Source organism: Pristis pectinata, chromosome 26 (genome assembly GCF_009764475.1).
Source record: "Pristis pectinata isolate sPriPec2 chromosome 26, sPriPec2.1.pri, whole genome shotgun sequence".
Lineage (NCBI taxonomy): Eukaryota > Metazoa > Chordata > Chondrichthyes > Rhinopristiformes > Pristidae > Pristis > Pristis pectinata.
The window spans coordinates 9,981,292-10,125,470 of NC_067430.1; the positions used below are offsets into that span (position 1 = coordinate 9,981,292).

At 42.7% G+C, this 144,179-nt stretch overlaps 4 protein-coding genes across 6 annotated transcripts; 2 read left to right on the forward strand and 2 right to left on the reverse strand.

The window, feature by feature from the left end:
• Nucleotides 1-16,745: 16,745 nt before the first annotated feature.
• Nucleotides 16,746-54,033, reverse strand: p3h1 (prolyl 3-hydroxylase 1). 2 transcript variants are annotated; one of them, XM_052039519.1, is made up of 15 exons: nucleotides 53,979-54,033; nucleotides 42,154-42,306; nucleotides 38,539-38,728; nucleotides 37,238-37,369; nucleotides 35,700-35,839; nucleotides 34,417-34,506; nucleotides 33,180-33,232; nucleotides 31,207-31,328; nucleotides 30,342-30,469; nucleotides 29,088-29,183; nucleotides 26,703-26,853; nucleotides 25,817-25,934; nucleotides 24,525-24,600; nucleotides 22,887-23,027; nucleotides 16,746-20,622 (listed from the first exon to the last, which is right to left on the reverse strand). In XM_052039519.1, the coding sequence occupies exons 2-15, from the start codon at nucleotides 42,298-42,300 to the stop codon at nucleotides 20,281-20,283; spliced, it is 1,926 nt and encodes a 641-aa protein (XP_051895479.1). In that variant the 5' UTR covers nucleotides 42,301-42,306; nucleotides 53,979-54,033; the 3' UTR covers nucleotides 16,746-20,280. The 2 variants fall into 2 exon arrangements, with proteins under 2 accessions (XP_051895479.1, XP_051895478.1); XM_052039518.1 differs by lacking the exon at nucleotides 53,979-54,033 and adding an exon at nucleotides 49,333-50,234.
• Nucleotides 54,034-54,291: 258 nt separating this feature from the next.
• c26h1orf50 (chromosome 26 C1orf50 homolog) lies at nucleotides 54,292-74,898 on the forward strand. Its single transcript, XM_052039192.1, has 5 exons — nucleotides 54,292-54,613; nucleotides 59,914-60,029; nucleotides 68,939-69,025; nucleotides 70,947-71,078; nucleotides 71,685-74,898. Exons 1-5 carry the CDS (start codon nucleotides 54,568-54,570, stop codon nucleotides 71,901-71,903), a joined length of 600 nt encoding a protein of 199 aa, XP_051895152.1. The 5' UTR covers nucleotides 54,292-54,567; the 3' UTR covers nucleotides 71,904-74,898.
• A 1,400-nt stretch (nucleotides 74,899-76,298) lies between these two features.
• Nucleotides 76,299-92,821, reverse strand: ap5b1 (adaptor related protein complex 5 subunit beta 1). The gene is made up of 3 exons (XM_052039191.1): nucleotides 92,774-92,821; nucleotides 86,891-87,052; nucleotides 76,299-85,133 (listed from the first exon to the last, which is right to left on the reverse strand). Exons 2-3 carry the CDS (start codon nucleotides 87,038-87,040, stop codon nucleotides 82,503-82,505), a joined length of 2,781 nt encoding a protein of 926 aa, XP_051895151.1. The 5' UTR covers nucleotides 87,041-87,052; nucleotides 92,774-92,821; the 3' UTR covers nucleotides 76,299-82,502.
• Nucleotides 92,822-107,090: 14,269 nt separating this feature from the next.
• cdc42 (cell division cycle 42) lies at nucleotides 107,091-131,193 on the forward strand. 2 transcript variants are annotated; one of them, XM_052039647.1, is made up of 6 exons: nucleotides 107,091-107,191; nucleotides 121,933-122,092; nucleotides 122,866-122,938; nucleotides 123,732-123,841; nucleotides 124,734-124,931; nucleotides 127,215-131,193. In XM_052039647.1, the coding sequence occupies exons 2-6, from the start codon at nucleotides 121,988-121,990 to the stop codon at nucleotides 127,302-127,304; spliced, it is 576 nt and encodes a 191-aa protein (XP_051895607.1). In that variant the 5' UTR covers nucleotides 107,091-107,191; nucleotides 121,933-121,987; the 3' UTR covers nucleotides 127,305-131,193. The 2 variants fall into 2 exon arrangements, with proteins under 2 accessions (XP_051895607.1, XP_051895606.1); XM_052039646.1 differs by having other exon boundaries at nucleotides 128,917-131,193.
• The last annotated feature ends 12,986 nt before the right edge of the window (nucleotides 131,194-144,179 follow it).

Below are 144,179 nucleotides of genomic sequence, written 5' to 3' on the forward strand. Positions count from 1 at the left end.
AGATTGGCCTTTTGGTCCAATCTGCCTTCCGTTATTCATACTTCACAAGGTTCAATTTCAAATCCCAAATTTCCAAAAGACCCAATGAGAACACTGAAAGGAACCAAGAAGTCCCACCAAGTACTTCTTATGTTTAAGTTCAGTTTACAACACTGAATTAAGAAAGAACCTTGCACCTATGCAGAGATTTTCACAACCTTGAGGCATCTCGTAGCATTTTGCACCAATGAAGTGCTTTGAAGTGCAGTCAATCTACAAAGGTGGCAAAATAGCTTCTATAGAAAGCAATGTGATAACCATGCCAGGTAATATGTTTTGTTCTATAATGTTGATTGAGAGATAAACATTAGCAAGACATCAGGGAGAATTTCAGAATCAGAATCAGAATCAGGTTTATTATCACTGTCTTACATGATGTGAAATTTGTTGTTTTGCGGCAGCAGTACAGTGCAGAGACATAAAATTACTATAAATTACAAAATAAATAAATAGTGGAGAGAGAAAAGGAATAATGAGATAGTGTTCATGGGTTCATGGACCATTCAGAAATCTGATGGCGGAGGGGAAGAAGCTGTTCCTGAATCATTGAGTGTGGGTCTTCAGGCTCCTCCCTGATGGTAGTACGTGAAGAGGGCATGTCCTGGTTGGTGAGGGTCCTTAATGATGGAAGCTGTCTTTTTGAGGCACCACTTCTTGAAGATGTCCTCAGTGGTGGGGAGGGTTGTGTCTATGATGGAGCTGGCTGAGTCTACAACCCTAACCTCTTTAAAATGGTGCCAGGAGATTTTACTTGAGAGGGCAGATAGGTCTTTAGCTTAACACCTTATTCAAAAAACAAATTTGATTTTAAATCATAGATAAAATTAAGTCAGTACTGGCCTCCTGTGTGCTTTAGCAGGCACCTCAAAGCTCTGGAGAAATATCACCAATGTTGTCTCTGCAAAATCCTTTAAATCTATTGGCAGAATAAACAAACCAATACTGTGTCCACTCCCAGGACAACATGCCCAGTATCAAGACTCTAATTATACTCAATCAGTTGTATTGCACAGGCCACCTACTTCCCTACTTGACACCAGACTCCTGAACCATCAGGACAGAGGCAAAGCTTCAAGGATGTTTTCAAACTCTTCTGCAGAAGACTAACACCCTCGAGCCTGCTCGGTCATTTAATCAGATCAAAGCTGATCTGACTGTAACTTCAATTCCACATTCTCGTCTACCCACAGAAACCTTTCACTCCCTTGCTTATCAAGTATCTATTTACCACTGCATTAAAAATATACAACAGTTTTACTTCCACTGGCCAATGAGGACAGGTGTTCCTCTCAGGACCCTATGAGAGACAAAAGTTTCATCTCACTTCTGTCTTAGATGGGTAACCCCTAACTGTTAAACAGTGACCCCAAGTTCTGGATTCTCCTGCAAGAGGAAACATCCTCTCCATGTTCACCCTGTCAGGGTTCCTTAGGGTCTTACAATGAAATCCCCTCTCACTCTTCTAAAGCCCTGAAATGTAAGCCTAGCTTGCCCAATCCTTCCTCAAAAGACAACCCACCCATTCCAGGTATTAATCTAGTAGACCTTCTCTGTACCGCTGCTAATGTGGAGACCAGTACTGTACACAGAAGTCCAGATATGGTCTTGCCAATACCGATTATTGCCAAAACAATATCCCAGTTTTGAACTATTGGCTAATTCCCCAAGCAATAAGTAAGTGTTCTCTTGGCTTTCCTAACAAATTGCTTTACCAGCATACCAGCCTTTGTGAATAATGTACCAGAACACCCAGATCCCTTTGCATTTCAGAGCTCTGCTGTCTCTCACCACTGAGATAATGTGTTCCTTTTTTTCATTTACCCGGCTAAGGTGGATAATTTCATATTTTTCTAAAATTTACTCCATTAGGCAGATCTTTGCCCATTGACTTAACCTATCTATATCCATTTAACACCCCCCCCCCCGCCCCCATGTCTTCTTAACAACTTACTTTCCTACCCATCTTTGTGTCATCAGCAAGGTTAGCAACCGTGTTAGGGAGCACAAACAACAGACACCCAAAACATACCTCTTTTGTTACAGTGTTGAGGGATGTCTCCCTGAATATACAACCAGCCAGAATATTAAGCAACAAAGCAGACCTGTCCTGAACTGCACATTAAGTGGCAGGAATATGCCTTTCCTGTGTTCATAGAGGAAATGGCCACAGTGCCTTCCCTGATCTCATCCTGAAGTTTTCAATGACCACTGATTAATATGAACATTCATGTGTTGTCTTCCCCTGCACAGTTTCAATGGTACAGAATCAGAATATCTCACTCCCAAAGATTGGTTTCAATAGCCTTAACGTATCAGTTAAATTGTGAACAGGTTTTATTTCCTGAAGACTTGTTCTCATTTTAATTAATCCATAATTATGCTATCCATAATTTCATAACTCCAGAATAACCCCTAACAAACTGTACCTTTGGCGTCTTCATCTGTCATTTATGTAAATGGTTAAAAAGTTGAGGCCTCAGCGCCACACCATGCACTTACTGTACATCTTGCCAACCAGAAAATAACCGATTTATACCCACTCTCTGTTCTCTGTTAACCAACCAGTCTTCGATCCATGCAATATGTTACCTCCTACACCAGAAACTTTTATTTTCTGCAATAAACTTTGATGAGGCACCTTATCAAATGCCTTCTGGAAATCTATATTTATTACATCTACCAGTTGCCCTTTATCAATGGCACATGTTACCCCTTCAAAGAACTCCAATAACTTGCTCAAATATGACTTTCCTTTCACAAAACCACACTGCCTTTGCCTGATTACCTTGAATTTTCTAAGTGCCATAATTTCTTCCAACACTTTCCCTACAGCAGATGTTAAGCTACCAAGCCTGTCATTTCCTGCTTCTTGCTCCCTAACCTTGGAATTTTTCCTGATGCAGGGCCTTGACCCAAAATGTCGACCGTCCCTTTGCCTCCACAGATGCTGTTTGATGCACTGAGTTCTTCCAGCAGTTTATTTTTTGCTTGGAGTTTTTCTTTCTTGTTGGAACATATTTATTCTGCATATTCTGAAAGATCCCCTTAAATGTCTGCCACAATGCCTTGAATGACTGATCCTTTAACCTAATTTGCCAGTTCACTTTAGCTAAGTTTGCTTTCATATCTCAAAGTTGACCTTATTTAAGATTGAAATATTAGCCTCGTGAGCATTCTCTCTCCCTCAAATGAATGTAAAATTCAACCATACTATGATCCCCACTTCCTTAGAGTAGCTTCATGATGAGGTAGTTATTTAGTCCTATCCTCATCTACTCATCAGTAACCCTAGACTAAGAAGAGACGCAAAAAATTGTGCAGATGCTGGAATCTGGAGCAATACTCAAAAACCGCTGAAGGAACTCAGCAGGTCAGGCAGCATCCATGGAGGGAAATAAACAGGTGATGTTTTGGGCCGAGGCCCTTCGTCAGGACTGGTTGAAGAGCTGGAGAGCAGCCAAGAGCACAGAAGGGGAGCAGTGAGAGAGGGTCTCACAGAACTCCTGTCGAAGCGAGAAGGAATACCTCTTCAGGGTAGGTGTCCCTGGAAGAGACTTCACAGTGGAGCAGCAAAACAAAGACACAAACAATTCTGCAGATGCTGGAATCTGGAGCAATGAACAAAAAGTGCTGGAGGAACTCAGCAGGTCAGGCAGCATCCATGGAGGGAAATAAACAGTCGACTTTTCAGGCCCAGACCCTTCGTCAGGACTATTCAAAATGTACGAGGAGATCTGGGTTGTCACTGAAAACCTCAAGTCTCTTCAATGGGGACACATGGAAGCCCATCCAAGATGGCAGAAGGAGTGCACCGCCACCAGCCACCTGTCCTGCCGAACACCCCCTGGGGCAGAGTCCTTGGGACCCACTTTGGCCTCATCAGACACCTGTTAATTGGAGCGTAACTAAGTCATCCTTGACCCCAAGGCACTGCCTAAGAAGAAGATTACTGAGGACTTGAGTCATGCCTACTTTGTGGTCACTGGAGCAGATAGTACCAGGAGCTCCAGGAACATGTGAGAAAGGCAGTTTCCTCCTGAACTGAATTTTTGTTGGGATTTAACATCAGTTGTGGTTTTGTGTACTTCAGTTGTTTAATCCTACAGGCTGGGAAACATTCAGTTGACATAATGAACTGTTGAGTCCACAGCTTTCATTGGTTGATGTCGTCTGTAAAGTCTAAGTGTTTTGGTAAAATGACCCATGCACGGTCACTAAACTTGCGTGCACATCAGCTTAACAGCTGTTGGAACCAGTTAAAGTGCTTCAGCACAGAATACTGTCCCTCTTGTGCAGATTGTTGTGACATTTCTGTTTGACTGTAGCTTGAGTGCATCTAAATGATCATTTTCCTTTAAGCAAATGAAATAACTTTCCAGCACTCTCTACAAAGTGAGAATTGAATGGGTCAAATATTGTAGAAACAAAGGACTAGAGATACTGGAATCTAGATGAAAAACACAATGATGCTGGAGGAAATCAGCAGGCCAGGCAGCATCCGTGGAGAAGAGCAGGCAGTCAATGTTTCGGGTCAGGACCCTTCTTCAGGACTGAAGATAGGAAAAGGGGAAGCCCAATATATAGGAGGGAAAAGCAGAGCAGTGATAGGTGGACACAAGAGGGGAGGCGGAGTGAGCACAGGGTGGTGATAGGTAGACCGAATATCCCCCGGTGGATCTGTGCTCCCCTCCCCCACACCTGCCTTCACTATCTCTTACCTGTCACGAACAGACATGAAAACCGTCTGCAGACCACAGTTTAATTTGGCATCATAGGCGGTGCAGACATGATGGACCTAAGTGCCTGTTCCTGTGCTGTACCGTCCTGTGTTTCTATAATTTTATGAAGGATGTGACTGCACTGGAAAGGGTGCAGAGGAGATTTACCAGGATGCAACATGGAATGGAAAGTTTCAGAAGGTGGATCAGCTGGGTGTGTTTTCCTTGGAGTGGAGGGGGGACCTGATAGAGAAATAGAACGTTATGAGATGCATAGAGAGGAGGGATAGTGAGAAATCTTTCCCCATAATGGAGATGTCTAAAACCAGAGGGTATAGGTTCATAGTGAGGAGTAAGAGGATCAGAGAGGATCTGAGGTAAAGTATTTTCACCCAGAGGGTGGTTGCAATCTGGAACACACTGCCTGAGACACTGGTGGAGGCAGATACTCGCACAACATTTAAGAAGTATCTAGACGAGCAAATGAATCTCCAAGCCGTGGTAGGCTATGAAGCAAGTACTGGTACTTGATGGTCAGCATGAGATGGTGGGCCAAAGGGTCTGTTCCTTTGCTGTATGACTCCATGATCCTTCGGCCATTGTTTGTGAAGGCTGGGTGGTGGGGCTGTCACATTGGAGTTGAAAGGTTTTGTGTTTAGACTGACTCCACAACCTGAGTCTATCCTTTATGCTGGTACTTCAGCACAGACATTGTTTCATCTCTTGCCCAAACCAAAGCCACGTCTGTCTACTCAAGGTATCATCTGCCAAAAAACATGGTTAACAGTCATACAGAGTGGGGAGCAGTAAAACATGCCTCTGCCCCTTGTACACACCTGTATAATGTGCATCGGTTTAAAATGCCTGCCCCTCCAAAAGTTGTCAAATGCAACATCCTGTTCACGTCATTGACAGGTAACCCTCCTGGTATCATGAGAACACATTTCTCTCAGTCAACCCCAACAGAAGCAGTTCATCAAATTACTAATTTGCTGTTTAGATGGAGTAAGAGTCGTGGAGCAATGCAGCATGGATACAGGCCCTTCGGCCCAATGAGTGGGCCATTTGCGAGACTTTGTGACTTTGTTTATGAGACTTCACTGACTTACCGTTGAGTATAGTTCTTTGGTTGTAAAGTGCTGGCATGTTCTGATAGGGTGTTATATAAATTACATTTATTCCTTTTAAGTTTTACACTTTGGCAGTGTTCTGTGTCCTGGTCTCTCAAAATAAGAAGCACAAACCCAAGCAATTTCACCAGGAATAGTCTGAGCATGGAGTGTTGGCCTCTTGTGACTGTTGGATTCTTTAATAAACTCACTGGTGTTGCAGTTGACATCTTGACTATGATTGTTTGTGGTAATCCTAATGAGAGGCCGGGTTGTGCATGGTACAACTGAATAGTTTAAAAGCTAATCCTGTCATTTTGCACTAAGTATTAAATAGGTCAGAGAAACTGAACTCAGAGCCTTGTAACACAATTTGATTAATGGGAGATATATCCTGGTAAAGTATAGCCTGTCCATTCAAGAAATTAATACGTAGGTCTTCAAGACCATTGTTGTCCAGTTAACACTATGAGGAAGTGGACTAATGTGATATAAATCATGCTTTGATGGTGTTAATCTTCATATCTTTGAAGTCTTACTTACTAATGTTATTTCTGCAGAAATAGACAATTATCTTTGATGGACTGTATGAAGACTTGTCCTATGGGTTGGCCCTTGCAATGGAGCTACTGCTCACAGAGATTGTATTGTGGGCAATTTCCAGCTTGCAGACCACGGTTACCATGATATAATGCCAGATGTAGCTCAGAGAAGACTCATTGCCTCCCAGTTAGAAGTTTACAGGTTAGAACGTAAGAACATTACAGGACAGCAGTGGACCATTTGCCCACTTAAGTCTGCACTGTTATTCAAAAGATCATAAAAAATAATGGAACACTCAGCAGATCAGGCAGCACCCATGGAAAGAGAAACAGAGCTAATATTTCAGGTTAATCAAAACATTCTTCCGATGCAAGGTCTTCGACCTTGAACATGAACTTTGTTTCTGTTTTCACAGATGTTGCCCGATCTGCTGAGTATTTCCAACATTTTCTATTTTTATTTCAGATTTCCAACACCTGCGAATTTTTGATTGTCAAAAGATTGTCGTTGATCTTCCGCTTCAGATCCACATTCTCAATCTATTCACACTGAGTATCCCCTGATTCACATAGATAGAAATCTATCAATCTCAGGCTTTACACACATTGACTGAGCATCCACAGCCCTCTGAATGAAGAATTGCAAAGATTAACAACCCTATGGGAAAAGAAACTTCTCCTCAACTCAGTCCTAAATGGCTAACCCATTACCCTTAGACACTGACCTCCTAGTCATAGACTCTGCAAACAGGAGGAAAAAAAATCCCACAATCTCTACCCAGACAAGCTCTCAAAGAATTTTAGAGTTCAACCTTAGAAACATGAGCACATACTCAGGGCTGACATTTAGGCATGCTACACTACTGGAAATGCCTTCGTTTGGACAAACTGAGGTACCATCTGCTCTTGCAAGTAGAAGGAATGGATCCTACTTCAGAAAAGAACAGGGGAGTTACCTCCTGTGTCCTGGCCAATATTTATTTCCTATCAACACTTAAAACAGATTAGATGCATTGTGCAAATTTCTTGTCTCCCTCCTATACTTGCCAAGTTCTTAATTGGTTGTGAATACTTTGGGACTTTCTGAGACCTGAGAGTTAAAGTTCTTATTTTGTTACAGGTGATATTTACCTGACGTATGTTCACAACAGGAATTGTTAGTTAGCTGAATCACTCTCTTGTGGCGTCTCTGGACTGTTGTTTGAAGATAACCTCTAATCACCCCAGTGATTTGCTTTAATCTGCGGCACTTGTTAACCTGATCCGAACTGATAAAAGATCAACTCCTCTCTTCTTGTGAATCAAAATTAAAACATAAGTACAGGTGACCCCGGAGTTATGGCTGTTTGGATAACGGAAATTCGCCCTTACAGAATTCACAAATCACTACTCAACAGTTTGCAATGGGGAATAAAATTCACACGCTCGGAATTTTATGTGAAAAAATTAAATTAAAAAACTCAAAATTTCAACGTGTTTCTTGCCGAATGTGGAGATGATGTGGCCTCGCGTTACAGAAAATTGTGATTGAGACCGTTTTCTAGGAACTCAACCCTTCCATAACACGGCCGTTGTCTGTAGCTGCAAGTCGTCTAAAGGTTTATTCTTAAAATTAACAGGATAATGTGTATGAGTTTAGGTGCACCATGAAAATAATTGGTCCCCATTTAGTTGTATTGAGAAAAAGATTTATTTACATTCCCTGAGCAGCTTCTCATTCCAAAGCTTTGTGAAGTCCTAACAGGACCTACATATTTATATGTAAGATATTTTCATTCCTCTCAAGATAAAATATTTTTGTTTTTCATCAAAATGCAGGAAAACGCACCAGAAATATAGCCTCATACATCAACATTTCCAGCTCAAAACATAAAATAACTCTGGGCTTACATTCCTCACGTGTTCAAAATCCAATCCGTGCCTTTCATAAAGTGAAACAGAAAGAATTGGAAGTACCTAGTAGGTCGGACAGCATCTGTGGAGAGTGAAAAACACAGTTACTGCTTCAGGTCAATGACCCTAGAACAGAGGACAGTTAGAGGTAAAACAAATGTTAATACGCAGTGGGATTGTGAGAGGTGGCGAGATTAAATCTTAAGAACTGTCATTTTATGTATATCAGTGTTAATACCCTAAAATATAAGTGATAGAACATTGAGCATGGTGTGTCCATTCTTTAACTTCATTTCTAGATATCCTTAAGTACAAAATGCCCAGAGAGAGACCAAGTTGCCCATATTCCACGGTACACCAGTACATTCAGCAGAGGAAAGGAAAGGGTTAATGATTAAATGACTAAAATAACAAAGTAAATCATGAAAAGAAATGGAGTTGAGAAGGTGGGGACAAGAGGTGGTACAAAGTGATAGGAAGTTTCAGAAAAAAGGAAAACTTTATGAAGGTGAAACATGAAATAGAACAATTCTTCATCAAAGAGAGAATATAAAAAAATATTGACTGGAAGAGAGAAACTCAGTGCAAAGTGAGGGGGAAAGAGTTACCAGAACTCAGAGAAGCAGTCTGTGAAACAATTACATCACTTCCAAACTGCTTCCTGTGGGTTTACTTCAACGGATTAAATCCGTTGCAGATTTAATCTCCTTTATTATAAATACCAGAAACTGCAAACTGTAGGCACCTGCTCCAAACAATCAAGTAGTCCCTTTAAAACACCATAGGTCCCAAGCACAGCCCGCCCTTGTGTTCTGCATTCCATGTTCAAGAAATCTGAGGCCTGCTGAGTGCGATGTAATCCTTGGGTAAGTGTAAGCACATGCTGAGCCCATCTCCATGGTAACTGGTAAGGGGACCTTTCATCTGCAGGTTTACCAAGCAGTTAGAAGATTTTCTATGTATAATCAGCTCCCAATGGCCATACTTAGTGTTTGCTGATTGCTGATTTTATGAATAGTATTCCAGCTGATCTTTTTTTCTATTTCATACTCTCCTTCATAGATCTAGACCTTGTCTTTAAAAATACTGTGTTACACGGTAGTGTAGCGGTTAGTGTAACACTATTACAGCGCTAGCGATCTGGGTTCAATTCTGACCACTGTCTGTAAGGAGTTTGTACGTTCTTCCCATGTGTGGGTTTCCTCCGGGTGCTCCGGTTTCCTCCCACATTCCAAAAAGCCCTACGGTTTAGGAAGTTGTGGGCATGCTATGTTGGCGCCGGAAGTGTGGCGACACTTGCGGGCTGCCCCCAGAACACTCTACGCAGAAAGATGCATTTCACTGTGTGTTTCGATATACATGTGACTAATAAAGATATCTCATCTTATCTTTTACTAGTTTATAAGGAAACTCCTCTTCTGAGCCAAAACATTACAAAGGAGTTTGCCAATATCAGTAATTCATGAATGTAATGAATTACAGCTTTTGCTCTCATTCATGTTTTGTTAAGATGTCTGACACTAAGGTAGTAATACTTTAACGTTCCTCCAAATCCATTGGTGGAATAGGCAAACCAATGTCATCGTCCTCTTCCAGACCAACGATGAGGATCCAACCAACTGCAATCTAATTAACAGCAAGAGTCTCGGAACAATGGACCTCTTTCTGTATCTGGGGCACAACTCCTCAGACAAAGCAAGTGGGTTGTGGAGAACTGCTGAACACAGCTTGCTCAGATGCAAGGAAATCCACTCACCCATCCCTCCTGGACATGTGCTCTGAATAGCACCAAGGCTAACAATGGCATTGAGGAACACATGTTCAATGGTTTCTGTGACATGGTTGGTGACGTGACAAATCTACATGCTCAGGGCATGATGAGTAATGAGTGTGGGTACTGTAGCAGGGACTCAGTTAATGGAATGGGGCAGCTCATGAACAAGTCCTGGTAATGAAAAGTGGTGTCCATTTAGAAAGTACCGTAGGGAGGTGTTGGGAACCCTGGGAGAAAGCAAGGTGAATTGAAAGTGGCACTGCCAACCATTGTGGCAGACTGTACCCAGAAACCCACACTGCTGGACAGGAAATAGAGTAAGGCACTTGGGGATGATGTATTCTGTTTAAGATCAATGCGTACTGGAGTAGGGAACGTCTAGGAATGATCAGAGAGGATCTGCCTCTCCAGAATCTCTTGTAAGAAGGAAGCAGACTGACCTCCACGAGAGTCAATGGGACAAGTGGAGACAGTAAGTGCCTGGGGAGTTCAGAAACATAACCAGGAGTTAGCACCAGGATCTGAGCAAAGGAAATGTGGCCAGATGTTGTGTAAAGTACCATGGAAGCAGACAGAGACGAAGGAAAGAGTGGACAAATAAATGCAGAAACTGTGAGAGAGATGGTTGACATCTTGTGATGCAGCAAGGAAGAGATTTCCTTTCTTGAGTCATATTAGTGAACAGGATAGGTTTGTACAACAATGCAGTGATTTGTCAGGAACCAATACCAGGACCAGTGAATTCCATATCTATTTAATTGCCTTGAATTTAACTTTCCCTGCTGCCATGGTGGGTGTATGTTCCTGTCCCTGGATCAATGCTGCTCCAGTAATTCATGTGTCACTCCCACACACGTGACACACATCTGGACACCACTTCTGCAAAATGTATTCACACACCTGTGCTTGTAGATGAAGGGCACCTGGGAACAATGGGAGACGTGTTTTGCCAATAGCTCTGACGGACAGGCCAGACCAGGTTCTACGCTGTGGTGTTCTGTGCAGTGAACTGGTTACAGTTGGGCACCCTTTGATTAAAACACACCCAGTTGTGCTTCATCTGCAGGGATCTCCCTTCCCACCCAACCCAGTCCTGATTCTGCCCCCTTCCCACCACCACATAATGTACTTGAAACCCAAGTCTTCATCACAACCCCAGCCAATCAATAGCAGCCAGTTGCAGCCATTGCTCACCCTCTGCTCCAGCCACCATTAGCCTGACCCTCCAAGTATTGACCCTCACCAACTTGTCCCTATGGTTCTGTGCGCTATAGAATTGTTCAAGGTCAAGACAGTCATTGGCTAGTTGCCTGCGTAATTCCCACAATCCTCAATGCCCAAGGCCAAGTGATTTCTGGGCCTTCCTCTTCCAGTCCGGAAGGCGGCCTCTGATTCACTGACACCACCATGTGGTCTGAGTAGGCATTGCAGGGATTTAGTTCAAGCACCTGACATAATTGCTTGAAAGAATTCCCATTCAAATATTACCTTGTGCCACCTCTGGTTCACATTTGCTGCTGTAACATGGGCCAGTGCAGCAAACAATTTGTGTGCAGTAAAATCCCACAAACAGCAAACGATAACACGATCAGACAATCTATAATATAGATCAAAGAGGGTATATTGGCCAAGACACTTTGACACTCCATCTTCCTTTACAAGTGGGGACACGGCACCTTTGTGTGTTCATCTGGTTGGTCCAGCCTGTGCAGAGATTCTCTGAGGAGACTTCTGCCTGTCCTTTTTGCCTTGTTCACCCTCAGTGGTTCCTCTTTCCCTTCTAGTCTTTGATTAGGCATAGACCAAGACTCACTTCCACAGCCACATCTCTCTCCTTAGCAAATGTCTTTGGCGGCAACTCATCCCACAGGGATTTCAGCTCAGATTCCACCCTTCACAATTTGGAATCACTCTGGATTACAACCACATACCACTAAGAACGGCTTAAGAACCATAGAAAACCGTAGAACAATACAGCACAATACAGGCCCTTCGGCCCACCATGTTGTGCTGACCTTCAAACCACTCCTAAGACTATCTAACCCCTTCCTCCCACATATCCCTCTATCTTAAATTCCTCCATATGCTTATCTAACAATCTCTTGAACTTGTCCAACGTATCAGCCTCCACCACCAGCCCAGGCAACGCATTCCATGCACCAACCATTCTCTGGGTGAAAAACCTCCCTCTGACATAACTCCCCACCCATTACCTTAAAGCTATGCCCTCTTGTATTGAGGACAGCTTCTATCCCGCTGTTATAAGACACTTGAACGTACCTCTTGCATGATAAAGATGAACTCTTGCTCTCTCAATCTACCTCATTGTGGCCCTTACACCTTATTGTCTAACTGCACTACATTTTTTCTATAACTTTATCACTATATTCTCTTATTGCTTTTCCCTTTGTACTACTTCAATGTATTAATCTTTTGAAATGATCTGTATGGATGGCATGCAAAACAACATTTTTCACTGTCTCTCGGTACGTGTGACAGTAATAAACCAATTACCAATTACCAACTATCCAACATTTCTTGAGCCTATGTTCTTATTGCATCCTGAGATCCATGCTCTATGCCATCCCATCATCCCATGGCACATGCATGCTCTTGATGTCTGTCTTCAACAACACTGGCTCACTCTATCTCAAAGCTGTTGCGATCTGCAGTTCCACTTTCTTCTCTGTCTCATTTGGTGCTGTCACAGACAACTTTTTTCCCTTCCTTTTTGACATTGAAGATCACAAACTTCAATAGCTCTTGGATTCCAATACTCCTCCTAACCTTTCTCCCCCCTGCCCTTTCTCCTGACCCCATTTCTTTCCCCAGTTCCACCCCCTGTTGTGTTTTCACTATCTCTTCTCTGATCCTGAATGACCAGCCCTCAGCAAAAGCTTTATCTTTATTCCCCCTCCATCCCCATCCTGACCTGATGTTGACTTCCCCTTCTACTGCCTCCGCCTCCATGTCTACTTCTGTGGCCAGGAGTCAGCACCCCAAACTGTGGACCCTTTCTCCCATCTCCAGAATTCCCAGTCCAACTGGACCCCTCCCACTGACATCCGTCCTTCTATTTGTTGCTAATTGCTGAAGGGACATTGGCCACCTCAGGTTCTAACGAAAGGTCCCAGACCTGAAACATCAACTGCTTATCTTTCCACAGATGCTGCCTGACCCACTGAGTGTTTCCAGCATTTTCTGTCTTTATCTCAGATTTACAGCATCTGCAGTTTTTTGCTTTTCATTCGTCCACTCGATAATATGAAGTTTGGGACCGGCAATGTCAAGAATCTCATGGACCGTCCCAACAACAAGTTCACTCTCATAGCTTGGGAACTCAGCTGTCTTGGCATTGACACCATTGCATTGAGGGAGACACAATGGGCAGGTGATGGCCAGTTTAAAGAAAAAAGATGATGGATACACCTTAACTAAAAACTTAAAATACGGGAGACACCCAGTGGGTCAGGCAGCACCTGTGGAAAGAGAAATGGTTCAGGTTTTACGTACAAGATCCTTCATCTGGAACTGGAAAAGAGAGAAGCAATATCCATAGAACCCTGAAAGTTGCCTCACAGGTGGATAGGGTAGTTGTGGGCTGAAGGGCCTGTATTGTGCTGTACTGTTCTATAAATTTGTCTAGATTGTCCTGAAGGTGGCGGAGGGTGATGGGTGGAACAGAGGGAATTTCTCTGACAGGGTGAAAGAAAGTGGTAGTTAAGGTAAGATTATGCTTCTTTGTGTAATGTTTTGCTAATGTTGTGGAGTCCAACCGATGGATGAACCTACTTCTGGAGGGGTGAACTGGAAGATGAACATCAATTTCACGGAATGAGCTTCGCCTTCAGGAACGAGCTAGTCTGGTGTCTCAGCGACTCCCCCTGCAGAACTAGTCAACACCATGTGATCCTCTGGCTCAGTTTAACACTGAACTTCCTGGATGACATCAGCCCCAGGGTGGGAAGGGACATGAACTTCTGGCAAGGTGTAATCGGCAAGGAAGGAGTAGGGAAGACTAACTCCTTCTCTTGATGATATGCCTCTTACAATTTTATATACTTCCATCAATTCGCCCCCTCTGATACTCCAGAGAAAACAATCCAAGTTTGTCCAATCTCTCCTTTTTGCTAATACACTCCAATCCTGATGATCTCTTTGCACCCTCTCTAAATCCTCCACATCCTTGCTGTAGTTTGGCGACTAGAACGGCACTCAATAATCGAAATGTGGCCTAGTGTTTTGTACATTTACTCTGCAACAGTATGCTAATCACGATACTAAGGAAACAGGTGTACAACAGAGCCAATCTCAGTGAACACCAGAGTCAAACAGGGCTGTTCCTTGTCCCAACACATCTGGCTTACTCACCACAATGTTATAACTCAGCTCCAACAAACTTCTCATGGGAGTGCTGCTAATCTTCAGAACCAATGGGAAACTGTTCAACCCATCGGGACTGAACTCCAGAACCAAAGTCGCCTGAACTCCAGTATGTGGACAATTTCTGTGCTCATTGACAATGCCAACGCTGCGGCTCAGAGGCCAAACTCCAGGCCATTGTTCAAACTTCCAATGAAGCAATTGGGAGAATGGGCCTTGCTCTCAACGTCCACAGACTAAAGCCCTCTAATAACCTGTGCAACACTGGTGAGAGCTTGGAAAATGTGGACCACCTCCCATATGTTGGGAACCACCTCCCATATGTTGGGAACCACCTTCCATACGTTGGGAACCACTTCCATACATTGGGAACCACCTCCATACGTTGGGAACCACCTCCCATACGTTGGGAACCACCTCCCATATGTTGGGAACCACCTCCATACGTTGGGAACCACCTCTATATGTTGGGAACCACCTCCCATACGTTGGGAACCACCTCCTGTATGTTGGGAACCACCTCCATACGTTGGGAACCACCTCCTGTATGTTGGGAACCACCTCCATATGTTGGGAACCACCTCCCATATATTGGGAACCACCTCCTTATGTTGGGAACTACCTCCCATACATTGGGAACTACCTCCCATACGTTGGGAACTACCTCCCATACGTTGGGAACCACCTCCCAAATGTCGGGAACCACCTCCCATACATTGGGAACCACCTCCCAAATGTCGGGAACCACCTCCTTATGTTGGGAACCACTTCCCATATGTCGGGAACCACCTCCCATATGTCGGGAACCACCTCCCATACATTGGGAACCGCCTCCCATATGTTGGGAACCACCTCCCATACGTTGGGAACCACCTCCAATACGTTGGGAACCACCTCCCATAATTTGGAAACCACCTCTCACCAATGCAGCCACCAATAATGAAATTCACCATCTCCTTCTATGCCCCAAGAAAACCTTTGGTTGATTGAGAGAAACTTCTTTTTGGAGATCAATTCCTCAGACCTGGCACAAAACTCATGGTCTAATGAGTAGCAGTGATCCTTGCCCTCTTATACCTCCAAGACCTGAACCACTTACATTAAGCACCTCAAGAAACTAGAAAAATCTGTCACTGCTGAATTCTCCATATTAATTTGAAGGATTGCTGAACCAAAATCATTGTCCTCTCCCCGGCCAACGTTCCCAGCATTGAGGCCCTGGTTACCCACAGTCAGCATCATTATGCCTGACACCAGACTCCTGAAACAGACACTCTTTTCCAAGTTTTGTAATGGGAAGAGATTACGGGAGAAGATTGGACAAGGAATTTTTTTTAAATTTTTTTATTTACAGCGTGGTAACAGGCTCTTCTGGCCCAACAGGTCCGCACCGCCCATTTTAAACCCAAATTAACCTACCCGTACATCTTTGCAATGTGGGAGGAAACCGGAGCACCCGGCGGAAACCCATGCAGACACGGGAGAACGTACAAACTCCTTACAGACAGCGACGGGAATCGAACCCCAATCGCTGGCGCTGTAATAACGTCACGCTAATTGCTACACTACCGTGCCCCCTTGGAATTGGTTTATTATTGGCACATGTATAGAGATACAGTGAAAAGCTTTTTTCTATATAATCCAATATAATCCAGTAAGGAATTCAGTAGGAACTGCTTTACCCAGAGCTGTGGGAACATGGAAACTTTCCTATGGAATTGGAACTGGGTTTATGATTGTCACATGTACTGAGATACATAGAAAAGCTTTTGTTTGCGTGCCATCCAGACGGATCATTCCATAGAAAAGTACATTGAGTAGTAAAAAGGAAAAACAGAATGCAGAATATAGTTACAGTACAGAGAAAGTGCAGTGCAGGTAGGCAAATAAAGTGACAAGGTAGACTGAGAGATCAAGAGTTCACCTTTTGGCACATGAGAGGTCCAAGATTCAAGGATGTGCTCAAAGCTTCCTTAAAGAAATGCAGAATCTCTCCTGACTCCTGGGAATCTTGGCCCATAACTACTCAAACTGGGGAACAATCATTCAGGATAGCATTGAGAATCTTGAGGCCATGCATTGGGAGCACAGAAGCCCTCTGTGAGTCGAAGAAGGAGCACACCACCTCACAAACTACCCACCTGTTGCCTCACCTGTGGCGGAGGCTCCGGTCCCTGCAGTGACATAATTAGGCAACTCAGAACCCAGTAAACCAGAATAGGGGCAAGTCATCCCTCATCCCGAGGGACTGCCTGAGAAGGAAAACAGTACGAGTCACACTGAGAAACATGGCAAAAAAAGTCTCATTTATTTGTGAATAAAACTCCACAAGAGCTCAGTACAGAAACATTGACAAGTTACACACCTGAACACATTGGGGCATTTAGACAAAACTACTGTCAGGCTTGCACTGATCTGTAACGCAGTAGTTGTAAAACAGTACAATGCATAAATAACAAGTTTCAGGCCCGTCAAAGGGAAACAAGGCAGACCTGGTCAAGTAAATGTATACCTGTAGCTGCATTCTCCTGAGACAATGAGTGTGATGTATGTTCTCAGTGACTGAAGGTTTCAAAGTCTGATTGTTTTGCAGAAGGGGCATTCTGTCAAAACTGTACTTTATTTGGAACTTCATCGGTTAAGTTTAAAATACATATTATCATAAAAAAGAAATTGATATATTATCATATCCAGCTTTCCCTCCTCAACTGTGGAAGGCCTTAGACTTCCACATCCGAAACCTCCCAAATGAAGCCCAGGTACTGGATAGCGATCGAGAGCAATAACCTCAGGTGACCTACTTTATTTTTCCATAACACCTGGACCCCAGGGAATAAAAAATCTTCATGAGCCACTGCGGTTTGCTTGTTTTAGAGGACTCCTGGCACACAGAACAGAAACACTGAGGGAGGGGACCAACTACTGAAAAAAAGAGATCAACTCACATAGCACAAACTAGTAACCACACAAAGAGATTTGCCAGTATTTGTGGCTCAGTGCCACTGTGGATAATACTTTTGCTGCCTTATTATTGGAGGAATATATAAACGAGTGTGAGGAAAGACACATCATTGTAGATCGCCGTCAGATATAGGGCTGGTGATGAGCTTGTGGACAATGAGCAACAGCAAGCACTGACCAACATGTCCGAACAAAGTGAAGCAAAACAAAAGTAACAGGATTCGCTGGCATGACACACACTGGCTGGGTGTCTACATCAACACTGGGTGTTGGGCTTAAATTAATAAGGTAAATGTTGGGCTTCAATCAGCAAGGCAAATAACCCTGGGCTGCAGAACCCATTATAAGTCTGCAGAACACGGGTCTGTCACATTCCTTAGCAAATGTCCTGGAGTAGGAGAGAGGTTTAACATACAGCTCCTGAAACCCCAAAACACCAACCATTCTGGCAGTTAGAAGCCAGGCATCTCAGCCCTCTCTGGAATTACAGTCCTTGCCCACCAGTTGGCCTGATTGCATGATATTGGCATGGATGTTCGGAAAAGGCTGAGTTTAATGCTGCCTTTATATTGGTGGGTAAATTCGACCTCAGAAGATTTCTCAGTAGTTGAAATGAATTTATACAAATAGATGGAGGTAGGGTTAATGTTTTATATTTGACTCTCTTGGTGTCATGGTATGTATTTTCCAATGGCTCAAGTGATGGAAGTAATGGTTAATCACTGGTGATTGCCCAGTTAACCAGTCTCTCCAGGGAAGTTGGCCTCATTCTCGGTTCTCCTTCCTGACTCCTACTGAGCAATTCCTGCTGGAAAAGATTGTGCAAGTGGGAGTGGGTGTAATTGTGGATGTGTATTGGTGCATATAAGTGTGTACATAGATTTAGGTTTTTGTATATGAGTGTGAAAGTGAACATGTACGTATATAGGAGGAAAGAGAAATTTTAATTATATAATGACGTTCACAACCTATGGATATCTTAAAACCTTTAAGTGTAAGTATTTATCGTAAGAGTAAGAATGTGCATGTGTGATTCTGTGTGTGTGTGTGTGTGTGTGTGTGAGAAAGAGAGAGAGAGAGAGAATGTGTGTGCAGCTCTGTCAATGTGCCTGAGTACACATGCATTTATGCAGGGTAGGATTGGGATGTGGGTAACATCGCCACAATTGATCAAGTGCAGGAATTTTCTGGGAATGTAAACATAGATGGCATTGCATCAATAAAAAATGTTGGCATGTTGCAGCACATAGCCTCTCTAGGATAAGCAGTCTCCATTCATGGCAACACAAACTGTTATTTAAAAATACAAAAACACTACAGAAGCTGAAAATCTGAAATACAAGGAGTAAGTTTCGGAAACACAGAGCTGCCTGATTTGCTGTCAATTTCCAGGATTTTCTGTTAATATTTTAGATAAAAGGCCATCTAACATTTAAAGACTCTGTCCTTCATTGTCCTCACTGTGCCTGCATCAGTAGTTGCATTGGACAGGGCATAATAAAGACCAGCTGAGACCCTAATTCCCCTCGCAGTTTGTGCTACAGTTGCCACATGTTTTGCAGGAGTTCAGAGCTACCAAGGCTGTCCTGCTTGATCACCAAGATGACCCTCCCCCAGTGGAAAAAATATCAGATAAAGGCAGGACTGGGGTGGGTCTCGAAGCTCCCCGCAATATAACAGCTCAGTAATACTTACAGAGGCTTTCAGAATGCCAAGAAGACAAGGAACAAAGTCAGAGATGCAGGAGACCTCAGATGGTGGAATCTGGAGCAAGATCTTCAGCAAGAATCGAAGGCTTCTGTGAAAGGTTGGGGAACAATGGAACAAGAAAATGGACAAAAAAAGTGGCTGAGAGACACTGACCAGTGAGCATGGAATGTCCTAGACAAAGGCGGGACAGTACTTGTCTTATGAGCATAGGTTGAGTGAGCTAAGGAGGATGAGAGGTGACCTGATAGAGCTGTACAAGATGATAAGAGGCATAGATCAATTGGACAGTCAGAGACTTTTTCCCAGGGTGAAAATAGCAACACAAGGGAGCATAATTTTAAGGTGAATTGGAGGAAGATATAAGGGGGATGTCAGGGGTAAGTTTTTTACACAGAGAGTGGTGGGTGCGTGGAACGCACTGCCTGCAGAGGTTGTGGGGGCAGATACATTAGGGACATTTAAGAGACTCTTAGATAGCCACATGAATGATAGAAAAATGGAGGGCTATTTGGGAGGGAAGAGTTAGCTAGATATTAGAGCAGGATAAAATGTTGGCACAACATTGTGGGCTGAAGGGCCTGTACTGTGCTGTGGTGTTCCATGTTCTATGTACAGCAGCAGATTACCCCTCTTCTAAAGATATTGACTACAAGTATTGACAGAAACTCTATCTTCACTTCAAAGGACTGGCGTCTTGTTAAGGGTGTGAACCAGTGTAGATGGAAATGGGTGTCAGTAGCCTGGACCGCTCCAATGACTGCTGAGGTGGACATGGGGTTTTGCTGTTGGGCAAATGGATGGCAGCTCCGACCTACGTGTCTATCGCGCCCTTCGCGAGGGCTAACGTGTGCGGGGCAACACTGTGTACTGTGCCAACCCTGGTAGAGGGGCTTGGCCGCTGGTGCTGGATATCACCAGGGGCAACAGGGTAGGGGAGAAGATCAGGGAATACGATGAATAAGATGCCAAGCTTGGGGTATCAAAGCCACCAGACCACAGGAGGACAAGTACAAAGAGAGGAATGGAGTTCCACAGTTTTGAGCTCCTAAATTGGAAAACAGTTACCAGGAACAACTAAACGGCAAAACCAACAGCCCTTATGTGAGGCTGCGTGAACCAGGCAGCTCTGTTGCAAGTAGCTGTAAATAGTGTTACAGTTCTTGCTTTGCAGACGGCATATTCAGAGCAGCTGAGGTCTTTTGATCTGAAACAGCAGGCGCTGGCTCCTGAATGGAGTCTGTTGTTTTTATTGTGGGCTTAGGGACTCCGTTGCTTTCTGCCGTTGGCCCTTCCGCCTTGGTCTGCTCCCCTGGCACAGTCTCATCAGGTTTTGCCTCGTCCTGGCTGTGTGGCTTGCTGGTGGGCTCAGGGGCCGAGGCCTCAGTTGGCCGGTGGTCATCGGGCTCTGGTTCCTTGACGTCGCCCTCATCCAGCCTCAGCTCCTCCTCCATCCCAAACAACATCTTCACCAGCTCATCTGCCTCGATCCTCTCCTGGGGGGTGCAGAGAGAGCCAGAGAGCAGTTAGGACATTGAACATTGAGCAAATACCAAGAGCAAGACTCCCAACATCTCTGTAACACCATAGTACGGTCAGTACCGTTTTCCAAATGCCTTCACCTGCCTCTCCAACCCTGTTAGCTTGATCTCAGTCTCCCTTTCTCTCTCTCTCCATCCTTTAGCCACACTCAATCAATGGGCAGGACAGCTTACAGTCACCTCACTGGGGAGTTTATTACTACTTTTACTATGCTTATCTCAGACAATATTTTGCGTACTTCTTCCTTAATTATAACATCAGATTCATTCTTCTCTTCTGTAGGAGAAAAATGGAACACATTCATCAGGAACCCTGGCTCAACCTCAACACACAGGTTATGTCTTTGGCTTCCAATGGACTCTACTCTTTCTTGTGTATTTCTCGTGCTTTTCGTGAAAACACCTTACTGTTTTCTTAGATATTAACCACCAGTCCTACTTCATGCCCTCAATTTACTATCCTAAATTCCCTCGAAATTTCATGACCATGGGTTGCCCGGAAGCACTTTACGACCAATGAAGTGGTTTTGAAGTGTAACCACCATTTTAATGTTGTGGAGTGGCTAACAGAGCTGCTGCCTCACATCTCCAGTGATCCTGGTTCAATCCTGACCTCCGGCGCTGTCTGTGTGGAGTTTGCACGTTCTCCCTGTGACCGCGTGGGTTTCCCCAAGGTGCTCTCAAAGACATGCAGGGTGGTGGGTCAATTGGCCACTCTAAAATCTCCCTAGTGTAGGTGGGTGGTGGAACTGATGGGATTATGGGGAGAATACGTTACAGGGAAAATGAGTAGAGGAATGGGATTGTTCTGTGAGCTGGCATAGACTCGATGGGCCAAGTGGCTTCCTTCTAATCATGAGAAAATATGGAGCTCCCACAAACAGTGGTGCATTCATAAAAAGGAAACAAGTGATATTGATTGAGATATCAATATGGGCCAAGATAAGATAAGATATCTTTATTAGTCACATGTACATCGAAACACACAGTGAAATGCACCTTTTGCGTAGAGTGTTCTGGGGGCAGCCCGCAAGTGTCGCCACGCTTCCGGCGCCAACATAGCATGCCCACAACTTCCTAACCCGTACATCTTTGGAATGTGGGAGGAAACTGGAGCACCCGGAAGAAACTCACGCAGACACGGGAAGAATGTACTAACTCCTTACCGACAGCGGCAGGAATTGAACTCTGATCGCTGCCGCTGTGATAGCGTTACACTAACCACTACACTACCGTAGATATCTGGGATAATTCCCTCCCCTTCTTCAAAACAGTTATCCAAAAGGCAGCACGTCTGACAGTGCAGCACTCCCTCTGGACCACACCCGAGCATCAGTATAGATGTTTTCCCTCTTGAACCTCCAACCACTGGACTCAGAGGCAAAAGCATCGCTAATGAGCCGGGGCTGGGACTTAATGACTGAAAAGGATCAAACTGAAGAGAGGAGAGAAATTAAAATATAGCAGAGAGGGAAGACTGATGAGGCCAATAAACTCCATCTAGTCTTACATTAGACAGAACTAATTCTGGAAGTAGAAGAGTCTGCTCTGATCAGAGAACAGCCTCATGAACTCTCCGGCACCACAAAGTAAGACTTAGCACGAATGGGGGGCTTAGGTTAATTGTTTCAGATACTAAGGTATGGAGGCTATTCTCCAATCCTGCCCAAACCCCACTTTAGAACAGCAAGAGCAGGTCCCATCATTAGAATCTGGCCATGCTGAAAGTGAAGAGCAGCAAATCGTCACTGACGACTGGATATCAAGAACATCAAGGACTTGGGGAGAGGAATGGCCAGCAAGAGCAGGCATTTGAGTCTGGAATTGGGAGGGTTAGTTAATAATTGATCGGGCTGTTACCACATGAAGTCATCAGTGTGAGACAGGTCTGAAGGTCAGGATGTCAAAGAGGGTAACTTGTTATTTAACCTGCAGTGCTGAGGGGGTGATTGAAACAAAGTTTGGAAATGACCACCACATCTTCCACCTTCCAACCCCCACCATTACACTGCCCTGCCCCATACCACACACCACACCCTCTACCACATACCACTCTTCCTCGCTGAACCACAACCCTTCCCACTATATTGTACCACACCGTCACTCCCCATACACTCCTCCCCCACACCACACTCTCGTCAGTCCCATACTCCACTCCTGCAGGTCAGACTACTGTAATTTAACCGTATTCTGCAGTGAAGCTCGGCAAAGTGCCATACCCGTTCCTTGTGCCGGGGATCCAGAGTGAACCAGAGTGCCACTCCACACCTCTGCCCTTTGGTCACGGCCTGGACTCCGTGGGGGTTCTCTGCCCCCGAGGAGAAGCCCACCACACGGCCACACTTTGGTTTCACCGTTGCCTGGACAAAGAGAAATCATTAGAAGCAGTTTCAACAACGTGCTCCTGTTAAGATCAAGAGTTGGGAGTCACAGTGTGAAATTCCACATCAGAACTAAAATCAATAAGTACCAACGGTTAACACCATATGTTGGTTTCTAAAATCAGCTAATTGTAGGGGAGAAGGCGACGGGGAAAAAAACTATTCATCCTTGGAGGTTGAAATGGGAGACAGTTCGATGAGTCTAGGTTTCAAGATGTATTGTACTGCTGCTGCTAAAAGTTAACTTTCATGGCATTTATACTTAGATTTAATTTAAAGAGAGTGTGAAGCAAGTGAAAGATTCCAGGTAGCATCAAAAAATTTGAAATTAAAAAATAGCGCACTAAAGAGAAAGTGGTTGGGAGCCAAAGGTCGGAGAGGTATTCATGGCATCCTGCTAAAGACACAAAGAGAGGTATAGACAGCAGGACTCACCTACATGTGTTGAGGCTTTACTGAGAATTAAGAGTTAGTGGAAGAGATATGGTAAGGAAGAGGCAGAGTCAACAGTGGAGGGGATGTAGGAATTCCACCCCAGACCAGAGGAAATAATGAGAGCAAGAAAGGCTTCATTAATATGAACTTATAGCTGCATGTGGATGTCAACATATCAAATTCAAAGTTAATTCTTTTGAGAGTTTCTGATGATAAACAAACGCCTAGAAACCCTGCCAACCCATTCAGTACCGCTGGACTTCCATCCACCACATGGCCTTCAACGGACATTGACCCAAATTGGCTTCAATGGAATATTCGGGGTGTATCACACACTGGTAGATGTGCGTTTGGGTGCTTGTCTCACGATGTTTTGGAATCTCAGTGTGGAGTTAGGGTGTTATGGGCTGAAGAGCAAAGTAAGTTAAAAATAAACAGCTTAAGCCAATATGTCAAAGGAAGCTGATCCCTTTGCAAACCTCCTGCTTGTTCTCAGTGTGTATGTGAGGAACCAGCATGGAAGGGAGAAGGAAATGTTGTAACTGCTCCCAGCAATTCACCAGTAATGTTTCTTGACTCTAAGTGAGGTGGGAAGTCTGTGGAACTGGACTCTCCAAGATCCTAAACCTTTTCCCAGTTTCATTTCCACCTACCAGGTGACTAAAGTTTCTCCTGCTGATTACACAAAGCACACAATGCATAAACTCTCGCGTAAATTAACTGGTTGGGGACTGGCTGGTCCAAAGGGTTTGGTGGTGTTTTTTAGTGTCTGATACTGTCTCCTCCATCTGAACTGAAATGGTATGGGACTCCACAGCAGACACTGAATTACACGTGTCAATCAGAGAGAAGGTGTTGGTTAAGTTGGCAATGGGAAAATACAAGAGGGGGAATGGTTCGATACAGAGCTGAGGCAGATGGTTTAATCCACATCTGGGCAGGGTATTCCTGCCCTTGATAATGACAAGAGGTTCAATTCCAGAGCTAATACCCCTCCCTTTGATAACCAAAAACAAAAGAAAGAAAGGCTTAGAAACTTACTGTAATAACTTTAGCATCAATTTCCGTGAATATGAAATTCCCGCCTTCAAAATCATGGTTCAAATAAAGGATCGCACTAGAATAAAATGCAATTATGATTATTGAGAATCTGTAACAAACTGATGGAGTTTGCAGAGACAGGGTGACAGTTTACCACTGGCTCCTGTAAGGGCCAATGATGGAAGTGCTGGATCAGCCATCACTGCAGGGGTGCTGAGACCAAACATAGGACATTTCTGAGGGCAGCTAACGCAGGACAAAACAGATGTCCATCTTTCCTCTTTATGAGCCTCACCACTGGAGACCAGTGGGGACTGGAGAGTTAGTATTTTGTGAGTTTACACAGGAGAGGTTGGGATGGCGCACATTGGACTTGTTATGGAATCACTCAGTGATGCCACCCATTGGATTTATTACTGAAACATTTATTACAATATCACACTGAGAATTTACTGCTAGGGGCATTGGACTTCTGTCATCAAAGATGATGGAATTGTGTAGAGTTCATTGATGACGGTTAATGAGCTGCAATTAGATTCAGGGGAAAGTGGGGTCTTATTTTCAACATTTCCAGCAAGGGACAGGAAATTTAATCCATAACAACTTCCATTTCTGTAGCATATTTAAGGTAGCAAAACACCGCAGGAACTCATGAAAATAGGAGCAGGAGAGGCCACCAGGACCCTCAAGCCTGCCCTGCCTTTTAGTATGATCACGACTGATCTGTGATGGCCTCAATCCTCTTCTGTTCCCATAAGTGGAATTGGAATTGGTTCATTATTGTCAAATGTACCAAAATGCAGTGAGAAGCTTTGGTTTGTGAGCCATTCAGACAGGACATTCCATACATAAGTACATCAAGGTAGTAATCGACTCAGTTACAAACACATTTGTCTCTGAGCCGGGACATTTGGGGTTCAAGTCCCACCCTAGAGTCTTGACACAAAAATTTAGGTAACATTCACTGCATTACTAAGAGAGTGTTACACTGTCAACGATGCTGTCTTTACACTGATAGGTTGAATCAAGGTTCTAACTATGTTGAATTTGAGCAGGGAGTTTACCTTGGAATCCTGACCATCATTTACTACTCAATAACTAATTAAGTCAACTACTATTCGTTACCATGTTGCTATTTGTGGGAGCTTTCTGTGCACAATACAGCAATAGCTATAGTTAGCTTTAGCTGTGAATACTTCGGGGCATTCTGAGGTTGTGAAAGACACAATGTAAGGCTTTCTTTTCACAGTGATAATGAAGGGTACTGTTGCACTGATGGGGTTCACTTTTACCTGTAATCTCGCTCGGTGTAAGCTGGGTGCTCCTTTCGACACTCCAGAGCTTCTGAGTTTAAAATGCAGTTGTCCACATGAATGGAGTGGCTCAGGTCCTCCCTGTTCTCCTGTGTTCCTATTGCAGGGAAGGAGAACAAAGGATTTGACATTAGCATCCCACAGCTGGCCAGCTGTGTGCAATGCTAGAACCTTGGTTGGTGTTTCTGAAGCCACCCCGAGGAACACGTCAAAGGAAGTATGAGGAGATGGGTGTGATCAACAGAGTAGACACGACCCAGCTAGGTGTATCCATGGGGAGCTGGAGATGGGTCGGTGAGCTCCCTGTAATCCTCTGGTACCTCAGCAGTGTACAATGTCCGGGTGTCCTCAGCTTTGGGAAGGTTTCCCTCAGTATACCTATCTCTAATATAATGCAAATACCCCACTATGTACTCAACTCTTCATTGCTCACTGGACGCTTGGTCAGCACACACTTAATTGGTCTCCATTTATGTTGAGGATAGAGGGAGACATGAAATTCAAAACTGCTCTGTGTTCACTCACCCGAGGCAGATTAAGTCCCCTGTTCATTATCCTACTAGAGACCCATGTGTACGGTGTAAACATTGACTAATAACTCCTGCATATTGCTTTTTTTATTCCATTTTCCAGGATGTGGGCATCTTTGGCAAGTCCAGCATTATTGCCCATCCCTAACTGCCCCTGAGGAGCTGGTGGTGTGCCACTTTCTCTATCAACTGTGAAGGTACTTCCACAATGCTACTGGGTAGAGAGTTGCAGCATTCATTCGCACGTAATATAAAACGACAATTAACTAACAGCATACAGGGACAGCTGTTACTACGATGTCCCATACCTCTAGAGTTAAGACAAAATCTGTTACCTTCCACTGCAGTCCGACAGACAAGATGTGAGTAGGCAAAGTAGAGTGGGTTTTCCAACCGGAAGTAAGACTCGATGATCCTTCGAACTTTCTCACTGATATCGTAAAACAGCTTGGATGTTTTAAGCGGGATCCTACCCTGCTGACTGAGCTGCCAGGAAGGCAGAGTTGTACATGTTAGAGAAAGCCAGAAAAGAGAAATCATCACCCTTCAGTTCATGCAGAACAAGAGCATAAGCTTCACAAATCACTTAGAGCAGACAAGTAAATGATGCAATGACTTAGAATGTTGGAAATTGAAAGTATAAAAAGCTTGCAATGGCTGAAATTACAAAAATATAATTGATAAGGGGTTTAAATTTATCTGTTGAAGTTTATTTCCCAATTATTCAAGACAATCATTTCTAATGCTCCCTTCTCCTCTTCTGAAACTACTGAGTTAATGTTCTGATGGCTTACTTAGTTTGATCTGGAGTGTTCTGAAACCAGTAAACACTTAAGGAAGAATGTATAGTATGGCAAAAGTGCCTTTGGATTCCCTCAGTTCCATGTTTAGGAAGTGTTTTTACACACCGTGGCCATAAGAGTGGAATGTAGGCTTCAATGTCTACCAGACGTTAATCAGACAATAAGTGAAAACTATTGGTACTGGTATTGGTTTATTATTGTCACTTGTACCGAGTACAGTGAAAAACTTGTCTTATATACTGATCGTACAGGTCAGTTCATTACACAGTGCAGTTACATTGAGTTAGTACAGAGCGCGTTGAGGTAGTACAGGTAAAAACAATAACAGTACAGAGTAAAGTGGAAACTGATGTGGTTTTAGACATTATTTTGTGTTGCTACAGTTTAAATGTTAGTGCAAGACATTGTATGACTAGTTGAAGAGCAAAAAAATGCAGATGCTGGAAACCTGAAATAAAAACAGAAAATGCTAGAAATAATCAGGAGGTCAGGCAGCAGCTGTGGTGAGAAAAAACAATGTTAACATTTCAGGTCAATACACAGTTGGTCTCTCAGTTCTAATGAAGAGTCCCAGACTTGAAACATTAACGGTTTTTCTTTCCACAGGTGATATCTGACCTGCTGAGCTTTTCCAGCATTTTCTGTTTATAATGAACATCTGGTTACTTCATGATCTATTTTACTTCTGTGTAACTATAGTTCTTGTAAATTAATTTTATTCTCAGCTTTAGTCAGAATGAAGCAGTCAATATGGTGTTTGTCTTTAGTTTCGTGTGGATGTGGAATTTCAGTGCCTAAGAGTGTGATAAAATGAAAGTTTCTGCTTTAAAGACTCTTTTCCTTTCACAGCTGCACAATGGTAGAGTTCAAGCAGGTCACTCAATGTTTGAAGTAAAATGTTGAAAGTGAGCACAATGCGAAAGCTGGACTTAAGCCCCTCTGACATTGAAGGGAAAAGGTTAAGAACCATGGTTAACAGAGAGAAATGCAAAAAGTCTGAAATGATGTCACACATGGAGGTTGAGATGGAATAGAAGCAGCCAACAAACTGCTGCAAGGGGTGTTAAACACGTACCAGGTAGGGTTGAAGGAGGCACATCAGGTACAAGCCATGAGTGAAGGGCAAGTCTGCACCTGTACACGCTAGGCGTGGTGGGGTCTAGCAAGTGAGAATATTGGGATCCAAGTCCATAGCTCCCTGAAGGTGGCCACGCAAGTAGATAGGGCGGTAAAGAAAGTGTATGGCATGCTTGCCTTCACTGGCCGGGGCATTGAGTATAAAAGTAAAGTCAAATTGCAGCTATATAAAATTTTGGTTAGGCCTCATCTTGGAGTATTGTGTGCAATTCTGGTCGTCCCATTACAGGAAGGATGTGGAAGATTTGGAAAGGGTGCAGAAGAGGTTTACCAGGATGCTGCCTGGAATAGAGGGTATGAGCTATAAGGAGAGGTTGGACAAACTAGGGTTGTTTTTTCTGGAGCTTTGGAGGCTGATAGGAGATCTGATAAAAGTTTATAAAATTATGAGAGGCATAGATCGGGTAGACAGACAGTGTCTTTTTCCCAGGGTAGAAATGTCAAATACTAGAAGACATGCGCTTAAGGTGAGAGGGGGGCAGTTTAAAGAAGATGTGCAGGGCAAGTTTTTTTTACACAGAGAATTGTAGGTGCCTGGAACAGGCTGCCAGAGGTAGTGGTGGAAGCAGATACAATAGTGATGTTTAAGAGGCTTTTAGATAGACACATGAATATGCAGGGAATGGAGGTTTATGGATCATGTGCAGGCAGAAGACATTTAGTTTAATCTGGGATCATGTTTGGTACAGACATTGTGGGCCGAAGGGCCTGTTCCTGTGCTGTGCTGTTCTATATTCTATGACACGTTGATTTAGTCTGTAACAATGCAGACTCACTCACCTTTAATGCTTTGAGTACTGTCACTCCCTGGAATCGCTCATTGGGTGTGTGAGGAGAGGGCTTCCCATAGTAACCATCACCCATCGAAGCAGCAGCCTAGCAATCCAGCATGGGGGAATGAAGCATTTAAACATTGTTGAACGAAATATTATGCTTCCCTGCTTGGTAGATCCTCACATCAGTATTGATCTAATGTGTTAAATTGCCCTTGATCCCACCTCCTTCAATCATAGGAATTTTTTATTACCTGTGTGAAAATTTCTGCCAGAGCACTCCTGCTGTTTAAGAAAGTAATTCCTTTGTGAGCTGAGCATTGCAAACTCTTGATCATTGGTGGTCAGGAGCAGACTGTGACTCATGTGCTTCACAATGTATAAGCTCCCTCACACCACTCAACACTAGGAAAACTCCTGGGGGAGGTGAGAAAACAGATACAGACCCCACATACTGCTGTGGTGGGAAAAAACTGGGTACCTTCTCTCTAACCATTTCCCCCATCCCCAGCCAGGAATTGAAACCAGCCCTGGAGGACAGAGTTCTCAGTGGACACAGCCAGCGAGGCTTTTGGGAGGCAGCAACAGACACTACCAGGCCTTCAGGGTGACCTCTCCTGTGGCTGCCTTTGGACAGTCTACATCAGAGCCCTGCTGTTAGCGCAGTCACTGTTAGATCATGATGGTGTGCTTACTCAAATACTTGATCTATTCAACTTCAACCTGTGTAATCAGAAACCTTAAAGTGTGAAATGTTGCTATGACATTTAACGATCAATCTTTTTTATTGATTTATTGAAGGGCTGTGGGTGATGAAGGCAAAACCAACATTAATTAGCACCTCTAATTGTCCTTTGAGTCCCGCACATAACATCAAGCTTGGGCTCACATATAGAGTCATAGAGTCCTACAGCACGGAAACAGGCCCTTCAGCCCATCAAATCCATACTGACCATCAAGTATCCATTGACACAAACCCTACACTAATCCCTATTTATTCTCTCCACATTCCCATCAACCCCCTTCAGATTCTACCACTCACCTGCACACTAGGGGCAACTTATATTGGTCAAATTAACCTGCCAACCTTCTAGTCTTTGGGACGTAGGAGGAAATGAGAGCACCAAGGAGAACCCACATGGTACAGGGGGAGCATACAAATTGGACACAGGCAACACCGGAGGTCAGGATTGAACCTGGGTCACTGAGGCGGTGAGGCAGCAGCTCTACTGGTTGCGTCTCTGAGGGTGGAGATACTCACATTGGAGAGGTAGCGCATTTCCTCGCATTCTTTGTCTGTGATCACACCATCGAGCAACACCCGCTGTGTTCCGTTCAACAGCCTTGCATTCATTACGACCTGGACATTGTCGTACAGCAATGGACCCCCTGGAAGAGAAGGACAGAAGGTTGGGAATATTTAGACAGGACATCAGAGGGAAGTGGGGCAGAATCAGGGGGTCACATCATGCGTGGAGGATTATTGACAGGCTGTGGGTGAGGTTGTGTTATAGCAGCCCTCCATATTTAAGAATATGTATGCAAGATAAAATCTGTAGCCATAAGATAGGGAATGTGCAGAAGAAAGACAACGCTTAAACATGCTGAGAAACTGAAATGCAGACCGTGGGATATATCTGGTATAACAAGCAGCAGAAAATAGTTTCAAAGGCAGTAAACAGCTTCATTGCGCACCGTATCTTTACAGAATTGGAAAAAGATCATTCACAAAAATTAGGAGAATCTGCAGTACTGAAAATCTGAAATAAAAACAGAAAATGCGAGAAATAGTTGGCAGTTCAGACAGCATCTGAGGAGAGAATAAGTGTTAACGATTCAGGTCAAAGGGTCTTCAACCTGAGATGTTAATTCCGTTTTATTTTCCACAGATGCTGCCTGACCTGTGGACATGAAAATGGGTTGAGATCATCTGAGGGAAAGCTGTGTAACTTAGTTTATTTAAGGGTAAGATATGTATATGTCAATAACGCCCATGTTACACCATTATACAAATTTAGGTTGACCCCCCCCCCCCCCCCGTCCACCCCCACCCCCCATCCCCAAACTCTGCCAACATCAGCAAGTAGTTGCTAATGAACCAGATATTACAGACGATGGATGCTCACCCTCTCTCACCATCTTCACAATCTCGGATGATTCCCTGGTTTTCTCATCCACCAAGTTCTCAATCTCTTTCATCAAGTTTCCAATTTCTTCGGAGATCCGGGCAGCAGTTTCCCGTTCAGCCCTGTTTCAAGGATCATTGTCTCAGCGAAATTTTTGGAAAAGGTTCCGTAACCTTCTCCCTCTCTCTAATGGAGGTAGTTACAATAACCCCCCCCCAGTGGCTCACACTTGGTATGGGTACAAGGCCTTCCAAGGTAATCCTTTATCCCAATCCCATATACCAGGAGTCACTGGAAATCAGACTCCTTTCTACAGCCCTTCCTTCATCAGGGATGGTAAAACTGTATTGTTAATGCCAATCAGACTGAGTAGCCTGACCTAGCACAACCCAGAGGAACCAAAGTAGGGCTTTCCTACTCTGCACAGCTCAGTACGGATCCTCCCTGGGTTAAGAGCACCCAAATAATAGACATCCCATACATACGAATAAGTGTTTGGGAGACCAATGGAATGGCTGGGGATGGATTTGCTGGCTTCTGCAGAGCTGCAGGCATCTTCTGCCGGGTGGGAATGGGGCATTTCCACCCGCCTTACTTCCTCCCCACCCCTGAGCTGCAACAATCAGGGGCTGGGTGTAGCTGAGCAGGGCTGGGAGCGCCAAGTGGCCGCACTCCCCACACCTGCCCATTCTCATGTCACAGCTGTTTCTGCGACCCTCTCTCACACACTGTTTTTTGTTCATTTCCAACTTACAAACCCTTCTCAGGAATGGAAGCCTGTCATAACCTGGTGACTGCCTGTAAACCAACATAGGAGTTTGAAAGACTTTGGTAAATTTACTTTAGCCAGCACTGGCACACTCACCATTGAACCAGGGTTCAGAAATTTCCAACACCTGGTTGTTGATGCACAGAGGGATCTTGGAGTCCAAGTCCATAGCTCACTGAAAGTGGCCATGCAGGTAGATAGGGTGGTAAAGAAGGTGTACGGCATGCTTGCCTTCATTGGTCAGGGCATTGAGTATAAGAGACAGGAACTCGTTGCAGCTGTATAAAACTTTGGTTAGGCTGCACTTGGAGTATTGTGTGCAGTTCTGGTCGTCCCATTACAGGAAGGACGTGGAAGCTTTGGAAAGGGTTCAGAAGAGGTTTACCAGGATGCTGCCTGGATTACAGGGTGTGAACCATAAGGAGGGGTTGGTCAAACTTAGGTTGTTTTTTCTGGAGCGTCAGAGCCTGAGGGGAGACCTGATAGAAGTTTACAAGATGACGAGAGACAGTCAGAATCTTTATCCCCAGGGTAGAAACGTCAAATACTAGAGGACATGCATTTAAGGGGAAAGGGGGAAAGTTTAAAGGGATTTAGTTTAATTTGGTATCGTGTTTGGCACAGACATCATGGGCTGAAGAGCCTGTTCCTGTGCTGTACAGTTCTATACTCGATGTAATATGTTCTATGGTCTCTCTGAGTCTATCTCCAAGAGTGAATGACCAGCTCAACATGCCATGCTGCAGTGTGCATGGTAATAGGGAGTTTCAGTGCTGCCTTCACTCCATTTGGGAACCTTCATTTCCCCCAGTTATCAGCAAAGTAAATCTAATCCTTTCAAAATTTCTCTGCCCACCAATTTTTATTCAGTGTTTCCCTTCCAACATTATTTGATTTTTTTTAAATTTTCATTCAGTATTCTTCTCCTCCCAGGGCTACTAGTGAGACTATCAAATAAAAGCCTGGCTCAAAATCTCAATATCAACTGCAATAAGCAATAGTCCAACTTCACGTTCACCCACTTCTGCAATCAATGAGCAGAGAAGGCCACTGAACTTTCACTCTAGAGAGATACAGGCAGATTAGGGTGATCCGTCAAAACAGGACCAGGTTTATAGCGTGAAAACTGCAATCAGACTCAAAGTTAAGATCTGGGCTAAAAGTTAAGCAACATTTGGAAACGTAGTAAGGTTTTGAATCGTACTTTTGCTTCTCTTTGAGTTTAACCGGTATCACATTCTCTGGAGTCCACTTGTCCTGAAAACGCAGGAAAAAATTCGTTATTCTTTACTGGAAGCCTTGGTGTCATTATGATCTTGCGTGTTAATTAAGAAAAGGACCGTAGGAAATCATCTCTCCCAGTTTCAATAAGTGAAAAAAAAATGAAATTGCAAATGCTTGAAATCTGAAACAAAAGCAGAAAGTGCTGAAAACACTCAGTTAACTCTGTTTAACGTCCACAGATGCTGCCTGACCTGCTGAGCGTTTCCAGCATATTCTGATTTTGTCTTCCAATTTCAGGTCTGTCGATTTTAACAAGTAGCCATATCAGTTTCACACATTTTACTGTATTGGCTGAAGCCATCCCCATCCCACCCCACCCCTGACTGACTTTTCTTTTAAGTACTTGCACAATATTGTCCCTGCTTCACACCATGGTCAACTTATTACCAGTCCCTCTCAACCCCACAGTCAGTTCTTGTGACCAGTCACAAAGAAACACGAGTAGGTACAGATGGCCTGGGTTACTTCACACATTGCAGCCTTACTCAAAAGCCACTTTGACTTTTCTATGAAGTATGCCATAGAAGCAGTTTCATTGGGATCCATGCCGTTTTTTCCCCTATTTATCTTGCTTGCTATTGCTCCTTTCCTCTAGCTGGATACAGGTAAAAGACAGTTACAACTAGGGAGGGGAAATGGCTTTTTTCATTTAGTTACAAGTCCAGCCTCAACAGCAGCTTACAAGATCCACAGGTTCAGAGTCCACTACAAACTTGAGTCTGCGATAAGAAAAAGTGTGGTACTGGTATCTGAAATGAAACAGGGGTGCCCTTCTGAGTATACGTATATGATAACCAGTTGATTGTATGATTTCACACATTCAAATGATTATATAATTATCTGTACAGAATAAGTTCATGGTTTGTATGGATTTATTACTTTTAATAGCAGAGAAGCAGTGCAGGGTTTTCTGTAAGTGCGCCTCTAATAACTAAGTGCACCATGTGGTATAACCTTTAAGACATTGTTCTGTGATAGCTCTACCTGTCATTTGCCTTGGCAAACAGCAAAACTAAAGAGCCTGCAAACACGACAGAAAATGTGAGCCCCATTTATCGGTGCATATTTATCACTGCAGATATTCAAAACAGAAGGAGAACCATTTGTAACTGCTCAGTGGAGCAACCCTGGTGATGTGCAACAGAACTGGCACTTACCGGGTCGATAAAAGTGACTCCAAAGACTTCATTGGCAAAGTACAGCAGCTCTTTCTCCAACAGTGAGTTGTTGATGTATGTCTGAATATACTGCGGGAAGTGATTGGAAATTATAACAGGTGAGTAAACCACTAAAACCTGGAGGATTCATGTGGGAACATGAAGTGACTCACTGCGCATTGGATACAAGGGATAGAACATAGAACATAGAACACTACAGCACAGTACAGGCCCTTCGGCCCACAATGTTGTGCCGACATTTTATCCTGCTCTATGATCTATCTAACCCTTCCCACCCACACAGCCCCCTATCATTCATGTGTCTATCTAAGAGTCTCTTAAATGTCCCTAATGTATCTGCCCCCACAATCTCTGCCAGCAGTGTGTTCCACGCATCCACCGCTCTCTGTGTAAAAAACTTACCCCTGACATCCCCTTTATATCTTCCTCCAATCACCTTAAAATTATGCCCCCTCGTGTTAGCCATTGTTGCCCTGGGAAAAAGTGATCCCTTGTGATCATGGCTACCTGGATCCCGAGCTGGAGCAGACTGGGTCATGGGAAGGGACACAAATGCAATAACTGGGCAATAAATGCTGGCTTTGTCAGCTACAGCCAGATTAGAATAAATGAACAATAATGTAAAAAAAAATTAATCTTATCATTTGCAAAATTTGTTGCTAAATGTGATGAAAATCCACAAGGGATTGAGAGGAGAAGTTTCCAATGGGAAGGAAGAAGACATTTTTGGTGGTTCTTAAGTTACTAAGTTTCTGCTTGAATCCACAGGAGAGAAAGAAACCATGATCCTTGTGTTTCTTCAGAAACCTGTCACGTCGTTCAGGAACATCCCCGCTTTACATTCCTTCACCAAACATAACAGTCACATTGGGAACAGAAATACCCCATAAATAGTGATCACCACTTAATCTGCTTTTTGGTGTTGTCCAAGAGACCGGGGGAGGACCTGTCTGGAGATGTGTTTTCCCTTTTCATTTCTGACGTTAGCTCCCCCATGCATTGGACCGTGCTTGGAGTGTGAGGATAAGCCACCAGGTCTCACAAACCAGTCACTGAGAACAAAAGGAACTCACATAACTCATGACGTCCTCTAGAACATCCTTTCCATATTGTGGTTTTGATCAGTTCTAACACACTCAGACATAATAGCAAGGAAGTGGAGTTCTGCACCCCCAGATTGGCCCTCTGAATACTCCTACTGTATTAAGGTATAGATGAGCAAGATGAAATCTATGGGAGGACTATATGTGGGGCTTATCTACCTCCCTGTGTGTGAGATGTCTGGACAACTCTTCTCCCAGCACTGCCTGGTAATACTGCAGGTTCTGGTTCATTACTTCATCATTCGGATAGAAAAGCAGGTAGGTCTTGGTACATTCGATGGCCTGGGAGTAATTCTCAGCTGAAATTAGAACAGAGGCAAGCAATTAAGAGCTGAGCTCCCAGAATGAAAATAAGCATTTTTACAAAACAGGAAGACAAACACAACAAACCCATTTATTTTCTTAATAGTCCGACTGATAACAAGAAAGGGTAGTTTTGTCATTTTCCAATCCCATAAATGATTATGGCAACTTTTACTCAATATGCACCAGTGCCTAACTGAAAAACCCAAGTACTTCCAAATCCGTAACAATCACTTAATCATACTTGACAAAAGGCCATTCAGCCCATTGTGGTTGTACTGGTCCTTTGCAATTGTGATCTAATTAGTCCCACTCTTTTACTCTTTTGCTGTGGCCCTGCAGATGTTTCCATTTCAAGTATGTCTCAATATCCACAAAACAGTACAATCCACATGTACATTTTCACAGGATGTTTGAGAATGGTATTGGTATTGCTTCACCAAAGATCTTCAATTCAATCACCTGGACTCTCCACTGAAATGCGACGGATGGAGCACATTCTGGACTCTGCTTTGTGCATTTCACAATGCTGCTTGAGAGAAGGCTCTGCCATGAAGTGCCAGAAGAACTAATTATACTGACAAGACTCACATTCCAGGTTCACATGTGTAGTAAGGCCACTCAAGCATGGCATCAGAGGGATATAGGCAAGGCATGTACAGGGGGTCAAGCAGGACACACAATCCTGCCCCAGCCTCACAATAAACATATAATAAATATATTTAAGTGGGTGGCACAGTGGTGCAGCTAGTAAAGCTGCTACCTCGCAGCTCCAGAGACCCGAATTCGATCCTGCTGTTTGTTTGGAGTTTACACCTTCTCCCTGTGATCTCATAGGTTTCTTCCGAGTGCTCCGGTTTCCTCCCACATCCCAAAAACATGCTGGTTGGTAGGTTAATTGACCACTGTAAATTGCCTCTAGTGTGTGGATAACTGGTAGAATCTGGGGGAGAGTTGATGGGTATGTGGGAAAAATAAAAAAACTGAGGTTAGTATAGATGGGTGGTTGATGGTCAACATAGACTCGATGGGCTGAAGGGCCTGTTTCTGTGCTGTATATTTCTATGACTCCATGGGATTGGTCCTCTAGCAGGCACCCAAAGGATCTGTGTCATTATACGATAATATATGTAAAATGTGATGTTGTGAATATATGAACACGTTTGCCCCATAATACTCAGGACTTTCCCTCATGCCCCTCCAAGTTCCTGCCCACATTTTGGCTCTTAGCAACTGTGGAACTCTGAATCAAAGGGAGGGAAGGAAACAACCAAAGATACACCTTTATGGGATCTGCCACAGTAACGTAATCAGCAAAGAAAACAGAACCATTCTCAGCGCCCAAGCAAAGTGACGAAGAAAGGTGAGTGCATCACAGACATCAAGGCACTTACAGTTGTAATAAGCAAACTGAAGGTAGTCAAAATGGGTGGGGAGGAAGTCTTCAATAGGTGCTTCTCTGTCAGGTCGAGTGGCCAGCTCTGTCACACAGTTCTGTTTGCAGTTCAGTACCTGAATATAGTGATCTGAAAGCAGACAGCAGAAGATGGACTTCAATGCACAATTACGCGCACAGTGAACAATGTGAAAGATTTGCCTGTTGTGGAGATGTTCGTACAATTTTCTGGATCTCCAGTGAGATTTGGTACAATTTGTGTAAGGATCTGTGCCCAGATCCCTGACTGCTCGTGCTGACACTGGCATTGTGTGTGGTGTCCACAGCAGGAGTAGTGAGCGCCAGAGATAGTCCTGCTGGACGGATATCTGCTCCAAGCCACACTTTAATAATTGTATGGCAAGGGATGGGAGTGGCTGCACTAATTCTGTAGAAATCTCTCCCCCTCTCTTTTAGGAGTGAGTACCTGGGGCTGCCCAGTGGCTTGTTTGGTAAGTGCACTAGCTGGGATCTAGCGCTCTACTGGAGATAACAAGGGAGGCCTCCAGCTTATCGAGTCCAAAGCAGAGAGATTTTTCATTATTTAGCAGCAGAACCAATTGTTGGACAAAATCAGTCTCTCATCTAGCTCACAGTTTGAGTTAGATAGGCAATCACTCAGCCAGGACAAAGCTTAAGGCAGAGTGCTGAGTAACGGTACTTTGAGTGGTTTAACCCAGGGTAACCAGTCATGCCACGGCCACTCATTGTAACTCCATGTGACGGCTCTTCTTTGTTGCTCTTTCATTCAGTGCCCCAGTGAATAACAAGGTGACCGTAAAGGCATGCAGCTGTAGAGTGCCTTCCCCAACCACAGGGCCCTCTAAAGTCTCTACTACCAGCCACGTACTTTGAAATACAATTATAAAGTAGGAGACATGGAACCGATTTGTGCACAGCAAGATCCCACACAGAGCAATGTGATCATGGCTGTATAATCTGTGCTTTGCAATGCCATTTGAAGGATAAATAGTGGCCGGGACCTTTTGGGCAACACCTCTGCTCTTCAGGATGATGCCATGGGAGCTTTTTGAGGGAATCTGATGGGCTGATACCTTGTCTGAAAAATGGCACTGCTGACACTGAAGCATTCCCACAGTGAAGTTTCATCAGAGGCAATGTACTCGAGTCTCTGGAGCAGGGCTGGAACCCACAACTTTCCAACCTGCCGATAATCGAGGCACGGCTGACAGAGCTAATAAAGGATTCTTGGACCACAGTGGACTGAGGAGGAAAAGAAGGCAACAAGAATGAAAGTACCTGTTATCGCTTGGTAGAGGTCCGCATTGTAATCCATGTAATTATACCCATCAAAGTTGTATGGGCCCTCACAAAGTGCTCGACACTCAGCATCCGCTTTGAAGTACTCCACCAATGCATTTTCTAAAAAACTGATTGAATGCTTAAACTGCTCGTCTGTGTAAAGCCGAACTCCTTTGCGGAAAGCTTCCTGAAGAACAAGACAACAGAATTGCGATCAAACAGTTTTTCCATGCAGCCAACTACACACAATACACACTTGCCTTAAATACATAGTTCAATGATGTCCGTTTATATCCCCCACCATCCGGGCCATGCCATCTTCTCACGGCTACCATCGGGCAGGAGGTACAGAAGCCTGAAGTCTCACACCACCAGGTTCAAGAACAGCTATTTCCCTTCAACCATTCAGTTCTTGAACCAACCAGCATAACCCTAATCACTACAGTTTAGCAACACTATGACCACTTTGATCACATTGCACTAAAATTGCTAAAATGGACTTTGTTTTTTTTTGTACTAATTGTGTTCTTCCTTGTAAAAATTGTGTATAATTTATGTTTAATTTATGTTTTTCTTGTGAATGCTGCTTATATGATGCTATGTGCCTATGATGCTGCTGCAAGTAACTTTTTCATTGCACCGCTGCATACATGTACTTGTGCAGATGACAATAAACTTGACTTTGACTTATGTTCCCCAGGTGAGAATTCAGAACACCAAGTGTAGTGCTGAAAAGGCAGTGTGTAATACCACACATGAGTTCCCAAATCACATTTAATCTAGTGGATGCTGAATATATCTGCCCAGAGTCCCCATCCCTAACTTATCAGATGGCCTGCTGCCATCTTAAGGCAACACCTTGCAATATCCAGCGGAGAATGTCCATGGTTGAGTTCTCTCAGTTGACCAGTGCAGCTTTGAGGAATAACATCAAGGCACACATTTAGTCTCAGGATAAGAAGTTAGCCATTAACGAATGAGAATAGAAATTGTTTCACTCAATAGGTTATAAATCTTTGGAATCTTCTCCATCATAGAGCTCTGGATACTCAGTCACTGGTTTGTTCAAAGCTGAGATTGATGGATTTGTAGAGATTAAGGGGATCAAAGGTTATGGAGATCAGGGATATGGCAACTGTGGGATTTGGGGATCGGATGGGAAGGTGGATTTGAGGTAAATCAATTTATTGTATGGCACAGCAGACTCAAGAGAGCTGTTTGGCTTCCATCGCTTATATTCTTATGCAACGCAGTCGGGCTTTGTGCTGAAGTTATGATATCAGCTTGGCAGAGCCCTGAAAATTCGTATTTGCCTCCAGTAGCAGAGGTAGAAACAATTTCTTGCACTGGGCTGACGTAACCCAGCACGCCTTGTTAAGCCTGTAACTCTGAGACAAATGTAACCTTCACTTAGCCAGAGTCACCCATGGCACATAGTTCAGCACTGATGGCTGTTAGTAAATTAGTAACTATATTGTGGTGACCAGCATTGTATAGTCTTGATAGTTCTTTGGTGAATTCATTCTCAGCAGCTGACCTCTTTGGCAAGACTGTCATTTTTCATTTAGCCGAAGGCAGCGGTGTCCACATCTTCAATTGCTGCAATTTTTTTTATTATTCCAAAATAAACTTTATTCATCATAAAAAACAAACTATATACAACAATAAAACAGTGCAAACCTTTACATTCGTGTACGGATCAATCATTAGTGCTACCTTTTTATAATAAAAGAACCACAGCACTGATGCCACTCGTGTGTCTCCCTGGGGTGCTACCCCAATCCCATATTTACAATATTTAAGGGACTTCCTCGCCTGACCCCACCCCTTCCTCTCCAGAGGCAGAAGAACCTTAAACTGTAGTCCTTCCCCACCGAGACCTTGCATTGGCTGCACCCAGCTTCAGTGCGTCCCTCAGCAGGTACTCCTGCAGCCTGGAATGTGCCAGTCGCCAGCATTCCCCTACGGACGTCTCGCAGTGCCGGGAGACCAACAAGTTTCAGGCAGACCAAAGGGCGTCTTTCACCGAGTTGAAGACTGAATTGCTGTAAATGGCAGATTCGTATAGCTGAGAGCTTAAAGGGAAAGTTCAAACAACAGTTAAGATTCAACTGCACTGGTGTGGGCAGGAGTCACATATAGGTCAGACCCAGGGATGTGGGGTGTGGGGGGAGGAGGGCAACAGGTGCTTTTAGTTTCCTTCTCTGATGGACACCAACAAATCAGACCCTCTCTCACTGCTCTCGCTCTGTGATTTCTGCTGCTCTCCTGCACTTTGACCACATTCATCTTCAGCCCTTCATCGCCTCCACCTATCACCTCCCAGCTTCCGTTACTAGTCCCACCCTCCCCTCCTCCCTCTGCCTCTCACCCCTCCTCACCTGGATCCGCCTATCACCTGCCAGCTCTTGCTCCACCCCAGCTCTTTAGACTGGCCATCTCTCCAGTCCTGACGAAGGGTCTCGACCCGAAATGTCAACCGTCTATTTCCCCCCGCAGATGCTACCCGACCCGCTGAGGTCCTCCCGCTTTTTGTGTGTTGCTCCAGATTCCGACACCTGCCATCTCTCTTGTGTCTCTCAGCATTCACCCTGCCAAGTCCCTACAGAAACTTCATACTTTCTTGTGACATAGAACAATGCCATTTGGCCCATTGAGTCTCTGCCAGCTCTCAGAGCAATCCCACTGAAACCATTCCCCCACTTATTTCCCTGTAACCTATTCTCTCTCACATGCCCATTAACTTCACCCTCTTCTCTCAGCACCCACCTTCACCTAGGGGTAATTTACAGTGGCATTTAACCTAGCAAACCTTACATGGAAGTAAGTGGAGGGATGGTTTCAATGGAATTGCTCTGAGAGCTGGCAGAGACTCAATGGGCCAAATGGCTTTGTTCTATGTCACAAGAAAGTATGAAGTTTCTGTGGGGACTTGGCAGGGTGAAGATCCGGCAAGGAAAGCAGAACACCTCAGGGGAATCCCACACAGCCAGAAGGAGAATGTGCAAGCTCCCAGCATAATCCCAGCAGAAGCAGCCAGCATAATCAAAGACCCCACCCACCCGGGTCATTCTTCTCTCCTCTTCCATCGGGTAGAAGATACAGGAGCCTGAGGGCACGTACCACCAGGTTTAAGGACAGCTTCTTACCCCTCTGTGATAAGACTACTGAACGGTTCCCTTATACGATGAGATGGACTCTGACCTCACGATCTACCTTGTTGTGACCTTGCATGTTATTGCACTGCACTTTCTCTGTAGCTGTGACACTTTACTCTGTAATGTTATTGTTTTTACCTGTACTACATCAATGCACTCTGTACTAACTCACTGTAACTGCACTGTGTAATGAATTGACCTGTACGATCGGTTTGTAAGACAAGCTTTTCACTGTACCTCGGTACAAGTGACAATAATAAACCAATACCAATATCACACAGACAGCACTGGAGGTCACTGGAGCTATGAAGAAACAGCTCTACTTGTTGTGTCACCGTGTTGGCCATCATATCAGAACCACCACATTGCTGCTCCCTTCCTGGGATATAGCTGCCTAGTTGCAATCTTGCATTATTAGACCAGTTAGTTTGGTGGAACGGTAGTGAGTCATTACCATGTGGGGTTTGGCTTCCAGGTCCTTAAAATCGTCATCCTTCACACCAGCCATCATCTTGTAATACTCCAGATTTTGACGCATCTCCAGGTGATCTGGGTTCACCACATAGAAGGTGTGAGCTGCAGCCACTGCCTTGTCCAACATCTTAATCTGTAACACAGACATGGGAGGGCACATTTTAAACACTATCGTAACAGGTAAAGAGATAAAGGAAATGCAGAGCATGGAGGTGGCCAGTCAGCAGCTGAAAGAGAAACAAATAGGTAATGTTCCAGGGAAGCACTTTCAGCAGATGTTCTTAAGGTTTGGATGATAAATGTGATACTGAGCTGGGATGGTTACCTATTGTTCTTGGTGCAAGTCCACTGATCTCAGGGTTAAGGTCCCCACTAATGCCCACAGTGGCCCTGGGCTGCTGAGGGGAATTATCCTTCGTGCTTCTAACTCTTGATTTCTTAGGATGGCACAGTAATGCATCTAGTAGAGCTGCTGCCTCACAGATCCCAAGATCTGGGTTCGATCCTGACGTCTGGTGCTGTCTGTGTGGAGTTTGCACGGTCTCCCTATGACCCCGTGGGATTCCTCTGGGTGCCCCGGTTTCCTGCCACATCCCAAAGATGTGCAGGTTGGGAGATTAATTGGCCGCACTAAATTGCCCATAATGTACATGGGTGGTAGAAGCTCGGGGGAGTTGATGGGAACGTGGGGAGAACAAAATGGTGTTAGTGTAAATACAGTAGATGCTTCATGACTGGGACAGACTCAGGTGGCTGAACGGCCTGTTTCCATTCTGTGTGACTCGGTAACTACAACTATGCATGAGTTACTAGATAGCAAATCAGGAGTGAGAATCCTCCCTGTTTTTTTGTTCTCAGGGACATCAACCACAACAACCCAGCACCACCCTGGCTGAATTGTGCTCACTTGGCATGGATCGTCCTGGCCAGTGGGGATTACTTCAACACTTTGTAAAGGTTTACTTAATCCAAGCTCTTTTTAGTCATCGACAAGATGAGCCACACGGACCAACAAGGTCACATGTTCCATCCACAGTTTACGCAAGGTGAACTGTTCCAGCTGAGGTAGTGGACAGGCACTCAGTAGGGACCCAGAGAGAGGAAAGTTGTCCAAGGAGGGTGTTCCACATCTGGGTATTAGTTGAACACAGGATTGGCCTCAAAGCAGATCCCCCGGTGATGGTCACTGCCAAAAGGCACAAATGAATAATGGGCACTCAAGATGGCCAGCGTTGTAGAAATGTGCCCATGGAAATAGGCAATGCTATAAGCAGAGGAAAGGAAGGAAAAGGTGCATTGACTTGCATTGTGCAGTACAAATTTTAGGTGTAGTCTGTGACAGAACTCCATTGAAAAACAATAACAAAATACTTTCTGTGTCTGTCTTGAAAATCAAGACAGAGCAAGACAGGATAAATCAAGAAAGAAATGGGGTTGGTAAGAAAGCTACTACAAAAATCATAGGTGATTTTAATCATCGTATAGATTGGACAAATCACAATGACAGAGGAAGCTTTGAGGATGTGTTTGTAGACTCTATTTGTGATTGTTTCTCAGAGCAAGATTTTGAAGATCCAATTTGGGAGCAGGCTATTTCAGATGTGCTACTATGTATTGAGACACAAGAATCAATGATCGCATAGATGACTATCGGAAAGAGTGACCATAGCAAGGTAGAACTTCAAACAGAGTGCAGAGTATAGTGTTACAGTTACAGAGAAAGTGCAGTGCAAGTAGACAATAAGGTGCGGGGGCCACGACGAGGTAAACTGTGAGGTCAAGAGTTCATCTTTAAAGTACAAGAGGTCTGTTTAAGAATCTATAAAGATTTGTGGTAGGATAATGGACTGGGACATTTTTAGAAACCAGCAAAAGGTTAATAAAAAAATTATAAGAAGTACAAGAGTAAACTAGCAAATAATATAAAAACACTACTAGTGTCTATAGATGTATAAAATGAAGTGAGGACTTAAAGAGAATGAGTCTGGGGAATTAATAATAGGAAAGAAAGAATGGCAGAGATCACAAATAATTATTTTGGGTGGATCTTCACGGTAGAAGACACTACAAACATCCCAAAAATAATAGATGATGAAGAGGCTAGAGAGAAGAACCTAAGACAATCTCTATCACTAGAGATAAAGTAATAATTACCGACAGGTCTCCTCGGCCTTAGTCTTTATGAAAGTCTTTATGCTCCTTCTATGATTAACAAAGGAAGTTGAGAATGGTATCACATTGAAAGAAAAGACATATGGAATTGGAATTGGTTTATTATTGTCACATGTACCAAGATACAGGGTCAGTGGGTGTATTGCAGGGTCAGTGGGTGTATTGGTTATAATGTACCAATATTCGCTGGAGCTTGGAAAGGTCCATGAGGATTGTGAAACTACAATATTCAAGGAAGAAGGGAGACAGAAAGCAAAAAAATAGGTCCCTTAGCCTAATGTCTGGCCTTGTAAAAATGCTGGCATCCGGTATTAAGGAGGTAACAGTAGGGCATTCAAAAAAAATCATAAGATAATAGAGTCAAAGAGAAATCATCTACAATTTTTTTGTGAGGTATCTTTGATGATGTAACAAACAGGGAGGATAATGCATTTGGATTCTGGAAGGTGCTACATAAAGAGTTTTTTGCACAAAATAAGAGAGCAAAGGGTTGGGGAGTGATATATTGGCATGGATAGGGGAGTGGATAACCGAAAACTGATTCAGGATATATGCATCATTTTTGGATTGACAATCAGGAACTAATGGGGTGCCACAGAGCTCAGTGCTGGGCCCTCAACTATTTACAGTTTACATTAATGGCTTGGATGAAGGATCTGTTGCCAAATGTGCTGATTGTACAAGGAATGGTGAGTTAGTAAACTGTGAGAAGGTCTCAATGGGACAGTAAAGGGATATAGAGAGGGTTATGTGAGTGGGAAGAAACTTACAGATAGAGTACATTGTGGGAAAATGAGAAGTTATCTGCCTTGGGAGCAAGAATGAAAAGGCAAGTTATCAGGTGAAACCCCAAAATGTTGCAGTACAAAGGATCTGGGGGATTCCAGTACATGAAGCACAAAGGGTTGGCATGCAGGTACAGCAGGTTATGGAGAAGACTAATGGAATGTTGGCCTTTACTACAAGGGATATGGAGTACAAAAGCAGGAAAATTATGAGGCAAATTTGTAGAGCACTGCTAATTCTGTACCTGAAGAACAGTGTACAATATTGGTCTCTATATTTAAAGAAGGATACATTTGCATTGGCGGCAGCACAGAGAAAGTAGGTTTCTTTGATCTTGGGATATGGGGCTGATGTATTAAGAACAGTTGAGCAGGTTGGGCCCATACTCATTGGAGTTCAAAGGAATGAGAGATAATCTTAACGAAATGTAGAAGATTCTGAAAGGGGTTACTGAGAGGATGTTTTCTCTAGTGGGGACATTCAGAGGGCATGGTTCAGATTAAGGGGTCAGCCATTTCAGTTCTGACAAAGGGTCTTCGACCTGAAACATTAACCCTGTTTCTCTTTCCACAAATGCTACCTGACCTACTGACCTAGCATTTTCTGTTTATATTTCAGATTTCTGGTATCTGCAGATGTTTTTTATTTCCTTTTACAGTTCGAGACAAGAGAAACCATCAGAATGGGGCAGTTAGGACATATGACTGAAGGCTTGGTTGAGATTGTGGAATTTGAGAAGAGTTTTAAACGTGAAGGAGAAATAAGGAGTATTCGGGGGGAAGTGAGTGTTTAGTGAGGGGCTGAGATAATGTCAGATTAATTCTTACATGCCACCTACAAGTGAGAATCCTGCAATGAAAGATTCATTGCAAAAAGAGATAGCTAAGGTTTGTGCTAGACAAGTTTCTACACGAGCCTTGTCATTTACAGAAGCCAGACTGCTTACAGAGTGCAGTGTGCAGCAGCTTGGAATTTTGTGTGAATAGACTTCAAGCTTCTGAAAAAATGTTCTTGTTAGTTTTAGCCCTCAGGGTTCTGCTGATCTATGTCCTAACCTGTCACCTGTACAAACCCTGTAGCAGACGTCAAGGACTTTGGTTCTTGGGTGGAAAGGTGAGTGGATGGATTGGATTTAAGTACAAGTCCTCCCTGGATTAAGACAGGGTTCTGTTCCTGAGAACTGTTCATGATCCGAACAGTTGGAAATGCAGCCACCCGGCAACATATTTAAATAAAAAAACATAGGCCAACCAGGGCAATGTGTAGTTAACCAGGGCATTTAGCTCAACCATTCAGATATTGCCGTAAACCAAGTTCCCACACAGAAGAAGATGCCTACAGCCCCGCACAGCCGGCAAATCCATCCTGCCGGTCTCCCAAACACACGTTTGTGTCTGCGGGCTGTCCTTGTTGGGTGTTCGTAACCTGGGCAGGACCTGTAATTTCGATGAAGGATAGTGAATGGATGGAATTGATTGTCCAAGAAGACCGTTTCAATGTCGGCTTCACCACAATACTTTAAGTCAGCGGCCACACATCTGAAACCATGTACGTCTTATAGATTCGATACAATTGCCGCAAGGTGGAAAATGAACCTTCCCCGAAATGGACAGTGCACCAAACATGGTACTTCCCAGCAACTACATCCCTAAACCCCTCCGAATCAGCTCAGACAGAAACTACAGACTACGTTTATTAGGAAGAAGGGTTCCACAGAAGCAAAAATTTGGTAGCAACAATTTTCATCAATAGTTTAATCATTCTCTAATCCAATATAATTAACGCCCAATGATGCTGTAATGTTCTCCAACCTTATAACCCTCTGAGATGTCTGTGCTCCTCCAGTTCTGGCCTCCTGTATGCTTCCAGAATTTCCTCTCGACACCATTGGTGACTATACCACCAGCTCTGGACTTCCTTCTCTAATCCTCTCCACCTCTCTATCACCTTTCTCTCCTTTACAATTCTCCTTAAAAAACCAAATCTGGCCAAGCTTTAGTGCTGCTCATGTGCTCTGTACCGTATTTTCTCTGAAGATGCTCTTGTAAATTGACCTCTGCTTTATAAATGCAAGTTGTTGTTATTGTTTCAGATGTCTTCATCTCCTTATCTCGGATCATCTCTAACTGGCTTCCAATAATTCCTGCTGAATTTTCCTTGAATCTCTCCTTCCTCCACTACCAACTTTATGCTTAAGTTCTGGTGGTGGAGCAGGAAAAATTTTAAGGATTTTCCCGGCCCATGGATTGCTTTTGGGATTTGATCTGGCTGGATTCATATGAATTAAAGGGATGTACAACAACAGCCATATTTCTGCTCAGCTTGGACTGCTTCTGGAAACAAAGCAGTGCAATATTAATGGGAAGCAACAGCAGGAGATATTCCATGTAGCAGGTCTCACTCTAGTGACTTCAGGACAAGGTGGAAAATGAACCCTTCTCCAAGTGGACAGTGCACTAAACCTAGTACTTCCCACCAACTATATCCCTCGAGTCCTTCGAACCAGATCACACTGGAGGACTGAGAGAGGGTTGCACTGTTGGAAGTGCCATATTTCCACTGAGATTTTAAATCAATATCCCACGCTCTACTTTGAATAAGTTCTCTCTGATGGGTCAAGGCTAGGGGCTTGCAGGAGTACAGGTCCCACAATTAACTGTCCTAAGAAGAACCTATAACGAGGTTATGAATGGTTCCATGTACATGGCTCACTATAACACTAAGGATGAGCACAGTTGGCCTTCTGAAGCTGACAAGTTTAAATTCCGGGGCACATCCTTTCTCTCCAGTGTCCTGGACAGATGACTTTACTGATAGAGACGATTTGATTATCCCCCGCTGTGTGTTGAGTGCTAATTAGCTCTTTGATTTTCCTACATCAAACGTAAGTTACATTTCTAAAGTACCTCATTGTCCATTCCAAACAGCCTGAGATTGTGAAATTCACTGCACAAACACACAATTTATTTAATACAATAGGTAACGTTTAGTTGACGCTAATCTTGCAGGGAAAAGGGAATAAAGGGGGAGAAAGTTATTGTAAAGCTGTAAAACATTATGGGAAGAAACAATATAGAGAGTTGACAGAAATCCACAGTTTAGCGACGTCCCTGCTGTCTGAAACAAGTTTCTACGAAAGAAATCACGTAAGTCAGACATTAACTTGGAGGACTCCTTCTGCAGGAGAGATGAGCAGTTTTTTTTAATTTGATTATCAGGCACAATAGTCTGAATATCCAAATTGTGGCGGGGATTTTCAGCTCTGCTTGCTGCCTGTTGCTGGCTGCCAACAGTAGCAGAGAGAGAGCTTCAGCTAACACTCGATTCCTACGTGGCACTCGGGAGGCTGGGGGCTTGGCTGGGGGAGGGGGAGGCCCAGCTCCGGCTCTTCGGCTTGTGTGAGCATAACTCGGCAGTAAGAGCCTAAGGCGTGACTAAAACCAACTAAACATGTCGGTGGAGGATTGCAGCAGATCCCTTTGAGTCTAACTTAAGAAAATATTAGTGAAATGGGTCTTCGTGTCTGCAAGGACCCAGACCTAGCAGCCGATGTTCAAATCTGATGCCTGAACAGTTTGCAACATGGCAGAAATCAGTTCTCTGCACTCTGTGGGGGGGGATTTGCATTGTTGGAGAGGAGACGAGGAGCAAGAGAAATGCTTAAAACTGACATTTGATACTAATTTTGTTAAAGTATTTTAAACTGGGCTCAAATTGCTGCGAGATTTTGTTTATCTGTAGCCTATGGGTCCTGTCTGATTCCTTGCTTTGCTAAAAGGGTGAGCTGATTTCATTCCTGACTTTCTCCATTTCTACCCAAACACTTTTAACGTCACTGTCTGCTGCTGATAGAGAAGCTCGGTAGTTCAGAAAAGAATGCTTGAAATGACACCCCACCCTATCGCCCCTAACCAAAGTAAGCACAAAAATTTACTGCCTTTTACTTAAAGTGCATGATAAAGCAAGAGAAGGTATTAGAACTGCTAAGATTCAGTTTTTCTGAGATTTTATTGATTCTTATTTTAAGCCACTAATCAAGAAGACCTGCAGTTTTCTTGGTATGAGTTAACAAACAAAGAATGCTTTTGTTAATTACAACCAATGATATACCCAGCCTAGATGAAAATAGATTTGAATATTGATGAGTCTTTATCCCTATGAAGTTGCAAATGCTTTTGAAAGTGATGCTGATTAACATTACCTTGAAGTATGCCACTTGCAAGTAGTTATAGGGGGTCCTCTTCTGGAACTCGAGCTGCAGCTCCTCAGAGATCTGGTACATGGAGTAGGGTCCCAGTTTCTGCTCCTCGCACTCCTTCAGGCAGTCGGCCTTCTTCAGCACCGTGTTGAAGAAGTTCACGTCGAAGAAGTCCTGGCTGCTGTTGGAGATGCTGAACTTGGTCTTCTCGTTGCACTCAAGCCGACAATGGACCTTTACCTGCCGCAGGGCCACCTTGTTTTGGAGCGCCCGCTCCATGTTGATGATCACCCCTTGCCAGTCGTTACGGTAGTAGGCCTCCACCGCTGTGCTGAACAGGCGGTCGTAGGGCTCCAGTGGGGATCTGCCTGCCCACAGTTCAGCCCCGCTCCCTCTGGTTGAGGTAAGAGCGAGGAAGATGGGGCAGAAGAGCCAAAGAGCCATGTTAGCCGAGAGCAGAGAGCAAGAGGAAGGAGGCACCACTGCCTTGTGAGGAGACAGGGTCAGGATGAAATCTGAACTGGAGAGAGTGCTTCCTCTCTGAGGGAGGAGCTGAGGCCTGTCACTTCCCTGTTGCCCGACAGTGGACAGCAGGCCAGGAAATGAATCTCACAAGCTCACAACCCTTTAAAAGCAGAATGCTGCTTCGTAATTATGTGTTAAATCTTAAATCGAAAGCAGGGGGAAAGCACAGGATTAAATAGGAGTAACGATCTCTGGGAAGTTAAAAAGTTTTGGAGGCAGTCCTTCCCTTCCCTGGGGCTGAGTGGGTGTGTTAAGCACACTTCTTCACATTTTCAAAAACCTCTCAAAAACCCACCTCCCCTCATCTGCTTCCCAGTCTCCTCCTTAGTGTCTGATTCTCTCCTTCACTTTACACTACCTTAACTGTAGTGGAATGCCCTGGTTATTCAACGAAAGTTAAGGTAAGCTCTCACTTTGGAAACCTTTTCCTCAAAGCTTTTTTCTTGCTGTCCTTACTTTACAGAGCACTCATTTACCACTTGTCCCTTCAGTTCAGGGAAAAACAGGCTTGACATTTGCACCAAAAGTGAATTCACACATCTCAGGCCAGGAATTTATTGGAACGCAGCAGATTGTTTGTTGCTCCAGTAATTTAAATCCTCTGATCCCAATATATTTACTGCAGCAAGAATGTCTCATACACACACTTCACAGATAATTTGCATGGATCCTTTCACACTGAGTGAATCAGGGGGAGCTTTTACTTAAACATTTAACTAGTTTTCTTTCTTTTTTGTAGTTTATGTTATAGGGATCCATGTTGCTTCTAATGTGAGTGTGTGTGTGTGTGTGTGTTTGTGTTTGTGTGTGTGCTGGCAGTGGAGGAGGGGTAGCAGTGCCCTGCTAATGTAACCCTTTCATTACCAGCCTGAACCACTGGGATGTGTGCCATTAAGGTCGCCAACGCTCCAAGACTGTCCACGCGAATGGATACAAAAGCAAAATCCTGCAGAAGGTGGAAATCTGAAATAAAAACAGGATGTAATATCTGCCTCTGTGGGTTACTGGTCTATTGCGAAATAACACGTAGAGTGTGCAGAGTAACACACAGAAAACACCGAGAAATGTTTGGTTAACTCAAGATTCTTGTGTACACTACACAAAAATCAAATATGTCATGCAGCAACCTCACACTTTTTTACACTACACTGCTTTTTCCTTCTCAAGAAAAGAGTGAAACTAGTTTAATTAGTTCAGCTTAATTAGCCGGGCTTTGAATTCTCTTTGACTCTGTGACTGTATTGATGGTGATCTTGCAGACTCCACAGATGTTGCTGTTGCAATTTCCATGTCAGGGTTCATTGAGGATATTGTTTTTTGATTCTCTTCAATCATCAATGAAGATCTTGAGTAATTGGAGGACTCATTCTGAGATATATTATAACTCACAATCTCCCACTCAACTCTTTGCACTGAGATCAAGTGAATCATGTGAATCTTTCCCCAACTCTTACAAGATACTTCTTGACACCCTGTACTTCCACAATCTCTCCAATTTTCATCTCCCATCGCCTGTCACATCATCTGAATCTCTTCCCCTTTTAGCAAAAGTGATGTTTGGTTTGCTTTGTTTCCCCTTCTTCCACCTTCCCTTCCAGATTCAGACTCAGACACTGAGTCTCCAGTGCATCAGCATTTCTGCAGCAGTATGTCCTGTTGTGTGTGAAGTGTTAACCTGTGACTGAAAAGGCAACATAGAACATAGAACAGTACAGCACAGGAACAGGCCCTTCGGTCCACAATGTCTGGCTGAACATGATGCCAAATTAAACTAAATCGCTTCTTCCTGTACATGATCTATATCCTTCCTCTCCCTGCATATTCACGAGTCTATCTAAAAGCCTCTTAAACACCTCTATCGTATTTACCTCTACCTCTCTCTGTGTGAAAAACATGCCCCGCACATCTTCCTTAAACTTTCCGCCTCTCATTTTAAATGTGTGTCCTCGAGGATTTTATAATTCTACCCTGGGAGAAAGATTTTGACTGTCCACTCTATCTATGCCTCTCATAGCTTTATAAATCTCTATCAGGTCTACCCTCAGAGAAAACAACCTAAGTTTGTCCAAACTCTCCTTATAGCTCATACCCTCCGATCTAGGCAGCATCCTGGTAAACATCTTCTGCACCCTTTCCAAAGCTTTCACATCCTTCCTGCAATGGGGCGACCACAATTGTACATAATACTCCAAAATGCGGCCTAACCAAAGTTTTATACAGCTGCCTTCCTTACTCTTATACTTCCTTACTCTGACTTCCTTACTCAAGGCCCCGACCAATAAAGGCAAGCATGCCATACACCTTCTTTACCACCCTATCTACTTGCGTGACCACATTCAGGGAGCTATGGAATTGGACTCCAATAACCCACTGTATATTATTGCTGTTAAGGGTCCTGCCATTTCCCCTAAGAATAAACCTCCCAAAGTTCAACACCTCACCCTTGCCCAGATTAAAATCCATTTACCATTTCTCTGCCCATGTCTGTAACTAATCTATATCCTGCTGTATCCTTTGATAACCTTCTTCACTGTCCACCCCTCCACCAATCTTTGTGTCATCTGCAAAGCTACTAACCCACTGATCTACATTTTCATCCAAGTCATTCATATACATCACAAACAACAGAGGTCCCAGCACTGATCCCTGTGGAACACCACTGGTCATAGATCTCCAGCCAGAATAACACCCCTCCATCACTACCCTCTGTCTTCTATGAGCAAGCCAATTCTGAATCCAAACTACCAAGTCACCGGGGATTGCATGCATCTTAATCTCCTGGATCAGCCTACTGCAATGTCATTGGACATGCCTTTGCAGTACACATCCACTCACCAACATATCCTATTTGATTATTACAAGGGTCCAAATGTATGGGGGTGCCAGTGATGAAAAAAACCACCTAACCTTAATGTTTACTCACTTCCTGTGTGAAAGGCACCTATATCACCATGGGAAAATCACAGCCAAGCTGCCTTTGTGCATGTACCTTCCTAGTTATTGGGATATTTGAAGTCTGTCATCCCATTCCCTCCTCTCCTTAACATAGGAGCACTGGGATCGAGCAAACACCACTACAGTTGTCCCAGTGTAACTGGAGAACAAACAGGGGATTTTTTTGGCCTGTGTGATTCTGTATTACACACGTGTCAGGGTTTGTATAGTTGTACCATGGACTAGCCAATGTTACCCAATAATCTCAGGAGTGGATCAACCAATAGCAAGTGGCTTGGTGGTGCAGCAGGTAAAGTTGCTGTCTCCTATCTCCAGTGACCTGTGTTCGATCCTGACCTTGGGTACTGGTACTGTCTGTGTGGACCGTGTACATTCTCCCTGTGATTGCGTCAGTCTCTGCCCGGTGTTCTGGTTTCCACCCACATCCCAAAGACGTGCTGCTAGGTTACTTAACCTTTAGTGTAGGTAAGTGGCAAAAAAGAATCAAAGGGGAGTGAATAGGCATGTGAGGGAGAATAGGTTACAGAAAAATAAGTGGGGAATGAGACTGAAGGGATTACTCTGCTGGGAGACGATATAGACCCGATGGGCTGATTGGCCTCAAGTGTCATGGTGAGTAAGTAGCACTCTTGATTCTGAGCTAGGAAGCTTGTGAGTTCAAGTACAACCCAAAAAAGACACGAGCCTAATACCCAGGAGAGACAAGAGATTGCAGATGCTGGAACCTGGAGCAAAAAACAATCTGCAGTCTGCTGGAGGAACTCAACGGGTCGAGCAGCATCTGTGAGGGGAAAGGAATTGTTGAAATTTCGGGTCTAAAACCCTGCATCAGGACTGAGAGTGAAGAGGGGAGATGGCCAGGATGAAGAGGAGGGGGGGAGTTGTCTTCATACTGGCCATCTCCACTCTCCACTCTCAGTCCTGATGGAGAGTTTCGACCCTAAACATCGACAATGCCCTTTCCCCCACAGATGCTGCTCGATCCAGCAGATTCTTTATTGAGCCTAATGCCCACACTGCCTTGTCAGTGCATGGGTGAAGGAACAGAGAGTTCCTCTTTCCAGGAATGTGCTGTTTAAGCAGAGACCACCTACCACCTCAGGCGGATATAACAGTCATAACAATGAAAGAGCAGAGGAATTCTCCCCATAGTCCCAGCCAACACTCACCCCTCAACCAACATCACGGGGGTGGGGATGCTTCTTTCTGGGAGCTTACTGTGCACAGACCGCCCATCACTTCCCCTCCATCTTCAATGGTCTTTCAGACACAGTAAGTGGCGACAGTGTTTGTTTCAAAGATGTTGCAAGAGATTTGAACTGCATCATTGGGCTGCACGCCTGTTGATTGTGCTGGGACGTGTGTTTGTGTGTGTGCGGAACAGTGCGGGCTCCCCGCAGTCCCTGCTGCAAAACCCATGTGTTTGTGACATAACAGCTGGTGTTACACAAGCCGGCAACGACAGGGAGCTGCCACACACCTGCCCGATCACAACTTGCACGGCCGCCCAGCGCTGTGTCCCTCCGGTGAGCCCCTGCAATTTTCCCAGCTCGCTGTCCGCCACTGACGCGTGAAAGCCCAGCTCGCTGGTCTCCCCCGGCACTGCGGGGGGAGCGCTGGGGATGTCCCCTTTGTCTGGGGAGATCGGAGGGCAGCCACGCTGGGAGAGGAAGGTCCTCGGTATAAGAACTGTCACCGAAGCCTGCGGGCACAGTGTAACGAGGGCTGAAGCAGAGAGCACAAGGCTCTGCTAACAACATGAGCGACTCCGGTCCTGAAAATGACAAGTCGCCCAGCACGACTGGTAAGAAGGAGACCAACAGCCAGATATTTTGTTGTTACTGCTTGTGGCCTGTGACCCAGGCAATGTGACAGTAAGGTAACTTAATCACTCCTGCTCTTGTGATTACATAAATATATATTCACACTGAAGAGGGCCTGAGTTATAGGGAGAGGTTGGGCGGACGAGGACTTTATTCCTTGGAGGGGGTGACCTTACAGAGATGTATAAAATCAGGAGGGGCGTAGAGAAGGTGGATGCACACCGTCTTTTTTCCCCAGGGTAAAGGGAATCAAAAACTAGAAGCATAGATTTAAGGTGAGAGATTTAATGGGAACCTGAGGGGCAACTTCTTCACACAGAGAGTGGTGTGTGTGTGTGTGTGTGTGGAATGAGCTGCCGGGGAAGTGGTAGAGGCAGGTACAATAACAAAAGACAGTTGGACAGGTACATGGATAGGAAAGGTTTAGAGGGATATGGACAAACTTGGGCAAATGAGACTAAGTTGGGCATCTTAGAGTCATGGAGTAATACAGTGTGGAACCAGGCCCTTCAGCCCAACTTGCTTATGCTGACCCAGATGCCACTTTCAGGCAACTATGTAGTTGTACTCCTAGGCCTCTCTGTTCTGTAAGACTCCCTGGGGCCCTACCATTCACTGTGAAAATCCTACCCTGGTCCGACTTCCCAAAATACAACACCTCGCGCTTATCTGAAATAAATGGCATGTGTCATTCCTTGGCTCACTTACCTAGCTGATCAAGATCCCCTTGTGTCTACAGTACCACCTGTTTTAGCATCATCTGCAAACTTACCAACCATGCCTTGCACATTCTCATTCAAATTGTTTATATAAATGATGAACAGCAATGGGCCCAGCACCGACCCCTGTGGCACACCGCTAGTCACAGGCCTCCAGTCCAAAAAAAAACAACTTTCAACCATCGCCTCTGCTTCCTACTGTCAAGCCAATTATGTATGAGGAGGAACAACACCTCATATTCCGCCTTGGGAGTCTCCAACCTGATGGTCTCAACATTGATTTCTCTAACTTCCGGTAACCCCACCCCTTCTTTTTCTCCCCTCCCCCCTCCTTTGTCTTCCCTCATTCCTGTGTCTCCTTTCCCCTGCCTTGATGATCTGCCCATCTCCTCTCCTCTCCTCCCCTCCCCTCCTCAATCCTTTATTCCATGGTACACTGCCCTCTCCTACCAGATTCCTCCTCCTTCAGCCCTTTGATTCTTCTATCACCTCTCAGCTTATTACATCTTCCCCCCTCCCCCTTTCACCTGGACTCACCTATCACCTGCCTGTGTGTACTCCTCCCCCTCCCCCCACCTTCTTATTCTGGCTTCTGCCCTCTTCCTTTCCAGTCCCGATGAAGGGTCTCGGCCCAAAATATCAACTGTTTATTTCCCTCCATGGATGCTGTCTGACCTGCTGAGTTCCTCCAGCACTTTTTGTGTATTGCTCCAGATTCCAGCATCTGTAGAGTTTCTTGTGTCTACGTATCCACTCAGCTAGCTCTCCCAGGCAACCTAACCTTCCAGACTAGCCTTCCTTGCTAAAGTCCATAAAGACAATGTCCACTGTCCTGCCCTCATCAATCCTCTAGGTTACCTCTTTAACACACACAAAGCCATGCTGACTATTCCTCATTAGCCCTTGGTTGGCATGGACAAGTTGGGCCGAAGGGCCTGCTTCCATGCTATATTACTCTAATTCCTGGAACGTGCATTTTGATCTATTCTGACAATTCAGCTGCGGACAGGTGGTACTGCATAGAAACTACTTACACACCCAAGTGCTGTGCAGTCATCAAGTTAACTTTCTCATGTGCAAACAGTGCTGAATGACTGGACTTTAGACAGGGCACAACACAAACACCTGAATTCAGACAGAAGACAGAGCTGACACTTCCAATTTTAAACAAAGCATAAAAAACATTAGAATACAAGAAATAAAAGTAGGAGGCCATTTCGCCCCTTGTACCTGCTCTGTAAGTTCATGGCTGCTCATCTATCTAGGCACCATTTTCTTGCACTGACCCCATGTTCGTTGATTCCTTTAATATCCAAAAATCTATTGCTCTCTGTCTTGAATGAACTCAGTGACTGACCCTCCACAGCCCTCTTGGGTTGAAAATTCCTAAGATTCACTACTTGCTTCTCATTTCAGAATGAGTGCTCAACCCTATAGTTTGAGACTGTGACGCCTGGTTCTGGACACACCAGTCAGCCAAATCCTCATCCCTGCACCCACCCCATCAGGGCCTGTAAGAACTTGTGTGGTTCAGTGAGATTACCCCTCATTTTTCACAACGCTGGAGACCATGAGACCAGTCCGCTTATTCTCTCCTTATAAGATAAAACCATGGTTCCAGAAATCAAATGGTGAACAATTGCTGTATAACAGGTATATCATGGTAGTGTAGTGGTTAGTGTAACGCTTTACAGCACCAGTGACCCGGGTTCAAATCCAGGCACTGTCTGTAAGGAGTTTGTACGTTCTCCCCATGTCTGTGTGGGTTTCTTCCGGGTGCTCCAGTTTCTTCCCACATTCCAAAGATGTTCAAGTTAGGATGTTGTGGGCATGCTATGTTGGCGCCAGAAGTGTGGCGACACTTGCGGGCTGCCCCCAGAACACTATGCAAAAAGATGTATTTCACTGTGTGTTTCAATGTACATGTGACTAATAAAGATATCTTATCCTTCACTAGCTCAGGAGACCAGTTATTCCTGTTAGAATAAAAGAGCAGGTTTAGGGAACCTTGGTTATTGGGGGATATTGAGGCCCTGGTAAAAAAAGAGGTGCGTATCAGATATAGGCATTTAGGATCAAATGAGGTGCTTGAGGAGTGTAAGAAATGCAAGAGAACACTTAAGAGAGAAATCAGAAGGGCAAAAAGAGGACATGAGGTTGCTCTGGCAGACAGGGTGAAAGAGAATCCCCAAGGGTTTCTATAGCTATGTTAAGAGCAAAAGGGCAGCAAAGGACAAAATTGGTCCTCTTGAAGATCAGTGTGGTCATCTATGTGTGGAGCCGAAAGGGATGGGGGAGATCTTAAATGAATTTTTTGCATCCGTATTTACTCTGGCGACAGTCACAGAGACTATAGAACTGAGGCAAAAGAGTAATGAGGTCATGGACTGTATTCAGATTACAGAAGAGAAGGTGCTGGCTGTCTTGAGGTGAATGAAGGTGGATAAATCCCCAGGGCCAGACAAGGTGTCCCCTCGGACCTTGTGGGAGGCTAGTGCAGAAATTGCAGGGACCCTGGCAGAGATATTTAAAATGTACTTAGCCATGGGTGAGGTGCCAGAGGACTAGATGGGCTGAAGGACCTGTTTCTGTGCTGTAGTACTCTATGACACTATGGCAACAGAGAGGGACACAGCACTGAAACAGACTCTTCAGCCCATTGAGTCCATACTGACTGTCTGTACACAATGTTCCATTTGCAGCTTCACTGGAGATATGACTGCATTTATACCTATTCATTCTTGAACATAAAACCTGTTGGACTAAAGGCCAATGTGCCATTAGGCTTCCAAGTTGCTTGCTATATCCATGTGTTAACTTTGAGTGAATCATATACAAGGACAACCAAGTCTCTTTAAACACCAACACCTTTCAATCTCTCACCATTTAAAAAATACTGTGCTTTTATATTTTGGATGATCTCATATTTTTCTGCATTATATTCCATCTGGCATGTTCTCACACTATACTGTCCATATCCCCTGACATGAGGTGCAGAAGACTGAGGTGCCATATCGCTAGGTTCAGGAACAGCTACATTCCTACAACCATCAGGTGCTTGAACCAACTTGCACGACCCTAATCCTACCGCAGCAACAGAACACTACAGACCACCTCTTGAACGACTATGGACTTGTCTCTGACTTTTTTTTGCACTAATGTCTTGTTTTGTACAGTGTTTTTTCTCTTCGCTGTCTTGTATAACTTATGTATAACTTGTATGTCGTCTGAACCCAAGTGCCTTTGATGCTGCTGCAAGCAAGATTTTCATTGTACCTGTACCTTGCTGTACTTGTACACATGACAATAAACCTGACCTGACTGAGCCTTCCTTCTTCGTCTTTACAACCACATTGCCAACCAGCTTTGTATCATCAATAAACCAGGATATCATACACTTGGTCCCTTCATCCAAATCATTGATGTAGGTTGTCAATAACAAAGAACCCAGCACCGATCCCTGAGGCACTCCACTAGTTACATCCCCTCAACCTGAAAATGACCTATTTATTCCCACTCTCTGTTTTCTGTCTGTTAACTAGTCCTCTATCCAGCCCAGTATATTACAGGAACAGCACCACCTCTCCATGTTCAGACAGCGCACAACAGTAATACTGCCAATTTCATATAGGGCACTGTGCTTTTCTATGTATGCACACATGACATGGTGATTACATGCATGGGTTTAGATAACATGATGCTTACAGGTGCAGGTTTGCACAGAGCATGGTATTTACAAAAGCTTGCACAGGATATGATGATTACGTGCACAGTTTCAGACACAACATGGCAGTACACATACAGGTTTATACAGGACATGGTGCATAAACAAATAAGGTCTGACAGGGCACAGCACTTACATAGATCCCTAGGAACCCTATAGGTAGGGCTGCGTGGCTGCACAAAGTAGCCCTTGCAGGAAATAAACAGGCTGTGATTGGAGAGGTGAGGGTGGAGGCCAAACTCAGATGGGCATCAAGGAGGGGCAATGGCCTCCATCAACTCTGCTACGAGCCGGAGGGCAGTATAGCAGTAGTGTAGCATGGATGCATTGTGTATCATTTATGACATTGACTAGGCAACTGGTGCAGTGCTAGGAACTGGAACTGGAACTTGAAGAGAGAGCGCTGAACATGCTGTAGGAAGGACTGGTAACTGGCTTGGGCCCTTGACAGCAGTGACATCTTCTACTCCACAATTCCAGACAATATCCAGGTGATTTTTGCTTTCAGAACCATTCCTCCTTCCCCCTGAAGCTTGGAGGATGGTGCCATGGGCTGTAGTCTTTAGTCGTGGCCCAGAATGCTGGTGTTCAAAGTGTGGGTGTGTTGAGTAATTCCTATCAGCTGTTACCACCAGTACAAGTATTTGCACTGTCTAGTAGTAGGGGTCAAAGTTTAGGCTAACTTTGATACACCTCCTGAATCACTGGGAGTTAAGGCCAATTGTAACATTCATTTGCTACCCAGAAGAGATTGACATTGGTACTCCATTTGGCTTGATTCCAATGGAGTTAGCAAAGGGTGATTGTGTCTCCCTGTTGGTTCTTGTCTCTTTTACAGTGGCGCTGGTGGAAAGCAATACCAACCCCACGGGCCTGCAGCTGGTCAGCACCTACAAGACCAATCGGCTCGGAGACCCTCTCGACCTTGTAGCTCTGGCAGAACAAATCCAAAAGGTAGGGACAGATCTGACAGATCTATATTATGTCCATATTTCCTTACAATATAGGAGGCTAATCATTCTATCTAGTCTATGCCAGCTCACAGAGCAATCCCATCCCCCCAATTAATTTTCCCTGTAACCTATTCTCCTCACCTTTCCATCAATTCCCCCACAGATCCTCCCACTCAGCTGCATCAGGGGCAATTTACAGTGGCCAATTAATCTACTGAGTTGCATGTCTTTAGCATGTGGGAGGAAGCCAGAGCACCCAGAGGAAATCTGTGCAATCACAGGGAGAATGCACAAACTCCACACAGACAGCGCCCGAGGTCAGGATTGAACCCATGTCTGTGGAGCTGGGAGGCAGCAGCTCTATTAGCTGTGCTACTGTGCTGCACTTAAGACCTGATGTTAATGCAACACCCTATCCTACTATGTTCTCTTACAGAGTGTACCTCTTCTTGTCATTTGATGAAAGAATCTCTCTTTCTATTGGTGGAAATCACCTCCCTACTGATCAATCCCCACCCACTCCCTAGCACTGGGACTCAACTTCTAGAGTAAGCTCTACCCCTCACCCATTAAGATGTGCCAGTTCACTGCTTGAGGTACTAGTGCTTGCTGGTGATGTAGATTGAAATCTCTCATGCATTAAGTACAACCAAAGAGAGGCTCCGTGATCTAGCACATCAATAAAGAGTGGGGTTATTATAATCTGAGGATTAATGTTGTGGCCGAATCAGAAGTGAAGATGTTGGATGGTTATGTTTATGGATCAAGAGGCTGGCTTGACTGGATAATATGATGGAATTGGCCATAGCATCAGGGTATATCGGTCATCAACAGTGGGGCTATCTTCAATATCCCACAGCTTTCCTCTCTCCTCTCACATCGGCATTTCCACCTTCGTCCTTCCATTGTCCCCATTGAATTCAGGTATGTTCTGCAAACACCAATCAGATGGGGGCAAGTACTGTAAGTGTTTGGCAATTGTTTCAGCATGGAAGGAGGGCATTTAGCCCATCAAGCCAGCTCCCTGCAAGACCATCTGGTCAATCCCATCCGCCACAGCTCTTTCCCCACAGCCCCACAAGTTTTTCTCCCTCAAGGATGCTCCTGAAGACACCAGGCATTCTGAGTGTCAGTGACCTGAGAATGCGGGGGGTCTGATTAGTAAGTTTGCACATGACATGAACACTGGTGCAATTGTAGATAGTGAAAAGCGTTGTTTAAGGATACGGTGGGACATAGATCAGCTGAAAAGTTGGATGGAGCGGTGGCAGATGGAATTTAATCCAGACAGGTGTAAGGTAATACACTTTGGGAGGTCAAATTCTGGTAGGATATATAAACTAAATGGCAGGGAGCTTAGGAGCTTGAAGTACTGAGAGACTTTGGGATGCACGTCCATAGCTTACTGAACGTGGCAACACAGATGGGTAGGGTAATGAAAAAGTTACTTGATATGCTTGCCTTCATAGGCCGAGGCATTAAGTATAAGAGTTGGGAAGTCATGTTACAGTTGTACAAAACATTGGTTTGACCGCAGTTAGAGTATTTTGTATAGTTCTGGTCACCACATTACAGGAAGGTAGCAATAGAGAGAATACAGAAGAGACTCACCAAGATGTTGCCTGGAATGGAGGGCTGTAGTTACAAGGAGGGATTGGATAGGTTGGAACGTAGGAGACTGAGGGGTGATCTTATAGAAGTTTACAAAACTCTGTGGGGCATACACAGGATAGGTAGTCAGAATCTTTTTTTTTCCCCAGAGCAGGAGAGCTTAGAACTAGAAGGCACAGGTTTAAAGTGAGAGGGGAGACATTTAAAGGAGAGCTGAAGGGTAAGTTTTTCACACAGAGGGTGGTGAATATCTGGAACGAGCTGCCAGAGGAGGTAGTGGAGGCAGATGCCATGACAACGTTTAAAATGCAATTGAACAGGTACTTAGATAGGAAAGACTTAGAGGGGTATGGGCCTACTGCAGACAAATGGGATTGGCAGAGATAGGCATCATGGTCGGTATGGATGAGGTGGGCAGTAAGGGCCCATTTCTGTGCTGTACGTTTCTATGATTTTGTGCCCTCCTGGAGGGAAGACAAACATGTTCATCAGGCTAGAAGGAAGCAAGGTTGAAAGGAATGGGTGCATGAAAAATAAAGGCTCAGGATGGGTCGACAAGGAGAACTGAAAGGACAGCAGACAGCTGATTGGGGAAGAGTGGGAGAGTCAGCTGAGAGATTTAGTGTGGGAAGGGGCAGATAATAGGTGGGTATGTGGTGGGGTAAGGCAGATGGTTGGTTGGTGTGGGGCAAGAACAGGTAAATGGATGACTGATGGGAGGTTGAGAGGGGCATTCAGCTGGTTGGTACAGGCGGTGTGGGGCATTCAGCTGGTTGGTACAGGCGGTGTGGGGCATTCACTTGGTTGGTACAGGCAGTGTGGGGCATTTACTTGGTACAGACTGTGGGGCATTTACTTGGTACAGGCGGTGTGGGGCAGACACCTGGTTGGAGTCTGGTGCAGTGGGACAAATGGCTAGTTGGTGGTGGCTGGAGTGTGGCAATGGCAGTGATTGGAGAAGACTGGTTGGCATGGTGAGAAGTGGGCTGGTTGGTATGGGGTAGCCCGAGGTAGATGGCAGTTTGGTGGAGGGTGGATAGGACAGACACTGGGCGGCACGGTAGCGTAGTGGTTAGCGCGATGCTATTACAGCGCCAGCAATCGGGGTTCGATTCCCGTCGCTGTCTGTAAGGAGTTTGTACGTTCTCCCGTGTCTGCGTGGGTTTCCTCCGGGTGCTCCGGTTTCCTCCCACATTGCAAAGACGTACAGGTAGGCTAATTTGGGTTTAAAATGGGTGGTGTGGACTCGTTGGGCCGGAAGGTCCTGTTACCATGCTGTAAATAAAATTTTAAAAAAATATGGGATGAAGCGAGCTAGACGACCAGTTGGCATGGAGTGGAGTGAAGCAGGTGATTGTTTGCTTGGGGTGCAGTGGGCCAGATGTCAAGTCGGTGTGCAGTGAAGTGAATTAGCTGGCTGAGAATGGATCAGCTCGTCAGCAAGGTGCTGAAGGTTTAGATGGGGCAGAATTTGTTAGGTGCATTCGGGAGGGTTTCCTGTCACAGCTGTAGATAATCCAGCAGGGAAGGATGGAGTGGGGTAGGCTGCTGATTGGTGAGAGATGGAATAATGCAGACAGCTGGTTGGGGTGGGCAGGATTGGTGGAGGTGGCTGGTTAATATGGAATGGAGTTGAGCAGACGGTTAGTTATTGTGTGGTGGGCTGGGACAGAATGCTGATTGCGATGTGGTAGAAAGATGCAGATGTCTGATTGGGATGGTGAGGTGCGGCAGACAGCTCGTTGGGATGGTGTGGGGTGGGGCACGACTCGCTGGGATGGTGTGGAGTGGGGCAGATGGCTCATTGGCATGGTGTGGGGCAGGGCAGATGGCTGGTTGGGATGGTATGGGGCAGATGGCTGGTTGGCATGCTGTGGGGCAGACAGCTCATTGGGATGGTGTGGGGCAGGGCAGATGGCTGGTTGGCATGCTGTGGGGCAGACGGCTCATTGGGATGGTGTGGGGTGGGGCAGAGAACTCGCTGGGATGGTGTGGGGCAGACAGCTCATTGGCAAGGTGTGGGGTGGGGCAGATAACTCGCTGGGATGCTGTGGGGCAGACAGCTCATTGGGATGGTGTGGGGTGGGGCAGATAACTCGCTGGGATGGTGTGGGGCAGACAGCTCATTGGGATGGTGTGGGGTGGGGCAGACAGCTCATTGGGATGGTGTGGGGTGGGGCAGACAGCTCATTGGGATGGTGTGGGGTGGGGCAGACAGCTCATTGGCAAGGTGTGGGGTGGGGCAGATAACTCGCTGGGATGGTGTGGTGTGGGGCAGACAGCTCATTGGGATGGTGTGGGGTGGGGCAGATAACTCGCTGGGATGGTGTGGTGTGGGGCAGACAGCTCATTGGCATGCTGTGGGGCAGATGGCTGGGTGGCACGAGTTGAAGACAAGCAAGTATCTGGTCCATATATGGCAAAGACAGGGAGGCAGCCAATTTCTATGGGTAGAGATGGGCAGATGGCTGGTTAGCATATTCTGGAGCAGACCTGGGTGTGTGAACTGGACTGGGGAGACAGTTGATTGGGATGAGTTGGAGTGATGCAGGCGGTTGGTTGGTTCAGGCTGCAGTGAGGCAGACAGATAGTTTGTTCAGCGTAATTTTATGTGATGTGTAGTGAAGCAGACAGCCAGTTTATTCAGACTGGACTGGAGGAGACGGCTGGTTGTAAGTGGGTGGAATCCAAGCATCTTGACAGGAAGAACAGTAGAAGCCCTTCTTGGCCAAAAACTTAGCTACAGAGCAATTGGGAGATCGTGATTTGCCCGCAAGAGACTAACACATCGAGCTACTGATCGACCATGAAAATAAAAGCACTATCCCAGCGCCTTGGTTTCTTGTGGTTTTCAAGATCTAAGTTCTAAATAAAAAGATCTAAGTCCGTTTCCGTTGGAGCTGGGGAGAGTGTATCTGTCTGGCTGGGCGGATGCTGAACTGAAACATCCTCTTAAAGAGAAGTGAAACTATTTTTATTATTTACAGTTACAACATGTGGATCAGATCTGATTGCTGAGGGAGAAAATAGAAAAAAAACTATCTTTTTCATGTTCAGGATGTTGCTAAGTGCAACACATTACAATACTGGTTGAGATGGCAAATGTGTCAGGCGATCTGTGCACCACAAGGTCCCATAACCAGCAAGTGAGATGTGAAGATTTCCGTTTACATAACCTCAAGATGCAGCAAAGGACTCTGCAGTGAATTAACCGCCCTTGATGTGGAGTACCTGTTGTAATTTGGGACCAGTCAAGTTTAAGTATTTGCCAGAATACTGAGAGAACTTTGTCCTCAAATGATCTTTGCAGCTTTAACATTCACCAGAAGAGGTTGATGAGGCCATGATTAACATCTCACTTACAAGGCAGTGCCTGTGGAAGTATCATTCTCCCTCTGTACTCCAAGCTTCAAACTAGATCAGAGATTCAAGACCTAGAGAACAGCTGTCAAACCTATTTTTGGAGAAGACAAATATTTAGTCAATGTTCTGTTTTGTGAACATCACTGGAGATTTATTGCACCTTCTGAGTTGGCCAGAAAATATGGCAGTGAACTGCTACCTTAAAGCATTGGGTGTTGACACCATTCATTGGTTGCAAGACTGCTTCAGAGGGCCTTTAAATCAATCTCATGACATTTGAATGTCTCTGACATTCAAAGACATTTAAAAGTAATTAAAGACTTAGTAAATCAAAACATTTTAAGATATTTTAAAAAATTAAAAAGCTGAAAACATTCAGAAACACATAATTAAAAATGTTAAAACAAAACCAAAATGATTTAAATAAAAGGAATTTACATTCCCCTTTACTTCCTCCTTGAGCACCCACAATCAAAATTTGAACCCAGGTGAGACTGAGAGGTACAATGCCCATATTGTTCAGTGGTTTACGGACTTCTGCCAATGCTGAATTCTAGACTTGCTTCTGTTCACCAACAAATTCTGGACCACTATCTTCTTAAATGGCTTACTGCCTGATTTTGTCCTATAATATAGTTTTGAAGTGTCTTGAGAGATTCTCCTGTGATAAAGATGTTTTATAAATATTGATCTTATTATTCCTTATATGATTTTGACCTTTATATTTCCATTATATTCGATTCTTGAAGCAGTCCGAGGTTTCCTGATTGCCTCTGTTTATATTTTGCATATTTTCCAGTCAATTTTGATCTCAGTTATCTGTGGTTGCAAAAATTCCAGATATAAAAGTTCCCCAGTGACTAACAAGTTCGCTCTGTTGACTGCCAGCTGCTCTGATACCTCACTTGCTCTGTGCGTGTGAGCCTACTCAGTGAGTGGTTCATATTCAAGTTGCGTCTGGCTTAAATACCACCTTCACCCACACACTTTCCAACGAGCTTCTGACCATTTTCCTTACTTGAAGAATAGTCATCGTACAGCATGAAGACATGGCCCATTGAGTCTGCGACTATCATCAAGCACCCATTTACACTAATCCCATTTTATTCTCCCTACATTTCCCTCAGTTCCCTATCACATTCTGTTATTCACCTATACTAGGGGCAATTTACCATGGTCAGTTAGCCTACCAACCCGCACATCTTTGGGATGTGGTGGGCAGCAGAAGCACCCGGAAAAAACCCATACGGTCACAGGGAGAACATGTAAACTGCACACAGACAGTACCCAAGGTCAGGATTGAACCCCCAGGTCACTGGAGCTGTGAGGCAGCAGCTTTACCAGCTGCACCACCAGTTGTAACATTTCAATACTTGCACTGATTCAAATCAATTAATTCAAAGCAGCCAAGGAACTGAAACTATTACTGCCTGATCTGACATGATTCTTGTATGGCAGCCCTTGGCTGGTTCCGTTCAGTCCAGTGATCTCAAGAAGCAGCTGAGGGCACCTCTGACCACCAGATCTATGAAAGCAGATGTTGTGGCTGTAGCATGGAAGACTTGCACCTTAGCATTAGCCTTGCCTCTAGCCAAGCTGCAAGCTGTGCGAGCACAATTACGACAGCAGGATAAATCCAGCCCTTCCCAATCAATGTATCAACCATTGGTCACTGACAGTGCTATCAAGCAGCATTTATTCTTCAATAATCTGCTCACCATTGCCCAGTTTGGGTGTCACAGTGGCCAATTAGTTCCAGATTTCTTCACGGTCTTGGTCCAACCATGGACCAAAGTGCTGCAGACTGGAAATGAGGTGAGATCAGCTGCTCTTGTCATCAAGGCAGCATTTGACTAACTCTGTCATCTAGATAAAATTTAGTGGTAATCAAGGGGGGAATATTCCATTGTTTGGAGTCATGCCTCACACAAAGAAAGATCATTGAAGTTGTTGCAAGTCAATCATCCCAACCCCAGGACATCTCTGCAGAAGTTCCTGAGGCAAGTGCCCTAGGTCCAACCATCTTCAGCTGCTTCATCAATGACCTTCATTCTGTTACAAGATCAAAAAGTGGAGATGTTTGCTGATGAGAGGATATTGTTCAATTCCATTTAAAATTCCTCAGCTAATGAAGTAGTTCATGTCTACATGCAAAAACACCCAGGTAAGATTCACACGAGTTGATAAGTGGCAAGTAATATTTGTGCAAGGAAATGACCATCTCCATCCAGACAGAGTCTAAGCAGGTACTCTTGATATTCAATGGCAAAACCATCACCAAGTCCCCAACTATAAATATTGAAGGCTATCATTGACCAGAATCCTTGACTGCACCAGCCATATAAACAGTGGGCACTAAAACAGATAAGAGGATTGGTTTGCTGTGGCAAATCACTCACTCCTGACTCACCAGAGCCTTTCCATCATGTACACGACACGGGTGAATTGAAATACCCTCCACTTACCTGGATGAGTGAAGATCCAACAACACTCAAGAACTTCAACACTGTCCATGAGAAAGCAGCCCACTTGATTGGCATCCCATCCACCACCTTAAACATTCATTACATATGCATAGTTGCTGCAATGTGTACTGTCGACAAAATGCACCGCAGTCACTCCTCCATTAGTATCTCCCAGATCTGTAACCTCGATCACCAAGGACATGTGCAGGAAATGGAAGGATGTGGATCATGTGTAGGCAGGAGGGATCAGTTTAATTTGGCATCATGTTCAGTACAGACATCATGGGCCGAAAGGCCTCTTCCTGTGCTGTACTGTTTTATGTTCTAAGGACAACAACAGCAGGTGTATGGGACCAGCACCACCCACCTCTTCCCATCCAAACAACACAGGAACCTGACTTGAAAATTTATCTCCAGCCTCTGATTGTTATAGGGTCTAAATCCTGGAACTTCCTACCCAGTTGCTTTGTGAGAGTAAATTAGCCAAAAGGCCTGCAGCAGTTGAAGAAAATGGCTCACCACTCCCCTCTCAAGGGCAATTAGTGCTGGCCTTACCAGTGATGCCTACGTTCCAAAAAATGAATAAATTGAAGAAATGTTGCCCATTAGACAGTGCATTTGCCTATTGACTCATTGGGGGAGTGGTCCTAGTATTTTTTATGTATGTTTACTGTTAAATGCAAGTTTGTAACCAGGAAGGGAATTTACTGATATTTCCAGTGCACAACTAAATGATTCACTTCGCAAGCTTTAAAATGACCTAAAAAGTGAAGCTGGTAGATTGGGTGATATATGGAAACACTTCCTTAGACAATCTGGAAATGTCTCCCCATAAAATTACTGAGGGTAACTGAACGTTTAGAAATGTATTTATTAGGCAAAAGAATGAGAATATGGAACTAAAGAGGGTAGGTGAAGTTAGGTTTTGGATCTGCATGTTGTACCTCATAGGAGATCAGGCTGCTGTGCTGATGTGTGTGATCATCGTCAGAGTTATCTGTGCATTACAGCAGCTCAGTCATGGTCCACTGATCTGACTGGTAGGTCAACGAGGAACAAGGGCGGCACAGTGGGCCAACTGATAGCTGCCTCACATCTCCAGTGATCCAGGTTGAATCCTGACCTTTGGTTCTGTCTGTGTGGAGTTTGCAAGTTCTCCCTGTGATCTCATAGATCTTCTTGGGTTTCCTCCTACATTCCAAAGACATGCGGGTTGGTAAGTTAATTGGATAGTTTAAATTACCTCTGGTGTGTAGATGAGTGGTAGAATCTGGGGAGAGTTGATGGGAATGTGGGGAGAATAACATAATGGGATCGGTGTAGGGTTAGTGTGGCTGGGCTCTTGGTAGCCAACCTGGACTTGGTAGGCCGCAGGACCTGTTTCCATGCTGTATCAATTCTGTGAAGTCTTGAAGTCTTGCCTGCTTTGTTATATTCACCCTATTAAATTTGAAATTTCTTTTATTTCCAGGGAGATGACTTTGTTCGTGCCAATGCTACTAATAAACTGACTGTGATAGCTGAGCAAATCCAGTATCTCCAAGAGAAAGCTCGAAAGGTACAAGCAACCCTTAAGTTATTGCAATACCTTCGTTCTGCTTCCTCATCATTCTGCAGTCACTCGTTTCCCACAGCCACAACCTCGCTCTGAGGAACCCAGAAAGCTGACCTGGTTTCCAGTTCGTGGTTACCAAAGGTCTGCACCAGCTTTCTGATGCCCAAAACTGAGGGAAAGTCACTGAGCTCTGCTGAGAAGGCTGCTTCTGTGTTGCAAATTCTTATGTTACTTACAATTAGTTTGTCCGCTGGTGGTGAGAATTCACCCGGGTTTACATTGAGGAGAGAACAGGTTACATAGAAACTTAGTGGGAGAATGGGATTGCTCTGTGAGCTGGCATGGACTCTGATCTGTATGGCCTCTTCCTGCATCATAAGGAATTATAGAAATATCATTGAGTTGTACAACACAAACAGGCCCATTGGTCCATCATGTCCATGCTCCCTGTTGTACTTACCTACACTAATCCCATAGGGTCCATCCATAGCCTTCCATGCCTTGGTGATTCAAGTACTTGTCTAGATGCTTGTGAGAGTATCTGCCTCCACCACCTCTCCAGGCAGCATGCTGCAGACTGTGTGAAAAAATTCCCCCTGAGATCCCCTCTGAGCCTCCTATCTCTCACCTTTAACCTACACTCTCTTGTCTTAGACACCTCCAACATGGGAAAAACATGTTTACTGTCTACCCTATCTATTCCCCCTCATAAGTTTATATCCCTCCTTGTCTGGCCACCACGTGCCAGAGGTATCATTGGTGTTCCTTCTCCACCAATGGTGGCTATATCAATTCACCTCTTTTACTTCCTTTGAAAAGTGGCTGCAAACCTACGTCTTTGACTGAGCATTTGGTCTGCTCTGTGGTAGATGAAAGCTGTTAACTTTATCTCTGGAGGCAGTTTTAGAGACCCAGTTGAAATGTGGTTGTTAGCTTTTCCCGTACGTCATTTCCCTTGTGCCCTGGTCACGACAGGAAGTGGCCCACTGAGAGCATCCTTTTCTAGATTACAATCATCTTCAGAATGTCAGGTACTCTGTGGCTCTTAATGGATTCCAAAATCTGAAGTGAAATTCTTTCTCTCAGACGGTCCAAGTGGCCCAAACCTCTATTTACCTTAAATGTTTACTTCCTCTACCATCAGTACTACAGCGTGCACCATCGACAAGATGTACAACCATGACACACCAAAGATTCATATCAGCACCACTTCCCAGTCCTGCAGTTTTGACTACATAGGAAATTCAGGGCTCCTCTGACTGTACCATGACCAGCTTAAGGTCCCCTCCAATGTAGATGCTATCCCGATTTGGAATGGATAAACTCTTACTGCATTCCCACTGGATCAAAATCCATTCTAAACAAACTCTGGTTGTACCTTCATCACCGGGACAGCAATAGATCAAGGGAGTGGCTCATCACTGGCTTCTCATGGACAATGATGGATAGCCAATATCCGCGAGTCTTGAAACATTAATATAAAACTATGGCGCTTCAGCCAATCTCCACACAGCTCGTTCAACTCCTTCCTCAGTGGGTCATGGGCAGTTTCATAACTCAAGTAAATTACAAAACTCATGTCTATGAAAGCTGTGTCTGCTTCATGTCAGTGTGTGTTAAACTGTTGAATTCATCTGCACAGAAGAGGAAATAATAAGAATGAAAAGCCTTGAAAAATTGTCATAATTTGCGTGTATTTTTTCTCAATTTTTTCACAAATTAAAAAATTTCATCATTAAAGTAGAAAAAGATTTGTCCCTTAAGAGCCCAACTCCATCATTGTCATAGAGTCAAACACACCGAAACAGGCCCTTCGGCCCACCATGTCCATGCTGACCATCAAATACCTATTTGTCAATATTGTGCTTTTTAATCCAGTCCTGTGTCTTTCCCTCACCTGTATGTTCCTGGATTTTTTGCTCAGGTTCTGGAAGAGGCCAAGAGAGACACCGATCTCCATCACGTTGCCTGTAACATTGTGAAGAAGCCCGGAACGGTCTATTTCATGTATAGACGTGATTCTGGACAGCGATATTTCTCCATCCTTTCTCCAAAGGTCAGCAAGTTTGGAAATTTAAGTATCCTCAGAGAATGAAAGGCAGCTCTTATTAACTACAGCTCCACTGTGATGTAATTTGGGGAAAATCGGGGACTTAATTCGGCCGCTGAGGCACAAACACCGAGCAGGATCTGGCTGTGGATCAGCCAGCAGTGTTCTTGCCTCTGCATTAGGTCCCACTCCAGAGCCACAAGCAATAATCCAGTCTGTCACTTAGAGCCGGACTTAGGGAGTGCAACACTGTCGGAGGTATGTCATTCAGTTGTTAAGATGAAGCCTTGCCCATCCTTCCTGGTGGGTGTAAAACATTCCATGTAAAATGGAATGGATTTACACCTTCATTTAAAGTATTACATGACAAAGAGTAGGTTCTTCTCCTCTTTGCTCTGGACAATATTTGTGCCTCAGCCGACATCGCCACCACCATCAATATCTCATTACAGCTTCATGGAACTTGCTGTATGCAATTAGCTGTGTGTTCCCAAAGTTACTTATACTTAGAAGTATTTAACTGCCCATGAAGCACGTTAGGATGTCCTGAGGTGTTGAAACTCAATGTTGGCCTATTATTTTAAACCTGTTCTTTCTGGCTATTCATCATAGGAGTGGGGGCCAAGCTGCCCACATGAGTTCCTTGGTGCCTACAAGTTGCAACATGACATGTCATGGACGCCATACAAAGAAATCAACAAAAGAGACGCAGAAATCGGCCTTATTGACAAGCTTCTAACTGAGCACCAGACACATTCAGAGCCCATGGCAGAAGTTACCGGCACTGACCCAGTGATACTACTTAATATTCCCCACCAAGAACAGTCTTAAATTTAACAGGTCCTGATGACGACCTTTGGTTAAGAAACACTGTGCTTGCTGGTATGTTCACAGGACCATTTTAAAATCATATTTCTTTCATGTTCCATTGCATCTCTTGGTTCCAATTTTCACTTACACTACTCTACAGCCAGGAGATGGTTGTTCGTGACATGTTCATATGTCATTCCTTTAATGCAAATAGTATTCCCTAATTTAAGTGAATAATAGACTACATAAAATTGCACAGGACAAAATAGCATAAGAACATCGCTCTGTTATCATTAACAGCAAACATCAGGCCAAAAATAAAAGACTTCCCTATCCAGTAGCCACTTACCGTCACTCATATTTGGAATCAGCACAGAATCTCGGCTCCTTGGATAGATCCAAAGAATTAGATTAAGTAATTCTTTAGATATCATATTAAGTGGCATATTTAATATTCCAACTTGTGACTGGGTTCATGAATTGCTTACACCTAGGGTGGTAGCGGGAATTATTTAGTGCATATGCACCAAAAGACATTTGGAAATGGATTTAAATGCGCCATAATATGCTCTCATTGGAACAGTATCAGGCTGTTCATACTTTCAAGCCCGTTCCACAGTGGCTAACCTACATCTCAGCTCTATTCATCTGTCTTCATTTCATAGGTTTTAACATCTTTTATGAATAAAACTTGATTTTATCTGTTTTGATTGGAATGTAAAATTTCTGTTGAAAGAATTTCTCTCCAGGTTAAATTCTGCAAAGAGTTTGACACTTATACTTCACTGGTATTTCAGACCAGCGTTCTCTCATTTTCTTCCAAATCAAAATCTACCCTTCCTTTCCTGTTGTTGTGTATGATGGCCACACTGTGTGTTTCCACATGGCCATTGGATTACAGAAATCCTTGTGACAACAGACATAAACCTCGAGTTAAAAACTGGCCATAAAAGAAAGGGAACTCTTGTGTTGTTAATGAAAGTGACATGACAGTGACAATGGACATAACAGCTGTGAAGCTGCCACTGTATAGAGGTTGATTCTCCATAGGGTTGTAGCCATAGGGTTGATTCTCCATAGGGTTTGTAGAGTTATGTTCAATGTTCAAAATAATTCCTGGCCTTCCTGGAAAATCTGGTCTTCCTGGAAAAATCTTCCTGGTGCATTAGTGTTTCCCAGGATTACAGTTGATGCACAATAAAAAAAAGAGCAGAGCTTCAGGGTCTTTATTCTGCACCCTGACCAGGTATGCCTGAGGCCGACAATGGATGCTTGAAATGGCAAGATCCAAGTCCCTGTACAAGCACCCCACACCTCACTGCATACAAATCAGTAACCAAACATTTGCTTGTTTTCCTAATGTTAAAAAGGAGCATTTTATTTTAAACAATAACTTATTAATTACTTGTTCAGTTCAGAAGAAACCAGGCCTGACTACCTCCTTGACCCCAGTAATCTGTGCAGATGTCTATGATCCTTTCCATTTTTTTCCCATCCAGATGTTGCTCTCCCCATCCGCTGTCTACATTGGTTGCTATTTTGCTCAATTCTTCATGCACAGACTTAGGACAATCACTGATTCTTGATCGGGGTAGCTACAATATCTGGATAACTAGCAGTATCAACTATCCTGTGTAGGCCACCATTCTGAAAGTAGATGCCCACTGTGTAACCCAAGAAACTAAGCTTCCGTGTGACAGTTGCTGGAAGCCAAGCACATAACAATGTATTGGCATAGATCTAGGGGTTGGTGTCCAGTGGGTCAGAGCTGAGTATCTGTTGTAGTCAGGGTAAAATACAGTATTTGCCCATGCATTTGTAGGGTGGCAGTACACTCACATCCTGAGGTGTCTGATGCGACTTCTACTGTACATCTAGTGAGGAGTGAACCAGGTGGGATCACAAAATAATGTAATGACATACCTATATATAAATGTATATAAAAGGTTATCAACATCACCTGCAAAGGCAGTACTTTTTTTGGTAATTGCCTTAGGACATGGTGATGCACTGAGCCAATTCAGAGGGCAGCTCAAAGTCATAGACATAGCAGAGCAACAAACAATCTGCTGGAGGAATTCAGCAGGTTGAGCAGCATCTGTGGGAGGAGAGAAATTATCGACATCTCAGGTCAAAACCCTGCGTCAGGAACTGCAGAATTCCTCAAGCAGATTGTTTGTTGTTCCAGATTCCTGCATCTGCAGACTCTTGTGTCGACATAGCAGAGCATGTGAATTCACGTACGAGCCAGACAAGAACAGCAGATTTCCTTCTGTAAGGGACCCTAGTAAACCTGGTGTATTTGTATTTCAATCAGTTTCATAATTATCAACACAAACTTTGTATTCCATGTATATATTTAATTGAATTTAAATTCTCCTAATTCAATTTCAAATGATGTCTTTGGATCATTAGACCAGGTCTGATAATTACTATTCAGTAACTCCACCCATTTGCCATGTAGTCAGCTCTCAAGTCTTCCACAATGTTACCACTTGTAAGTGGTCACCCTGGCGGGTGGCGATATTTATTATGGGGGGGGGGGGGGGCGCGGTTCCCCATTTCAAGCACCGTAGAAAAAAACTCAACTAAAATTTGCTATTCTGCCACACTGTGCCTTAATCTCAGCCCCTTCAGCATTTCTGTGATGTGCCTCTTGTTCCACAAAGAATTCAGAATTCTTAGGATTCTGAATGGCATTAATGATAAATTAGGGAAAGTCTTGTGCTGGTAACACATGCTCCGTAGATTCTGGATTTAGAGATGTCATAATCATTTCACCTCAAAGACTTGCTCACCATCTGTTTGGGCTGAATTTGAACTTGGAGCCCAGAGGGAAACCAGCAGTTTCTAAATCTCTGCATCACAGAGTTACTGGGAGCATGTTACTGAATGGAATGTGGACATTTTAAATATCTATAGTCTGTTCCTTGAGTAAGCAATGATTGGCTTACAAGCAACATCAACATCCTGTAAATGAAATAATAAAGATGGATTCACTCATTTTATTAATTCACCAGCTTGTTTTATTTTTCCTGAACTGTAATTTTACCTATACTACTTGGGTGTTTTATTTGCTGCAGGGTATTTTATGTTTCTCTTCTGAATGTTCTGTCTCTAATGCTATGTGCCTGTGATGCTGCTGCAAGTAAGTTTTTCATTGCACCTGTGCACACATGTACTTGTGCATATGGCAATAAACGCGACTTGACTTGGGTACCCCCCTACGGCGAGATCAGCAGAATCTCAGTATCATCTCTCCCCATATGTTCCCCCCCCCCCCACCCCACCCAGCTAAAGATGTTGTTATCAACCCAGGTCTTGATGACCATGAAAAAAACACTTCAATGTGCACTTTGCATGTCTCAGAAATGAATGATCATCATTCATGTGTTAATTCTTGGAGAACTCATTGACCCCAGTGCTCCCCTCATGTGACACCCAAAGAAAATCTCTTCCAATAATTGGTGTATTCTGTTTATGATTGCACACAGGAAGTCAGTGACCTCAAATTTAAGATCATGGTTCCTCTAATATTTTAAGTGGACAATCCATTGTGAAATATCATTGAGCTATACAGATGACTCAACACTGTCATTATCTGATGTCTAACGTACAGAAATCCTTGAAAAGCTAATAACTTTTGCTATTTGAAAGTTCCTTCACGAAAGGCGTCAAACTCCGTACACAGATAACCCCAACTGTAGACTTGAATAAGGGATCATTTTCATAATGTGCAGTTAACATTTACTCTTTAGGGAAGCTCAAATGCAGAGGTGAACCAGGTTATCTGTGTTTCAATAGTGACTTCTGTTTTAAAACCAATTTAAAAACATGGAAATAGAACAGACAACAATAGAATATGGGGAGTTTCCAAAAGTTAAAGGTAAAAGATAAAGATACAACTTGTGAACCAAATTAGAAAAGTTCAAGGTTCTCTATCCAGTGCATCATTAGCATGTTAGGGAAATGATAGGAGCCTTCTAATTATTGTGCTCCAGAGTTAAAGGGAAAAGCAGCCCAATTCTGTTCTTGATTCAGTGATCAGCCACAGCACGTGTGCACATGGAGGTAAGGGATAGAAAAGAGGTCAAACTTAGCTGTGACACTCACCAACGATTAGCTTGCTGACAATTATAACCTAGGACCAACATGTAAATAAATGGCTATTTAAGCAATTGTTCAGAGGACATCTCTTTCAGACGTCTGTTTATGAACACAATCTCTTTAAAAATGAGCTCAAACAGGGTTAATAATGTGCCCCACTATTCCAATTCAATAGAGAACTGGAGTATGTACATGAGCCATTGAAAGGGAATAAGGCCATAGCAGGAACTTTATACTCTTATCAGTTATTTCCCCCCCTCAGCCCTCCCTTATAGATTCAAAAAGCATATGAGCTCTACTCTGGGAACGGTGTGACTTGATATCCAGTCTATGAGGAGTGAAGCTCATTCTGAGCCATTAGACACTGTTACATTTACACTGAGCACCTGCTGCCAGACCAGGTGCCCATGTTAGCAACAATTGCACTTGTGGATGCTTGGACTAGATGCAGGAAAGATAGGGAACCACATGTGGTTCCGGAGCATACAGTCACACTCAGAGAATTGCATGGATTTGGGGTCACTATAAGGTGAACGAATGTCCCTGTATCACATTAATAAACAGGTGGCAGTCTTGGTTTGATGGTAGCACTCACACCAATCTGAAGGTTATCAGTTTAAGCGATACAAGCACCAAATCTAGGCTGATGCACTAATGTGGAACTGAGGGAGTTGGAGGCTGGATCTTCCAAATGAGACACACACTGCTTTTCTGATCAATCAGGTGGATACAAAATACTTTGATTCACTTCTGGAAGAGCAAGTAAATTCTACTGGACAATTATTCATATCTCAACATCACAAAAACAGATTATCTTGTCATTTTTACATTGCTACTCGTGGGAACTAGTTATGTGCGAATTGGGTGCAGCATTCCCTACGTTACAACAACTGAGACTTTGACCATGATGGGAGTGTCCTTCCCGCCATCTTACATTACACTCTCTCGTTCAGTCTCCTTCTCCTACGCCGGACCAACGAGAGGTTGAAAAGACCATTTGCTGACAGAAAGACAAGGCCTCTACAACAGGTGGTGCCCCTCCTGAAGTTCTAAAACTTGGCACAGACACAAATTCAGAGCCTCCTCCTTCATTTGGGAAGAGGAGAATGTACCAGAGACTTCTAAGATGTCAACACATTCAAGTAAGGTGACAAAATCAGACTGTGGCAACTAGAGATGGGGTTCCCTGCCATCAGGCATGTCATTGAAAAGGTCCTCCTCAACTGCCTCCTCTCAGCAGCTGAAGAACTGTTTCCCAAATCATAGAGTGAATTTGATCCATCAAGAGACCCGAAGGACATGAATTACACTGCATGACAATGCTAAGAAAAATCTGGTTGTCCTCAAAGGTTTGTCTCTGTTCTTCATCCACTGCATACACTTCATGAATCTAAACAATAGATTTACAACAACGTCCCAGGGCAAACTGGGGTCAAGCAAGGTTACATCATCACTCCAAACCTCTTAAACTTGCTCGCTGAATACTGCATTTCACCTCTTCCCACTAGAGCAGAGCTCATCTGCTGGATGAATGGAAACCTGTTCAACCTCCATTACCCCCATTCCAGATCTAAGATCACTGCAGCTTCAGTCATTGAGCTGCAGATGATACAGATGATATTCTCAGACCAGGTTTCAAGTCATTGCTTAAGCATACAAGACAATGGGCATTACATAAAACATACGCAAAACAAAAAAGGTTCCCTACCAGTCTACTCCCACTGCATAATTCTTCCTACCTGACAAGAAAGATCCAGACAAAACTCTGGAAAACATGGTTCGTCTTCCATACCTTGGGAGCCATCTCTCAGTGAAGGCAGATATTATGAAATTCACCACTGCTTCCAGTGTGCCAGCACAGCCTTTGGCCTTCTGAATTTGTGTCAGAGGCTCTTCTGTGCCAAGTTTTCGAACTTCAGTAGGGATACCATCTGTTCCAGAAAAAGAATGCTCAAAGATCAAGATCTCCAGTCTAGCCTGAAACTCATGATCTACTGGGGAGAGATCCCTTCCCTCTTATCTTCAGAATCCACTGGCAGGATAAGTGAACAAACGACAGTGTCCTCTCCCAGGACAACACCTCCAGCTTCAAGACTCTAATTACTCTCAGCCAGCCCCAATGGGCAGATCGTATCATTTGGCTTGCCCAACACCAGACACTCAAAATAAGCACAGTACTCTGAGATCCCTCATGGCAACAGATTACCAAGAGGACAGAAATGCCCGCAAGGATCTCAACGCCTCCGAGAAAAAAATCCTCACTGATTTGCAGAATGCTGGCTCACGATTGATCAAAATGAATGAGGAATGCTGGATGCTCTGAGATTCTTATAAAATGAGGCTAAATAGGTTGAAATAATCAACAAAACAGGGCAACTACACAGTTGGAGGAGCCAATTAGTAAGAAAATTGCTCACTTGTGCAAAAGCACTAGGGTAGTAAAAGTGGGAGATTTCAACTATCCTCATACCAACTGAGATACAATCAGTGTAAAGTGCATAAATTACATTCAGGAGGACCTTACAGCCCTTTTGTAGAAGGCCAGAAAAAGGAGGGAGCAATTCTAGGTTTACTTTTGGAAAGTGTAGCTGGGCAAGTGAAGTAGTAGAGTAATTATGTGGCAGTGATCACAATCGAATCGACTTAACGAGGCTGTGGAAAGCAAAGATAAAATAGGAGTAAAGGTTCTAACTTGGGATGAGCCCAATTTTACAGAGACAGAGAGATGATTTAGCAGAAGTGGTACTGGAAGGAAATCATTGCCGAAGCAATGGAAGGCATTTAAGATGAAGATTCAAGGGGTTCAGGATATATACGTTCCCACAGAAAAAGGATGGGACTACCAAATCTAGTGCCACTGGTTGACAAGGTGCTCAGGGGGTAGGATAAGGAAAGCACACTGAAACTTATGTTAGACACCTGGAACTTAATATTTCAGAAAGGCTGGAAGAGTACAGGAAGTGGAGAGATGAAATGGAAAGAGAACTTAAGAAAGCAGAGACAGTATGAAAAAATATTGGCTAGTAAAATCAAAGAAACTCCAAAGATGTTAGAGATCAAAAGGATAACATCAGTGAAGAGGACATGGGTAAGGTACTTAATGAATAATTTGCAACTATCTTCAAAATAGGGGGGGGGGGGGGGGGGGTTTATGCCAACCTCGCTAGGGCACGTGAAAGTGAAATATCGATTGGGGAAACAGTACTATGGAGTTTATCATCTTTGAGGATGGATAAGTCGCTGGGTTCGGTGAAGTACATCCCAAGGTTCCTAAAAGAAGCAAGGGAGGAAATAGTTTCAATCAAAATTCTAATTATGTTTTTGCACTAATGTTTTGCACATTCTTTTTCTTCACTCTCTCGTATAATTTATGTAGAACTTATGTTCTGTGTGTTGTTTCCGAATTGACATGTCTGCGATGCTGCTGCAAGCAAGTTTTTCATTGTACCTTTACCTCACCGTACTTGTGCATGTGACAGTAAACGCGACTTGACTCTTCCTGGGCAATATGGAAGGAGATGGACGATTGTGAGTGTTGTGCCATTGATTAAAAAAGAATTACAGTGCAGTTAGCTTAACTCTGGTGATGGGAAAATTATTGAAAGCCATCTTAAGTGACAACGTAAACCTTCTTTTGGGAAAGTACAGATTAATCAGTAAGGATTTGTTAATTGAAGGTCGTGTCTGATTAACTTGGTGGAATTCTTTGAGCTAACATGAATGGACAATGAGGTCTGTGCTTTTGTTCTGGCATGCATTGATGTCAGCAAGACTTTTGTCTAAGCCTGACATGGCAGACTGGTCATAGAAATAACAACCCACAGAATGCAAGGGAGAGTGGGGGGTGGCAAATTGGATCCAAAATCGGTCCCATGACAGGAAGTAGGGGGTATTGGTTAAAGGGTGTTTTATGACTGAAAATTTGGGACTTCAGGAAGGGGAAGTCGGGAGAACACGCACCAGTCCTCATTGAGGGGTCAGCAGTGGTAAGGGTGAGCAGCTTTAAGTTCCTGGCTGTCAACATCTCGGAAGATCTGTCCTGGGCCCAACACATTGATGCAATCACAAAGAAGGCACGCCAGCGGCTCTATTTAGTTAGGAGTTTGAGGAGATTTAGTATGTCACCAAAAACTCTTGCAAATTTCTATAGATGTACGGTGGAGAGCATTCTGACTGGTTGCATCACAGCCTGGTATGGAGGCTCCAAAGCACAGGATCGCAAGAGGCTGCAGTGGGTTATGGACTCAGCCAGCTCCATCACAGGCACAACCCTCCCCACCATCGAGGACATCTTCAAGAGGCGGTGCCTCAAGAAGGTGGCATCCATCATTAAGGACCCCCACCATCCGGGACATGCCCTCTTCACGTTATTACCATCAGGGAGGAGGTACAGGAACCCGAAGACCCACACTCAACAATTCAGAAACAGCTTCTTCCCCTCTGCCACCAGATCTCTAAACAGTCCGTGAACCCATAAACACTACCTCATTATTCATTTTTTTGCACTATTAATTTATTTTGTAATTTATAGTAATTTTTATGTCTTTGCACTGTACTGCTGCCGCAAAACAAAACATTTTGTCATATGTCAGTGATATTAAATCTGATTCTGAGGTAAATCTGATTCTGAGAATTTTCACTCAGAGGGTGGTAGGAGTCTGGAACTCCACCTGGAAGCAACAGTAGAGGCAGAAACCCACAGCACAGTTAAAAAGTATTTGTATGTGTACTTGAAAAGGTGTTACCTACACAGCCACAGACCCAGTGCTAGGAGGTGGGATTAGGTTGAAGAGCTCTTTTTTGACCAGCACACATGCAGTGGGCTGAACAGCCTCCTTCTATCTCATAAATGATTTCTACGATTCTGAGGGTCTTTACTGGGAATATTCTGAAGAGCAGAGAAACACAAGGGTAGGAGCGCACCACCTCCCACACTACCTGCCCACCCCAACAAGCATCTCCTGCCCACCCATGACTCAGCCTTCACATCCCACGCTGGCCTCATTAGCACCCACAGAACTGGTGTGGAAGCACGTCATCCTTGACTCCGAGAAACTGCCTAAGAATATTACAACTGTAACAACACTTCTTGAAATACCTTCTGTGCACTGAGACATTCCTAAGGTCAAAAAGATGTTATATAAATGCAAGACTCCTTTTTCTTTACGTGCTACACTCTACACTCCATCTAACAATATTGCAATAATAAGATTCAAATGATCTGCAAACTTCACTCAACACAACTGCTGGCAAATATGTGCAGCATGGGTAAACAGTAAATACTATCATCCACTATCAATATCCTGGGGTTACCATTGGCCAATGGTGAACTGGAGTAGCCATATAAACAATGTGGCTACTAGAAAAGGTCAGAGGGAATCCTGTGGCGAGAAGCTCACCTCCTAACTCCCCAAAGCCTGTCCTCCATCTTCAGGGCTCCAGTCAGGAGTGTGATAGTCCACTTGCCTGGGTGAGTGCAGCTTCAACAACACTCAAGAAGCTCAACACCATACAGGACATAGCAGCCCGCTTGATAGGCCCCCCCATCCACAACCATTGACTCACTCCACTGCCGACTCCTCCGCAGTAGCAGCAGTAGGTACCCTCTACAGGAGGCACTGCAGCAACTCACCAAGACTCCCGAGATAGCACCTTCCAAACCCACGACCTCTATCATCTAGAACGACAAAGGGCAGCAAAAACATGGGAATATCACCATTTGGAAGTTGTCCTCCGGGCCACTGACCATCGTGACTTGGAAATATATCGCCGCTCCTTCACGGTTGCTGGGTCAAAATCCTGGAACTCCCTCCCTAACAGCATTGTGGGTACACCCACACCTCAAGGACTGCTGCAGGTTAAAAAGGCAGCTCATCACCACCTTCTCAAGGACAACTAAGGATGGGCAATTAAATACTGGCTCAGCCTGCGAAGCCCACATCCCTTGAATGAATAAACAAATAAATAATAGATAAAGCACAGTCACAGGCAGAATGGCTACACAGTTGACCACTACTAATACAGATTATCACCGTTCCAGTTTGGCTGCTTCAGTAAAGGCACAAGAGTCAAGTTTACGTCAAACTGTCTCCTCTTTTTTTTTCCCATAGTATGAATTCTGGCTTTATACAGGTTCCCTCAGAACTTGCTGATTTGCCTTTCCCTCTATTGTTACCTGAGTTAGGATTAACAAAACAGATAAGGGACTGAAATAGGAATAGTTCTGGTCTGAAAAAGAAGATTTCCAGCATTTTTGGTAGTCCATCCTTAGTGATAGACCTTTATACATGTTCTTTTGTAATAAGCAAAACAGATTTGCAACAATGTTGAATCTATGTTTGAAAATGTCTCGCCTACAGTGCTTGACAGGTAGCTTTAAACGTAGCAAAATCTTGCAGTCATTTTTGTATTTTGAATAAAAATATTTGCACTCAGAACAACACTAAAAATAGTTTACTGCAATGCTCCACTGTACTGAGGATCAGATAACCAGTTTTGCAGCAAGCCTGGGTGCTATTTTTCAGACGTCATGTCCGCAAGGTAAGAATTAATGAATGGTAAAAGTTTCCAGTTATCTGTGACTATATCAACCTTCACAATATCATCCACTTGCTGCAGTTGGAACAAAACATTGATGCTTGGGGGCAGGAACAGAAAAACTTTGTAAGATTCTGGGCTTAAATGCTGTGAGACCACATACTTCTGGAAGTGTAAGCGTACAAGTTCACAAAGAGGTCTTTGGGCTGTCTTAAAGCAGAAGCGACTGAAAGCAGACTGGCTGGATTCAGTTTGGATCAATGACGTCCACAGCTTTTTGAAGAGGCTAGCCTTGACATCCGGTGGCCAGCTGAGAGGCACAGGAAGGGGCAGGAACAGCTGCGAGAAATCAACATCGACTGGCTCGAGCTGACTGCAATAGGTGTCACCGTCCTCTGTGGTAAAGATGGCATTCGTGTGTAAAGTGAAAGGGAAAGGTAACCGTGGCTTGAACACCAGGGAGAAAACATGAGGCTTTTTGTTGAAGAGAAGACAGGGTACATGGAGATCACTCAATGGCTCATAGTGGGAGTTCCGCAAGTCAAAGTGTAGAAGTATGGTAAAGAGTTTGTGAAAATGGGGATCAACTTCCTCTGCAAATCTCAAATGAAACTTCAGTACAATTGTAGAAGCAAATCCAGGATCACAAAACTGATCCAAGTATTTTTCCAAGTAATCTACTTCAAGATCCTGTTCACTAACATCTCCAGGAGGACTGATGATGGGAGAATCAACTTCTGGAGCTGGAATGAGTTGCAGTATTGGATACTTAATTGGAAGAATGGAGATAGAGGAACTGGCACTCTCCGACATCAGGGAAAGTGAGCGCGTCTTTGTCCGACTACAGTTGCCTGATCCCACCGCCACAATTCCTGCGATCTTCTCACTGGAGAGACAGGTGAGCAGCGCATAACAGAAGTGAGCGTGATCCTGAATGTCGATATCTCGGAACCAGTGGTGAATATGCTGCAATAGGTCTGCAAGGTCCCTGAAGATGGGCTCCAGATTCTGGCAATGCAAGGTGTTCCTGCACACGGACAGGATGGCATTACCCATCCGCCAGTCGCCCATCCCACATAAGTCAGATGCCCGAATGACGCTCAGCAAGAACTGAACAGTTGCCTTCTGCGGTATGGTGCCTTCTTTGGCCACTCTAGCCAGGATTTTAAGATGCCACATGAGACTAGAAGGGGTCAACTGCTGCAATGGGAGCTCCACAATCATCTTCTGCAGGGCTCCTGCTAGAGAAACAGGCCATTTAGAATCTTCCAGCAGGTTTTGGGTGCTATTTAAAAGATCTATCATGTATGGAGCTAAGCTGCAATGTTTTTCATACAATTGGACCATATGGTTGGTCAACTCTGCCATGTACTCTTCATTAGAATAGAAATGTCCCACAAATATGTACACAGCTTGGAAAAATGTTACTATCCTCTCCCTGTTTCCACTGATATCCACCAGTTTGTATAAAGACATCAGGTAGTCAAAGATCTCAGTGACCCCTCTTTCTTCCTCAGTATTCTCAAGGCACATGAGACTCAATAGGTTGAGACGAGCCAGCATCGTTCTGCTGTCATTAAACAGGGTGGGGAACAGGCAATTCGCCATCCTGGAGGTGAATGCAACTGGAAGATTCTCTTCCAGGTTTGAGTTAATGGGACGGTTTTCAGGAAAGTGGAGCAGACAGTCCATGTAGAAGAGCTTGAGGGGAACGCTGAGCAGTGGGTGCTGGACCATGCCAACTAGACGCTTCAAAAGGAGGTTCTCATCCTCAGCAGTGAAAAGGCTGTCAGTGAAGGTTGCCTTCATGTGCAACATGGTGTGCAGCAAGGATATATCCATTGTCCCAAACAGGCGCAATATCTGTGACCTGAAAATTGCTGGAGAAAGTGAGCGCACCATAAGAACAACCTGGGCTAGTTCTCGAAGCAAAACAGCTTGAGATACTGGAGTAAGGAGGAAGGACTCTTCCAGCAGTAATGACACACAAGACTTCAACTCTTTTGTCTCATCAGCAGAAGGCATTAACGAGAAATTAGTTGTTACAGTGACAGCCACCAAATCCTGCTGTTCCTCCATCACCTTCCACTTGATATCCTCATTCCGGTCCAACATCTCACGGATGGCACCCTCAGAAGCACTGTGTGTCTGTGAGACTGCGCAAATTGCATTTTTCAAAACATGGCTGTACAGGAGTGTGTAGGCTTGGTGCAGAGGAGTCACCTCCTTCCTCTGGAGAGCAGACAGAAGCTCCAGTTTTCCCGACAGGAGGCCTGGATAGCAAGTTTCAAATTCTCGAAGGCAGTCGCACGCCACGGCCCTGAGAGGCCTAAAATTCACACCGTTTTTGTGATCGTTTGAGTCACACACCACATCAAGCAGCTGTTGCATCAAGTTCTTCAATACCTTCTCATCACTAATAAGATGGTCGGTGGCAATTACTATGGTGGTTACTGAGAGCAGTAGGTGGCATTTCAAACTTAGTGACTTAAGTACAAATGGCAGCTGCAAATAGATGATGAAGACAGATTCCACTGCCCTTTCTGCTGACTGCGAGTTGATGAACAACAAAGTTGGAAACTCCTGAAGAATGCCTAGAATCTGCACCTGAAATGCAAATACACACAGCTGTCTTAGAAAGCACAAGTTTGAATGCAGATACAACAAGTAATTAGGAAGGCTAATGGAATGTTGACCTCTTTGGTGCAACATTACAGAGAGCTAATGTGACCCCCAGTACATTTTTGGTCTCCATACATATAGAAGGATATACCTGCACTGGAAGCAGTGCACAGAAGATCCACTAAGTTGATTCCTGGAATGAAGTGATTGATGCAAGAAGGCTGAACACGTTGGGCCAATGCTCAATGGAGTACATTAGAATGAGAGGTGATCTTATTGGAACATAAGAATCTGAGTGGGATTGGTAGGGTGGATGTTGAGGGGGTGTTATCTTTGTGGAGGTATCTAGAACTAGGAGGCACAGTTTCAGAATATGGGACAGTCCATTTCAAAGGGAGATGAGGAGGAATTTTTCTTTCAGAGGGTCATGAATCTTTGGAATTCTCTATTTCAGAGCTGTGGAGGTGAATTCATTAGGTACCTTCAAGGTGGAGAATGACAGATATTTAAGGGAGGTGGGAGGTATGGGGAGGGCATGGGGAAGTGCTGCTGAGACTAAGATTGGATCAGTTCTCAATCCACTAAATTGTCAGAACAAATTCAAAGGGCCGAATGGTTTATTTCTACTCCTGTTTCTTGGATTCATATGTTTTATTGAATCTTTCATAAAATTTTACCATTCTTTTCAAAATTCATTGAACATTTTTATCCAGAACCATTATAAATTAAGAAGCATAACTAAAAGCTCAAGACATTGGAAACAGGGAACATCCTTGCATAATATAAATAGAACATAAATGAGGTAAATCAGGAGTCAGCAATTGTTTGTGGTAAACTTGCATTTGAAAAGGCTGTAGATTGTAAAAGGAAGGGGTGACTGCCGATGCCATTAAGTCCCTGAAATGAGGTTCTGGGGGATAAGCTAGTGTGAGATGTTGCAAGGCATCTTGCATATTAAGGATGCAGGGACAGGGGTCAACATTTAGGACAGTAGATTAAGGTTTGAACAAGTGAAGAAAACACAACAAAGCAAACTCGAGTTTAAAAACCACTAAAGGGTAGATGGAGGTACACTACAGGCCAATGATTCATCCATTTCGAGAGCGTGCATTCCTCGTGTTTGCAACAGTGAAAGAAAGCAGTGATAGCATGTGTTTAGTTTTATATTACTGCCTTTTATTTTTTCAGATTTCAAATCCATTTGAGTTTAAAATGATTGCAACTCTGGGAAAATCTGGACTTGAGCTGACTGCAGAGTTGCTAACGAGCGAAAATATAATATTTTATTTTGTTTCCTGGTGTGATTGACTTATGAAGAAAGGTCTTTTCTAAAAAAAAGTTATGAACAACAAACTCATACCAGCCCAGTGCAGAAGTTATACAAACCAATAAGGCTCTGGATTTAATTCCTAACCACTGCTAAATTAACAAAAGGGGATAGAGTTGAGCTCACTTGCCCTTACCTGGACATGCCCAACATTACCAAATGTTGTCCAGCTGCAGTTTGTACAAGTAGAGAAAGGGTGGACATCAGATGATGTCTCAGCCTCCCAAATCTCAATCTAAATTGCAGAGGAGTTACTATTAGCCACTGAGTTGAGGTATCAGAAGTCAGTCAGCGTTGGTCAAGCTACAATCATAATTAGCATCTTAAGAATAAAATAAAGACATTAATAATTATTGGTAATCTATACGCATTTGATACAGGAGCCTTTCAGGTTTAGGAGAGAATTGTCTGGCACCTTTATATTTTCGCCCATCTTCTCATCTGTAAGGACTCTCAGTAGGTCTTGCACAAAGTTCTCAGCTGTTGTACTTGCAAGAAAATCTGAAGGACTGGCATGGAATGCAGCTACCTTCTGCACCCATTCTTGATGAGATGACACTGCCATGGCACTGAATAACTGTATAGGAGAGGAAGTTAGAGATGAAGAACATATGTTAAAATCTTCTTCTCAATGTTCAATATCAGATCTTCAACAGGTCAACAATGAAGTGATATTGTACACTACTACCAGGCAAAGAGATTGTGTGTGTGTGTGTGTGTGTGTGTGTGTGTGTGTGTGTGTGTGTGTGTGTGTGTGTGTGTGTGTGTGTTGGTGGGGGGGTGCGGGTTTAGTGTTCTTCATAGTTTGGAAAGTCATCTCGCATAAGCTATCAGTCTACCAAAGTGGCTGATGTGGCCATTACAAGGTATGACTGGGGAAACATCCATCACTCGTCCTCACAGTGTGTTGCAGAATAACATTCGCTCCCCAATCACAGGAGGTCTGCAATGTAGCCCAAGGGCAACCAAGTTTTAAGAACCCAAGAAACAGCAGGAAGAGACTGCTTGGCCCCTCCAGCTACTCCGTCACTCCACAAGGTGATGTCTCACCTTTTCCTTCAGCACCACTTCAGTTGACTTAGTGACTGACCCTCCAGAGCCCAATTGGGCAGTAAATTCCAAAGAACACCCCCTTTGTTCTTATGTCCCAAATGGCTGACCCCTTATTTTGAGGTTATGACCCCAGTCTTAGGCAACCCAGCCAGCAGAAACATGAACCCTGCATCTACCTTGTCAAGCTTCATATGAAGCATGAGATCACCTCTCATGCTTCTAAACTCAAGTTTTGTCTTTGTGGAACAAATCTTTCCTTCTCCCTTGGGTCCACATATACAGTGTAAACACGTAATCCCTGCAGGTTTCATACAATTCAAAGTGATGATAGAAACAACACCAATTTAGGACTTGCCTTCCAAAGGAGAAACAACAGTAAACTAGACCCTCATCACATGCTCACATAATTAAAACATAACAAGGCAAATAGGCACTGAATTTTCACACTTCAAGGACCTGACTACGCAGTGCTGAAGTAGTGGGAAAGGGGTCTAAAAATAAAAGCACAATTCAAACAATGCAGTTTGGTCACCATGTGATTGCTGCTACACAGGCAAGTAATTTATTGTTGGAAATAATTTATCATTCTTCAGAGGAACTTTGGTAATAGATTGGACAATGGGTTACACTACCTTGAGTGAACAGCGACATTTACGAGCAGTTTTAATGTGATGATGTGATTTTCTCTAAGAATTGGCACTTGATTTGCTGCAAAAAATATGCATTGTCCACTTCCAATTGTTCATTACTAGAATTCCATATGAATGTTACCAAAATGGAATAAAGGGATCTTCTGTAAACAAAATCAAAGAACTACAAATGCAGGAAATCTGAAATAAAAACAGAAATGCCGCAAACAGTCAGCATTTCAGGCAGTGTCTGTGGAGGGAGGAACAGAATGTTTCAGAACAGGCTTTGACCTGAAATATTAATTCTTTTTCTTTCCACTGATACCTCCTGAACTGTTTCAGGCATTTTCTGTTTTTGTTTCAAATCTCTACAAATGTGAGATTCAAGTACAAAATGGTTTACATTTTACACTGCACACAAAGGCCTACTTAAATTGTGGGCTGAACTTCCAAAAACTGGAGCTAAGTTGCAGACATTATAGGCAAAATTGGGGAAAACTAATATTACTTTTATTAGTTGTGTAATCTGCAGAAGACAGATTCTTACTGGCTGCTTTTTGATACCTCAGGTAAGAGGCCAAGGCTTGAGATTGGGGTTTGACCGGCTGAGCCATCATCACACTTCAGGCTTGCAGGGGATGGAAGGGTGATGATGACAAATGAAGGAAAGCTTAAACTATATGAACATTTTTTACGTGACAGACTGGTTCTAAAGGTTAGGGCCTAAGGAATCCAGGGCAAGTTGGCAAACTGGATCCCAAATTAGCTTGGCAATAGGAAACAGAGGGTGATGGTACAGGGTTGCTTTTGCGATTTGTTGTCTGTGACTAGTGGTATCCCACAAGTATCGATGCTGGGACACTTGCTGCTTGTACCTAAGTGAATGACTTGCATGTGGATGTGGATGATTAGTAGGTTCACGGATTACACAAAGGTTGGCAGAGTTGTTGATAGTGTGGATGGTTGTCTTAGGCTTTAGAGAGAGATCAATGTGCTTGGTGAAATTGGATGAAAAATGGCAGATGGAGTTTAATCCAGACAATGGTGAGGTGATGCAATTTTGGGAGCAATTATGAGATTGGGAGATACACCTTGAATGGTAGGGTTTCGGGGAGTATTTTGGAACAGGGACCTCGGAGTACACATCCACAGATCCTTGAAGGTGGCAACGCAGGTAGACAATGTGGTTGAAAGGCATGTGGGATACTGGCCTTCATTTGTCAGGGCACGAATGCAGAAGTAGGGAGATTATGCTCTAACTTTATAAAACATTGGTCAGACCTCAGCTGGAGGTCCTCAGCTTGAGTTCGTTAGGAGTTTGAGGAGATTTGGTATGCCACCAAAGACTTTTGCAAATTTCTATAGATGTACGGTGGAGAGCATTCTGACTGGTTGCATCACAGCTTGGTATGGAGGCTCCAATGAACAGGATTGCAAGAGGGTGCAGAGGGTCGTAGACTCAGCCAGCTCCATCATGAACACAACCCTCCCTACCATTGAGGACATCTTCAAGAGGCAGCACCTCAAGAGGGTGGCATCCATCACTAAGGACACTCACCATCCAGGACATTCCCTCTTCTTGTTACCATCATACAGGAGCCTGAAGACTCACACTCAACGATTCAGGAACAGCTTCTTCCCCTCTGCCGCGAGATTTCTGAACGGTCCATGAACACTCCCTCATTGTTCCTTTAATTTTGCACTATTTATTTTGTAATTTATAGTTTTTTTATGTCTTTGCACTGTACTGCTGCCGCAAAACAACAAAGTTCACATCATATAAGACAGTGATAATAAACCTGATTCTGAGTACTGCGTACACTTCTGGCCACCACACTGTAGGAAAGATGTGATAAGCTGGAGAGGGTACAGAGGAGATTCACCGGGATGCTCACTGGGATGGAGCAGTTCAGTCATGAGGAGAAACCGGAGAAGAGGTGGTTAAGTGGGGACATGATTGAGATATATAAAATTATGCGGGGTATAGATAGATAGACTGCAGGAAACTTCCCCCCATATCAGAGGTGGATAAACCTAAAGGACATAGATTTAGGGTTAAAGGGGAAGAGATCTAGAAGGGATCTGAGGGGACCTTCTTCACCCACAGAGTGGCAAGTACCTGGAATGCATTATCTGAGAGAATTGTTGAAGTTGGGTCATTAACAGCATTTAAGAAGTATCTAAATGAGTACTCGAATCACCTAGGCATAGAAGGCCTAGTACTGGGAAATGGATTAATATGGAAGGGTGCCCTCTGGTTGGCAGGCCAAGTTGGGCTGAATGGCCCATTTCCATGCTGTAGGATTCTATAACTCTATGACATTCCTCAGTGCACTGCAGTCCAGTGCCACAGTGCAGCATTATGATTGGTTTGGTTTGCAGGGTCTGCTGCAGGAACAAGCAAGTCTGGGGGCTGTGATTGATCAAGAGGGATATCAGACACCACGTAAGCAGGAGTGGGCTACATCTGGCCTTACAGTGAGTAATTTGCAATATTACATGTTAGGTAATGCCTTAACTGTATTTAAGTTAGCTATGAATTTTGGTTCTGAAGGATCCTATCCATACTATTGGCATTCTTACTCTTTTTTTCCCCCGATGCCAGCTGACGTACCTGCCACTTTCTGTATAATGTATAAAGACCATCACAGGAGCAATTATGCAACAAATTTTATCATTTATCATACATAGTTTGTGCTTTTTTTAAAAATGTAATTTGTTATATGTCCTTTAGATGTTTCAGAGATCTGAGGAGCCATCATAAAAAAAAGTTCTTTGTTAAATTCACAGAATTGTTGAATCAAATTACCACGGGTGCTCTGGTTTCTTCTCACATCCCGAAGACATATAGGTGAGTGGTAGGAGAACTGGGAGGAGTCGACAGGCACATGAGAAAGGTTACAGGGAAATGAGCAAGGGAAAGAGATTCTGAGATCACCAAAAAAAAGGGCAACATAGTGACACAGCCAGTAGAGCTGCTGCTTCGCAGCACTAGAGATCCAGGTTCAATCCCGACCTCAGGTGTTGTCCGTGTGAAGTTTGCACATTCTCCTTGTGACAGTGTGGGTTTCTTCCATGCGCTCTGCCTTCCTCCCACAACCCAAGAATGTGCGGGTTGACAGGTTGATTGGCCTCTGTAAATTACCCCTGGTGTGTCAGTGGGTGGTAGAATCTGGGGCAAGTTGACGAGCGTGTAAGGTGAATAAATAAAATAGGATTCATGTAGGATTAGTTTAAATGGATAATTGATGGTCAGTGGGCCAAAGAGCCTTATCTGTGCTGCATGACTTTATGAGCTGGCATAGACTTGATGGGTCAAATGACATGTCATGAGATATTATGTTTATGTTATGAGAAGTACAAAGAAAACATTGCATGCTCAGTGAAGAATTCAGCAATTCTTACAGTCTTTTTCAATTATCATCTGAACTCAAAACACAACAGAGAATGGAATAGAAAAATGCCCAAAAACTTTGCCAGACAATGGGAAGATTACAGTACATTTGACAGCACTTTCACAGAGCTAGCACAGGAAATATGAGCTCCTTCCATACTCATACAATGAATGTCTTGTAACTAAAGATGATTGCACAAGTTCCAGCTATGCTTCTAACAATAAATGCAGTATTGTTATAACTCCCAACAAGGTTAAACTAAATGATGCAGGTTTCACTGTGTACTTAGTGACATTAGTGGATTTCAGTATTGCAGTGTTAACGACAACTACAATCAACGACAGACTAACTCCAGCTCAGTTGTACGAATGTCCAGAGATGACTAGCCTCCCACCATTCATTTCCAAGACCAACCATCAAAAATACAGAACTGGATTATCCAATTAAGGAGTGAACACCATCAAAAGTAGACTGAGTATAGATAGAAGAGTAAGAGAAAAAAAAATCAGGGCATTACATTGCACAGCAAGAATCCGTACTTCCTTATTTGCTTCACCTCCCTCCCAAACCCTCAGATGGAATCTCAGTCATGATTATAGGTTCCAGGTCTGGACCCAGAACGTCCTTATCAACGTTACTGAGTAAGCCAAACTGATACTTGTCAGAATGTGGGATCCATAAGTTACACAACCCCTCCGAGGATGGATGCAGTAAAACTGCCCAGATCTCAAGAACTTCCAACTCATTGCAAGAAAACTAACCCCTTATTGCAAGTTCCTCTAAAATGCAACACAATAACCTCTCATTCAAGGAACTCCGCCCTAGGTCAGCGCAACTGAAACCCAGATTGCAGTAACTATATGAAAACTCTGCTGACCTATACCCTCCACCCAACCTACACTGCAAAACAACTGCCCTCCTTCCACTATTTCAGCCTCGGTGCAATAGCTTATCTCCGGGAACATCCAGGGTGCAACGTTATTCGATCCCCCAGTTCCAGCCCAGTTAACCACAACCGACCCCCGTCCTACCACCTCAAGAACCTCAACTTAAAGTGACCCCAGGACCATGCAACAGAACTCCCTGAAGACTTCCCTAACGCAATGGATTTCCCCCAACACCACTGATCGCTGCTGCCCGGCTCTAGCCACCTCAACGCGACTCCCTCCACACCTCCCCTCCAAATGCATCTCTTGTGAGCCCCAAAAAGTCTCTCCTCACCCGGAAACGCAGCTCCAGGCGGACCCTGGTCACGTGACGCCACCATCGTCATGTGACACGCAGGCGGGTCGAGTGATCTGCGGAAATGACGTCAGTTCAGGGCAAATTCCACCCTCGGTGCCTGGGTGGGTGCCACATGGCGCCATCTTTAGTGTGGTCAGGGAGCAGGTGGCACCAGGAGCGCCCTCACTAACCCAGCGCTCCTGTCAGAACTATTCGCCCGTTAATTCAGTTGAAGACGGTTATGTGATACCAATGGCAAGGAACACCCACAGGTCTTTCTTGGTAGTCACCACATTTTAAAAATATTTTTATCTTAATGCAATCTGTTTCAAGTCTGTGTTTACCTGTAGAGGATGGATGAGGGGTTTGCAATCTTCACCACGATGTTTCTCATCTAATTATAACTTGCTGTTTCCATCTGTCTGATGGCAATAGTCACATTAGGATGTCTGGGACCCACTTGTCATTGCAGTACAGAAACAGGCCCTTTGGCCCACCACACCCATACCGGCCATTGGCATGCTAAACTTAGCTATGTCCTCCTTGTCGTTGCCAATACTAAATCCTCCTCTGAAGTGGGTTTCCTTCTCTTCCACAAAAGTGGACACTCCACGTTAGAGGGATCCCCATCGGCTCTCGAGCCAGTGCTCTACGATTTTCCTTTATGCAGCCTTTGTGTCCTCATATATTCACCTTTGCACCAGGCATAAATTTTCGTAGCTCCAGAATTCCTATGGGCTCGCCCATCTCTGCCAACATTACCTACCCTCGCAAGCTCAACCCTCTTCCTAGTACCTTCATCCTTCGTTACTAAGACTCTCGGGGTTCTATCTGTTAAAATTGAACACTATCTTTTACTAACCACATCCTCCTTATCGGCAAGTACTACAGCTTTGTTCACCAGTTGCACCAAACAAATACTCCTGTCAGTAATATCATCAACATTGTTAATCTATCTATACTAATCCCATTTACCAGCACTTGGTCTATTCCCTTCTATGCCTTGACAATTTAGATGCTTGTCCAGATACTTAAATGTCATGAGAATATCTACTTCCATTGCTCACTCATGTACTTGGTTCCAGATTCTAAACACCCTCTGGGTGAAAAAATTCTCCCTCAAATCCCCTTTAAACCCTCACCTAAACCTACACCCGCTGGGTTTGACACCTCTGTTATGGAGAAAGGTTTTCTACTATCTGCCCTATCTATGCCCCTCATATTTTTGTATCTTTCAGTCAGGTCCTCCCTCAGCCTCCTCAGCTCCAAGGAAAACAAACCCAGTTTATCCAGTCTCTTTAGCGTAACGCTATTACAGTGTCAGCGACCCGGGTTCAATTCCACTCACTGTCTGTAAGAAGTTTGTATGTTCTCCCCGTGTCTGCGTGGGTTTCCTCCGGGTGCTCCGGTTTCCTCCCACATTCCAAAGACATACAGGTTCGGAGGTTCTGGGCATGCTATGTGGGCGCCGAGAGCGCGGTGACACTTGTGGGCTGCCCCCAGCACATTCTCAGTAACGCAAAAAGACGCATTTCACTGTATGTTTTGATGTACATGTGACTAATAAATAAATAAATAAATATCTTAATTGAAATGCTCCATCCCAGGCAACATCCTGGTGAATCTCCTCTGCATTGTCTCTAGTGTAATTATGGCCTTCCTATGGTGTGGTGACCAGAACTGTACACAGTACTGCAGCTGTGGCCTAGCCATTGTTTTATAACCTCTCTGCTCTCGTATCCTATGGCTCATCTAATGAAGGTTGATACTCTATGCACCATCTTCATTTTATCTACCTGTGCTGCCACTTACAGGGACCTTGGATCTGTCCCACAAGATCCCTGTGTTCTTCAGTACCCCCTAGGGCCCTACAGCTCATTGTGTATGTCCTATTTGTCTTCCAAAGTGCAGCACCTTGCACTTATCAGGGTTAAATTTCCATCTGCCATTGCTCTGCCTTTTTTTTAACCAACTGATCAATATCTTCTGTAATCTAAGACAATCCTTCTCATTTTTAACACAACCACCAATTTAAACACATTAAAACCATAGCAGGGTTCTTGATTCTAGCCTTTAGTGCATGTACCTTGATGCCCTTACAACCTTTCAGTATTTATACTTCACTTAATTACACTCTGCACTTGAATTGCTATCTTCAATAGCTTCCTCAAACTGTTTCTTCGTGACCATGATCATTGCACTCCTGAGAACTATTTCTGTCTTGACACTCTTTTATTCCCAGCAAACCCCAATCCAGGGATCAGAGTTCAAAGGCCACTATTGCAGCTGTGAAATTTAAATTAAATTAATAATTTTTAAAAAGTCATTTGTAATGATGTACTGGATTGTTGTAACATCCCATTTGGTTCACTAATAATCATCAAGGGGTGGAAATCTGCCATCCTACATGTGACTCCAGACACGTATGTGGTTTACTCTTAAATATCTTCTGATATGGCCCAACAGGAGCCATATCAGGGGCATTTAGGGTTGGTAATAAATGCTGTCCTTGCCAGTAATGTTCACATTCTGAAATGTGAATTAAAAAAAAGTAGTTACAGGACACAAGAACTTTGGACAAGTGTGTTTATTCTAATTCAAACAAGGAATTTGCCATACATAGTACTTGCCTCTTTTATGCTAATGAGGATATCTGATGATGTGCCTTATTTACATAAATAATAAACACTACACTGCTTTTTCTCTTTGAAGGAAATGCCTGAAAACACTTTTTATTATACACAGGTTATACACAGTCATTATAGATTCAATCTGTTTAACAGGTTCCTCAATTGGTTTGACCCCAATTTTGTATTCATTCCTGATACAGAAAAATTTGCAGCCTCTTAACTCACTGCTATTCTGTGACTCTTGAACATAGTTGACACCACATTGATATTAGGAATAGCTTAATTATGGACAACATCAGTTTTTACAGGTATTTCTTTTAAGGTGATCATTTAATTTATGTTGACTTTTCTGACAAGATCTCCAAGTGTCTTTTCAGGCTAAACATTTGAACTACTTCCCATTGCTAAATCTCATATTTACTAATTGGTCTGACAACTCTAACCCTTTCACTCTCTTGGCATTGCTGTTCTTTTCCTCAAAATATTTCCCTCTGGTTCAATTGCTGCCTCTTTTTCTAAGTTAGTCTATATCAAGCTCGATCACATAAAAAGATAATGATCCATCAACAGTTCTGCCCGATAAAACAGATAGTAGAATATTGGAGTCATATGGTATTTAAGCAAGAAGTTAACCAACTGATGATTCATTGTGAAGCTAAAGTAACCTTGGAACATTTGCTTCTTCAAGGTATTTTTTTAAACACACATACAGATGTCTCTGCTACCTCTTTGGAAGAATGATAATACAGAGTCAATAAATGTTTAATCTCATTACAAATTAATTCAAATAAATACAAAGTTGCACACTAATTTTGCTGGAATTCCATGTGTAGCAAAGATTAATCTCAACTCTTCAATAGTACATTCTGTTGTTGTACAAGTACTTACATGTCTGACTTCAATCCATTTTGAGTACGTGCCCATGAGCACAAGGAAATGATTGTTATTCATTTGATAAAAGCCAATATGGACTTATTTGAATGGTTGATATGTCCATTGCCATGGTCATAATGTTGTCTTAGGTGGCATTGCTGGCACATCATATACATCGACACAACTCTCCCCAGTTCTTTATCAATGTTCAACAAATACGTAGAACTCCCAATAATGACTTTCAGACTAATGATTCCAGCATAGGATATCTGTCCAAAGACCTTCAAGCCTTGCCCTGAATAAGCCTTGAGACGCACTGTGTTCCATACTAAGGGTAGGTGACTGAACTGCTAGTCATGTGCTTCCTGAAGCTGTATCAGTCTGCATCTCTAATGATTTTCCATCAATCAGAACTGTTATCCTAAAGTCCTGTTGTCTTGCACTATAGTAGCTTGTAGCATAGATGTTATATAATATATATTTTGTGTCATCTGTAGCAATTGTGTATATGCAGATTCCCTTTGCAACTGAAGAGAAATTTGTTCTCTATGTGCTGATGGTGCTTTCCAGACTACTGTCCTGCTGTGTGTTATCTTGTGTTTTGTTTCTCTATGTATCCTTTCTTCTGGCATAAGTTGCACTTAGACTTGACAAGAACAGTTGTCAGACGATACGTAGAGTATGACAGCATATATAACAGTGACTTGTGCCATTTGTGGTCACATGATGCTGCCTCTGTTTTCACTGAGAGTTGGCTTTTGAGTGTAGATTAACATTACATTTGTGGCTGACGCAGGACAGAATAGCTGCCAACTCCAAAGAAATCACAATCCTGCCCACCAAATCCAACAGATGAGTTTTTGTGCCCAGCGGCTTTAATTGAGTCCTTTCATCTCTTAGACTACATATGCACCTGTCTCTGAGTATAGGATCTAGAAATTCTTCAAAGCAACCCCCTCTGAGTGCTTTGATGTATTCACTCATGATTCCTCCCAGCTTTTGATTACATGTGCCGAATTTAAAGCTCTCCACAATTTAAAATAGCTACAGGTTGATATATGCTTCTAACCTCCAAACAATCTCTGCAAATGAGATATTGGTAGATTCCTGTGGAGTTACTAAGTTAGTGAGCCAATTTCCTCAAGTAATATTGCTTTCTTATATTTTCTCACTTCTTCAGTTGGTGCCTACGTGTTTCCAGCACTTTTACAATTCAAGAATATGCCTGGCAATAGAAAATATTTTCATCCATTTCAAGTAGGTTATGAATGATTCACATGCCTTGTTATATAGCCCCAGGCTGCCTATGAAGTCTGCGTGTGCTTTGAACTGCCATCGTCTTTCTTTGCCTGATGTAACCATTTCACAGCAAAAGCATGTGCACTCTTACTTTCAGCTTGTTCCCCAGATTTTGCAGATTTGCATTGTCTTTCTTGCCTTACTTTTACTTAAAAAATTTGGTTGGTGCAGCTTTAAGAATGTGTTTTGGTGTTCCACTGTGAGAAACAGCTGACTGGAATTCTCCCTGCCTGGCCTGATCTGACCCACAGACCAGCACATAATGCACAAGGCTGGATAAGGCTGCACAAGGAGATTCAACCTTGGGCACCAATTGCAAACATTTTTCACCATTTTTACTTAGCAATTTAACTTTTTCAGCTGCTTCCAAACCTCCTTGTCACCAATTGTAACATTTCCTAAGGTGAACTGTTGATACTGCTATTGGTAGGTTCTACTTACAACAACATGGAGCTTCAAACAAAGGTGTTTATTTTAACAAGGAGCTCCAACTGTATATGGTGCTTACACACACACACACACACACGATGTTGTCATATAGTCCTCTGACCTTATGACTTAACTAAATACAAATATACTTCATTGTCTGCACTTGAAAAGTATATCTTTAGTGGCAAAAAGCAAACTGCTGGAGAAACTCAGCAGGCTGAGCAGCATCTGTTGGGGAAAGGCATTGTCGATGTTTCACATTGAGACTCTACAGTTTGTTTTGCGCTCCAGATTCCAGCATCTGCAGTTTCTTACGTCTTTTTAGTTGCAAACTACTTTAGGAATATCCTGTGAAAAGCACTAAATGAATGCAAACTCTCTCTCTTTTCAGTCATAATATGAAATCTAATTGAATTTAAAAGTTAAATCTCAGAGCCTCTTCCACTCAGAGAAGGCACAAATAGATCAATCAGGGGAAAAGAATGAAAAATTATTTACCACTGGTGATGACAGAAAACCAAAGGTTCAGTGCATTTCTCAATCACCTCTCTAGAGTGATCATTTTTCCTGCCGAAGGAGAATGAAATCTATTTTATATTTCACACTGATATTTACTTGCTATATATTCACTGCCTCCATCATGCCTAAAATGTATAACATCCATAAGCACTATGCAGTCAGTCACTGAGGTTATTCAGATAGCACTTCCCAAACTCATGACCTCTGTCACCAAGGGGCAGGGTCAGGCGAGAAAGCCCCTTAAATATTGTAAATACGGGATTGGGTTAGCACCCCAGGGAGCCACACGAGTGGCATTGGTGCCGTAGTTTTTTTATGTAAAAAGCTAACACTAATGATTGATCTGTACACGAATGTAAAGGTTTGCACTGTTTTATTGTTATATATAGTTATATATAGTTTGTTTTTTTATGATGAATAAAAAAAAGAACAAGGTGCTAGGGAACACTTGTTCTACAGGTTCTCCTACAAGCCATATACGATTCTAACTCATTGCATTGGCATCCCTTCATTATCACTGCGTCCAAATCTTGAAACTCCCTACCAACAGCACTGTGAAGTATGTTCTTTACAAGTAATGCACAGGTCAAGGTGGCAAATTGCCATTACCTTCTCATGGACAATTCGGTGAAGCAGTAAATATTGCCAGTGATGCCCAGATTCTGTAAATTAGTAAAAAAAAGTGCTGAAATAAGCTATACCTGGTGATAACTTTGCCAATGAAATTGGATTTACTGAAGCAGTAAGAACTCCATTCTTGTACTCATGCCAATATTTTCACTCAGCCCAATGAAAGCAGTCCTTTGCTTTTGGTGAAATTCCTTTCAGCTTGGGCAATCTCTTGCTTTAGTCTCAACACTGTTGTGAAAATGGAAATATAAGGCTGCCATGGAACTTACTGTGAGTGTTCAGAATTTGAGTGCTGGTTGAAAGACATTAGCACTGGTGGGTCTAACCTTAAACAACTCCTGCTGCTGCACCACACTGCTGTGTCCTAACCACAAAGCTCAAAGCTGAGTTCACACCTACACTTCAACTCATTTATTTAGGTCGGTGTGCAGAGGGATGGTTGCCATGTCAGAAGATCTGTCATTCAGAGGAAATGTTAAGCTGAGATTTTTTCTGCTTCCGGAAATATGAAAAGTTACACTTTTGTCTTTATTCACTTTTCTGGATGTGGGTGTCACCAACAATGCCGTCATTTATTGCTTGTCCCTCACTACCCTTGAAAAGTTGGTGGCAAGCCATTTTTGGACTGCTGCAGTCCTCTGGTGAAGACACTTCAACAATATTGGGTCGGGAAGTCCAATGACGATGAAGGAATGGCAATATATTTAAACTGATAAATTGGTTTATTATTGTCAGATGTACTGTGGTACAGTGAAAAACTCATCTTGCATACTGTTCATACAGGTCAATTCGTTAAACAGTGCTTTGAGGTAGTACAAGGTAAAACAATAACAGGATGCAGAATAAAGTGTTACAGTTATAGAGAAAGTGCAGTGCAGGTAGACAATAAGGTGCAAGGTCACAATGAGGTAGATTGCGAGGTCAAGAGTCCATCTTATCGCACTCGAGAACTGTTCAATAGTCTTATAACAGCAGCATAGAAGCTGTCTTTGAGCCTGTTCTACGTGCTTTCAGGCTTTTGTATTTTCTGCCCAATGGGAGAGGGGAGAAGAGAGAATGTCCGAGGTTGGTGGGGTCTTTGATTATGCTGGCTACATTACCGAGGCAGCGAGAGGTATAGACAGAGTCCACGGAGGGGAGGCTGGTTTCCGTGATGTGCTGAGCTGTGTCCACAACTCTCTGAAGTTTCTTGCAGACAAGGGAAATGGCAGGTAGTGTGCAACTTGGATGGGAAACTGATGGTGGTGATCTTCCCCTGTGCCTGCTGCCCTTGTCCTTTCCGGTAGGAGAGGTAGTTAGTTTTGGAGTTGCTATCGAGTAGCATGAGGAAAATAATTGCAGGAGATAATTCACTCACCATAGGACATCTAGCCTCTGATTTGGTTTCTTAGCTACAGAATGTAAATGGTTGGTTCGGCTGAATTTCTGGACAATGGTGATTCCCAGAATTATGATGGTGGGGAGGTTAACAATGATTATATCATTGCATGTCAAGGTAGATAAATTCTCTTTTGTTGAAGATGGTCATTGCCTGGCAGTTTTGTAGCATGAATTTTACTCTTCACTTATCAACCCATGCCTGAGTGTCATCCAGGTCTTACCACATGGAGGTGAAACTGCTTCATTTGCTTAGGAGTTGGTAATGGAAGTGCAAATATCAGGGAACGTCATCACTTCTAACCTCACAATAAAGGAAAAATCATTGATGAAGTAGCTGAGTATTGTTGGGCCAAAGACACTGCCCTGATGAATTCCTGCAGCAGTGTCCTAGAGCTGGGATGATTGAGCTTCACCAACCACAGACATCTTTTATGCAAGGTCTGACTCCAACCTTTGGAATGTTTTTTCCTTGATGCTCATTGACTCCAATTTTACCTGTGCTCTGTGATGCCATACTCAGTCAAAAACTACCCTGATGATGTGTGTAGTCTCTCTCACTTCACCTGTGGAATTCAGTTTTCTAGTCTTTACTTAATAGCGCTGTCAATGACATCTTTCTGTAGATGACTGAGAGCAGACTGATTGTGCTGGATTGAACTTGTCCTACCTTTTGTGAATGGGACATACCAGGGAAATTTTCTACACTTCCTGCACCACAGACTGAATGTTGTCCATTTCTTTTCTGATGTAGTATCCATTGCTTTTGGCCATTTCTTGAATTGCCTGAAGATTGCCTTCAGTGGTGGTAGGGGTCTAAGGAGGAACGTGAGCAGAGAATTCCTCCTGGCTTTGTGGTCAAAATTCCCCATTCAGTTAATGCCACACAATGGACCAGAGTGTTGTCTATTTGCTTGATGAACAGGAAAGAGAGAATAAATAGGCCTTTCTAGGGGTGGCAGGCGGTAAGCAGTAAGCTGCTGCGTGGATTAGTGTTTGGGCCTCCACTATTCTTAATAAATATCAATGATTTGGTTGAGAGAATGTAATGTAATATTTCAAAGTTACTGTGATACTAAACTCGAGAGGGCTGTGAATTGTGAAGAGGATGTTAAAAGACTCCAAGGCAAATGATTGAGCAAAACCTTGGCAGTTGCAGTATAATGTAGATAAATATAAAGTTATCCACCTCAGCAGGAAAAAGCAGAAAGGCAGCATACTATTTAAAAGGTGCTTTATTGGGAAATGTTGTTGTACAAAGAGACATAAGGTGTTCTTGTACATCGTCACTGAAAGCAAATGTGTGAGTGCAGCAAATGAAAATCAATAAACTGCAAATTCTGGAGTTTGTTATTATAATGTCTGAGGTTTTACTTTAAATACAAAAAGCCACACAGTTTGTTCAACTTTCTGAAATCCCCATTCTGCTAATAGAAAACCCTTGCCAAGTAGATCCTAAAACTGAAGTTCAAGATCCTGTGTTTGTTTACATTTCTGGCAAAAAACATTAACAATGTCAAGAATTTTGCTGAACTTGAAAATTTGTACTGATAGTTTCTGCTTCTATCCTAAAGATAGGATGCCGGACCACATGAGTAGTGAGCCCCTCCGTTACCTTATCCAAGGAGCCTTATGTCCTTGAAACAAATACAAGCAAGCTCACAATCCTGTTCTAACCCAACGAATCCACAACCATATGTACTTATCCGGTGAAATCAGTATGTACCAATCCATTCGTTACCCTGGCTGAATCTCTCACCCCTCCTCCTCTCTAGCCCAGAGGCCAGGGAGCAGTTCTGGAGCAGTGAAGTTCGTGATGAGCTTGAGCTTAGAGGGCTGAGGAGGGTTGCGTTGGAGAAGTTGAGGAAATGGAGGTGACAAAGACATGGATGACATTTGCAGTGGCAATGGGAATGAAGTAATGGCAGAGGTGGGCAGGGTGTCACTGTGGAACTTGGTGCCTGCTAATGGATAGCTTGTGGTACTTGAACCTTTCATTAGATGAAGCGGATTACTGATGTTGGCATTACTAAATTCAACTTGAATTCAACTCGACCTGATAGAAGTCTATAAAATTGCGAGAGGCATAGATAGGGTAGGTGGTCAGAGTCTTTATCTCAGAGTGGAAATATCAAATACTAGAGGACATAGATTTAAGGTGAGTGGGAGAAAATTTAAAGAAGATTTGCGAGGCAAGTTTTTTTACACAAAGAGGGAGAAGTGCCTGGAACACGCTGCCAGAAGAAGTGGTGGAAGCAGATACGATAGCAACGTTTAAGAGGCATTTAGACAGGCACATGAACAGGAAGGGGATGGAGGGATATAGACTACGTGCAGGCAGATGGGATTAGTTTAGATTGGCGTAACGGTCGGCACAGACACAGTGGGCCGAAGGGCCTGTTTCTGTGCTGTACTGTTCCATGTTCTATAAATGTGTATGAGGAGGGGATTGGAACATAGAATCCTGGGTTGAAGGTGACCAGTTGCTTTTTGTGTTTTTTCTGATGTTAAGTGGTGACCTGTTTTGGTTTATCTGTTAGTTGATATTAGACAATGCACAGATTGTTGTAAAGGGCGGGGCTATTAGCATAAACATGAAAATGAATCCTATTTTGACCAGAGGATCCTGACAGCTGTCATGTAAATAAACTATTTAGCAGGGATACAGTGGCTTGAACAAGCTAATCAAATGAATTTATTAGCCTCTTTGGGATTAAAGAGTGGAACCAAGGTAAGGATGGTGACTTGGAGTTGAACCATAGAGTAGAGACAGTAAGAGGGATTGAAGCAGTTGACAGTGAAATTGCTAAGGCGAGTGTGGTGGCATGGCAGATTTTCAGTCACCAACGATGTCCATTTAACTGGCCAAGCTAGTCTTGATATTGGGGTCAACATAAAAAAAACCTGTGAAACAATATAAACAGAATGACGGAAAGTAATTGTGGCAATGACTGGGGAGGACAGAAGAATTGAGGCTGGGCTTAATGTTGCAGCAGGAAAGGAAGAAAAGAACACATGCTTGGGATCAGTGAGCACTGGGTCAAACACAAATTTCTGTGTGGTTAGAGGTTGAGTTGACTAGGCACAGTGGTGAGGGCTGGGGAAAGACTAGCTGGGGAGGGGGTGGATGCAGTGGGGAGGGATAGAGAAACTCAGTTGATACAAGATCAGGAGAGAGCTGGGAGGAAGAGGAGGCTATTACAGCCAAATGTCTCCAAATGTCGATCATGAAGAAGCACACTCGATTAGACTAACAACTCTCTTTGATTTTACTTTTTCTTATTCCATGGGAAAACATCTCTCTTCAGTACTTCTCTACTTAAGTTCAACTTAAAAGTAACTTATGCTGACCAGAGCTACATAAATTGGATTTGATATCTTTTGGTCTGTGCATACTAAGGCATCAAGGGGGTTAAAAATACATAGAATGTCGTTTTATGTGTAGTGTCTTGATAAATGTTACTAAAACATGTTCTTTCCAGTGCTGATTTATCTACTCTGCATCTTTAGAATTTTCTGTTTATTTTGTGCTTTTGTTATTTGCCTGCTTTCTTTTATCCTTTTCACGTTTCTAATATCAATACCTAGTCTTTTAGTAATGATCTTATGATTTATTATACATTACTTTGACAAGCTGAGGTCATTCATTTTTACCTCAAGTGTTCCTTAATTGCTTTATCTTCTGCTCCAGGTGTTGGTTTATGCCCAGATGAGGTTCAACACCCAGAAGTGCCTTGGATGTGTGTATTTTACAATATGCTATTCGATTATGGAAGGCATCAACCTTAACCTTTCCATCATGCCAGTATTTTTTTAATATTTGGATTGGATAACCATTAGTGCAAAAGCCTTTTAATACAAAGTAGTTGATTTTCCCTAGGGGTAGGCATATGGGGACTCAAACTCAGAGAAGCATGGGTAGATGCTGGAAAATAATTAAGAACATAAGTATTGGAAGAGACAATGTGGCCCCTCCTCCTTCTCTACCATTTAGAAAGGTCTGCAAATTTTTACTTCACCACCACTTTCCTGCATTAACCCCATTCTTTTAATTTCTAAATATGCATCTACCTCTTTCATAATTTGAACAGTTACCGAGCCTCCATATCCCTCTTGGGGAGAGAATTTCGGTAAGAATTGCAGCATGAAGATGCAGAGCAACGTGCTGTGCATGTTCGGCTGCAGTGGGAGGTACCATGATAATGTCATCATGATCTACCCCTCTTGCAGTTTTGAAGCTGTGCGGAAAACCCCATGCAGTCACCAGTCCAGTGCTGTCAGTAGCTTGATGGAGTAAGTGGCGGACTGGGAAATGGGTTAGTTTCGGTGATGGTCATGGTGCCTTCCTTTTGGTAGAGAGTTCTAAGATTCACTATCCAGGAGTATCTTCTCATCTCTGTCCTAAATGGCCAACCTGCTATTTGTGTTCCCTGGTTCTAGACACCCCAGGTAGGAGACACATCAACTCTGATTCTACCCTGTCAAATCCCATATGTGATTGAGGGTAGTCACTGAAAAGCAAAAGAATACTGAAATTGCTGTAAATCTGAAATAAAAACAGAGAATGCCATGGGTACTCAGTAGATCAGTCAATGTTTTGGACCAATAATGTTTCATCTGAACTGGAAAACTGAGAAAAGAAGCTTGTTTTAAGTAGCAGAGAGGTAGTGGGATGGAGGGTAGTGATATCATGTAGACATTATTCATGTTCTTGAGGAAGGAAACCTGCCTTTCTCACACATTTAAGCTTAGAAACTGTTCTAGTCATGCCACAATACGAGAATGAAATGGCCTAATGTTAGGTGTGGTGCTGTTAGTAGGCCTCTTGTCTGAGTCAGAATGTTGTAGAACTCAAGAGGCACAAATCTAGGCTGATGCCACTGCACATTATTGTGGGAGCAGTACACTGTCAGAGATGCGAGAGATTATTTGACAAAATGTTAGTTTGAGGTCTTATCTGTTCTCTCAGGTAGGCATGAAAGCTTCCATGGCACTATTCTGAATAGGAATAGGGCCATTATATTTAGTAGCTTGAAACACTATTCATTCCTCACTCAATGCTACTAAATCAGAAGATCTTGTTATTATTTCATTAATACTTATGGGAATTGTTGAGAGCAAGTTGGTTCCCACATTTCTTACCACAACAGAAACTAAATTTCAAAAGCATTTTGTTGACGAGAAGGCATTTTGGAATGTCTTCAGGGAGACATGGCAGCGTTATATAAATACATTTTTTTTCCGGCAAACCAAGTCACTTTAGTTGAAGACTGGACCTGGGCAACATCCTTAATTTGTTCCCTTGGTTATCTGTCTATCTATGGATCAATCACAGTTGTCACCAGTTGTCAGTGAAGCAAGTTTGACACTTAGGCAACTGCAGACTTTTGTTTTAACATTACACATGAAGGCACTTCTTCTCCATTACTTTGGATAATTAAGAGTCAAGTGTATGTGGGAACATGAGTGGGGATGAAAAGAAGCCCCAAGATAATATGAACAAGCGAGGTGAGCAGACAACAACACAGCAGATGGAATATAACGTGGAAAAATGTGAGGCTATCCACCTCGCTAGAAAAAAATGGAAATACTGGATACTTTTAAAATGTTGATAGATTGGGAGATGTTCAAAGAGACCTCAATGTCCTGAACATGCAGGTGCGACAGGTATTTAGGAAGACAAATGGTACGTTGTCCTTTATTTTAAGAGGATATTAGTACAAGGTTAAAGATGTCTTACTACAATTGGATAGGGCTTTGATGAGATCATACCTGGAGTATCATGTACAACATTGATCTCTTTAAGAAAGAAAGGATGTATTGACTCTATAGGGAGTTCACCAAAGGTTCGCCAAGCTGGTTCCTGGAATGGCAAATCATTTATACATGGAGAGATTGAGTTGGTTAAGTCTGTATTTTTTAGAGTTTAGAAGAATGAGAAGTGACCTCATTGAAACGTAACAAAATGCTTAGAAGGCTCCACAGGATAGATGAGAGAAGGATATTTCCTCTGACTGGAACTGGGGGTCACAGTCTCTAGATAAGGAGTAGGCGATTCAGGACTGAAATGAGGTGAAATTTTTTTGTTCGACGAGTGGTGAATATTTGGAATTCTCCACCATGGAGGACTGTGGAGGCTCAGTCACTGATTACATTCAAAACAGATATCCATGTTTTTGGATATTAGAAGAATCAGGGTTGTGAGGACAGAATGGGAAAATGATGTTGTGAAAGATCAAGTAGGATGTTATTGAGTGGTGCTATTTTGTATGTTCCCCTGGTTTTGAAGAACTCTCACCATCAAAAGCAAGGGCAATGAATGCCAACCTTGCCAGAGACATTCACGGCCAGAGCATACAGACTGTGGGCACTACCCTGGGCAGCTGTGCATAATGCCTGGTGGGTCAAGCCAGGTCTTCCAGAGCCCAGCCCCTGATGGATGGTGTCACTCCCTAAGGCAAGATTTGGAGCCAGGGTGAAGCAGACCAGCTGTCCATCAACCTCGGCATCACGGCGTGATGACGCACAGCGCCGTGCCCTGCCGCATTGAAAAGGCAGCGCGATGACGTCATCGCGGCGTGCCCCTGCAGCAGTTTAAAGCGGTGTAGGAAACCCCGTGCAGTCGCCAACGCCCGGTGCAGTCGGTGTGTTGTTGGGGGTGAGTGACGGGGCGGGGGGGATGGCTGCGGGTCGCCTTACGGTCACCCCCCCCCTCATTATCTGAGCCGTTGGGTGGGGGTGAGGGTTGGGGGTGGGGGGTGTGAGGTGAAGAGGCGACGGAGGGAGGCGACGGCGGCTCCATACGACGCCTGGGCCCTCGCTTCCTGGCCCCGGGCTCTGGTTTCGGTTTACGCCGGGAGGTGTTGGGCGTGGACCGGCCGAGGCTCGGCCTGGCTCCCGGGGCCTTTCTCTCTCTTTCCCCCCCTTCTCCTTCCCCTTCCCGCAGTGCTGGAAGAGGCGCGGCGGATCCTCTTTCCCCCTTTCCACCCCCCCCCCCCGGTTCCCCGTCCTGTCACCGGGCTCGGGGTCGCTGCCTCGCCTCCCGGCCGGAGCCCCGGATACGGCGGCGAGCAGCCTGGGTGGGGCGGCGCGGTCCCTCGGCCTCACTGCGGCAGCGGAGATCCGGCAAACTGCTTTATATTCAGTGCAAAGGGGGAGGGGTGGGTTTGCTGCATTTTATTTATTCGTGTCCCGCTAAATGCCGCAGTTTGTAGGCGTTTTCCTCCTTGAAATTCCAGCTGACACCAGCAGCATCCCTGCTCTGAGGATAATTTGACTGCCTTTAAAGCCGCTGTCATTTAGAAACGGGTTTCCTGTCTTAAGGTTGCTCCCGCATTACAAGGCATCGAAGAGGAAGTTAGCGATGCAACTGGGTGCTATTTTGTCCTTTTGGGTTAAGGTTTTGCATACTATGGAGTGCAATCAAAACTGGGCAGGGTTTTGAACAAATCAGCGTTTTTGTTGTGAAGATGCCACTTGTGTTCGGGATCGAAGGCTTACCTTTGTAAAATGTATAGGATCAAAATTTCCATTGACTGTCTTGGGGTATGCAGAAAAATGCTGATCTTATTGTTGAGATTCCAACAGGCCTTTTCAAAGGCTTTTATTTAAATGTTTTTGTTGAGCTGTGATCCTGATCTTCAGTGTAAAAAAAATTGTCTTGATCAAATTCTAAGATGGTAGCTTTCAAGGTGGATTCTATGTTCCATTTCCAGTGTTGATAAATGGTGAACAATATCTACTTGATGGGTTGTTTTTCTTTTCCCCCTTGTAGTTGAAATCCCACGTTAGTTGGACATGTAATTCCATGGAGTTTAGTTTTCCCCTGTACTGATTCAGAAGTGAATAGTCTTTGAGGATTGTGAAATTGTCAAGAAGGCATAAATCTGTCATTACTTGTTACATACATGATTACTTGGTGCTATTAAAGTATCTTGAATCATTCCTGTCTTTTGTCTGATTTGAATCATACAGGATCTGTTTTTTGCTTTTGAGATCTATACTTATAGGGCTCATCTTGGATAACTTGGTAATGAATGGTAGGTGTGGGATTTTGGTACGGCTTGTGTTGCAATAACAAGAAGTCAGTAAAATGCTCTGTTAATCTGTTAAGGGTTATTGAGATTCATTGGGATTAGTTTTAATGAAGTTTAATTCACTTTTATTAAGCCTTTGTATGGAAGGGGAAGGTCTAATTGGCATCTGAGTAGCTTATTGTTAGTTTCCATTTGCATGAATTTCCTGGGTGCTCTATTTGGGAAGTTGGGGGGAAAGAATCTTTTTGCTTGTATGAACTTTAGATTTCTAAACTTGGGCAGTCTAATGGTGACACTTCATCTAATCAGGTTTATTATCACTGACTTATGGTATGAATTTTGTCTATAATCGGTGGGAGAAGGACATAAAACTAAACAACTTTGAGATTTTGAAACTGGAGGTAGGAAGAGTGGATGTGTGCCTCTTTGTGGGCTGGTAAATGGATGAACATCTTGGAAATCAAATCAAAATCCTTTTTAAGTTGATTATTTGGAGTACTGTATTCAGTTGTGGTTGCCCCACTACAGGAAGAATGTGGAGACACTGGGGAAGGTGCAGAGGTAGTTCACCAGGATGCTGCTTGGATTGGAGAGCACGCTGTACAAGGAGAGGTTGGACACACTTGGATTGTCTTCTCTGGAGTGTTGGAGGTTGAGAAGAAACATGATAAGTTTATAAACTTTATAAGGCATAAATAGCCAAGTGTCTTTCCCAGGGTAGAAATCTCAAATACTAGCGGGCATGGATTTAAGGTGAGAGGGGTGAAAACTTATGCAAGTTGTGCAGGGAAACTTAAGTGGTATGTGCTGCCAGGGGTGGTGGAAGCAGTTACGATGGTGGAGTTTTAAGAGGCATTCAGAGAGAGACCCATGAACGTGAAGGGAATGGAAGGATATGGATTCTGTGTAGGCAAATGAGATTAGTTTAATTTGACATCACAGTTGGCACAGACATTGTGGGCTGAAGGCCCTGTTCCTGTGCTATATTGTGTTCTAGATAAACACTTTTAACACTGCATCGTTTTTAAGGCAAGAACATTAAAGAAAGCTGCTTAATTCAGACCTATCTAAGGTCCTTGAACCCCTCTGGCAGTTCAGCTTCCCTATTGCTTTTCCCAAGGAAAGATATTTGTTCATACAATTCCATTTTCCAGTTATTAAGTTGTGGTATGAACCAAGTGCTTTGTTCAATGTGCCTATTTTGAAGATTTTGGTTAATGAATCTTCAAAGCCTATTTGCATTAGATTGAAGATAAGTTATAGTGATAATTGTTCTAGCTGCCTCATTGGTGTAATGTATTTCATCAAATATGAAAGAAAAAATGCAACATTATTGCTTGTTCTTTCAAGTCTCACTTCCTGTGAGGAAACTTTGCACTTGTGTGCTGTGGTTAGTAGCCTTCAGTGTGACTGGTTATAAAGTTGCATCAGCATTTCTTGGATCACTGGTGGCTTGGTTTGTGGACTATAATACAAGTTCTGTACCTACTCTGATATTATTGTAACCTGTTGTGTTTTTTCCAACTGGTTTTTCAGTTGTCAACAGTAATAATACACTTTAAAACTGGCAGGTAACTTCTATTGCTTTTTAGTGCTATTCGAGAAAGTGATCCTTAAAAGAAAAACTAGGTAAGAAAAACATTCCACAGCTAGAATTTTGCACTCTTCAAAGCAATGCTTAGGGCTAAGTTTCCCTACAATATAATTTTTTAGTGCCAGAAAATGAACTGTCACACTCCCAAGCTTCATATTTGTGATCTTTGAATACAATAGCCTGGTGAAGTTGAACCAGAAATTTGCCGCTAGCATGACTAATTTTTTACATGGTGTAAAACTATCTTTACGATTGGGTCAAGAATATTAAATCCACAAACTTTTGAATTTTCTGTCTGCATTAGCAAATTTAGTGTTCATGCAATCTTTTCAAGAATGGGAAATTCTTTGTCTTCAAGATGTTCAAGAAAATGTGCAAAATTGGAATGAGAAATAAAAGCTCTACCATTCAATTAGACTATGATCCATAGTGGTACTTCAATGTACTAATTTTTTATTTCCCTGATTCCTTTTGTAAGAAAAATCTATAGTCCAATTACTAAATTGCAATACTGGATTGTACAAGTGGAAAATCTTTAAATAGCATCCATCACCCCTATCAGTAGCTTCCATCTGGCAATTCAGCAGCAGGTCTTGTTAAATGGTTCTGTTTTTGAGGCTTGTACTGTTTACTGAATTTGGGTGATTTTTGTTTAGAGCATGTGCTTGTGGCTTCTGAAGGACTAATTTTTTTAAATTAAATACCCACGAGCAATTGTTTAGGTTGGAAAGAATAGGAGCTGAAATTTGAAAGGAATTAGTCTGGATTCTGGTACTTGTGTCACTTTCTCCATATGCCCCAACAAGGTGGGAAAGTGCTAATCCAGTTTACCTGGGCAATTCTGCTGCATAATGTTACCCACCAAAATGGAAGCCATATCCTTGAATGAAGAATATAATTTCTGGCTCTCCTCTCTGGTGTGTATATGTAGAATGCAAGAGTTAGATTGAGTGTTCTAGACCAATTGCACTTGCTACCTGCAGCAGCACTTTGTCGAGTTAATCATGAAGAGATGCTGTACAAAAACAAGCTTTTCAATCCATTGAGTTTGCACTATTAACCACACTTTGTACTTATCCTGTCTTTCAAACAACTTTCCCCACATTCTGTTCAACACTTGCAGATTCTACCACTCTACACACTAAAGGCAGTTCAATGGCCAGTTAACCTACCAACCCACAGGTCTTTGGGATGTGGGAGGAAACCAGAGCATCTGGAGGAAACTTGAGTGTTCACTGGGCAAATGCACAAGCTCCATGCGGATAGCACCAGAGGTTGGGAAAGGAGGCAGCGAGTCTACTAGTTGTGCTGCATTTGTTGCCCAGTGGATCCATGCATCCCCTAGACAGACAACTTTTGGGGGGAAAAAATGAGAGTCTAATAACATCAATAGAATACTTCAGCTATTTGGATCATTGCAACTGCAAGCTGAAAGGGCTGCTAGACTTGGTCTAGCATTTAACTTGTAGTCCCACAGGGCACAGTGCTTCAAGTGTATGTTGAGATGTGAAGGTTTCTATCTCTGCCATCCTTTATGAGCAGACCTCCATACTTGCCACCCTTTGGCTGAAATTTTATTTTTCTGCATTTCCTCATCTGTTTCTCTCCTGGTTCTTGACCTTTCAGGTGAGAAATGGGTCCTCCCCATTATATTGGCCTGCTTGTGTTATTCCTTCAGCTACTGTCTGGTTTAACTAGTCTGACCTTGCCTAAAATTTCCAGTCCTGTCAATATGCTCTCATTGTCTTTACTCCCTTTTCAGTGTAATGGCATCTTTTCCCATAGTGTGGTGACCAGAACTGCACACATTACTCAAGCTGTGGATTTACAAGTATTTTATGAAAGCTTTTCTGCTTTTGTATTGTCGTAACTAATAAAGCAACCCCTATGATTTGTCTTCCTGTCCTACTCTCTTCAGGTGCCTTTCGTGCCCCCAGCTGTTCCTCCCCCTCCATTTGTTGTGCTTATTGAACCAATCTTAGCTGTAAGAAGGAATGGAATGTTGGAAGAATCTTCAAATGAAGCTACATGGGTAGAACTAGTTGGGTCTTTGCTTTTTTAAACTTTCAAAATGTGTATAAAAAAAAATTATATTGCTTGGCCTACTGATTTGCACTGGGAGTGCATTTGTAACTCTTAGCTTCTATATACCAAGCCCAATGTGGGGTGGGATGTGGAGAGGGTGATTCTGGATTATGAATGAAGTGGGGAGATGAAATGAGGATCTGTGGGAGAATATAGTAGCCATCAAATTAGTAGTTAGATTTAATGTTACTGTGAAGGACTGAGTAAAGGTTTAAGCCAATTTTTCTACCTTGAGGTCTTTTCAGCAAAAGTGAACTTGGACTAGATACTAGATAGCAAAGATATTGGAGCAATGAGAGGGATTCAGAATGAACATTATTCTTGAATAGGTGGGACTACCATATGTGGAACCTCCAGATGACTAGTTCAGGAAGTGGAGGGTAAGATGGGAAGCATGACAGATACTGAAAACACTAGAATTGTAAGTATTTAGAAAGTGTGGGAGTGAAATTAAAAAGAAAATAAAATATAGTATTTAGAAGGGGCACGAGATTGAAGATGCTGGAATCTCTAGCAAAAAAATGAGCTGCTGGAGGAACCTGGTGCATCAGACAATATCTGTAGAGGAAAATGGACAGTCGATGTTTTGGGTCAAGACCTTCATCTGGACTGAAAGAATAGGGGGGAGAAGGCCAGTCTAAAGAAGGGAGGGCAAGAGCTGGAAAGCATTCGGTAGATCCAGCCAAGGAGGGGTGATGGGTACGTGGAGGAGGGAAGGGTGAAAATAATGAGGCTGGGAGGTGATGGGTGGAGGCAACAAAGGGCTGCTGATGATGGAATCTGACGGGAAAGTGGAATATCACATCAAATAAGGGAGGTGGTGTGGGCAGATGGGAATGTGGAGGAGGGGACCAAGTGGAAGGAGTGTGTGGGTGATGGATAGATGGAGTAGGTCGGGTGGGGGAAGAAAGAAATGGATGTGTGTGGGAAATTAGTGTTCTGTCCCTGGAGTTGTAGGGAAGCAGTCCAGTGGTTTGGTTTGCAAAGGGGAGGCCATGACCTGGGGGCAGGTTGCAGGATGTTTCTTAAAAGAAGTCACTATGTCTGCTTATTTGAATAAATGCTTTACTGCAGAACTCTTGGATTGCATGGATGAGCCACTTAAGGTGGGTTACCTGAAAATTTGAAAACCACTAGTACACTGGTTGTATTGTGTAATTTGGGACAAATTAGTGTGCTTACAACCTATTCTGTGAATTGATTAATTTCTAGAATATCTAAAACCAAACCTATATCTTGGTATACTCTATCAACGTGCTTATTAGATGTAGATTGTGATTAATTTTGGAATAATTCCATTACTTAACCTCCTATCCCCTTGTGTTGAATTGAACCAATTGATGATGCATGCCACCTCTGCTGATCAAATAGTTCCTCAAGTTAATGATCAATAAGTGAGGCATTGTACTAATGTTCTTGGTGGACTTTTTAAAAAAAAAATTTGAATCACTTGGTGCTGTAATTTTGTACTAAACTGTTTTGCATTTAGATTAAATTGTCAAATTGAGGTTTTGGAGAAACTCTGCTTAATCTGTCTGTGCTTTAGTCATTGACCACTATCAGGCTTGGCTCTAGTTTAAACTATCAAATTTAATAACAGATCTGTTTTGAATCAACTAAAATGTTAGTATGTAACTAACATACAATTTTTGCATAAAGAAATTGAGTAATTGTGTAAAAGTAATGATTGTAACTAGCAAAGTACCTTTACTGTTGGAGGCTTGGTTCATATGGGAAATTGCACTTTTACTGTCACTTAGTTGAGGGCTGCTATCCATGTCAGTCCCTAGAGTAGTGTTATTGGCTGCTGTAAAATGTACATGTATTGAACTGTGTGCAATCTTTATCAAAGCCTGCAATAATTTGACACTCATCGTTGCTTGTGGGTAACAACAAAGTGTGTGGCCAAACAGTTGTGGCTGGGAATTTGATTTTTAAAAGTGCAGGCTTTAGTGTAGCAAGTTAATAGTCTGGCATTACCTGCTGCTTTGATCAGTAGAAAATTTCAAGGAACAGGTTTGGATGAGCTTTTCCATATTGTATGCTCATTACATTTTTAATACCATAAGCAAAAATAAAGTTTAAATCGTGGGTATCTGCAAAGATATTTAAGATAATCCTGATGCTATAATAAATAGTTTTATGACTAGAGTTCAGGCAACTTTCTACTTTTGTAGCATCAGTTATTGAGGGCCCAATTAGGATAGTCAAACCACTGAATGAATTATTGTACTATCTTCATCCTAGAAGATACTTTAAAAAGTTTTTGCAGCTTTAAATCTGGCATGTTGGTTAGATCTAATCTCAACAATCCCCCTCCAGCTTTGTTTCCTGGAGCTATAGAATATTTGAATAGGTCTATTATAAACTAGAAAATCCTCCTTTAGAGGAACATTCAATAGATCAATGAATTGAAATTTTTATGTTAAGCCATGATTCCATGAAGGTTAGAGATTATTGGCTGCATAAATGAGGAGCTACTAACCTTTCTGACTGGAAAATAATTGGGGGCATGTGGTGAAGAGGATAATTGGACTGCAACAGGATATATATATTGAGTGGGCAAAAACTTGGCAAATGGAGTTTAATATGGGGAAAATGAGTTTGTGCACTTGGGCGGGGAAAGATTTCCAGATGAATGTAGAAGGGTCAAGGTGTTGTGCACAAATCAAAGTTAGCAGGCACAGCAGGTAGTTGGGAAAGCAAATGGAATAATGGCTTTTAATGTGCAAGGGTTGGAGTTTAAACATGTGGTACAGGTGAGGCCACACTTGGAATTCTGTGCAGTTTCAGTCCTTGTATGAAAGAATATACTAGCATTGGAGACAACCCAAAAGAGGTTCACTAGGCTAATTCCCAGGATGAGGGTTGTCTTGTCCTGAGTGGCTAAAGTTTGTTTTATATTAAGTTGAGAATAAAGGTAATCTTGTTGCAGTGCAAGATCCTTAGGGGGTGTGGTGGGATAAATGTTGATTCTTCCATTTGTGGAAGCCCCTCAATAAGATTAGTGAGTGCTCATTTAAAAGTGAGGTGTAGCAATTTGTAGATGGTGAAAAGTTGTGGAGGTTAAATAACTGGAGTATTTAAAGAGGAAGCAAGTTAAATTCTTGAAAGGTCATGGAAATGAAGGCTGTGGAGAAAATTGGCCATGATATTTAATGGCAGGGTTAGCTTGAGGGGCTGAGTGGCCTACTTTGTGTTCTTGCATTCCTCCGTGAGCTAAGTAGCCTGCCTGCATGTGTTTGGTTTGAAACTTGCTAATTTGAATAGTAGTGTAATACATCTTGAGGGAATCTGGAAGAATAATGGTTCACTGTAATTAACCCCTGTTCACCTGAATCTATCTTTCACTTGCCAGCTCTTGCCCTACCCCCTCCCCACTATCTTTTATATTGGCTATCTCCCCTCTACTCTTTTAATCTAGATTTTGGGTCGAGACCCTTCATGTTGACTGTCCACTTCCTCCACAGGTGCTGCCTGACTCGCTAAGTTCCTTCAGCTTTTTTTGCTCCCGATTCTAGCATCTGCAATCTTGTCTCCATGGCTTGCTGTTTGTTATAACTTTCTAACAGTGACTCCAATAGTGTTTTTTTTTCCAAGCTTGGAGCGTAAGTACTGGGTGTTCTGAAAGGTGCTTAATATCTGAAACACTAACTGTTGTGGAAATAGTGGATTGAAAGTAGATATTGCAGCATCTAGTGAATATAGAACTGAAATGTATGCCATGACATCTTCTGGAATTGTAGAATGCTGTTTATTGGTCATAGCCACCTACACTGAATGAAGGTAGGCTTTTTGTCATTGGCAACCTAAAACTAAATCCCTTGCAATATAAGCATTGTCTATAAAATCTAATTGCACAGTTGTGCTTGGATCAACTCTGGATTTGAAAATCCTTCCATGGCCCTTGCATTGGCTGTCTCTAAGCTTCACCTGCTCTAACTCTAACCAAATCCATTCATCCAAATGAGCTGGTGTGTTTTGCTCCCTTTTAACCGTTTGCTGAACAACAGCTGTCTGAGCTCTAAATTTTCCTCTTCCTCTTCCTCTTAAATTTTTCTCTTCTGCTTGGGTTCATTTGGACTTCGCTCAAACTTTCAGACAACCCTTGGTGTGTGAGTCAAATTTTAACACTTCAGTGGAGCATTACTGTTGAAGGCTTTATATAAATAGGTTGTTACTCTGTATAGGTTCTTTTAGCATTTTAGTATACAGTACCCTTGTCAACCAAGGAGGGTACTAGTAAGAAATGTCTGTTTGCACTAGTTTGAAATGATTATAAATGCCACTTTGGGTAATACAATTAGCTGTTGTAAAAACAAGCATGAGTTGTATTTGAGTTGCTGTACAAGATAACTGGCAATATGATTCACACACTAAAAGGTGTACAATGTTTCAGGATTCCTACTGTGATTGTTAATGTTTTAAACTAGAAAGTTTGATTTTGGTTCTACTGTTGTATGCAAAAAAAAAGTGGTAGTTAAGACATTGGGGCTGATTTGTTACATTTTCAAATAATTGGCTCACCACTGGGATGTGGTGTTTCAAGTGTGCAAAATTCAGTTGGGCATACTTTAACTGATTCCATAGGCAAATTATTGCTATTGAGAAGAGAACTGGTGAATTCCAGACTGCAGGTTACGTATGTACTGGAAGCTAGTATTTCAAGCTTGATCACTAAGTGCCATTTAATAGAAGTATACATTTCTGCTTGTGGGAAGGGTGGAAGTGAAAAACAATCTTGGTGTATAAATGCAGTGGCAGCATCAGGACACTCTTTATATCAACAGCTGATACTTTTTCATTAGCTTGGTGCATTTTTACTTTGCCACAGTCTTGTGGAGAAAACCTGCAACTCAGCTGCTACAAGTGGATTGTGGGTAGAACTGAAACCTGAATCTAGTGGCAGACGTGTTTCACTGTCCCTGGAGGCGCAGAACTTTAAGGTTATTACCTGTCACTAGCACTAGCTGATAGTGCAGTTCTTGAAGCTATATGTCAGTAGAGTCTAGCTTTGAACTTGCATACTTTGTCACTGAATCAGGGGTGCCAGATGTAGTCACTGATGATTAAACCCAGTGTCTCTCCATGCTGCAACACTGGTTGAAATTTGCTTTTTTCCCATATGCAATTGTAACAGTCAACTGTGTACTTTCTCCTTTTGGGCAAGATGAGATGTTTACAGCAGGAATGGTGTATAGACACCTTTGTCTTGCATCTGTTCTGTCTTTTCAGTTGATCACTTTTACATTGGGATATTCAATTCCTTGCTACCTAAATGGTCTGTCCAGTTCTGCCAACGAAGTACTTAAGTGGACTTTGCCAGAGTACACTCCAGCAGAGTGGCATTGAGATGGTGACTTGAGACCCTGTCTTTTTGCTTTGTGTACTTGGCCAGGGATGCAGAGACCAAGCACTTAAATCATGTTACTTGCCCTGTTTGATGTAAATTGTGTATTTTGGCTCTGCCTTGTAACTTTTCAGTTAAACATGGCAGGGAGCAAAATAAAAGTCAAAACAATGACTTGGATTTCAGAATGAGAAGCCATGCCTGACTTACTTTATATATAAAGTAAGATAATTGTCCAGAAGGTGGATTGAGTTCCGAAGAGTACTATGCCATCAGCTGTGCCATATGTTATTCTTGTTACAAAGTAGAATAGTAAATATTAATGATATTTTACACTCAAGCTGACAGGATTGGACAGTATTCTACAGGATCATTATTGGGACCTAAGTTTACAACTTGCAGCCTTATTCAACTCTGCAAATTTTGGTTATTGATTCCAGTGTCACTAAATGAGATGGTAAACTTGGAGCAAAACCACTTAATCACAGTATTAAAATGCTTGTTTGGATGCATAAGTGGGGAAGTCAATTTTGCTGTTGTGTAGAGGTCATACATTTGGTTAGAAAGAATGAGGACATGTACTTGATGCAAAAAAAAAGTGGTATTAAACACACACTTTGACTGCCTGTTAGTTTTAATGTATTGCTGCTGTAGAGTGTTGGGAATTGATGAAAACCGGTGGTGTCTGGGGCAACCACATTTGTAGGGTTTCTGGGCTAGCTTGCAGGCTTTGGGTGAGATCAGCAATGGGGAGCTAGCCTGCAGAGGGCAAGATGCAGTTGACAGGCAGCCTCTGGAGAAAGTGAGTAGCTGGAGGGTTGGGGTGAAAAGGGAGAATGAAAGGGATGTGAGCTGAGGGACAAAGGAAACAAAGCACCTGTTTGGGGAAAATATGAACAGTCAGGCATGTGGATGAAGTCTCTCTACAGGAGAGCCTGATCTCCAGTTGTGTAGCACATTGGCCTAACACTTTCCTTTGTCAAGTTGCACTATATTAGAACTTGAACTTTTCACACACCTGGAAGCAAGTCATGCTCAAACTCCTGACTGCAAAGGAGGGGCTGTCTGCAGTTTCAACTTTCAGTTCTGAGCTGTAGTCTGAGATTGAACACAGTGATACTTGAAGTGGGCAGGGGAAGAGATGGAGGAAGATTTATCTAGATACAGGAGATGTAGCATCTCAATGAAATGCTGCTGTGTAGAATTGGTCAGTCAAGAACACATTTGCAAGTGAAGTTCACAGGGACCCAGTGGGTAGAGTTGAAGCTTCCTCCCTCTTGTTTGATAGGGACAAGGTTTTTGCTGGCTCTGAATGTGAGCAGAGGCTACCTTGCTACAGGGACCTGTTCCTGTTGGAGGAATGAAAAGGAACGTAATGGAAGATGTTGTTGGGTAGTGCTTAAAAATTGGCTTGCTTGCTGGAACTATTGCCTACCTGGTTGTACGATCCCCTCCAGGTTGGAGAAGAGAGGAACATGGAATGGCTATGAGAGAGGAAAGAGCCAGTTGTCATGGTTTATGTTGGAGTAGGTATTATGGGAAGCTTTGCTGAAGGAACATAAATAATTTGCAAGGTAGGATCATAAGTTGTCTGTTACTGAGCTGCTTGTAATTTGGTACAGGATATATTAAGGTCAAACTTGATTGCTCAAAGATCAGTGTGGGAGAAATGGGTTCTAATTGCTGGGATACTTGGGGGGGGGGGGGTGGTTGGGGAGGTGATTACTTGAACTGGGTTAGGGTTCGTGTCCTAGTGACTGAATAATTGGATTTCAGACTAAACAAAATCATCAGCTGGGCAAATGAGGGTGTGGGCAAGTTCTGGTGAGGGGAGGTTTTTAAGATGAAGGACAAATGGTTAAGGGTAGCAAAATGGGTAGTGATCATTCTATTTTGAAGGGACTGCTCATACAGAAATGCACCACTTAGATAATTGGGGGAAAAAATCTGTCTTTGGATCCTTTGTTTGAATGCATGGTATTTGTAAGAAGAGAATGAATAAAGTTATATAGCCATCATGGAGATGTCTTTGCAAAATGACCAATGTTGGACATTAAATATTCCAGGAGACACTGTCCTCCAAATTTCCATGGGTGCTAGAATGGCTCCCACTGATTAGGAGGTAGCAAATAAACTCCACTATTTAAGGAGTGAGAGAGTGGAACCAGAGACCACCAGTTGGTTTAATGATATTAAGCTATCTTCAAACACAAATGGGGGGAAGGAGAATACCAGTTCCTTTCATGAATTCACATCTAATTAGTAGCTACTAGTATTTTCTGAATAAACTTAAGGAAGGGCTCTGATTCTGCCCAGTGCAATTTCCTGAATGTAAATTTGTGAAAGGAGCTTGCATTTTTTTCAAATCCTGTTGGTGTTTGAGGATGTGATTCACCAATAGATGAGGGTGAACCAGTTGTGTATTTGGGTTTCTGAAAGATGAGGGTTCCATAAATGAATTAGTACATGGTTTGTGGGGTAATGGGTTACTGATTAGTTGAGCAGAAAATAGGCATAAGGGTTATTTTAAGGTTGAAGCTGTGACTGGTGAGGTGCTGCAGGAATTGATGCTGGCTCCAGAGTTTTACAGTCTGCACTCATTCTCAGGGATAGTTGGGTAACAAAGAATAGAAACCAGAACAGATCAATTGCAGTAGCTATCAATTTCTTACAATGAATTTCTTCTGGATAAGCATGGTTTTCCAAGTTGTACTGAAAGCTTAAAACGGCATTCACCTTGTTTTCCAGACCATTTTTTTTGGGGGGGGGGGGGGGTGGGGGGGGGTGGTGGGAAAGGAAGAGTTGGAGGGCAGCTTCAGGCTTGCCCTTGAGTTTTCACTGGTGCTCCATTTGTCTGCATTAGAACTGGCCACTTCTACCTATCCTGATTTATTCTGTTCATATAGTCTGCACACATGTAAATGCTCGCTCTCTGTCTCCACCCCCCCCCCCCCAATCCCCCTTCTACTAGGTAATGGTGGTAATGGTTCCCTTTGTTCTGTTCATCTGTCCACTATCCTCTCCCCTACTGAAAACTAATTTTCTTCTTTCCCAGTTCTGATAGAAGGTCCTGGACCTGAACTAATAAGTCTCCTTCCACACACTGCCTGACCTGTTGAGTTTTTCCAGTTACCAGGAATTTTGAAGACCAAAAGAGCTAATTGGAAAGTTTTTAACTTGTGGCTAACAATATGTTGGAGGTGGTTGGTAGGCCAGACAGCATCATTTGGAGTACTCTAAAGGAAATTCTTGAAATTGATTCTGAAGGATGGCCATGTGTCTAGTTATCAGGTTGGGAGTATCCCATGATTTGATATGAAGTGATGAACTCATTCATTTGCAACCTGTCCTGCACAGGCTATCGATCATTACACTGTATATATGAAACTTGTTTCTTATCAACATACCTTCAGCTAATTGTGGCATGGGTACTTTTGTCTTGTGCTCAATTTCAAGTACTGTTATATTTCCTAGATCCTTAATAGTTGCTAATTGATTGTTGCTTGCCCTCATGTAATTCAGATTTTTTCCATTTCATTGTAGTACTTTAATCCACCTGCCTAATATTAGTACAGCTGAATAGTTTTAAATGGCATACAGCATTTTGGTGGGCCATATTGCTTAACTGAATACTTTTAAGCAATCCTGAGTTTAGCAAAATCACTGGCTTTTGTAGTTTTCTAATCTGAATTGCTTTTGGTCTTTTTCTTGGGCTTTGAAAATTCAGCTACTTGCATTATTTTACTTTTTTTTGAAACCAACTTTAAATGAAACTTGTCTGTACACTTTGGAGAAAATTCCCAATGAGAATTTTGTTGAACTTTTTTTCATGCTGTTGGAAATGTCATCCAGTTAACAGGTGATACAATGTATGCATTAAATTTCTAGTTGAAGTTGCTTTTTTTGTAGATGGAGGTTGTCTAACATTTAGAAAGGCAATCTTATCAAAACTCTTTAAAGGCTTGAACATGGTAGATGTGGGGAGGATGTTTCTCCTGCCTAAGGAGTGGAGAACCTCTAAGCATGGTTTCAGAATAAGTAGATTGCTAAAGGAAGAAACTTTTTGGTGAATCTTTGAAATTTTCTACCCCAGAGGGCTTTGGAGCTTCAATTCTTGTGGTCATTCAAAATCAGGTTGATTTTGGGTACTACGATAAGTGGTAGAAAATGACAGATAGAAAGTAGCTATGATCTTAATGGCAGAGCAGGCTTGAGGGACTAGAAAACGTATTCCTATTTCTTGTGTTCTTGTATTTTATGCAATTGCAGATACCTTGCCAATGTTGCCATTCTAAGGGAAGTAATTTTAACATGTTCTCCTTTTTTCTTTCCAGATACAGCAATAGATTCAATATAATAAAAGTGGAGACTTGAAAGTGACCTACAACTATGCAGACTATTAAATGTGTTGTAGTTGGTGATGGTGCTGTTGGTAAAACATGTCTCTTAATCTCTTACACAACAAACAAATTTCCATCAGAGTATGTTCCTACGGTAAGTGTTGTATCAATCGTCAGGATTTAGTTCAAATATGTAATTAGATAAATGCACACAATTGGAGTAATACCTGACAACTGCTTGCACTCCTGATATCAGTGGTAGCAGGTGTGGCTTTGTAATGGGTAAACTTCTTGCCAACCTCCAGTGGGGCACTTGCAGTGCACTTTTTTTGTGTGACATGCTAGGCTGGGAATTAATCTAATATGCCAACACCTTTTGAAAACTCACTTGGAGTGTCTATCTCCAAGACTATTTCTGGTGAATATTTTGTTTTAGCTGAAGCTTGGGTGTTACCAAAGCTTCCTTGGAACTGTGGCCTGGGTACTGTATGATGCAAGCAAACCTAGTTACTTGGTAATATTTAGAGGCAGGTTGAGGGCATGTCAGTGTGCACCTGAGATGTGCTGGGTATGCTGATTTCATTTAAACCATGCTTGCTTAAGGAGTCTTATCATGCTGGTAGGAAGCTTGGTTGGCTTAGGGGTTGACTAGTTAAATGATTTGGCAACTCTCCTATCTGAAAAAAATGTACCTTCAGAAGTTACAGCACAAAATTTAAAATTTGGTTGAAGTTTTGCTTCCAGTGTTTTTTCTAAGTTTGTGAAGTACTACATGAACTCATCTCTATCGTAGAGCATTGCTTAAAAGCAAGCTGTGATTGTATCTTGAATCTGTCTATGGCAAAGTCAGTCAACTAAACTATTTGCTTTACTAATTATCTGTGGAAAAGTTGAAATGTGGGTAATTTGACCTTTACTGTTTTGCAGGTATTTGATAACTATGCTGTGACAGTTATGATTGGAGGTGAACCATATACCTTAGGACTGTTTGACACTGCAGGTAAGTGGGGTTGCGTCCAATTTTTTATTCTTGAAAAATGGGATCAAAATTGTCCATTGTCTTAATTTTGATGTCCTGAGCAGAAAATTGGTTGCAGCCTTTGTCCATTTACACAAGGCATTTAAAAATAATACCAATGTGTATGGATTAAGTTGTTTTTTGGGAAGTCTTGATGTGTGCAAATGTGCTGGGAATCTGGACACAGTAATTAGGTTGCATCCTTTAACCTTAAACGCTGTTGCATTGGAAATGCTAGCAAAGCTCCATTAACTTAAGCAGTTTAGCTTTGGTAGCTTGTATGAAACTGATAACTGTCTTGAGCCAATATAAATGTCCTGTTACTCGTTTTAACTGTGCAGTTTGCATGTATTTAATATCAAAGTGAATAACTAGTCTTGATTCTGTTAAACTACCATTGTTCATGATCAAAAACATTTGGCACCCAAGGACTGCACCTGCTGCTGCCGGCAGGTTATTTGGTTATCTCCTATGCTTGTGAAGGAAGGAGCTTGTAATAGAATTTCCAAATCAAGTATTAAATAACAAACCCAAAATTTGATAAAGGAGAACCAACTATTTCTAACATTTACAACAATGGGTGATGTATATACCAATATTTCCATGATAATTGAACTGATTTCAGTTCCCCAAATGCTAGAAAGCATGGGAAAACTGTTTACTTTTGAACCAGTAGACTATAATTGATCAGTATTTGCAACTTTTTTTGGTTGAGCACAATGTTTTTCTTGGCATCATCTGAGTTTTTTTACTTGGAATCTAAATGTCTCTCCAGGTCAGGAAGATTATGACCGATTACGACCACTGAGTTATCCACAGACCGATGTTTTCCTTGTGTGCTTTTCTGTTGTGTCACCATCATCATTTGAAAATGTTAAAGAAAAGGTTTGTATCCTTCAGTCTTGATTTGCATTCTGCTTGATGCAGTTCCTCACTAAACCCAGATTTTTAGAAATTTTTCCTAGTAGTTAAGCAAATGTGCCCTGCCTCTGGTTAGTTTGAAATTAGATGTGAAATATACATGAGAACTGCTTTATTCTTTGAGCAATGATTCTCTACCCAATATTTGCAGAGAGGGGACTTGTGATGTAACACTCTTACAGATAAGAGTACAGACACTACTTTTGAAGTGCTGCAGTATTCTGTAGTGACTTCATGCCTGAGTATTTTATTAATTCATTTCAGAAGCCAGACATAATATGGTGAAAAGTCACAGGGATGGGGTTGAGATTGATGGATTCCCTTTCCTGGAGGGCAAAGGCCAGTCTTTTAGAATCTGATTACTAATAGTCTTTTTGTGTTGCATTTGAAATTGAATTCAAAATATTTTGCTGTTACTCTTCAGAAATACAGAAGGCACCAAATTTTAGTCTTGTTGCAATTTCCAAAACAGTGGTCTACCTGTAGCTTTCTATGCCATGTACTTCTGGGACTTCAACTGAATTTCAACTATGATACATTAACTATTGAAGTACTATTAGTCTTGCAGCCACAGCAAGACTAGAGGCATGCATAACATTGAATCCCCCTGCCGGACTGTAGTTGGTCTTTTGTATGAGGAATTACTTGGTTTTGCAAAACAGGTGGATGGTGTGAACTGGAACAAGGATTGCAGATGCACGATTGTCTTACACCTTTTCATGAATTTTGGTTTGTATGCAAGCAATGGAATTAACTAATTCTAAAATGGTCTGCTCTGCCTTCATCAAATTGAACTGCTAATGTGTCATTTGAATCAAGCTGAACAATGTTCACCTTTCTTTGACTCTCAATACAGTGGGTACCAGAGATAACTCATCATTGTCCAAAGACTCCATTCTTGCTGGTTGGGACTCAAATTGATCTAAGGGATGACTCCTCGACCATTGAGAAACTTGCGAAGAACAAACAGAAGCCCATTATCCTGGATAATGCTGAAAAGCTGGCTAAGGACCTGAAAGCAGTCAAATATGTGGAGTGCTCTGCCCTGACACAAGTGAGTTCTCCAAATTATGCTTTTGCTCTATAATAATTAGTAAAATGTTCCAAAAAGAGGCATGGTTTTAATGTACTTCATGAGTAAACTGTCTACATCTCTACCTTGTATATCAACTCTTACAAGGCTCAACAAGCACACTATAAAGGCTAAAGAGCATAGAAGCATCCTAGTTTTCAATTAGCTATACTTTGCTTAAGTTCTCAATTTTCCTGAGGGATTAGCAGCTACCCTTGCTTTACTACACTATTGCATTACTAAAGAACTAACCCCTGTTGCTTTGTACACCTGCAATTTTTTTTACTTGCATGTCTCCATCTTTGAAGTTGTATGAAGTTCAGACAATTATTAAAAGTAATGCAAAATAAGGCATCCTTGATACCATAAGCTGACCAGGAACAGGATAGGTAGATAATTTCAAGTGTTTACCTTTTCAGTGTACAGTGGCTGTGTAATCTAAAATTACAAACACTTAAAGTTGAACAATTCAATTACAGATATCACCTGGAATAGCTAGATATCTAAGTGCTTGTGGAGTGCAAAAAATAAGCCTCCTAAACTAGATTTCAGTAAAGTATTTGAACGGATTGACAAAACAAATTGGCCAAATGAGCAGTTGGAATTATTAACAAGTTTTTGTTTAACCCATGACATCCAAAATACTACATCTTGGTGGATCCAAAAATTATTTGAACTTGGAAATGGAGCTTGGGTCCTAATCAAGTATTTTTCCCCAGTTATACTTCTCGGATTGAAACTTGGATGAAGGCTTCTTGTTCTCCTCCATCCCATAGTACCAATTCATTCTTTCTAGTCCTTGGAACAATTCCACTACGTTTGCTGCCTATTGACCTGTCTCTGAATATCTAGTTTTAAATGTTTTTGTAGGCAATGAAGAATTGCATGAGTGTTGTGGGGGAGAATGAAGCTCCTCTTACATCTTTACCTGGTTTTCATTTGGGGTGGTGGGGGAAGAAAGCAAGATTCAGCTGCTGAAAATGACACTTTGAAAGTCTACCAATAATGTAGTGGCTTGCTGGTTCTCCATTGTTTTAACTTCTATGCCCTGTCTTGTTTACTAACCCTTAAATACTACTTTGGAGTATGCATGGGGTTGACACAGCATTCCTGGCCTTGGCATCTGTTGCAAATGGGATGGGTGCTGATTATCTTGCAGATGTGGAGACTGCATCAATTGACATTTTGTTTGAACAGATGGAGGCTAGTTTTTTAAATAGTCTATTGCACTGACAACCTGTCCCAGATGAGTGAGCAAATGTAGCATTAAGTATTAAACCAGGACTTTTTGTATGGTGTTCACTGGCAAGTGTTGCCATGTCCTCTGCAATCACTTCCTTTGTTTCTCTTTTACTTCCCCTTCCATCCTCCCTTTCTCTATTTCAGTGGGAGAATCTGGACCTGATTCATGTTTATGCTTTGTAGAGTCTTCTGGTAAAGAACTTCTTGAACTAGTTTAGCAAGTCCAGTTCTTTAAAAGTAACATTTTATTTAGCTTTTGTCAATTTTTGGTATACCTTTTGGAACAAAGAAGTTTGAATCAGAGCTTATAGAATCTCCTTGGTTGGAAGATCATGTTTAAATGTGATATATTGGCTAGAGTAGTAAATATAAATTTTAAAATCCCAGAGTGAAATATTTTGTCATGACTTTTCACAAATGCTAAAAGCAGGTTTGTTCTTCCAGCAACTAGACTGACATGTATTATGCTGTGGGGTTACTATTTGAAACAAACGATCCAAAAAATATTGGAAAAATATCTGATGCTGGCCCTCATTGGGTGATCAAACATGGTGTAAACTTCCATCAAGGGTTGATGGGTAGATTAGTTAAGATTCTTATCGATAAATGAAACTTTAGGAAAGATGGACTTTGTATTCCCACAATTCTTCCCCCTCTCCCAAAATAATCCAGACCTCTTTTAATGTTAGCATTTGAAGAGATGGTACAAATGGACATGGGTCAATAGGATACACAACTTTAATATATTGCCCTCAATACTGAATTACATCTTAATGCTGAGTGAGTTGGGATCAATTTAGGAGGCTGCGTTTAGTAAGGATCTTCAGCAGATTCCTTCTCCATCCAGGTGCATTGCCCTTGTTAGCATCAGTCCTGATCCACTTAGTTGTGCATGTTGGATATTTTAATCCCAGGTTAAATGGATGTTGTTAAAACTGTCTTTCTAACCCAAATCTCTCCTCTAACTTCATGCTATTTTTCCACTCCCACCCTTCTCTTTCCTCCCCATACCTTGTCTTGTAGAGAGGTCTGAAGAATGTTTTTGATGAGGCTATCCTAGCTGCTCTCGAGCCACCGGAAACTCAAAGGAAGCGGAAATGCTGTATATTTTAAGTGTCCCTGTTTTTCTGTATCCAGTTCAATAGAGATGCTGTTCAAATGAATCCTTTTAAATTGTTTCCTTCTCTCCATATGGATATGTAAAAGTTGCTGGATGCCATTTTGGACCTTAACAAAGTTTCTACTCCTGTAATTGTGATGTACATCTAGGTATTGTACAGTTGCACCTTTTTGTGGGTGTTAATTTGGTTGAAATAAAATTGACTCAAATGTGTTCTGGTTCACCATAATGGAGAGCTGTGTAAATGGAGCTGATGGCATTCAGTGTGGGTCCTTGTCTTTTCTTGCTTTATCCTTTGCAAATGTGGCAAAGTAACAAAGGGGCACCTTCTGTGTAACTGTTTCATTGGCAAAATTTATTTCAACTGAATAGTGCCACTTAATGGTAACATTGCAGTATTGTCCCTGCCTCAAATGTGACTTCTGTGCCAGAGTTGTAATATTAGATCTTTGGGTCCTTAGTCCCATGGCAATAGTTGTAGAACTCAATCCACCAGTAACTTTAAATGCTATTTTCCCCTTTGTTTAAACTGGATAGCTTTTTCCCTCTTTTTTTACATAATAGTGATTCATTGTAAAATACTTTAATTTATAAATTTCAATGCTGCAGATTTGACTTAACCCAATTTATGTAGTTGGCAAAGTAACTAGAGATGGATCTTTGAGTAATATTGCAACAGGACTGCAGTGGTGTGCTTAAATAGTAAATCTAGCTGCAACTAAATTAGAGTAAATGAGCTCTGTTTAGCTGCTGTATAAATGGAATGAACATAGTTCTGATGTCTTTAATGTTAGGTGCTTAATATCTACTTATTCCTACATTGTCAAAATTATGAATGTTGTATGTTCTAGATACTACCAGGAATCCAAACCACTTTGTCAATACCAGTTTTTAAATCTATATTCATGAAATCTGTCATTTGCAAGGCAGTTTAGCTATAGATCCTTTTGCCTAGGGCCAAGGATGTTAGTGATAGTTGTATTGTGTAGTAGGTTTTATAGAGTTGTGTACAGTAAAATCAGCATGTTAGTGCCAACATCCCAGATGCAAGTTTTTAAAAATGTAATGCTATTTCATATGTGCAAGGGAACTGCATGTCTAGGTAATTCTGGTGCTGCTGTTTGGGAAGTTAATGAACTATTAAGTGATGGCGAAGACCCTCCTGGCTCAGCTCATTAAGCAATTTCTTGCTAAAAGTGATTCCATAAACTTCCAGGACTGTTCGTAATTGTTTTATCTATTGTGAATGATGCCTTTTTCTAAAGCTTTCATTGTACTTTGTTAGAGCTGCTTCAGTTGCAATCTAAAAGAATATAGAAGAGAGATCAAGGATTACTGTGCTATTAGAAAAGGGAATGAGGAAAGGACTCCTTCGCTCCCAATCTACCTTTTTGATTTGCACACACTTGAATCCTTAAGTTGTACTATCTCTAAATGATTATAACTATTAACAAAACTCATCAGGATAAACATTTTTATAAGTCAGTTTGAACTGCATCTTGTTATTTATGTCCACAAGATTTGCCCAGCTGTTTTGTTTGGTTCTTGTATTTTTTATTTTGAATCTGTAACCATGAGACACCACCTTTCTCTCCCACTTTTCAGAAAGGACTAAAGAATGTATTTGACGAAGCAATATTGGCAGCCCTGGAGCCACCAGAACCTAAGAAGAAACGGCGTCCCTGCTCACTGTTATGAGCAGTGTCTGCAGGCTGACATATTGAAGCATTGTTTAAAAAAAAAATTAAATCATCCTGCAATAACACCCTGCACACAACCACGAGGGCGATGATGGGAGGAATAGAATAGCCAATGGTAAATTTGTCCCCCTTCTAATGTAACGTTTAAGTAGACATAATGAATTTTCTGTTCAATTTATTTTCCACTGGATACTTGTCCATAACTAGGTTTTAACCTGCTGTTATAAAAAAAATTCCTTGCCACAGGCATGAAACTTGCACAGTATTGCTTCTGTTTAATGAACTAATGGCTTTTTGTAAGATATTGCCACACTCCCAAATGCTACATCCAGCGACCTAGCATCACTGTTCCACATTGTCACCAAGCTAAATTTAGTCTGATACCACTTGGCTATAAGAATTGCAATTGGGTCCCTGTACCTTGGTGTGCATTAATGGGGAGTTTTAATTTTTGGCCAAATCCTGACAAGCTTGCCACATGCAATGGGAGTTTTTGTTAATGTTCTCCATTAGTAATCCACATTTTGGAAGGCCAAAAGTACACCACTGATAGTTCAAGGGGGGGGTCATGAAAATGTAATGGGGTTCTGATGGCACAAAAATTTTAGCCCAAGCTGAATATTGGATCTGCAGTTGGTGGTGTTGCCATGCAGTCTGCTCGATGATGGAGCTGTTAAGATGCTGGTGATGGATTGTGGCGCTTGGGAGTGATGTAGGAGATACTTGTACATGTGCAGACTGGATTCCTGTGGGAATGCCAAGGATCTCTTGTAGAGTTCAGTGTTAAGATTTGACCAAAATTTTGATTTTTTTCCACTTTGAAGAGTGTGTTTCATTATCCTTGTAACTTTGGTTTAAAATGAGCTTTATTTCATGTTGAGTTCTTTGTATATGCTTTTTCAAAATATTAAACTTGTACCTTTAATTGCCTTTATCTTTATTGATGTATTGCAATTGATTACCAGTTTGGCTTTTCCCACTTTTTTCACCTAAAACCAATATTGTATCAGATTTGAAATTTAATGGCATTGGCTTTTTTCCTGTATCTGCTGTTGCACTGGCTGTGTAGATGAAATTACCAGCAAACATTCTTACATTCTTGGTTTCCTTAAGTTTTGCATGGAATCTTAATGATGTTCTTAATCTAGAAGCCAATCCTTGAATCTGATGATGAAATTAGACATTCTTCTAGTTCAGTTTAAGGCATGGGTAGATCAGAACTCAATACTTTATTTACTAATGCTACAGAAAGTGGCCCAAAATTGCATACTATTTTAAAGGAATATACTGAATGAAATCTGGGCAACAATGAGGCATTATGCAAATCTCCAATCAATAGCTATGTTATCAGCCCACCTGGTAAGATCCATATAAGTAGTGATTGCACACAAACAGTAGTTTGTAACTTTTGGGAAAATATCAAACTGTTCATTTAGGACACTGTGTGCATTGGACTTTTCCATTTGTAGCAATAATCATGTGATCTTCAAAGCAAAGCCAATGTGCCATGCAATTTGTATTTCTAGGTTGGACTGCCTGGGGGAAAAGGCTGCATTTAGAGCAGGTAAATATTCTGATTTGGTGTACTTGGGTTGCAGAAGTCCCAAAAATAATGGGCAACAAACTACAAGGATGCTGTAAATTGCATATGGAAAGCTGAAAAGGCCTTTAACATTTCCAAGTTGCCTTGTGATGTATTTATTTTTAAACTGTCCATTTATTAGCACAATATTACATGGAATCAGGTGCAAGTGGCAATTCTTTAAATATAAATAGAAGTAGACACCAGTTTTGTCCCTTTGCAAAAAAAACTCAATTCATAAGACATTGCATGTATCCTTGTTAGAATGGATAGATTGTAGCACATTCACTTGCATTGGAATTCCAGTGTGGTTCTTGTGCTTGCATGCTTTGATCATGGACTGTAGCAGTTATCTGGGCCACGGTGTCATCTGAACCTGTAACACTTGCAAAATTGAAGAAATACTGAATGACACAATTTTACTCAAGCCTAACTGGACAGTTTATGGAAGCTCTAGTGAAATAGTTTGGAGATTCTAGCTTTAAGGTATCTGTATGGGAAAAGTTGTCTTGAAGCTTGGTGATTTAATTCTAGTCTTAAAATGTAGCATGTAAGTATGTATTTTTCCTACTCAACATTAAAATGGTACATTTTAATTTTCTCCTGTCTTCATTACTTGATGTTTTTGGTATTTTAATTCCCCTCATTTGGATTTTAATCAAGTAATCCTTAGCAGATGTGGGGAGGATATTGCCTTCAATTTTTCCATTATTTGACCATTGAAGTGTATAAATGAAATCCAATTAAATTTGCCCATTTTATCCTTGAACATCCAGAGTACTGTTGAAGATGCTTCAATACCAACATCTGAGTGCATCTATCCACTTCTAGCCTCAATCTTTCGTTCTCTTGCCCTCCCTCAAAACTATACAGTTCTTTCTTGAGCTGTGGAACTGCTGGTTTGGTTGAGTCAAAATCTTAAGTGGAGCATTTTGCCTAAGGATTGAATATTTTAGTTTCCAATAATATTAGGGAATGGGAAGTAAACCCAATGAAGATTTTGGTCTGAAAATTTGTCTACTTTTTGTTTAAGTTGTTGCCTTGAAATGCATCTCTTCTGCAGAATACCTGGAAGCCTAACCTATATAAATGGCTTTCTAACCTGAGGATGCTTGTTCAGGTCAAGGTGTCTACAGTTGGTGCTGAATTGGTGTTTTAAAAATTTTGAAAGCCATAGAAAATGGTTGACCAAGTGGTACATTTAAAATAGTTACTCCATTAACAATATACAAGATCAAGACTTGATTAGATTAAATAGACAATTTTACTGCCAACTTTTAATGGTTTATTGAGTGAACTGACCCTTAAATATCCAATATTAAATAGATGGGTTGGGAAGGGAAAGGGACCCTGGTGTCTAAGGGTACAATAAGTTTCCATTTGAGGCCAAAAGTGTCAGTAAATTCAGTAAGGAATTTGAGAGGTAACTAATGCAGATTGAAAATTTGGAACTTGCTACCACATAGAATGTTAATGGATGTGGAGAGGAAGGACAGGAGAAGGAAGATTTGGTGGTTTTTATAAAAAAGTTTTGGCTTCTGAGTCAATACTATTTAGAATAGAGAAGCTTTGATAGTAATGAATCAATATGCAAGTATACAAGAGATCTTCATTGCTTGATCTGTTTTTCTGACATTGAGTTGTGGCTTGAATTTTTGGCCCATCCTGTGACTGTTGCAGTTAAGTCTCCATGCTAATGACTCCAACACTTTAACTTTCTTAATCGAAGTGTTTCTGGCAAGGCCACCTTGAACCACTACTGATGACTTCAGGATTTAAGACCAACAACATTTTAGTCAAAACAGTGTGCAACTTTGGAACCTGCTGGTGGTCACCTGATGCACCATCAAGATGGTGGCAAGGTTTTGGCAGGAGGTGAGTGACCTTGTTGCAGGATACTCAATCTCTAACCTCCTTGAAGCAAAGGTATTTTTGTGCTTGGTCTGGTCATGATGTTGGTCAAAGTTGATCCCAGGATGCTGCTGATGGGAGATGTGTTGATGTCATTGAATATCAAAGATATGGTTAGACTCTCATAGACATCTCTGGTGCTAATGTTACTTTCCACTTACCAGCCCATGTCTGAATGCTGTCCAACTCCTGTTGCATGCAAGCATAGACTGCTTAATTTGTTAAGAATTGATGTTTACTGATTGCATGAGGTTAGAAGTGCAGAGGAGACTTTGAACAAAGTAAGGACATTGAAGATGGTTGGGCTAAGGACACTGCCCTGAAGTGCTCTGCAATGATGTTTAACCTCCCACAATAGCTGCAGCAGTCTTCCTTTGTTAGGTATGATTCAGTTATTGGAGTATTTTCCCTTTTACTCCCTGACTTCAGTTTTACCATTGTGGGGGGGGGGGGGGGGGGCGGAGAGGAATCCTTGATGCCACACTTGGTTAAGTGCTACCTTGATGTTAAAAGCAATTTCTTTTGGAATTCAGCTCCTTGATCAAAATTTGGACTAAGGCTGTGGGGTCTAGAGTAAAGTAGGCCTGGTAAAACCCAAACTGGTCATTAGTGAGCATGTTACTAAGTACTACTTGAAATCACTGTCACTGACAACTATCATCTCCTGTTGAGAGTACAATGTGAATTAGCTGGATTGGTCTTATCCTGCTTTTGTGAAATGGGGTGTATGTGGGGAATTTTCCATATTCGGCAACGGGTCAGGCAGCATGTATGGAGAGAAATGGACAGTTGGCGTTTTGGGTGGAGACCCTTCTGGATTCATTGATTTGATGTCTACTCACCATTGTGTACATGTGGCTTAAGAAAAATATTTGAACACTGCCATGGTTAAGGTTAATGAATCTCTGGATGGCTGGAGTCTTGCAGCATCTAGGATGCAATGGTAGTGGATGTCAAATGACCATTTCCCTGTATGGATGCCACCTGACCCAAATTCATCTAGTACTTTGTTGCTCTAGATTCCAGCATTTGCAGTCTCCTGTCTCCAATTTTTCATGTTGGGTAGATGTCAATGTTGCTGTAGTAGAATGGACTAGAGATATGCACTCCAGAACAAGCTACATCTTCAGCACCATAACTGGAATGTTGTCTGCTCTATAGCCTTTGCCCTCAACTGACTCTTGATGTTGTCAGGTGGATTGAATTGACTGCAGACTAGAATCTTGGGGCAAAGCAGAGATCATTGGTGCAGTACTTCAGGGTGAACATGATTGTGAATGCTTAACCTTGCTGGGACCTGCCATCATTCACAATGGGAAAAGTTCTTGGAGCTGGTTACTCCCATTTAACTTTCCACTACCATTTCATCCTGGATGCTGTGAGACTCTAACTATCAAGATGTTCATTAATCTTGACCATGATCGAGTTCAAATTTTTCTTGAGCCATGAGTGCTAAGTAGACATCAAATGGATGAATCCAGTTACATTAGCTGTCTAACATCAGGCTTGAACACTTAGTTTTCTAGCAAAAGACCTGCTTTTTAAACTAAGCAGGGAACCACTTACCACAGAACCAGCATTTGAGGTATCTATGCAACTTTAAGCCCTATCTCCATTTACCTCAACTCCCCTTTTAAATTTCCACTATTTATTTGTCTTCATCCAGCCGTTGGCTTCATTGCTCCCTTGTTCCAGGCTGATCCTTCCCCCTACCCTGGTCCACCAATTCATTGGTTTTTAACTCTGTTCTGCTCATCTTTCATGCCTGTTGACCCCTGCCTCCCCCTGACCGCAGCTGGACCAAGACAAGGAAGCCAAGCAGTGACCTGAAATGTGCTATCCTGCTTCCCCACTACTTTCACTAATCTATTATTTCTGCATTCCAATCACCACCCCCCCCCCCCACCCCCAAATATTCTCTTACTTGCATGTGAGGGGCAATTTGCAAGAGTCATTTAACTTACTAACCTTCATGTCTTTGAGAGAAAACAGCACTGGGGAAACCCATGTGGTCATGGGGAGAATTTGCAAACAGCAGCAGAGATTGGGATTGAAATGGTGTTTGGAGCCAAGATGCAGCAGTTCTACTGGCTGAGCCACTACCATTTGTTTAATGTGTGCTCTTCAAATGCCAGGCTGTTTCTCAAAATGCCTTGCTTCTTGTCCTTGGGAATTGGAACAGCAGATTCCACTAGTGAAGCAAAGGGTGCAACTTAATTTCCTTTTTCTACAGTTTGTCATTGGTGAAAAGGATATAGAAGTTCTGTTCTCCTTCCCAGATTATGCTTTTATTCTGTATTGTGTTATGAACAATAGGACTGTGGGGCCTGTCCTAAAGGGCAGACTACTAATGGAAAGGAAATCTAAGTGTAAATGACAGATGGGTGATTGGCAGACATGGGCAGTTCTGACAGGAGGGTTTAGAAACAAATACAACCCCCAAAGATTGGTTGAAATCAAGAACATCCTGCCTCAGTTGATTAAAATACAAATATTCTTGCATTTGATTTATAAATATCCTTGCCAACAACTCAGTTGGCCCAAATTTTCCTTCATTCCCCTCCCCAAATTGTTGGGTCTGGTTCTAGTCTGCCTGCAAGCCCCTAGTTACTTCCCATGGTTCTGCAGGGCTGCACACACCACCTGTAAATGCTCTGCTCGGTTCTAGTCACACCTGGTATGTGTCAGGATTTGATGTAAAATGCCTGATTGCAGGCTGACTTGTTGCTGAGAAGTTAAAGGAGTGGTAACTGCTTGCAAGTAGACTGACTTCCCCTGGTGCAACTGAGGAAAAGTTTTAAGCCATAAAATCCATTGGCATTTCTTCCATTTTGAACCCTTCTCTAAAAGTTCTATGCTTGTACCTTGCACCCATTTTTTATTTGGGAGCTGTCCCTATTTCCTTGCTGCCACTTAGTGTGTCAAGCCTTCAATTGACAAAATTCTTTTGTATTGCCAATGTAGCTAGCTTTTTGATTTACTTTTAGGCTTAGCTTTTATGTGCAAAATGCAAGCATCCTGGCCAAATCACAAGCACCTCACACAACTCCAGGCTAGACTGCACATGCGGATCTAGAGTAAGCTTGGAACTTGTACTGAAGTAAAGTGCAACAAAGTGTTAATGTCAATGTATACTTAACCCCAGCCGTGCATAAATGAGTGCAAGGTCACTAAAGTCTCAATGAACCAGCAATCTGAATCCTAGCGATCTATCTGCAACTTAATCATACACTGAATGCTAGCCCTTGCAACTGCTTATGAAGCTACTTTGTTATTTGGGGGAAAAATAAACTGTTCTCATCTATTCTAACAGGATGTGTAAAATGCAGCATACATAATGAAGTGCAAGAGCTGGGTTAAGGCTAGCTCTTATCCTTGAGCTATCATTACTAAAGCTGAATGATTAATGGGTATTGAGGAAAACACTATCCTTGGAAAGTAACAGGATTGGCCAAAGTCGTCATGGATTTATGAAAGGGGAAATTGTTCATCAAATGTTGATTATAACTAGTCCTGAAGAGGGGTCCTGACACAAAATGTTGACTGCCTGCTTTTCTCCACGGATGCTGCCTGGCCTGCTGAGTTCCTCCAGCATCAGTGTTTTTCATCAGAACATGAATAGGTTAGTGGATGTAGTGGATTTGGACATTCAGAAAGCCTTGAAGCAGATGATTCAGCAAATGTATTAGTGCAGAGCAATGATTGGTAACTTAGTCAATAGGCAGAAAACTGGGTCACTTTTGGGTGGGAGGCTGCTAGAGTTCCAGTTGTTCATTCTGTGTCATTGTTTAGATGAGTTAACCAAGCGTGGAAGGGAAACTGATTTTGTCCACTTCGGCAAAGTTTTTAAATAGTGAATTTGAAAGGCTTTTGTGTTCAGAGGGGCCTAGGTATCTTTGTACACATCACAGTTGTACCTGCATGTTAACTTTTAAATGATGAAGGTACCTGGTAAATTGACCTTGAATCCTTTGGAATAGTGCAAGCATAAAGGGATCTTGTTGAAATTAGGACCCTGGCAATACTGAACAGTGGCTAGATCAAAGGGATGCAGAGTAACAGAAGTTCCATCAAAATGAATTCTGTGGTAGGTTTGTCACTGGAGAAGATTAAGCAGAATGGGCCTTTGAGTTTGAAGAATGAACAGTCATCTCATTGAAGCATACTGATTTCCTACAGGGCTTGATAGGGTAGATATGGGGTTAATAATTTCCTGGGATGGGGTCTCTGATCCTTGGTTGTAGTCTGAAATGAGTCAGATGTTGCTAAGACTAAGAAATCCCTTTGTCCTGAAGGTCTACCCACTGGGGCTCTTTAAGCTTTAGCTGCTGGTCTATTCAAGATGAATGGATTTTAAGGCTATCAGAGGAATTGAGGGATATGGGATTAATATACGAATGTGGAACTGAGGTGAAAGATTGGCTGGCTGTAATTTTACCAAATACAGCAACACAAGGGGCTGAATGGCCTACCCCTGACTGTTGTTAACCCTTGCTGGGGTACTTTTCTACAGAAGGCAGCTATTGTGTATGTAATTCCAGTATGAGTTACTGCATCAGCAGAAAGCAGTACAATCATATTACATCCTCCTAGATTTTTTCATATACCAACTCTCTCCAAATGACAGATTTGGCCTGTGACCTGATTGCAGCAGGTTTGCGGAATCTTTGGAGCAATTAGATGTAAACTTTGCAAAAACATTGACTGCTGGAATTCAGTAAATGAATTCACAAACTGCATAACCACTCGGGTAGTGGCTAGGAGTAGAGAGTACATTAATAACTTTGAACTTTCATTGCAAGTTAAGATGGAGGCCCTGTCTACCCCATTGAAAATGATCATTTTCATAGACTGAGAAAAGAAGCAGTGTTTTTTTTCCTGGTGGTCTAGCCAATATTTTTCCTGGTAAAACACCCCTCAATTATTGTTAGAGCTTATGTGGAAACTGCTTTGCTTTCAACATAACAGTGACAGCATTTTGGAAGAACTTCAGTGGTGTCAAAGACCTTCTTTGGGACCTTTTTTGTGAAGGGTACTAAATGTTTGGTTTAGGTCTCTTAGGCTCTTGCCCATCCACTGCTCAATGAAGTTAATCACTTGCTGTGACCCAACTCCATCAACCAGCATTCCCTACCCCCTACCCTTTTTTTAAAAAAAATACCTAATCCCTTAACACCACTTGCTAAGAGAACTTGCTTTCAGATGTATAATTGGCACTTGGTGTCATTTGATAAGTGCAAAAGCAATTTCCTTTTTTTTAAAAAAAATAACCAGCCTAAACATGCAGAAGTGTTTCCTCGCTTAGTAATTAAAAGGCCTGGCTCGGCTCACTATACTCTTTGCTATACTACCATGATGTCCTTTCCAAAGTAGTGTTCTGAACTCCCAGGTATGATCTAACCATGTGTAGTATAATAGCTAACTTACAATCTGTCAGCATTCCATTATTTTTGTACTTATACAACTTCTGCACATAAACTCCTTTTTGTCTCTGACTGTCACTGCTACTAGAATTTAATTTGAAGAATCACCATTTTGGGATAAATATGGTGAGATCAATTTCCTATATTGAAACCTATATACTAGTGTTCATCCCTGTTCACTAAAGTTTTATGGCTAGGTATTAAAAGTTAACAAACCATCCATAAAGTTTATTTAACTCAAGCTATATACCTACTATTTCCCCTCCTATTCCAAGTCACTATGGAATTCATTAGATACCTTCCAGAAGCTATATCTAGCAGCCAGAGATTGAAATTGAGCATAACCTACCTCTGAATCACTGTTAGGACATTGAAGGTGGCCATTTAACTCATTGGGTCTATGTTGGCTACTGGTGGAGCAGTCCCATTTCTCTGGTCTGTCCTCAGTCCTGCTAATTATTCTGTCATATCATTACCCAATTCTGTTTGGGGGCACTAATTTGATTCTATTTCCTCTACCCCTTTAGGCAGTGAAATTCATATCATGAACCTGAATAAAACTTTGTTTCTGATATCCCTATTTCTCTTGCCTAAGACTTTAAATTTATATTGCTGGTTCTTTTAACCTGTTGCTAATGGGACCAGCTTCCTCTATTTACCTATCTAAGCTAGTCATGCTCTTGTATGCTCCTATTGAATCTGCTCTCAACCTCCTTTGCTACAGACAGCACAACCCCAGTGTCTCTTGTTTAACCAAAAGCCTTGCTATTTGATCTCCATCTAAATAGAGAACTCTAACTGGCAATACAAATTTATCCTTAACTATTTGAAAATTTCCACTTCTGTCTGGTGTTCATCTCCCAGCTGATGTTGCAGATTCCCCTCGAAGCAGGGTGTAAACTTTAACTTGCAGTATACAGTAATGTAGTAATGAGTGAAAATATACTGTAGCAATGTTGGATGAAAATTTTAGTGTACACTTTAATTGCCTGCAGTATAATGCTCTAATGTGTGACACCACATTACTGCACTACAATAAATGAATTGCAGCTCATTTAGTACTGTATTTCCTGTCCCTTCTATAACTTTTTAGAATTAACTGGTAACCCCCATTTCCCCATAGATGCTGGATGGTAAAGCATTTACTGTAGCTGAAACCTCTATTGGAACCATTTTAGTAAATCTTAACTATTCTTTCACTAAGAACTTCTTCTCTAGGACCTTCTCATCATAAAACATAGAACAGTACAGCACAGGAATAGGCCCTTCAGCCCATGATGTCTGTGCCAAACACTGTCAAATTGAGCTAAATCTCTTCCACTGGTATGTGATCCATATCCCTCCATATTAATGTGTCTATCTAGCAGCCTCTTAAATGTTACTATCATATCTGCTTCCTTTACAACCCTGGTAAGTTGTTCCAGGCACATACTGTTTCTTAAAATCAGCTTGCCTCACCTTTCTTAAACTTCTCTTCCCTCCCCCCCCCACTTCAAATGCATATCCTCTACTATTTGACATTTCTACTTTTCGGGGTGATGGGGTGGGTGTGGTTGGAGAGGAAGATTCTACCTATGCCTCTTGTAATTTTATAAACTTCTATCAGGTCTCCCTTCAGCCTATGACACTTGACAAAACACCCAAGTCTGTTCAACCTCTCCTTTTATAGTTCATACCTTCTGATCCAAGCAGCACCTTAGTAAATCTTTTCTATACCCTTTCTAAAGCCACAACATCCTGTAATGGGGTGATCAGAATTGCACACAATACTCCAAATGTAGCCTAACCAAAGTAGTTTATATAGCTGTAACATTGTTCTTCCTGCCATATGCCTTCTTTACTACTCCATCTACTTGTGTCACCACTTTCAGGGAGCTATGGACTTGGACTCCAAGATCCCTCTGAACATCAATGCTGTTAAACGTTCTAACATTAACTGTATACTTGCCCCTTGCATTTGACCTCCCAAAGTGCAACACCTCACTTGGATTAAACTCTATCTGCCATCCCCCTTGTATCATAGTAATCATAATTTGAATACAGTTCCTGTGCAAATCATTCTGTATGATGCAGTGGGAATATTTCAAGGTTCTATGTTTGTCCATTTTTCCCAGGTTTCTCTTCACCTCTATCAAAGTGTGCATGCAATTTGAAGATTTATTTCTGTTTTGTCTTTCTCATTTATGCTTTATTTCTTGCTCTCACATTGTTACAGAGATCAGCCTTGTTGTAGGTCCTGACTCATTATCATCTATGATGCTCCTAGTCAGTAGGTTGGTTTCCATGCTACATTTGACCTCTCTCCCCTACCACTAGTGCAATAGAAAGTGAATTTTTTTCTCACTCAGTTCACTGATGCTGACTGCATACATACATTTTGGGTAGGACTCCCACTGACCTGGAGGGAGATCACTGGGATGCAGTCATTGCTGCTATTAGGGTCTCTAAGCTTAACAGGAATGTTTGCCCCAGCTGGTGTCCAGGATATTGCAATGACATCATTACCACTTTGCTGGTGGAATAAGAACCCATAGAAGCTTGAAGAGGAAGGCTGCATTTAAAAAATCCCTAAAGGTGTTATTGACCATAAGATTGTTTCACTTGTTTTTATGACCTATGTGGAAATAGCGCTAACTCTTAGTGTCAAACCTATGCAACCTTGTAGAATTTAAGGATAGCCTAGGAACACCACTTAGGTGGACAAATAGGTGGATAATGCCACCCAACATCCACAAGGGACAAGTTCTATAGGAAGGATGTCATTAAGATAGAGGGTGCAGAAAAGGTTCACAAGGGTGTTGCTGGGACTGGAGGGCTTGAGTTATAAGGAGAGACTGCATAGGCTGGGACTGTTTTCTCTGGAGCCAAGGAGTCTGAGGCATCATCTTCTAGAGGCTTACAAAATAATGAGGGGCATTGATAATGGTCATGTCTTTTTTCCAGGGTAGGGGAGTCTAAAACTAGAAGGCATGGTGAGAGAGGAAAGATTTAAAGGGGACCTGAGAGGCAAGTTTTTCCAGAGGGTGGTGCTTAAATGCATTGAGCTGCTGCAGGAGGTGGTACAGGCTGGTACAATTACAAAGGACATTTAGACAGGTACATGGATAGGAAAGGTTTTGAGGGATATGGGCCAAATGCAGACAAATAGGACTAGCTCAGGAAGACAACTTGGTCAGCGTGGACAAGTTGGGCTGAAAAGCCTTTTTCTGTGCTTATAACACTATGAAATTTGCCACCACCTTCAATGCACCTACACACCCTTTGCTCAATGGGGGAAAAGGATATTTGAGGGTCAACACAATAGACCTGGCACAAAACGTCATTGTCCACAAGGCAGCAATGATCCTTGCCTCCTATCTCCTTTTGAGACCTGGACTACGTACATCATTTGCCTGAAGAAATGTCATCAATGGTGTCTACACAAAATCCCCAATTCACAAGAAGGAAATGTGATTTCATCAAGGAAAACATCATCCTCTCCCAGGTCAACATTCCCAGCACTGAAGCCCTGGTTTATATTTTGCTGGCTACTTTGGGCAGACCACATTGCTCAAATGCCTGACACTGGATTCCTGAAACAGTGCTCAAAATGGAGTGTTATAGGAAGAGATTACCAGAAGGAAACAAACATTTAAATGGTGTACTCAAAGCTGCTTTGGAAAATATGCAGCATCTCCATTAACTCCTAGGGAATCTCTAGATCACAATCCCTCAAAGTGGGGAAGGAGCATTTGGGATGATATTGAGAATCTAGTCAATGTGCCAGGAACATGCAGAAGCATTAGTGGCAGGAGTGCACCACCTCTCAAACTTCCCACCTGCCTGTCCAGGAATCTCCTGCTCCATCTGTGGTTCCCACATCAGCCTCACCAGCCACTGCAGAACCCACAAAATGAGTGGAAGCAAGTCATCGGAACTGCTGCCACCTAAGGTATTGGGAACTAGTGTATCTGGTCCCTGACGCCAGCTAGGTGCCTTTTCATCCTGCTGAAACTTCAGACTTCTATTGTCGCTAGCTGAGCCCAAAGACTGCTAATCTGGCATGCAGTTGCATCTTTCTGCAGGATTGAGTTCAGGGGCTCTGAAGGAAAGCTTGTATACCTGTGGGGGTTTTAACAACCTCGGTGCCTCAAGATGCTTTGCAATTTCAAAGTGCGGTCAGTTTATGAAACAGGCCAGTTAAAGTAGCCCAGACTGAGATGTACCAAGAGTGATCGCTGCAGGCTTTACTGAGAACCTCAACGTTAACCCATGCACAATGCAAATCATTCCTTTCACCAAGTTTAATTCCTGGTGAAGATGCAGTTGGATAAAGCATCCACCAGATGTCAGTAGATACTGAGGTACTGAACACACTCCCATGCCAGTGATTTAGTGCTCTGAGTCTGTGGTTTTGTGATCTAATTCAGTTTTAGTTCCCTGAAGTGCTCTGGCCCTGTCTCCTAAAAATTCATTAGTTGTTAATATGACTTGATACAGACCATGAGTTATTCCCTCATTCCTTTTGTTACATCCTTTCATCCCAGCATTCAATTTATTTATAATGCTGGCACCTGTTATATTAGTTTGGCTGCTCAACAGATTCGGTGATCTTTGCCCTCCTTTTCTACAGAAGATTAGCACTAAAAGATTAGAGTGCTTTTCTCTGACTAACTAAAGTAAGACCCCCAATGTTTTTCGGCATTTAAACACTAATATACTGAAGGAGGCGTCCTTGCATTTTGGAACAGACCACCTGCCCTAGGTACAAAACCCCCTCTACCTTGCACCCTTGCCCTGCCTCATCCCTCTCCAGTAAAATTAACTTGAAGTCAATAAACCATAAGAAATTAGAAAATGCCTTTCACAAATCCTAGATTACTCAAAGCACTTAATACCAGTGAGCAAAACTAATACTAGATATAATGTGTGAGATATGGCAAACATGTGCACAACATTGTCCCACTTGAGAAAATTTAAGGAATGTGTTGGACCTTGTGTAGGGACTACATCTCTGCTCACCTGAATGGAGAGGAAAGGATTGCAGCAAAAAAGTAAAAATCAGGTAGTTTACATTTTTTTAAGTGGTCTGTTATCAATAATTTTGTTAAATATCAGGGACATTCAGATACATTCCAAGCTTTCAACAGTTCTGAATCTGAGTAAGGCAGCAGGATTTATTCATGCCTATTCGGTGTGCTTATTTCTGCTGTGTTCTGGCCCATTCTACCACCCCCCACCCCAAGTCACCTTGCATGACCAACACCCTGCTGGTACTCAAGGTCTCAAGTGTTACAGATCCAGGGGTCGAAATGTTGCAGGAAGTTGGTCAGACGGCAGGGATTTATTAAAGGTATGTGCGGACTTGGAGCACAGGTCCACGTGGACTGGTTGGCTCAGTTCATTGTTGGCAGGCAATTCTGAGCCAGTTTTTAATCACTGTTTAAGGTATTTTCTGTGTGACAAGCAGACCAATTCAATTTGACTGATGATGCACTTCCAGTCAGATCCACTTAGGACACCTTAGTTGGCTTAGGTGCCCATGTTGTGGTTGGATATCTTTTTGCTCTACTGTATTCAGTTGCGTTATTGGTACTGGGTTAAGCCCCAGGTAAGGGGAAAATCTGTCTGCCATTCTTTCATTTCGAACTTCCAGTGACTGCTGTGCAGGGCATCTCAGAGAGTCATAAAGCATGGAAACAGGCCCTTTGGCCCAACTGGTCTATGCCAACCAAGATACCCATCTAAGCTAGTCCCATTTGGCCCCTGCCCCTCTAAACCTTACCTATCTATGTACCTGTACAAATCTCTTTCAAATGTTGTTAACGTGCCTGCCTCAACCACTTCCTCTAGCAGTTCATTCCAAATACACCACCCTTTGGGTGAATAAGTTGCCCCTCAGGTTCCCATTTAAATTTTTCCTCTCTCCTTCCTGTACAATGTTGTATGTTATATAGGACTGAAATATACCCCTTATGATTTTGTACACCTCTATAAGATCATACCTCATTCTCTTACGCTCCCATGAATAACATTGCAGCCTGCTCAACCTCCCTCCCTACCTCAGTTTCTCCAGTCCTGGCAACATCCTGGGAAATTTCCTCTGCTCTCCTTTTGGTTTAATGGCATCTTTGTTTCGATCAATTGTCCTCACTTATCTTTCCCTGTTTGCAACCCTCCCAGATAGATCAGCTCTGAACATTCCATTTTGAGGAGGTGCCAATGACTAAACATTAATTTCCCTCCCTTAGCACCAAGAACAATTGTGTCACT

Bases quoted from the DNA above. Each gene is read 5' to 3' on its own strand.
- p3h1 (XM_052039518.1), bottom strand. From the start codon at position 49,773: ATGGCTCTTTGGCTCTTCTGCCCCATCTTCCTCGCTCTTACCTCAACC. The intron at 30,470-31,206 runs GTGAGCATCCAT...CTTCTCTTCCAG, and splicing joins TGTGAAGATGGTGAGAGAGG to GGGGTCCATTGCTGTACGAC. The intron at 20,623-22,886 runs GTATGGCACTTT...TGCACCCCCCAG, and splicing joins ATCCCCGGCACAAGGAACGG to GAGAGGATCGAGGCAGATGA.
- c26h1orf50 (XM_052039192.1), top strand. From the start codon at position 54,568: ATGAGCGACTCCGGTCCTGAAAATGACAAGTCGCCCAGCACGACTG. The intron at 60,030-68,938 runs GTAGGGACAGAT...TTTTATTTCCAG, and splicing joins TGGCAGAACAAATCCAAAAG to GGAGATGACTTTGTTCGTGC. The intron at 69,026-70,946 runs GTACAAGCAACC...TTTTTTGCTCAG, and splicing joins TCCAAGAGAAAGCTCGAAAG to GTTCTGGAAGAGGCCAAGAG.
- ap5b1 (XM_052039191.1), bottom strand. From the start codon at position 87,040: ATGGCAGTGTCATCTCATCAAGAATGGGTGCAGAAGGTAGCTGCATTC. The intron at 85,134-86,890 runs GTGCCAGACAAT...TTTGCATTTCAG, and splicing joins AGATGGGCGAAAATATAAAG to GTGCAGATTCTAGGCATTCT.
- cdc42 (XM_052039646.1), top strand. From the start codon at position 121,988: ATGCAGACTATTAAATGTGTTGTAGTTGGTGATGGTGCTGTTGGTAAA. The intron at 122,939-123,731 runs GTAAGTGGGGTT...ATGTCTCTCCAG, and splicing joins AGGACTGTTTGACACTGCAG to GTCAGGAAGATTATGACCGA. The intron at 123,842-124,733 runs GTTTGTATCCTT...CTCTCAATACAG, and splicing joins TTGAAAATGTTAAAGAAAAG to TGGGTACCAGAGATAACTCA.